This window comes from Silurus meridionalis, chromosome 7 (assembly GCF_014805685.1).
Source record: "Silurus meridionalis isolate SWU-2019-XX chromosome 7, ASM1480568v1, whole genome shotgun sequence".
Lineage (NCBI taxonomy): Eukaryota > Metazoa > Chordata > Actinopteri > Siluriformes > Siluridae > Silurus > Silurus meridionalis.
The window spans coordinates 3947084-4091262 of record NC_060890.1 but is presented as its reverse complement, the minus strand read 5'-3'; the positions used below and the strand labels follow the sequence as shown (position 1 = coordinate 4091262).

Here is a 144179-nt window from a genome sequence, read left to right as displayed (position 1 = left end):
GTTTCGCTGTTGCCATGGGATCACTCTTCGGGAAAGCAAGCAGTGCTTTATGTGAGCCAATATAAAGTCAATTCTCCATGAAGTGCATAACCTCAGCCTCGGGTGGGTTTGTGGAGGGCCCCTGTTACCTGTGATTGCTTGGCTCGATAACAAGCAGTAGTTGTAAAATGTCTTCCAAGGGAGGAGCTGGACGCTTTTATATAAAGTCGTGTAAATACAACCCGAATTCCGGTTGTTTTTTAAATTTGAAATAAAGTGAAATCTAAAGACTTTCAAATCACATAAGCCAATATTTGATTCAGAATAGAACATAAAGAACAACAATGTTTTTTGTGCACTTTTATGCAAAAATTTGCTCATTTCAAATTTGATGCCTGCTACAGGTCTCAAAAAATTGTTTCATGTGATTTAAAAGTCTTTTAGTTTTCCACACCAATCTCAGAAAACTATTGCAATTTATACCTGCACATTCAAATATTTAGAATCAACATCAACACCACAATGTTACAGACAATATTTCGGTGTCAGAAAAGAGAACATTCTCCTGTTCTGTCACTAGAAACACATTTTTAATGGACGTTGTATCCCAGAGTTTTCCATTGTGATTCTTTCAGCTAAACATCTGTAATGTAATTGGTGTAAAGAGGGCAGTAAATAATTGCTTTAATAAAAGAAACACACTGTACAGTACATTAATAAATAACAATTCTCATTAAAATAATGTGTTCACTATATACACTATAGACAGAAATATGGGGACTTTTCCAGTCATATGTGGTTCTTAGAAATCACGTATGGCTGGAAACTAGGAGACCCAAAGCAATGCACAATGGCAGCTCCATGAAAATATGAGTTGGAGTGGAAGATCTCTTCCTATAGAGCTCCAAGCTTTTAAACATCTTTGGGATGAATTGTTCATGCTGACTGCACCCCAGGCCTCCTAACCTCACCTACATCAATACCTGACTTTCCTAACAGCCTTGTGGCTGAAAGAATCTTCACAAACTTTAGTGGAACATCTTCCTAGATGAGTGGAGCTTATTATAAGAGCAAATGGGGAATACATGTGGAAGATTATGATTGAGTGTCCACAAACTTTTGTCCATATTGTATAACTTATGTAGCATAACGCATGTTCACAACTTATTTTCTATACTTTTTTTTACCATTAGCATATTTTTAGTGCAATAAAACTAGTGTTTTGCTGCCTCAAATATCCAAGGTTCCCTGGTTTGATCCCGAGTTTGGGTTAATTTTAAGAAGTTTCAATGTTCTTTGCAAGTCTGTGTGGGTTTCTTCCAGGTTGTCTGGTTTCCTCCTGCCTTCAAATCATCCAAGCAAAAAGACTGGGTACATTAAATTAAATCCACGTCTACTTTGGCTAGTCAAAATGTTAGCAAAGTAAAATAGCTAGCATATTAACATGGAAGCAGCCATGGGGAAAGCCAAGATTTGTACCACCTTCCATTAGTATATCTTCTCTAACTGGTATTACTTTTTTTATCCTTATGTGGAATGTATGTGTATGTGTTTCTGAATGCATATCTATGTACATTTTATTATTAGCAGTTAAAGGGGAGTTGGAAAAATTGTTTAATTTGTTTCTGCATTTGGATCTTCCCATTGAGCCTGTAGGTATTGGGGAAAAAAAGTTTTTAGCATGCCATGATGGTTGGGTGTGCCTCCAGCAGTTCACCATCTGCCCTAACAAACACACTCTGACGTGGCAGACAGGTGGGGAAAGCCAGGGCTCGTAACAAGGCTAGAAAGGATATTTATGCAGTAAAGGTGCTGATGGATTTGGGATTCTGCCCTTGTCCTTGCCCATGTGTACCTGCCATCACTCTTACACAGCAGCTTCCAACAATAAATACGACCAGCTCCTTACTGTTTACTTTGGTGTCATGCAAAGATCACTTTATAACATCTTGAGATAGAGAATTATAACTGTGCACCAGAGAAGCCCAGCTGTGGTCCTGTACATCTGGAGACCAGCACAGTGTGGAAGTTTTCCAGCTGAAGAAAAAAAATGGCTCAAGTGCGTTATTAGCAAATAAAATAATGTTTTTAATTTAATTTAATTAAGAAAAAAGAAATATTTGCCATGTATACCTTTTTTAAACAAGAAATTTTTTTTTTTTCTTCTTCTTCTCATATCTAGTGCATAGACAATATATACAATTCAATGCTAATACAAAATAAATAAATGTATTTTAGACACCATATAAATGCAGCAAATCAACTAGCAAATCAACTAGCAAATCTGACAGCAGGTTAGCTTCATAATATTTGATTCATTTCAGGAATACAAATATTAGTATCCAGATTCAAACAGCATAAATGCATTAATGATTCACTTAATCCCCCCCAAAAAACGCTTTATTAGTGTGCAGCATACCAACATGGTACATGCAGCATGAACAGTGAAATTAATAACAGCTTTATTAGCATGTACTTGTGAAGGTTTTCAGCCATCTGGCCATTTGGATGTTAGTCAGTATTAAATAAAGATAATCTCAATCCTAAATATTTGTCAGAATGGGAAAAAAGCACAAAAATACACACAGCCAGCAACTAAGTATACATGTTTTGTCCTACATGTCTTTCATGCTTGCTAGTGAGTAGGTCTAAAAACATCTTAAATTCAAATCCAGCACAAAAGGTCATAAAAGTCTGCAGTAACACTGAGTAAACTCAATGTGAAAAAAAATATTTTTTTCCAACAGCTTGCATTTTATTTAGCAAGTACTACAGACTTTGTGCTGTATTCTGATTTTACAAAATGAGCATGGGCTCATGGTGGCTTCTGTGAGGCCATATTGGCTCAGCACAGACAGACCACTGAGAAATCACAGGCCGTACGTATCAGGATCTTGAAGGTTGTGATCTGGTTGGGTTCTGCACATCGATGTACTTTAAAAAAAAAAGTGTTTAAAGCAGACACAGTGAACAAAAGGAAGTCCCTGGAACAAAAATGCTAACAAAATATGTTCTTTTGTCGATGTACTTGTTTTGATGTTAAAGTAGTTTTTAATGCATTGAGGAAGTAAGAGAAACGGTCTGTGATTGGACACAGGGGCAGTTAAAATTCAAAATTCCTTAGACAAAACCCTCAATTAACAGTACAAGGCAAGAAATAAGTGGGGATTCTGTGCCACCCAGATGAGGATGACTCTGGTTCCTTTCAAGGTTTTTTCCTCCTGCCATTTCAGGTAGTTTTTCCTTGCCACATTTGCCACTGGCTCATTCATTAGGGATTATAATTATGAGGACCAAACTTATAGGCACGAAACTTAAAATCTTATTTATCTTTATAAAGCTGCTTTTAGACAATGTTGTTTGTTAAAAGCACTCTACAAATAAAAATACATTTAATTAATTTCATATAGTCTTCTATCATTGATCCCTTATTGGTAAAAGAGACAAAATGATGTATTGCAGCTTCTATGGAATGTTATTATCAGTTCAGCCCCCAGTGCCTCACAACAGGGCAGAGATGTGAAAAGTACCTAAAAATCCTACTTGAGTAACAAGATAGATCCCTGAATGCAAAACTTACTCCATGAGTCAAAGTTCAAAGTCAACAATTCCATTATGACTTGAGTAAAAGTTTTCGAGTATCTGGTTTTAACAGTACATGAGAATTTGACTCATATAGAACGTAGGTTTAAAGATGCATTGGTCCTTAACACTTTAGTGAAAAGCCAAAAACAGTTAATTCGTGAGGTTTCATGTCCTAAAATATAATCTTTTATAAAAGGATCTTCAATTGACAAAAAATTACAGTATTATGTGACTAAGTAGAACCATTAATATTCAATGGAGAAATTAACATTTAGATAAAGTAAAAAACCAAAAATTCAGAGCTGACTGTGATTTGATGCAGCTTTCAGAGAGAGGCAGTATTTTTATTCAACTTCAACAAAAGCTGGTTCTCAAAGTTTTATGGAATTTATACGAGAGATTTTTGGACTGAAAATGAGGCCAACGGTGCTAAAAAGTTATTCAGATGTGGGTTGGGAAGTGTTAGCCTTAATAACATCTTTAACCGAGGTGCAAAATGTAATTGGTACCACTCATTGTTAATTAAAATAGAGTGGAGTAAGAATTACATCTACTGAATCATAAATGTAGTTGAGTAGAAAGTTACAACTAGAAAGTAGGAAAAAATTACATAAGTAGCGTAACAAAGTACATTTACTCAAATACTTTGCACCACTGCAACAGAGAGTTCAGGGTGAGAAAATAAAGGTGCTTTTTTATATTTGTCAAACTTATTTTACAGCACAGTGAAATTCTTTCTTTGCATATCCCAATGATGTTAGGAAGCAGGGGTCAGAGTTCAGGGTTGGTAATAATACAGAATTCATGAAGCATTGATTGTTAAGGTCTTTGCTCATGGACCCTGAAATTGGCAGCTTTATCAGTATTCAAGAGTCTTAACCACTGAGCTACCACCTCTCCCAACCTGTTATATGCCTAAAAGAAGGCAGCACAAAACATTTTTTATTTTGATTTCTCTGTGTGAGAAAAGAGAAAGAGTGAGACAGGTGAGATGAGATGGATGGTGGTCAAACAAAAAGCTGGAAGTGTCTGCACGGTGTCATTGAAATGCAATACAATGCGTCGGGCAGCCAAGATAAATGCACAGTGAAACCCCCAGGATGGACGGTGGCTCGTTGCTTTTGTGAACTTGGCCATTGGCCGAAGCCAGAAAAAGGCCCAGCAACGAAAACAAATGTCAAAGCGTTCCTCTTGTTGTAAGCCAATGATGTAACCGGAGAAGGCTTTATGAAGTGCTTGCTGACAGTAAGACATCCATTAATGCTCGAACACTCCACACGACGACGAAGCAGCTCACTTAAAATGTGCTACATCAGAGTGGGAGCAGCCGATTTGTAAGTTCAAGCCGTTTGAACTGAGAAGAATGGGCAGATGTGTGTATAATCGCCATTTATTCATGCAGGAGGGTTTTTTTATATCGTAGCATAGCAAGTTTACCTTGATTAGACCTTCAGCTGCAGTTGAATCTGGGAATAGACATTCCACAATTTTTATACTAGTGATTGCTGGCATCCACAACTTTAAGCCAAGTCCACTCCGTGCAATTTTTTTCTCTCTACCATCCCGATCTTTCATTCTCTACCCATCCTGAGGTTGCACCAGCTCCAGTTCTGTTCTACCGCATGAAGATTATGGACCTTTAGAGAGCAGATACTGACCCCAAACATCCCGAAGCATCTAGAGACCATTTGGATCCCACTTCATGAAGAGTTTTGATATTGGACTTTTTTTAACATTTAAAAGCTCTGCCATGGAGAAGCTGATGCTGGATTTATGATGATCTCAAATGTTGAGCTGTTTTATAAGTTGCTCAGTAGCTCCTGGTTCCACAACATTAACTGACTGTATGAGACTACAGAAAGGACATTACTCATAATCTCACACTCCGGTGCTCACTGGAGTTCTCACTCTCTGGTGTTTTGTGTTGTTTTTTAAGATTTATAATCACACTCCTAATAGCACCCAAATGAGGTGCCCTTCTGAGCCTTTTAAGGTTTCTTCTTCATACCATCTAAGGGAGTTTTTCCTTGCCAAAGTCACCCCAGGCTGCTCATCAGGGATAAAAACACATCGATCCCTTTAATGCTTAAGTTCTGCAAAGCTGCTTTGAGACAATGTGAAACAAGCTATAGAAATAAACTTGAAACTTGAAATGATTTCGTCATTGGAGACAAATTTTGAAAACCTGAACAGATTTCTACTTTTACAGCATTTGGCAGACACTTTCATCCAGAGGGTTCTTTTGCTATATTAGAATTTATTTGTATTTATTACAAATTGTCTAAAAAATGCAAACTGTTGCAGTTCACAAGTGGTAATAAAAGATGTTAAAAAACGATAAGCAATTTTCTGTTTTGCATTTCTTCCCCCTAACTGTACTGAAATTGACTGTGACTTAAAAACCGAGGTATGTACCGAACCGTAAATTATGACAATCAGGATCCTTTAATATGACATGCATATCATGTTCCTATAGTCCGACAAGCAACAATCGCAAAGGAATATATAAAAAATTGCTTAAAAATATTAAAAAAACAATACAGCAATTTTTTACACATTCATACCTGCAGGATTGTTTACAAGAAGGAACATGAATGAAGTCAAAATGAAACTGGGTAGAACATAGAAATAATTAAAAGCAAAATGTGGATCAACACTATTCACTCCACCACAATTTCACAATACAGTGCCAAGCTAATTCAAATAGCCTCAAAATCCAAAAGGACAAACCAATTTTTGAGACGAGAGCCAGACCCTATAAGACGTATTTGTATTATCATTATTTTTAGGACTTATCCAAGATTCGTCCTACTCCAGAACACAGAAGTCCAGGCTGACATGGAGAAAAAAAACAGGAACAAATCCGCAGTTGTTCTCCAACTAGGTAGGCTGGAGTTAACAACCTGAAACTAACATAACCACAAAGGACTAGGGCTGGGATTAAACACATATGAAGCTTTGTGAACACAATACAAACAAAGACATGTACACACAGATTGAGGCAACACCAGAGCAAGACCACAGGTGGAAGCAATATTCAACAAGTCTGGCAAAGAAAGTAAGGGGGGGAAAAATCATACAAACAAGATGCAGAAATACAGTGTTGGTTTATATTCTCTATTAAATTTCAAACCACGTTGGTGAAATATTTTCCTTGCGGTTATATAAGTGATGTCATAAAGGAGGACATGTGCAAGGTAATTTAATTTTTTTCTTAAAATGAATCAAATTAGCTTTATATTGCTACAAAAAAGGAGACGGCTAAGCTTGGGCTAAGCTCAAGCTCAGAGTGCTGAGGAGACACCTAGCACATAACGCCATTGCAAACAGGAGCAAAGGGGATTGCATTTGCAATCGACTGCGGAAAAAAGAGATGTTAAATATACGACTTGATAGATGTCCCTATGCGTTCTTTCCAGAATTTATCCAGCTAGTAAAATCGCGAAGGTTCCCTGGGACTATTGGGATGGAAGCTTACAAACGTACTTTTTTCAGCCTTAGGTGGTAATGAGCCACGAGAGAACGTTTAATATTTGGGAAAGGAGAATTCTTGTATTGTAGCATATCGCACGGCCCGTCGATGTCTCCCAGGTGGAAGATTTCACGCCTGTCTAGTGGGGACTTCGAACTTGGTCTCTTCTTCGGCAGCTACTGGCTCAGCCCTGAGATCAAGAGACGCCTGGGATACATGTTCCGATGCTTTACCATATGTGCCCCCACTGGCCACCCCAATAAACCATACTGTAAAAATTAGTAGGGCATAACGGTGGCCAACACAGCATGGGGAAAAGGGTTTTGTTTCTTTTTCTTATGTTTGTTCTTTCTTTTTTTTTGTTTTTCGTGCATTCAGCACCCAGAAATCATTTCTCTGTATAGATTGAGACCCATAATTTTTCAAGTTTCCTCTCCAAGCAGTGATTCTGACACTAACATGAACATGGTCTTAATACATTAATCACTCCTAAACCATGATAATATGTCATACAGATGATATATTTCATTCATTTGTCATTTCATATTTCCCTGAGCTAAATTTACTGTCAAGTACAAGCACAGAGACAATGCATTGAAAAGAATATGATGCATCTCAGTAAAGCAGATAGAAATAAAGCAATTCATTGGTGCAGTAGGTTGAGGTGGGGGTAGAAGTACGATACATACAATGGGATGCAATACATGCATAAAGTAAATGTAGATCTGGATGCAGTAGATATTCATGCAGGAGATGATTATCCAGATTTTTTGTTTTCTACTTCCTGAGCGTACAAATGCATCTGAGTCTGAGCTTTCTATCAATTGTGTGTATTCTCTGCTTGCATCTAGACTCCTTAGCTTTTACTGTACTAACACCTCATCTATTATGCTAGTTAGATAACAGAACTAAATTCTGGCTAATAAAGGACACATTTGCAAGCTACAGTATCTCATATATGCATTAACTTTCTTCTGCCTCATGTTAATAAACTCCATTCTGTATTTATTACCCCCAAAACACATAATGTGTAGGCAACTTTCCATTTCTAGTCACCAGTAATGGAGCAAAATCTCACACAGCTTTCCCAAGTGTGGTTTAAAGCTTTTTTTTTTCAGAGAATTGAGATCGGAGCCAGGCAGCTTAGAGATTTAAGTAATGGAAGGATAACATTGGTGTTGCGACGCCAAGGCACTGTTTAGAAGTTGTAGCCTCATCCCTTGACCTTTCTTTTTTACCTCACTAGGGATGACCCAATGTTTGGAGTAACAGTATGGGACATTATGAGCTAAGGCATGTTTGGTTTTAGTTCCTCCTACGACTCCCAGGCCAACTGGGAGGTTTAGCGAGGGCAAGAAAGCAGACTCTTTGGAGGGGGGCAGATTATTTGTATGATTAGCAACTCTGCACTCGTACTAAGATTCAGTAGTGTACTAGACCATGGCACGAATTATAGCACATCTGATGTAAATCTATAAAACATAGGGTAAACATTTATCTTCATTAATTTACCCGACCAAAAACAACACACAGACGAGGGTTTAACTGAGCCACAGCATTCAAGCTTCCTTCACAGAACTGCTAAGTATGTTGAAAATCCCATGACTTTATTGTGTCTAATAGAATTTTGGTGGAGCGAAATGTATTGTTTAGTCTGGTGCGCTTTTGGCTGGCTTGGGATTTAGGCAGCAACCTTTTTTTTGTTGTGGTTTGTCCGAAATATTCTTCCATCCCTCTGCACTGCTGCACTTTCACTTAAGCCCTCTACTACGACTCTTTAAGTCGAGTGAATTTTTAAGATGGAGTCAGCCCACTGGCATTACCCAAGGGGCACTGGTCAGTTTCAGACAATAGCTTTCACCACATGCTTCAAGGGTTTTTTTTTCCTTCTCTCTCTCTCTCTCTCTCTCTCTCTCTCTCTCTCTCTCTCTCTCTCTGGCCTAATAGCTCCTTCAATAGGTGAAATTCTCAAAAGGCAAGAAGAGTAAGCGAGATTCCTTCTCAGACATCTGCTGCAGTTTTCCTTGGCAGCAGGTTCTGGCTGGACATTCCATCATTGTTATTTCTTTGTTCAGCTCTTCAGAGAGAAAATAAAGATATTACAGGCTTTGTCTACCCAGGCAGCAAGGCTAATAGCAGCCTGCTGGTTCCTGGGTTCCTGTCTGAATAAAATACATTGCGCACTCACTACAAATGAAAAACAATCATTCCTGTTATGCAAGAGGTCTGTAATCTGGTATTTCTTTTTTTTTTAATAACATCTTCCTACCAATACAGAGTGTTTGACTTGCCTTTTTGTTAAGCATCGAAAAGGTTGTTGGAACCGAAAGTAAACAGTAGCCTCCAAGTTATCCTGTTTCCCTGATTTTTACCAAAACACTTTGTTGGTTCATTCAGTGTGACTTCAATCTGAGACAAGCCACTGAAAGTTCACAGTTTTAACCTGAGAGAGAAATGATTTAAGTCTCACGCATGCACACACACACACACACACACACACACACACACACACACACACACACACACACACACAAACACTAGACTCAAATTTTGTCTTCATATTACACTTATGGTATATATTGATGACTTTTTACAGACCGTCTGTAAATGTGAGTTATTAATTTCAACCGTTTGGATTGAATTTGTAGAGCAATTTTTAACAATGGACATACTTTTAAAGCCAATAAAAGAATGTTCCATATAATTGTAAGTTTGTACATAATGAGCAAGCCAGTGGAGACTGTGGCAAGAAAAAAACCCTTAACAAGCATGAGGAAGAAACATTAAGAAGAACCAGACTCAAAAGAGAAAACATCCTCATCACCAAATTTCCCTTTTAATACGGTGTGCTGTTCAGTGATAGATGCTAAAATGCTGTTCCTGAGCCATTGTAACAGATTGTCAGTATTACTGGGAAAGTGATAACTCAGTGGTTAAGTCTTTGGGTTCTCTTCCATTTTTGGGGCTCTTGAGCAAGGGTCTTAACCCCTCTGTGCTCCAGGGGTGCTGTATCATGGCTGATCCTGTGCTTAGACACAAGTTTCCTTATATTGTTAGGATATAGCTTGAAGGGTTAAGGCCCTTGCTCAAGGGCCCCAAGAGTGGCAGTTTGGCATTACTGAGGCTTTAACCCACAACTTTCTGATCAGGAACCCAAAGCCTTAACTACTGAGTTATCACTTTCCCAGTAATACTGAAAATCTGTTACAATGGCACAGTACCACAGGTTTCATTGTTCTATAATGTACACCTTTTTATTCATTGCAGTCCAAATCCATCCTTGAAGCTCTTTGACAATCAAAATGTACTTAATATCTTTTCTGCATTTTCTGTAAATATGTAGTTGGTCAGATTACACCCCAGAGGTCTATCCGACCCCTATTTCTAAGGCTACCCATGCAATATATTGAAAATTACAGCGCAAATTCAAAATTTACACAAGCAATTAAACAATGATCATCATGGAAAACAATGGAAATACACTAAACTGACCCAGGGACAGCAGTGTTGCTGAAATCACAAATAATCAACCAGCTGAAAATATGCACACACATGCACACACACACACACACACACACACACACACACACACACACACACACACACATGCATTATAATAACACTGGATATTCTGGCCTACTTCACATTTATGTTTTACAATGACGTCACATACCGTCTGTAAATGTGAGCTCTTAAATTCAAAGTTTTAGATCTAAATATATTTTCTGTATATCTATTTCTTTATCATCCCTTTATCTATCTATCTATCTATCTATCTATCTATCTATCTATCTATCTATCTATCTATCTATCTATCTATCTATCTATCTATCTATCTATCTATCTATCTATCTATCTATCTATATCTCCATATTCATCTGCACTTGTCAATTTGCACAATTGCAACTGTTTGCACTTTTGGTAGATAAATTGCATTTCATTGCTGTACTATGCAATGACAATAAAGTTCTATCTATCTATAATAGGACAAAACATGGGGCTGAAAATCTTTAATAGCAATACTTTATAATGGGTTGTTGAGTGTATTTTATAAAATGGTAAAGTAAAAACAGATACAAGGTTGTAACTTTTTTATTTTCTCTCCTCAATGGATTTTTTTGTTTATTAAGCTAAAATCCAGACAACTTGCCTACTTGTAGCTAATGAGGGATAATGTTAATACATGGCAGGCTCAAGATGGCCTGAGGACATCAATATATCAAGTCTGAAACTGCGAGTTGTGATTACACTGATTACACTGTTCACATTATTGTTTGCAGTGATGTTTACATTTACCGCATTCGATAGACGCACTTTTCCAGAGCGACTTGTATGGAGCAGCTATGGGGTTAGGTGCCTTGCTCAAGGGCTCTAGAATGGCATCTTGATGTGGCTGGGATTTAAACTCACGACCTTTAGATCCAAAGATATCCAAAGATAAAATTTCATATGCATTATATTACTTTACTTTTTCAATATAAAACAATTTGGATATAAGCAGGATCTAATCTAAACTATCGAGTGTTAAGGGTTGTGTGGACGTCCTGAGCTGCTGTTTGAATTCAGAGGTAGCTCGCCTTCAGGCAGCCTGTTTTCACTAATCGACTTTCACATCACTGGAAAACTTCAGACTCTGCTCCTGCTTGGCTGCCAACAGAAAGCATGATTATTAGCCCTCCTGGAACCGTATAGTTTCTGCTGTAGAGACCAAAGCTGCCAGGTCACCGCGTGAGCGCCACAAATTTAAACGATGGCCCCTCTGGCTAAAGTCAGAAGCGCACGCTTATGCTAGTGTTATAAGCGTTTACGTAAACCAGAAGTGAGCAGAACTTTATTAGAGGCATTAAGCATGTTATCAACTGTGGGGTCAGACTCTGGAGGTCAACGGCAGTGTAACTGAGAAAAACGTAAAAGTGTGATTGGTTTGCCATATCAAGCTCGATTACTTGCACAGATATTCTCACTTCAAGATGTTTTTAGGAAAACTATGCTCTGTAGGCTTTGTGGATTGCATTTGAAGGCTATCATGTTAGAAAAAACACAAAAACAATTCCAAACTTTTTACCAGCCACTTTAAATACACCGAATCTTAGGGTGTTTTCACATATAGCTTGTTTTAAAAGAACCAAACTCTGTTCACAGAGTTCACTGTTCAAAGTCTGTTTTAATGGGTTGAGAAGAGTAGTCATTTAATGTAACCATCTTCCCAAAGTGCACAACTGGAAACCCTGGAACCCCACAACCCCACAACCCCACAACCAGCCACGGTGAAAAGTTTTTTCTGTTGTTACAGCAGTAAGGTAACCTGGCTGCAGGTACACATGACAAAATAAAACGCAAAGCGGACTGGAATCTCAATGCTTTCGCGTATCACGAAGATATAGAACCACAAACAAACTCGCTTTTGGGTCCTTTAAGGGGGTCTGAGATCACATGGTGTGTTCTCATATACACGCTGAACCACTTTCGAAAGGGTTAAACGAACTAGGAGTAAAACACCCTTAGTGACATCACCACAGAGTGGAGTCAATTATACACACTTTCACTCTGGTTCATTTAGAATTTTACCACCTGGATTGAAGGATGTTTGTATTAGAAAATGTATGATTTAAATTCCGAACACTATGTTGCTCTGCAAATATATTATTTAATATCTAGTTACATTTCATAATATCCTTCCACAAATAGCCATTAGAGAGCACTGTAGCTCCACTGCAGCGGCTCGGTTGAAACCCGCAGTCCAAGAAGAAATCCTCCGGGGGGAATTGAGTCTTAGTGCGTCCAGTACAGGAAGAAGGGAATTAGAATGAGTAATTAAAACGTATTGACACCATATGTACTCGGCCTCTCCCTGCCTTTGGCTTCTGTGAAGGTGTTTAACCCGTAATTAGAGACAGACCGAGTGCAGACTGATTATATAACTGCTCACACACACACACACACACACACACACACACACACACACACACACCACACAGAACCAATTTCTTATCCAACACAATAGATACGCAACATTACATCTGGATCATCATGTACTGTATATTTATTTACCACCACCTGCACAACAGTTTGTGTCGTAATTCGACACAGCAGTCCAAACGGCTTGGCCGCCGGGTGTTTCGCTCCAGTATAGGTTTTTATTAAACCGGTTCTGATTTGTTATTTCAGTATAAATCGTATCAATTTCATCAATAAATTTCATCACGTGTGTGTATTCGTCCAAGAGAGACCTCAGTATACCACCATGTGACTGACAAAAGTTTAGATGTGACCAAGACTGTGTGGCGCTGTGTGATGATGTCATCACTTATCCACTGGGAGAATGAGATCAGCAAAACAAGCTGCCAATGGGTGATAAGGGACCCTTTAATAAACATGGTAATCATTAAACATGACCCAAATCAACGACCAAAACATGATTTAGACGTTTTACGGGGAAGCAAAATCTTGACCCGTCGAGTCAGTTGGCATTTCCACCAGGGCTTTTCAGGGGCCGGGCGGTCAGAGGGACGTATTTGGCACACGGAACATAACGGCTTGTACAAATACTAAAAACAGCTGGTGTGAGTTGTAGACAGATATACGGCAAGATTATTTGACCCTGGGACTTGTTTATGAAAGTCAGACAAAATAAGCGGAGGAGGAGGCGAGCATAATCTCTCAGTCCACTGGGAGCAGCTGTGCAGTTTTACTCACCGTCAGTGGTATCGCTAGCCCAGGGCTGGGCTTTTTTAAAATGCTGCTGACCCACCAGTTTATGTACAAAATATAGCACAAGGTTTAAATCCGTTTCCCAGGAATGTGATGCGAAAACCCGAGAATCAACACCTGACAATATTTTCATAGTTTATATCTAGAGTTCTTGACTAGAGTTGAAGAACATGCACTCAATTATTTCCACTTTAAATGCAAAATGACAATGTAAGTGGCTCATTTAAGTTTCATTGCTGATAGCTCAAAGCTGGAAAACTCAGTTACAAGAGTCACCCAACTTTTATGCTGTCAGCATGTGCACTACAAAGGGTCGGATAACCCAGGTGTCCTCGCAGCTGCAACCCTGTTGTGTCCTTTGGTTCACCTTGGTTGAATTGAGAGTTCATTACTCCCATGAAATTGCATGAAACGGTCAGTTTGGCTTTATGTTTGGGTAATTTCTTGAGGTCACTTCAAGAAACTTTTGGGTCTGATCGATCAGACATCACATGATCATGCTGCGCTGTCACTTTCACATATTTCACATGAGGTGCATTTAGCAGGGTGGACGAAGTACACAAAACATAATATTACTCCAGAAAAAAAGTGCTTGTTTTAAACTTTCACTTGAGTAAAAGTACAAAAGTATTTGTATCGAAATTTCCCTAAGTATTCAAGTAGTATGATTTATTATGACTATAATGTCTTATTATAATTTTTATCACAAGACTCTTTACTTAATCAACTCAGTTTATGTGAAAAGACTCTACTGTTACTCTCAGCACACTGATCTATTAATAGAATGATATTAATGAGTCAAACACTGATTAATATCTAATACATTTTTATGAACCCAGAACATTCTTTTCGACAACTTCATATAAATTGTGTAAATAAGGCAACAGGGCTGTGGCGAGTTAAAGTGAGGAGATTCTTCCATCATTTATTCCTCTCTAAATGTTCTGCTTGATGTTAATCTGACACTGAAATGTATGTTATGCTAAGTAGATACCACTAACCGGCAATAGTGGTTCGAGCTTGAATGAGGCTCTGGATGAACCATGCAATGATCCAACGTTTTCCCCGTTGATTAGTTTTTGCTTTAAAAAGCTCCTTTCTGCTTCAGCTACCGTCACTGGAAGAGTAAGACATGTTCTCAGAGCAGTCCACAAATTTAGATACATTTCACCCTAAATGCATTTATTGCGAATTAAATTCACGTCATAGTGCACAATTTATTAAACTCTCAGAACCAAGAACCAAACAACTCCTTGGCTAATTGTAGCCATCAAATGCATACAACATCAATATCCTTATATGTCTTTTAAATTAGTCTTTTAAGCTCCACTAGAGAGTCTACTTACTGACCTCAGGACCTGATCAACACAATCACAGAAAAACTTTATGACATCGCCTCAATTAAAGGTAACCAAATTAATAATTGTTACTAGTTTAACTACAATCCAACTAGACTAGTTACAGTAGGCTATGAATGTTTTGTAGCTACACACATAATGATAAACTACATACTATAAATTATAATTTTATGAAGCTAAAAGAAATATTATTGCTGTATGCATAAAAGCATAGTAGACAACACAGCATAACCTAAGTGATATACAGATTTTAGCCTATTTATTTAAATGCATTAGCGTATACTTTCCTCATAACGAGATGAAACAGTCAACAGTCAATGAAACGTAAGTCTCGACCAGGTTTATTGACCGTGACATGATATAAATGACGCAACAGTGCAAATGAGCGGTAAAAACAAAACTACTCAGACATAAAAAATAATAATCTACAACATACTGTGAAAGCATTTTTTATCAATTCACATTTGTTTTATTGTTTACTGTTCCAAGTCTTAAATCAAGCACCAAAAATCGCCATGATGCACACATCTGGCAATTAAATCCATCCGTGTGGAAACATAGCATTTTTTTTTTGTTGTTGTCCTGCTGATTTACATAATTTAAACAACCATAATTACTTTAAAACAATTACAAGAACATTTTGTCTTCATGCTCTAGGTTAAGTATGTTTTTGTTTTTATAATAATAAACATATATTTGCATAAAGCATCAAAATTTGTCCATGCCCATGTTGATTAGAGTATTAAAAGTATTTATATAAGGTACATTTAGAACAGCACACTTGCAGAATTTGGACATTCTGACATCACTTACTTGTCTCAAGTTGTGTGATCCCCTTCAATTACCCCACTGCCCTGTCATCACCGCCCGATCTTCTGATCTTCCTCACTCGCAGCTGCTGTTGGCTTATTGCTTATTGCACAGGTGGGAAAGCTTTACTGCAGGTGTTACCTTTAGGCAGGAGATACAAGTTCAGGCCAGTCTAAAAACAGCTGAGGTGCCATAAATACAGACACTATCATATGTGCAGATCTGTGAAAATGTAAGACGATTGGTGAATTTATTCAGCAGAGTGATTTTTTATAAAAAAATAAATCATTTGCACTCCAATGCTACTTGCCTTATATCGCATTCTTTCATTGTTTCCTATGATGCCTTACTGTTACTGCCTCACACTGTTGGACAAATCACCTCATTTTACTTTGTTGCCTTTTTTGCAATGTTATGGTCAATATACACATACCTCATTTCAAATAATGCCATTATTCACCAAACTTCACATTTGTGCTGTATTATTTATCATATACTGCACCTTCTTCCATATTCTTACACAACAGCACTGAGCTGGTCGCTGCACCTGTACTGTAACTCATAGTTTGCACCCCTATAATATGTTATTGTACATACATATGTATATTTGATTTATATACATTGCTATTTGGCCCTGGTATTTCATTAGCTCTGTACTTGTACTCTGCGATTTAAAAAAATCTAATCTGATCTAATCTAATTTTATTTATTGTAATTTAACTAAATAAAATCCTGAAACTTGGCATTATATAAACTAGTCATTTTTAATGCTATGTAAAACTCCTGAGGAATTGTAAACAGCAATTTATCATTTAACAATAAGCATTAAAAATCAGGTCTGAGAAATTGACATTGAAGTGCATACAGGGAATTAGCATGATGTTGGTGATTTTTGGATGTTAAAATATATGCATATTTAAAATATATATTAAAAAGATATATGTAGTTTAGAAAAAGCGAAGGTATTAAAAGGTTTCTTGCACAAAATGTGTTTTAATTTACTTTAAGTAGAAAGATTATACTTTCTTAAAATCCTGACTGCCCATGAGTATACTTATATACAATTACTTAACTAGAAAATCTATTGTTGTGCTCATCCTTTTGTTCAGACTTTCCTTGTCTTACAAATGAACTTATAGTGATGTATTCTTCACATGCAGGGGATTCAGCACATATCATTGTATTCATGTTAAAGAAATCCCACTCTTCATGCCGAGCATTGTATATAATCTAGAACTGACAGCTGATGAAGTGTCTCTTTACCCAACTGAAGCTCTGGACCAATTCCACAGGATTTAAGCTCTTCTCAGGGAAAAAGGATTCTATGGAGACGAAAGATTAATATTGTGAAGCACCAATTGTGATACACCAGCGGAATTACATACAATATAGTATATAATTGCTTAGCCTTACGATCGTTTTGCCAAAAATAAAAGCCAGGAGTTATTTGAATAAAGCAGGGTTGAGGCTTTAGGAAGATGCATGTGGATAATTAGCTTTTCTATTCCGTTGCACCACTACAGGGATTGTGTTTTGGCATGCACAAGGCAACATGGGCATTACGAAGATGTAGGAAAGATCATTTGTTACAGAAACAAATCCTACCATATGGGTTTGTATGGAAAATATGAAATGTTAGGAGAAAATGCACATGCACATGTTGTTTTTACATAAAACTTCTATCTATTTATCAGCCTTTGCACAATATGTTTCATATATTGTAAAAAAAAAAAAAATCCCAAAATCCAGAATGGATGTGTATGCACTTTTTTTTATGATTTATAATGCATGTACATTTACATTTACATTTACATTAGCCGCTTTTAGCAGACGCCGAGTCTCTAGCAATGAATAAATCCACACTGGTACGCAGGATTACAAACTTAATATAAATATAACTCTTGAATTCTACAAAACAAACTTGGAAAGTGCTAATTTAAGTGTTTCAGGAAGAGGTAGGTCTTAAACAATCATAAAAAGATAGTTAGGGACTCTGCTGTACGGACATCTAGAGGAAGTTCATTCCACCACCTCGGTGCCAGAACAGAGAAGAGCCTTGAAGTGTACTTACCTCTCATTCTGAGAGAAGGTGGTACCAGTCGAGCAGTGCTGGAGGAACTCAGACAGCGTGGTGCAGTGCGAGATGTGATGAGGTCACTGAGGAAAGATGGTGCTGGTCCATTTATGCCCTTGTAGGCAAACATCAGTGTTTTGAATCTGATACGTGCAGCTACTGAAAGCCAGCGAAGGGAGTGCAGCAGTGGGGTGGTGTGGGAGAACTTGGGCAGATTGAACATCTGATACGTGCAGCAGCATTAAAATGTAGAGTAAAATGGAGGATAGGATTAACATTTGAGATAAAACACATTCTGTTAGCAATTGGAAACTTTAAACACAACCAAGTTTATTTTAGCTTTTTTTTCCTGAGAAATGCTGCAGTGAATTGAGAATGGACTGCAGTGGATCTCAAAATTGAACAAATTGAAAAGCTCGAGGCCAATTTCCAGGTCTGGTGAGTCAGTAGTGAAAGTGTATGACTAAAGTGCAGAAGAAATGGGTGACTGCTGTTGAAAAAAAAAACTCTTGCATTTAGAACATTAAAACCTGAACAGCTGGAAGTGATTGGGGAGACACGGGCATGTAAAAGAACGCTTTAAAACCTCAAGTTCCATTTACGATTTTCACTGTTCTTAAGTCGCCACTGCTGCTATGAAACCGTTTCAATATAGACAAATAAGATATAAAATCATTATTATAATCTTTCATTATAAAAAACACATCAATAAACATCTTGTTTGTTCAAAACCAAAGAAAGTATTTCCAACAGCATTTTAAAAATGACTCAAGACAGTAGTTCATCTCGTTTATGGTTATTAATCCCAATTTGTTTATCATGTGAGCCTTCTTAATTCTGGTAATGGCTCATAAATGTGTCATCAAAGCCATCTTGAATAAAATAGTCCTGAATTTTGTTTCTTTTTTATAATCAATAATCAGTTTGTACCAGCTGGTTGGAAGTGATGTGATCTTCATGACTCTCTAGGCTGGTAATGTGGAATCATCCCCAGTTGCACAGAGTGGTCTCAAAATGAAGAGGAAGGGTGCTGGAATGAATCGGGCCGAGCCAAAGAGAAAAAAGTGACAGGAATACTGAACACCAGTACCTCAAGAACATGTTTAACTCGACAGAAAAGTAGATTATAAGATCAGGGACCATTAGTTTTTCCTCACCACAGTCACCATTGGGAATAAACTTACAATTATAACTTATTAACACTGCTCTTATAGATCCTTTTAAACTGTCTCTCTGAAGCTGCTTTGAGACAATGTCTATTGTTAAAAGTGCTCTACAAATAGAAATGAATTGAACTGTATTAAATATGAAAGGTTCATCAGCTGTGTTTAAACTAAAGAACATGGGGGAGGTGCTAGATTAGTGGTTAAGGCATTTCACTTTGGATCTGAGGCTTGTGAGTTCAAATCTCAGCCTGACCAAGCTGGTGCTCATGGGCCCCTGAGCAAGGCTCTTAACCCTATAGCTACTCAGTTGTATGAATGAGTGTAAATATATATACAGTATATTTATTAACGAATATAACATTTTTGTGATGTTATAATCTTTGTGTTTTTGTTTTTATACCAGAAGTGCATTTTGTGACCTGAAGAAAACCAAATCTGTTATCTCTCATATATTAAATGAGATTACTTTAATGGCACATAAATAGCAAATGACTTTGCAAATCTACCTCAATTTGTTTCTCTTAATGGGCCACATTAAGCATGACGTAAGCAGAGGGTGAGTCTTTTTCGGCTCGGCTAACGATCATTATCTTGTACATATTCGTCTGGCTTAAACCAAAGGGGGCGGGACATTTCGGGTATCACACGTACGCTGCGGCCTGCCCGCGCATTTCGGACTGTTTCAGGTCAAGTCCTCGCCCAGGCGTGCAATCCATGGTACGCTGGAGTTCGCCGTCACACTGATGGAGAAATAAGGGGCTCCTGTTGCCACTGTAAATAATTCGAGGAATGATAATCCTTTAATATCTGATTTTGCACTAATGGTATCAACCACATTCTTTGTCCAAACAAAATATGAGCAGTAAAAGTAACAGCTATAAAAAAAAAAAAAAGTAAAAAGCGTCTGGACTGGAAAAGTGGTTGCAGTGCCAAGAACGCTGATTACTGATAGAGGCAGTGGCTTGTTCAAGCTTTGACCTCCTCTTTTAGAACATGGTGGAGAGCGATTGGTCTCGCTCCATGATTCATTACAGATGACAATTCTCCAAAAAATCAAGTGGAACTGACCACAAATATATACTTTTTATGTGTATTGTTTTTTTTTTTTTTTTTTTTTTACAATGCATACATACTGTGCAGGGAAATATGTATTTAGACGCATTCATTTTTTTGTTATTTGAAATATATTTAATAATTCAGACGTTTGCCTTGACAGGCTCCCAGATTAATAGAAAAATTACTAAGAATAACTATAAATACAGTACTTTTAAATATAAATAGCCATCCTTTATTATTTAGTTTTAATCATAATGATAATAGGGTCCAAAAATGTGGAAAATACTGGAATACTGGAAAATATTTCCTAATCCTGTCCGCTGTAAAACAATTTTAATTGCAAGTGATATTAGTAACAAACACGTAAGTGAAAAGTAGAATCTTTGAAATATTTACATTCAATTTAATTCAATTAATTTTTATTTGTATTGGGCTTTTAACAATGAACATTGTCTCAAAGCAGCTTTACACAGATAATGTGGTAATAAAGAATAAATAAGATGTTCCTTATAATTGTTTGTCCCTGATGAGCGAGCAGGTGACAACTGTGGCAAGGAAAAGAGGAACCAGACTCAAGAGGGAACCCATTCTCATCTGGGTTGCACTGAATGCCCATTTATTACAGATAAACGATGTTGCAGGATACAGTGATGATGATCAGAAGCAAACTGTAGTCCTGAGTCAGTGTAGCAGACTGTTGACATTAACTACAGTTCAAATCCAAATCCTCAGAGTTCTTGTTCTTACTCTGTAATTTAATGGACCCTGGGGCATTGATGAGAAACATCCCCAGCTGTACAGAGTGGCCTCCAGTCGAAAAGAACACCATCTATTGATCTTATCGATTTCTTACTTTGCATTCATACTTTACAAGTATTTGTATTTTCTAGTGTTTTCATGCTAGCAGGGACCCTATCAGTTGGAGTAATCATACGCTTCAATAGAAGAGATCAGTGAGGAAAACCTGACTTAGGACCACAGGACCATCTGTACAATGCAGATAACGTTGGGGGAAAAAGGACAAGGGGAAGCAGATTTGGGACAACTTTAACGAGCTCTTTATTTCTCTGTATAACTATTATTACCCTGCACACACATGCACACACACACACACACACACACACACACACACACACACACACACACATACTTGTCTTTTTGCTGCTCAGCTCTCTCTCTGGTTACAGCAACACTGAAAGCACAGAGAGTTTACCCAAAGAAAACATGGTGATAATAGGAGACAGGTGAGAATAATCATACATTACCTGCCAGTTCGTCCCACCTTCTTTCTGTGCACGGCTTCACCACGCCCCCTGCTGCCACACTTGAATAGGGACCTATAAAAAGTGCTAAATACTTAAAATTGTATTACTAAAAAAATTATAATAATAATTAAAAAAATAAACAAATAATAATAATAATTATATATATATATATATATATATATATATATATATATATATATATATATATATATATATATTACTATAAAATCATATTATAACATTTCCAATATACTGAGCATTTGCTTTCTTTATTATTAACTCTTCAAATTTATCAAACCTTATTTTTAATTTTAAACGAAACAAACCCAAAGAAATCCCAGATTTCCAATGTACTGTCTTTATGAATACATTCTTTTATGAATTACATCTTTTTTTCTCATATGAGTATTTACGCATACATTATTTTTTCCCCTCATATTAATCAGGACATATAAACATATGACAGACCTTATGTGTGTATATTGTATATTATATTCGAGTGGCTATTTACTGCACTAGAAACAATATAAAATAAAGATAAATGTGTCTGATGTCTGATGTGATCTGTTTAAAGCATTGTTAGATAGTGTGCACTGCTGCTGTTAGTGATGAGTCTTGAATGAGTCGTTCATTTTGAATGAGTATTTAATGTGACTCGGAGGAAAAAGTAGTTTTTTTGCTCATTTTCTACTGGATGAACAAATAATGTCAAAATTCAGACAAAAAAAAAACAGATCTATTGCATTGTGGAGCATCTATGAGAAGGATTCAAGAGATGAACTGGTTAATTCTGTTTCCTGTGTAATGCACTGCATAGCATCTGTGGGAATCACGTGACAGAATAACCAATGACACAAACCAGAATTTATGAGAGGGAAGCTACACATTCTCTTTATCATAATTTGCCTTCAGCTACATTTCAGCTTCATTTTTATTAAATGAACTAAAATTTCGTCACTAAAATGTTCTGATCTTCCTGTCACTAGTTATTGAGTAAAATTACTAATCCCCTACTTAAATCTGTTTTCAGTGAAAGTTATGAAACTCCTCTTTTGCATTTCTACTGCAGGAAAAGTACAAAAGTTCTTGCCTTTGACTCGACGTTAGTATCCAAAGTATAAGTAGTGACCTAAAAAAGCTTCATATGGATAATGTTTACAAAACAAGGACAGAAACAAGGTCTTTATAAGGACAGAGATTTCTATAGTGTTCCAATCAGTGTTCGCTCTTTCGGGTTTGGTGAACTTCCCAGTTCACCAAACACTCTATATCCATGTGCCCTCCAGATCTGAGCCTTTACCTAAGAAAAATCTACTGATAAAAGGCTTGACTAAATAAATAAGTTTTCAACCTCGACTTGAACACTGAAACTGTGTCCAAGTCCCGAACACTGGTTGGAACACTATAGAAATCTCTGTCCTTATAAAGACCTTGTTTCTGTCCTTGTTTTGTAGATGTATGCTGTCGTCCCCTCACATTCACACGTTCAGTCGGGTTTGTTGATGGTGGTGTGGTGGGTCATCTCTTATCCCAGAGATCCCTCATGTCTCTGTTCCCTACTGGTTCTCCCTTTTAGTTATGCTGCCATAGCGAGTCTTGCCAGAGTCCAAACTGCACAGTGACATTACCTTTCATACAACAATAGGGACACTTAATAATCCATATCCTTCTCTTCCTGTCACCCTCTCTCTCTCTCTCTCTCTCTCTCTCTCTCTCTCTCTCTCTCTCTCTCTCTCTCTCTCGGTCGAGTTAAACATGCTCCTGAGGCTCCAGTGACCACTGTCCCTGCCCCTCTCCCCTCCGTGGATCTTCACACTTCTGTGCAGCTTGGGACGGTCTCTCATCAACACCTTGGGTGGTTCCATGAAATTCCGGAGTAGAACGGGTGCTTTGAGGATGGATTGGACTGTAGTTAATGTCAACAGTCTGCTACACTGACTCAAGAATACAGTTCACTTCTGATGATCATCACTGTACCCCGCAACATTGTATATCTGCTTCAAATGGACATTTGGTGCAACCCAGATGAGGATGGGTTCCCTCTAGAGTCTGGTTCCTCTCAAGGTTTCTTCCTTATGCCATCTCGGGGAGTTTTTCCTTGCCACAGTTGCTCATTAGGGACAAACATACTTACAAAGAAGATATTTTCGTTTAATCACCACATTATCTGTGTAAAGCTGCTTTGAGACAATGTTCATTGTTAAAAGCGCTATACAAATAAAAATTAATTAAATTCAATTGAACTATAGTCACGCACATTTGTGATTTTTTTTTTTTTTACAACTGAGAAACATCATGATTTTCAGAAATCTAATGGAGTAAAAAGGTTTAAATGTTTCTATCCTTTTCCTCTCTTCAGATCTGCCAAATTCATCCCTACCTCTGGAGAGAGAGCTCCTCAATTGGAGACCACTCTGTGCAGTTGGGAAAAGGTTCCACATGAGCATCATAAAGCCTGTATTGTCATTTCAACCATATATAGCTGACGCAGTACACAGTGAAATGAAACAACGTTTCTCCTGCACCCTGGTGCTACATACAACAACAATCACAGAAAACACAGGGCTAAGGACTAGTAAGTGTCCTCGCTACATAAAGTGCATCGTGTGCAACCTGGTGCAAACAGTGCAAGACAACACACGACAGTGTAAGATAAATACACAATAACTTTAAGGATGGATTTGGACTGTAATTAATATCAACAGTCTAATACAATGGCTCAGGAGCACAGGCTGCATGAACAGTTTTGCAATTAAGCATCTATCACTGAAGTTCAGCAATGATGGAACTGTGATGATGAAGATGAGGATGGGTTGCTTTTTGATTCTGGTTCTTCTCAACGTTTCTTCCTCATGCTATCTCAGGGTGTTTTTCTCCACACAGTCGAAACTGGCTCACTCATCAGCGACCGTTTATCTCTGTGAAGCTGTTTTGAGACAATGGTAAAAGTGCTCTTCAAAAGATAAAGTACACATATGTACTTAAAATATGAACTTAAACACAGTAACAAAGTAAAAAAACTCCCTTCACTGCTGTTTTTAAATACCGTGTCCTTCATTTTGTTGGTCACTAGAGATAAGGCAGATCAAATGCATGCATTAAATATTCAGACCTTCCCTGCGTCATTAGACAGCAAACATGGCAACGAAATGATAACCCAGACGCACGCATGGCCAAAAACTTGCTGCGAAACCCAAAGCGAAGAAACTGCTTCGTCTTAACCAAATAGGATGTGATGGCGCATGGACAGTGTTTCCAGGAAGATGGGTTGAAATGGGAATGGTGCATCACATTCAGCCAAAACCAGCATTACAAACTGTTTGAGTTTGAGGAGGATGCTTGTCTGCTGGCTGCACTCTCATAAAACCACTGTAGGTGACGAAGGAGAAAGACAGAGTAAGGGAGGAAATGGGATGAGAGGGGGAGGCAGAAACAGTTCTCTCTTATACTCTTAATGGTTTAAGATTTTTTTGTCTTTTCTTTTTTAATTTGCCCAAAACTAGACTGGATGTTCTAAACCGTGTACACTTTAAATACCTATAATTACATAGTGATTATTACAAATCTGCATTCAAATATTTCTCTACTGCTTGTTTTAATTAAATATGAGCTATGTCACGAACCATCATAACGAAACAAAGCTAGGGATATTTTTGTGGTTAGTAGACGGAGGTTTGGTGACGACATGGATTCTGATGAAACCTGAGGATTTGCTTTGAAAGCTGATTGCATTGGGCTAGATAAAACCTGAGCAAAGAGGAAATTTTTATGTTTGAGCACAATTATCTCAAATGTACTGTAAATTAAAATCTGTAGTAACTTGTATTTCCATATCCATCTACTACTGCTAGCTTGAGCTGGGTCTCAAATCACAAACTTGTACTATTTGAGACAGTGACTGAGTACTTACTAAACTGTTTAGCTTTTTTTATTTCGTTCAAAAAAAATAAATAAATAAAAAAAATAAAAAGAAGAACAAAAGTTATATCATTGCTTTCAAACGTAAGATTTTTTTTAGATAAAACAAGAATAAGCACCATTCAATGGATCAAAGTTTTCGGCCAAAGCCGCATCCCATGACAGCAATCATGATGGTACAAATTGCTGATGTTAGAAAAAAGGGAACCAGAGCTCATCAGTGTGTTTTAACATCACTGGCTATGCAATCACCAAACAGCTCGATTTGGAAACCAGATGGAGAGGGATGTTTTGACTCAGACGTGCCAACTTCTAGTCGCTTTCAATCAACCAGATCAGGTACGATACGCAGGCGAGTGTGTGAACGCCGCCGCTTTCGTCCGCTCTTGCAAAGTCACGAGGCAAGAATAAACCAGGCTCCTCTGCTTCATCATGCCACCCCAGGCTGGATTGGCTTCCTGTAAAAACCACACCCAGTCGTGTATTATTCCTTATGAACAGGTCCAAACAGAATCTGCCCATTTAAACACCTTCTGAGTGGTTTTGAAAAGTCAAGAAAGACAAACTCATCCTTCCCACCGCAATGATTTCAGTTTATAATCAAATTTAAAATGTTTTAATGCTGGTTTGAATGAGAAGGTTTGGGAACATCTGCTTCAGTTTTTTTTGTGTCCCCAACCACACAAAATTGTAGATTGGTGTCAAAATAGTGGAGACACTGAGTGTTTTATGGTTTGTGAGACACACACCTTTTATTTCAATGCAACAGACTAGAACATACAAGAAATAGACAGTGAATAGTTGGAATAAATTTCTGTGGAGTTTAAATGTGACATTTTTGTCTCTTTTGTAAGGAAGAGAACAGGAGAGATGATGTTATCAGATTTTGTCTCACCCTCACAGTCAAACATGGATGTGGAAGCCTAATGGTTTGGGGTTGTTTCAGCGCAAGGAGGATTAAACTTATTCTGAAAAAAGTGAATCTTAAACCAACATGGCTACTACACCATACAATTCTGTCTGGAGTGCGACTCATTGAAACCGACTTCACTATAAAAGGCAATGAGCCGAAGCGTACGTCCGAGCTCTGTAAACATTTTTTAGAGAGCAAACACTCTTCTGGAGTGTTATCTATTGTGGAATGGCCTGCCCAGTCACCACAACTAAATCCTATTAAACTGCTCTGGGATGAACTTAATCACAAGGTCTATATACATGTTTTACAAGAGGCACAAAAAGTATTTCAGCTGAATGTTTGGGAAACAAACTGTCCGGATGACGAGAGTGTGTAAAGCTGTTCTTTATCCTAAATGAGGATTTTTCTGTAAAAATAAAGTGGAACATCCAGACATTTATAGATTTGTTTAATCAAAGTCAATCTTCGCACTAAAAATTACCAAATGCATACTGTATTTTTTCTTGTTCAGAATTTCCTGCTTGAAAGACACACATTATGTCAAATCCTAACAAACAAAAAAGTAACACTTTACATATAATTTCACTAATAATACTAATAAAAAAATAGGAATGCAATAATAGCAATATGATGCTAATGCAAGTGTAATAGTAATACTATAGTAATGTAAATGCAATAATAATAATAATAATAATAAGGAGATGCTAACGTATTTGTAATAATGTTGTAATAGTAATGGCGAGTATCAGCACTGTTCTCTGTGCTCTACTGCATCAGTCAGAACAGATGTTTTCAAACCGGCAGATCAGCTGTACAGCTAAAGCCAGCTGTTTGGAAACAGTCCACACTTTCTAAATAGGGACACACGGATTTTGTTAAAAAGAGTATACTGAAAAATGTATAGAAAGATACATTTTTGCAGTTCAGTAAATGTCTAAATCTGATAATAAGGCTTTACCAGAGCTTTAACCGCTGAGCTATGACTTTCCCCTACGTCATAACGTCCCCATAGCTAAGCTACACATGGTCGCTACACCATTAGCACAACCTATGCTTAGTGGCATTTCTTCATATAGCTATCAAACTGTAAACTGTGGATAACCTTCACTATAAGGACAGATATTAAGATAATTGTTTAAAAAGTGTCCATTATTTGCACGTCAGTCAGTGCAGACTAGCAACTAACAATTCAGTATGTGTCTCATAAAAAAAAAGCTCTTCAGCATGTGTTACATTTGCTATAATGTATGTGCGATAAATATTCTCAACTGATGTCACAAGAACTCCTCAGCATGTTCAAGTAACTTGAATCTGAATAGTTACTCAAGCGTCAGGCATCAAGCATCAACTGATGGGATAATTATGCCTCGCTAAGCACTTGCGCAAATAGTGTGTAATTGCAGTACAAACATTACATGCAAATAGAAGGTGACTGTATAATGAAGAGTTAATTCCGTTTCCTTAGTAACGACCCGAATCAAGTTAAGAGGGCTATGTTGTGCTTATTCGCTTAAAGTGTTCAGTGCTAGTGTTCAGTCTCTAGTGTTCAGCCCTGAAGCCCAGAGTATAAGCTCCAGCCTTGTCCTGTAGCAATGCATCTGATTAGCAAAACCACCCAGTGGCACCAGGTGTCCAAACAGTCCCAGTGTCCTCATGCAAGAAAACTTACAGCGATTCTAGTGCAAAATAAAAAAAACTATCTGTGAGAACTGCATTAGAAGCAATTTAGATAATTGGATAAAGGAAACTCAGATTTAATGTTGCAAAGAAGAACCAAAGACTACGGATCTCACCAGAAATCTCATTTGAACTTGTCATGAAGAAGAATTAAAGATGAATGTCCAGAGATAGATATGTCTCGTGTGTCTTTTCTGCCAAGATATAAAACAGAAGATGTAAAAAATGTAACATTTTAAGAATTTGTCTTCAGTTTCTCTGGTCAACAATGCTCATGGGCATGTGTGTGTGTGTGTGTGTGTGTGTGTGTGTGTGTGTGTGTGTGTGTGTGTGTGTGTGGAGTTTTCACGCTGATATGATGTCACCCCTGCAGGCAACTCCTGTGTCAGCTCTACGACGTCGACACCCTGGGCCGAAACTCTAGATTTGGTGTTTTGTCCCGCCATTGATGCAATTTATATCGGCACTTAAAAGAAAGCGCGCTTTCTAATACACCTAAAAGTCAAATTCACTTAAGCCTCACGGTTTCAGCCAATGTGCGTCGAATTATCAGGAAGCTGTTTAGTTATACTGTTTCTCTCACTCATACCTTCTCTCCAGGGCTGCTATCTAATATCTCGTTTCTGCCACAAATGACGTGCAGCTGTCCAGGAGAGTGTTTTTTTTTTCTTTTGAGAAAGTTCAGCATATCCTGTCAATCGAAATTTTAAAATAAGGTTTCAAACACTAGGGATTTTATAGTGTAAAACTCCTCAATCTCAAAAAACCTTCACTGTCTAAATTAGATTTCTTATTTTATTTTATTTTATATATATATATATATATATATATATATATATATATATATATATATATATATATATATATATATATTTAACCCTTAGAACAGGGGTGTCCATATTTTCCACAAAAAGCTGGTGTGGGTGCAGGGTCTCATTCCAATCAATCAAGTCCACACCAACTTCTATTTGCTTAAATCTAATGATTTTCATTTTCAATGAAAATCAGGTGTGGTCCTTGATTGGTTAGAATGAAAATCTGCACCCACACTGGCCATTTGTGGAAAAGATTGTACACCTCTGTCTTAGAATGTTCTATATTTGTGCATAAGTATGAAACAAAACCTCACCAGATCCTCACACCAGTCCTAAAAGTGGACAAAAGTGAACCCTATTAAAAAATGAGACAAAATTTTCATTCATGGTTGTTTAGTTATTATGAAAAATGATCCATATTGCATATCTGTAAGTGTCAAAAATATGTGAACCTCTAGGATTAGCAGTTAATTTGAAGAGGAAATTAGAGTCCATCTGTTTTCAATCAATGGGATAAAAATCAGGTGTCAGTAAGTGCCCTGTTTTATTTAAAGAACAGAGATCTGTCAGAGTCTGATCCTCACAACAGGTGTCTGTAGTGTATCATGGTATGGACAGATTTCAGGAATAAATGTTTTCAGTTTTCAGTATTTTAATACAGCCACCTATTGATCAGTCCTGCACAATGGTTTGGAGGAATTAGAGCTAGAGCAGGCCCAAACCTTTATACTACCATGACCTTGTTTGACAGATGGGATAAGGTTCTTCTACTGTGTCTCCAATAGGACCAAAACGTTTTACTCATCCTTGCACAAAACATTTTTATAACTGTCTCCTAGCATGTCTGGGTGCTTTTTCCTCAGTGCTCTTTTTGGAGACTAGTGGCTTTCCTATTGCAACTATGCCATGCACACTGAGGTTTTCCTCTGATTGTGTACTCAAAACATTAACATAAGCCAACATAAGTGAGAGCTTTATGTGCTTAAAAGTTCACCTGAGTTTCTTTGTGACCTCGTGAAATATTACTTGTTTTGCTTTTGGAGTGCTCTTTGTTGATTGACTGCTTCCTGGAAAGATCCATTTGTACACAATCTGTCTGACAATAGATTTATGTGGTTGCAACTCTTAAAGGATGGTTTTTGAAACTTTTCCAGCCTGATTCTTTTTATGAGATCACTTTTGTTCATTCCATAACACACTTCCAAAGACATGTGTTGTAAGGACCAGACGTTGACAGATCTTTGTTCTTTAAATAAAACAGGGTGCTGCTACCTGATTGTCATCCCATGGATTGAAAACAGATGGACTCTAATTTCCCCTTTAAATTAACTACTAATCCTAGAGCTTCACATATTTTTGCAAATTAATAGTGGATCATTATGACCAAGTAGAATTTCTGTTTTATTTGTTTGATTGGGTTCACTTTTGTATACATTTAGAACTTAACTCTAAGGCCTGAACTCTATCAGAAGCACTGACTTTTATGTTTCAATACATTTCTGTCCATGAATACGTAATCATTTTTTTTTTTTTTACAATAGTCTATTTTCTTTGTTTCATAGTGATTCTCCTGCATCTTGGATCAGCATACCTGATTGTTAATTTCGATCTGAGTAGCTATCCATTTAGATTTCAGCCATCACGCATTGCCAGAGTCAAAAAGAATTGCTGTAGGCCATCACTGTGAAAACTGCAGGCGTGCTTTTGATTCAAATCCATGTTGCTTTAAGCTGTTGCTTTAACCAATCAGATTGCAATTTGCTGACTCTAGAGGGCATCTAAATATATATCTAGATATTAGATGCCCTCTAGATTCAGCAAATTGCAATCTGATTGGTAAGTCCTTAATAGGTCTCCTATATATAATATAATATTTCATGTGAAAAGGACTTATTAATGGAAAAATATACATTACTAATAGCAATTAATTTTGTACGGGAGAATTTATTGTGCAAAAGCGCTCAAAAAGATCTGTCCAACTCATAAATCTATTGAACTTTCCCAAAAGTTGCTTTGTGCCAGCGATTCTATTAAAACCTTTGGTGGCTGGCTGTATTTTAACAGTATTCTCCTTCTCCTTCTGACTCTCTCGTTGTTGAAGTAGAGATTTACTGTTAAACACAGAAAATTCCTCTTAATGGCCGTGTAGGCTGTAAAGATGACAGTCAGGTTAGAGCTGTTTTATTAGCGGGGGAAAGTGTGTGAACGGACCCCGGCCTCTGTATTTCACTTTAATTTCCTGCCTTGGGATAGTGGTGGAGGCAGGGCAGTGTGTAGGGATGTTATTACTGCAGTCATTCAGCCTGACACACCAGGAGATAGCGGCAGAAGGAGAGGAGATAAAAAAGAGAAAAAGAAAATAGAGGAAAAGCTTTTATTATTAAGGTTAGCTAATGCTCAGGATTATGCAAAGGCAATCCGGAGTTACAGAGGCCAACTAAGAGACACAGTTGTGCCCAAAAGAATATCCAAAGTGCCTCATGGATGAGAAAGTAACCTTAGACGACAGGTGTGTCAAAACTCCGTCAAGCTCTATAAGCAGTATTAAAACACCTTTTTATAACTTACTCCTGTTGCACTTTCACTGTGATTTACACCTACCGATCCCATAAATCTCCCAGCATTCCATGCAGGGGACAGGTGGGGGAAAGGTTCATAGGGCAAAGACGTGCTGTAGGTCAGAGCACATTTGATTCGTCTTGTGGCTTCAACGGTTGGTTTCGAGGATAGAAAGCTTTGCTTCTCCCTCAAGTGGGTTTATTACTTGCCCTAAGGCTTCTAACTGAGTCACAAGAGCTAGGATGTTTCATAAACAACATGACCGTAACTACCCAGAGCAAGTGAGGAGAAAAAAAGGGACATATTTCAAGAGTTTCGAAAAAACATTTTAAGCTAAACCCCTGTGTTGCACATGATATGATTGCAGTGTTCACATGGTAACCAACAACCTCTACTGCATTCAGCCAATAAGTTCCAAATAAATCAAAATGCTGCATAAAAAACACACAAAATGTTAAAGTCCAAACTGCTTCTACCTTCTGCTTTGACTTGATGCTTATTTGGTATTAAATTGCGAATGCTCCTCTCTTTCACAAATACAAATAATAATGTTATATTTATATTTGTAAAATTTCACTTTTAAAGACAATTTTTTCACTATAATGATCAAACAGGTTAATGATTATTATTAACAAAAATAGTAAAATAAAACCATTTTATAACAGACTGTGTGATTTTGCAGCATTTAAACTATCACTTTATTATGATTTAATATATTTATCATATTTTCTCTTATTTTATATTTATCATCCCTTTTATCTAATGCACAAGTTTCTAAGCAGCTGATCAGGTTTAAATTTCACTGCAAGTTGTATTATGTATATAACAATGTATGTGACTAAGAAAAAAATCTTGAATATTGAATTTTAAATATAATGTGTTATACATGGAAGATCATACAACAGAAATCTGAAAGCTGTAATTAAAGATAAAAGCTGATTAAAGGTAATAAAAGATATTGCCTACAATCTGCCATAATTGCAATTGGGCACTGCAACACAGTTTCGTAACTATTCAGATGGAAAACATGACATTTCGATGAGTGCATCTGGATTTTAATGCGTTACTTACATATTAGAAAGCGACTGGAAAGTGACTCGACTCACTCACAACGTTTTTATTTTTCCATTCTGTAACTGCAAAATTGTCTGAAAATCATATGGTCTAAAGCTGTAAATCGTTTCTTATCCATATCTTCTAAGAGATGGCAAAGATGCCAATCCCAATTCTTCATTATTTCTGACAATAATTAAAAAATATGTAATAAAATAATAACCAATGTTGCTATATATACAAAGTTTGTAAAGCTGGATATAAAAATGGAGCAGGGATGCTCCAACAATCTCTCCAACTCTACGCCTTTCATCATCATAGGGAATAATCAAGACCTGCAGCAGGGGTGTGCCTTCTATAGAGATGAAAGACAGCTTTCTTGAATCATTAGTAGATAAATGAATCTGTTTCAGTAAAAGGCCTTACATTTGTCTAAATCTCTCCATAATTGTGGTCCATTCTTGTAAGACCAGACATTTATATTTCTACTGCTTATGCTGTATTACATGGCACATCCACTATCCACTATCCACTGGGAAAGTGAAAGCTGCTTGTGACTGGTTATTGTCATTGTGATTGCATGATTAAACCAGGATGCATGGATCAAGTCATTTGGCAGAGATCTAATTTATCTGGTCCTCTTGTTGTTGCACTGAGCAGCAAGCATGACAGGTGAGAGGAGAGGTGGTCAAAGTGGGAGCTCAGTGGTTAAGACACAGGACTTTGGATCCGAAGGTCACGATTTCAAGTCCCAGCACCAACCAAACTGCAACTGCTGGGCCCTTAACCCTCAACTGCTTCTGTCAGATCGGACCACGTGGGCCGGACTTCGCTCCTCACGTGCATTACTGAGCCTCAGCTGTGGATGAACCTGTCGTTTAGAGTTCATCATTTTTACCAATTGTCCCTTTAATTAACCTTATAATTCATTCAAATACATATATTTTTAATTAGCAAATAAATTCTACTAAATAATATGTACAGTCTTGATGTTAGAAGAAGCAAGAAAAGATCAAGCACATTTTCTTTACGCTTTTCTTCTGTGGGAATTTTCTTCTTCTTCTTCTTTATTTTATCTACTTAAAGCAATTTCTTCTTGAATATAGTTTTTAATATCTTGTGATTATATACTGTGCTCAGGCTCAATGTTTTAATGCTCCTAACTTATGTTTTTTACTCGTGGTTATGAGTAAGTTTGTCATATAAACCTTTTTCTAATGTTATTTTGCTTGGTTATATTTGTTATGCAAAATTAGATTCCATTATGTTGTTTTCCTCCATCCATTTTATTCAGCTCAGTTTCCTCTGTGTGCTTCTTTCGAGTGCCTTGCCCTGCTATCGACACTTTCAACTCTTTTCTCTGGCCATAGAGCTCACTTGCTTTTTGGAACGTCTCAGCATTTCCCGTCTGCCTGAGGCCATGTCCAAGTAGCTTTTAAAAAACACTTTCCGAAGTGAATAAATTTGAAGATGGCGTTTTTGTGTTGCAGTGTGGACTGTAAAAATTGAGGTTTCCAAAAAAACTATCGATTTATGCTGCCACGTTGCCGTGACGTTTCATTTTCTCTGGGGGAACTGACCCAGGTCGAAGTGTCTTAGATTTTGCTCATGCACAGTAGAGGGACGTGAGCATTTTCAGTGTGGTTAAGCAACTTTGGGAAACAATTGAATCTGATACTGTGGACAAAAACTCTATTTTCTCTCTATTTTTACTCATGATACCTCTATCAGACTGGTCCTGATCTTGATCTCGAGCCTATTTCTCTTGGATTTCCTGCACCTTCAAGCCCTTTTTCTTATGGCTACATCCCAACTTCCCCTTATTTACCTTCCTCTCTTGGTGGCCCGAGCCACCTACCACATTCAACCAAGGCTAAACTTGTTAATGTTGTATACTATTTTTATACAACATATCGATACATTTCTTCCTGACTTATAGCATTAAAGTGTGGTTATTATATTTGAACTCTTAATTATATACTGATTAATTGAAAAATGTTACCATTATCGATTAATGCTGAAAAATCTAAAATAATACAATCATAGTAAGTATATTAGCAAAAGCATCTTAAGATTAGCTTATTTTAGTACAATTTCTTTATTTTAGCTTTATTTTATAAACATTACATGTTCCTATAAAATCCAAAGACATAAACTGGGTCACCGCTGCTGAAGTAGCTCAGCCCACCATCTTCCAACTCGAATGTGTTATGTTTCTGGCTATCAGCCCAACATTCCTCTCAAAAATGGCTTCTTCAATGAGCTGTAACTTCATCTGGATGCTGAACGCGCTGTCCTCAACATGAAATCTCTAATCTGGATTGCAACAGTGATGTACATTTTTTTGCTTTCAAAAGAAGTGGAAACAAATGTAAATGAATACTGTCCAAATTGCATCAAAACATGATGAGCGTCATGCTAATAAGAACATTTTTTTGCCTGCCCTGATTGTCGTTAAGCTTCATTTGAAATAGAACCGAAACAACAAAGAAGCTTGTGCATGATTTTTAAAGCGTAATGGAAGCATCTTGTGTAGCAACCAGAGCAATCAGAGCCGACCAATAAGAGGTGAATTTATCAGTTTAAAAGTAATGTTTGTTGGCCTCCATCGTCTCCCAGGAGTCTTCTGTGGTGTAGCCTTGATACCATGATAAAGGACATGAAAAAAGAACATCAGCACATATCCTTTCACCAACATGCACATTAGAGAGGCCGGAAACAGACAGTTATGGAAGTCCTAATAGGCCATGCATTTACATTTATTTTTTATTTCTAGTTTTTTTGTGATTTCAACATAAAAGAAGTTGTTTTCTCATGATCACAACTTAATTTTCCCGCAATCTCGTCCTATTTTCTCATGATTACAAGTTGTTTGCTCATTATCATGACTTAATTCTCACCATAAGGTAAATTTTCTTATGATTACAACTATTTTTTTATGATCTTGACATGACTAAAGTTTTCTTGTGATCATGACTTAGTTTTTTGTAATCTCGACATATAAAAATGTGTTTTCTGTTTAGCACAACATAACAGATGTTTATCTCGTTATCATGACTTAGTTTTCATACAGACGTCCTGGTCCCTCAAGTTGCTGGCAAGGAAAATTAACTACACGTTTATTGGCGCTATATTGTCCAATGTTTTATGTGTAAGTTGTCAATCACTGACAAAACCAGAGCTAACGTGATCATCCACAATGCCGCCTCTAGAACATTCTCCAATGCCGAAAACACAGAATTTGTGTCCACGAGGAAACATTGTTTATGTTTAGATTACAATAAAATTAAGTCGTAATAACAAGAAATTTTTTTTATAAACGACATTTTTATATGTTGTGATCACCAGAAAACAACTTTTGAGGAAATCATGAGAAAATTAAGTTATATATAATGATAACGTTATAATAAAGATAAGTTATAAATAAATGATAAAACAACTCTTTTTGTTGAGATCACAAGATTGAAAAAAAAAATATTGAAGTGGCTTAGGCCCCTTTTTACTTCTGTAGAAAGCAGACAAAAGGACAAAAAAAACATGACAGCGAAGAAAAACAATGTTTGTTTAAACAATAACTGCCCAGACGGTTTATCATAGGCCTCAGAGAAAGATATTTATTCCTGGCAAGAACTTTTCCTCCTAAAGCAGGGTCTTAAAACCACATAAAACAAAGTGTAGTGATGGAAGTTGCTAAGGGGTTGAGGGTATTATAGCTATATTCCTGTATCCTCATTGTGTGTGTCCGAGGGCAATTGGTTGAGGGGATATTTCCTTATTGCAATTATTTCCTAAGAAAAAAGTAAGTGTGAGATGGAGATTGTTGTTCCTTTAAATGGGAGAGTAAGTTTAAGAGAAAGGTTTGCTTGGTTATGTGCTCCAGCAAACGCTAACTCTCTGTCCATGTACACACAAATAGATTTCACTTTTTAATTTTTTTCCTTTTGGAAATCCATTCACACTGAGACGGCATTTTCAGTCAACCAAAATGTTGCTTTTTAAAAAAAGCATCGCAGCACGGACTCTGAAAACGGAGGCTTTCGCAAACAATGATGCATTTTTTTCCATTGCTACGACGTTTCAAAGAGCTGGAAAGTCAATAAACACCAGGCGGAAATGACAAAGGTCGAAGTGTCTTGCGTTTTGCTCCTGCAGAGTACAGGGACGTAAATGTTTTCAGACGTTTCAGTGTGGATGAGCAACATTTGAGAAACGATTGACCGTGTGGATGTGAGGCATTTTTTGACGTTTTTAGGCATTAATGTAGACTTAGCTGCTGACTTACTATTTACTCAAAAAAGTCTCTCACACACACATACACACACCCAGAATGACCACAAGCATACAGTGGAATCCTCACATCTTTTATTTGTGTCATTCATTCATTACTGTGTCTTCCCAAACCTGCATAATAACTTTTTTTGTTTTAAACATGCACATTTTTTAATTGGTAAAGCCTGCACAAAAAGACCAATTTTAGTCTTGGCCATCAATGAGACAGCCAATTTAAAATAAGCCCAATGTGATTACAGTAATATGAATAAATAGTTTTTAACGCTTCGTGTGTGAATACCAGGCCCCGGCCTGCCAGTGAACCTGACAACTTCATTCATAACGTATGTGGCATTTCAGCTTTACTGCTAGGGTTCAGCTTTACACTTTGCTCATAGCCGCTACATTTGATTATTATTTAATGGACAAATACTATATGTCAAGAACCAGCTTGTTAAAGATATCTTTAGTCATACAATGTATTTACAGGGTACATTTACATCGAGCGCTCCTTGAAATAGCATGACATATAAAACTTCGGGCTATGAATGTGTCCACATCTCATCTAAAGTTTTCCATCAGACCCGAAGACAATATGATATGATTTGTTAATTTCAGAAAAACCCTCAAGGATTTGAATGCAGCGTGTTCCTGTCCTCGCTCTTAACCTGTAGTGCTGCACACACATGCAGAGGGAAGGGATAGCTCAGTGTTTAGAATATTAATATGTTAAGAGCACCACTAAAATGCAACTGCAGGGCCCTTGAACAATTCAATTCAATTCAATTCATTTTTATTTGTATAGCGCTTTTAACAATGAACATTGTCTCAAAGCAGCTTTACACAGATAATGTGGTGATTAAAGGTAAATATGTTCTTTGTAAGTAAGTTTGTCCCTGATGAGCAAATGTGGCAAGGAAAAACTCCCCGAGATGGCATAAGGAAGAAACCTTGAAAGGAACCAGACTCAAGAGGGAACCCATCCTCATCTGGGTTGCACCAAATGTCCATTTAAAGCAGACATACAATGCTGCGGGGTACAGTGATGGCGATCAGAAGCAAACTGCACTCCCGAGTCAGTGCAGCAGACCGCCGACACCAACTACAGTCCAATCCGTCCTCAAAGCACCCGTTCTACTCCGGAATTTCATGGAACCACCCAAGCTGTTGATGAGAGACCGTCCCAAGCTGCACAGAAGTGTGAAGATCCACGGAGGGGAGAGGGGCAGGAACAGTGGTCACTGGAGCCTCAGGAGCATGTTTAACTCGACCGAGAGAGAGAGAGAGAGAGAGAGAGAGAGAGAGAGAGAGAGAGAGAGAGAGAGAGAGAGTGTGACGGGAAGAGAAGGATATGGATTATTAAGTGTCCCTATTGGTGTATGAAAGTTAATGTCACTGTGCAGTTTGGACTCCGGCAAGACTCGCTATGTCAGCATAACTAAAAGGGAGAACCAGAAGGTAACACAGACATGAGGGATCTCTGGGATAAGAGACGACCCACCACACCACCATCAACAAACCCGAGTGAACGTGTGAATGTGAGGGGACGACAGCATACAAATATACCAGTTCACCAAACACTCTATATCCATGTTCCCTCCAGATCTGAGCCTTTACCTAAGAAAAATCTACTGATAAAAGGCTTGACTAAATAAATAAGTTTTCAACCTCGACTTGAACACTGAGACTGTGTCCGAGTCCCGAACACCGGTTGAAAGGCTGTTCCATAACTGTGGGGCTTTATAAGAGAAAGATCTGCCCCCTGCTGTAGTCTTCATTATTTGAGGAACCAACAGATAGCCAGCACCTTTTGATCTAAGTAGGCGTGGAGGATCATACTGGTACAGAAGTTCACTCAGATACTGTGGTGCGAGACCGTTAAGTGCTTTATACGTCAGTAGTAATATTTTATAATCAATGCGAGATTTGATTGGGAGCCAGTGTAGACTGATTAAAACAGGGGTGATGTGGTCATATTTCCTAGATCTAGTGAGGACCCTTGCTGCTGCATTCTGAACTAACTGAAGCTTATTTATGCACTTACTCACACACCCAGACAGTAAAGCGTTACAGTAGTCTAATCTAGATGTAACAAAAGCCTGAACTAGTTTTTCTGCATCCTGTAACGACATCATATTTCTAAGAACAGGGCCCTCAACCCTCAGCTGTATAAATGAGATAATTGTAAGGCTCTGGATAAGGGCATTTGACAAATGCCATAAACGTACATACTGTATTATGCCCAGTATTACACATTATCATACATGGCAGCTTTTGTGCTGTTTACAATATAATGAGACTTTTTTTTATTTTGGTGCTGATAACTGAGAATAAATCAAGTTAGAGCCAAATACCATCTTTGCTCTCCAAAACAAAACATTCTCAATGCAAGTTCAAATGTTACCTGAAGATCTCAGGATCCACATCTCTTCGACTTGAACTCAGTAAAGGTGTAGAACCTAAACATTTTACTGGAGTAAAGTGCTGCAAAACTTAAAAAAAGTCTTTGAGTATATCTGGTTTTTGAACAGTACTTACAGTAAGTATTTATCTCATATTGAATGTAGGCTCAAAGATGCATAAAAATTCATGAATTGAAGCGTAAAAATAGTTGAGTAGACAGTATAAGTTGCTTTGATAGTAAAACGAGAAAGTAGGCAAAAAATGACAAATACAACAATGCATTGAGTAAATACATTTATTCAAATACTTTACACCAATGGTGGTACAGCAATGCACCATAAGGTCATGCAGACCTCCTTAGAGCTTCTGCATACCCTATACACTACATAAATCAACCTGCATGAGCGTTTGGCTTCTTAAAGAATAAATACACGTTCAATGAGGTAGATTTTTCAACTAATAAAAAATCGGAAAATCTGTAGTCATTTAGGCAAGAATTGGAAAAATAGATAAAAGGATGAGAAAAGAACAAACTGGAAAGACAGCAAATATTTTGCCTGCCATACACCCCCACCCCCACATCCCAGTGGTTACATGAAAACCAAACGTGTGCTAATACATTGTCTTCACACAATACATAAGAGGCAACACTTGGGTTAGATCCAGAGCATGGACCACAATACGCTGGCAAGGACTCTACACTCATATGTCTGCACCTTATTTGTCCATCTCACGTAATTCCTCTCGTTTTGGATGTGGCTCCATCTTCCATACATTTGCTTTCTCACTTTATACCATGTCATTTCATATCCGTAATTTGTCATGTAGTGGGTGGATCTGAAAAAAGAAGAAACCCAAGGTTTATTGCACACTGGACTGTTCAATATATTCCTAGTTTTTGTAAACTTTTTCCACTCTTCATTTTAATGCGTTTTGCAAGATAAATTTCACAGACCTACAGATAGATACAGATGGTGGAAGAGTTGAGAACTTTTCAACAATCAATTTTTTATATCGAACTTTTCTCAGTTTCGAGGTTTGCTATAAGCCTTCGCGGACATGCATGAGTGACTCAGCTTAATGCGCATTGTTCCATCTGTGATGCGAACCTATATTTATAACAAGCCAAGATTATATGCATCATATGGTAAAATCCTAAAACCACTGGAACTCAAGCCATTCTAGCTTTTCACCTCATTCTGCTTAAATCTGGCATTCCCGCAAACAGGAAACCATTTACGCATATAGACACAGTATTAATAAAAAGAACATAGCATCAATCTTTGATCCATTTTCTTCCACTCCACACTCTGTATTTGCTCATTTATCAAGCTTTGTTCAGTTTGACCCGTATAAAAATGGATGTAAAAAGATTTGGGTTCATTTTAAAGCATGTAAGACTCAAGGTGGTTTCTATCAAGATGTTTTTGTTCATGTTCTCAAGGACATCTTGATTCCCCCCAAAAAAGAGTCAAACCCATAATGCAGCTATGGATACATGCCTTAAGGAACCTATGAGTATAAATAGGAGCATTTGAGATGTGCATCTTGCAGACTATATTCTGAAATGCACCACAAAGGCAGGAACAGAATTGAATAAAAAATGTATGACATATTTTTCAAAAATCACCACAGAAACCATGGCAAGGAATCAAAAATAAAAGCACATACTCTATACTGCTCATCTGTACATACGTTTTTTGCTTTTCTTTTTATTTTATGGACATCCATCGAAATGAATCACAGTTCCACATGCCATGGCCCCCTGATGTCAGAATTCTAAAATTGTGAAAAAAAATTAAAATAAATGTAGTGGTTAACACTGACATTACAAAAATACAGGTTCCCTCGGAAATATGAATAAAATCGCATGCCACGTGTCGACTTAAATGTGTGGACTGTACATTTAGTTGTTATTGAAATTCTTTTTTTTTCTTATATTTATTTGTATCAAATTAGTAAAAGTGATTTAGATTCCTAATTCATGCTGATTAAAGCTTTCTAACTTGAGACCACATGAGGAAGAAGCCTTGAGATAAACCAGATTCAATTGTTCAAAAAAGAACAATCTTTTCTGGATTGTATTGCCTTATGAATAAATGCAATTATTTACAGTATACAGGAGCAGCACAGAATTAAAGACAAACAATATCCACGTGTTTTGAAAAGAACACGTAATTCTACACTAGGAGGGGCTTTGTAGAAGACGACTATGCTGCAGTGGTCATTATTCCAGGTACTAATAAAGAGCCTACACTTCTATTTTTTAATCAGAGCTTTTTCTTTGATGCGTACAACAATCTTGTAACTGATATATCAGTGTAAAGCTGCTTTGAGACAATGTATATTGTAAGAAGTGATATACAAATAAATGTTATTGAATTGAATGAACTGTATATGAATACTGGATAGGTAAACCAAACAAAATCACAGATTGATTAATGAAGATAGACACATGCTAAAAGTGATCAAATGAAGTTTCCTTTGATGTGGTGGTTTTGCTAGCTAGATAACATTAGGTTAGGCTTCACAAAGCATTATAGTGAGCACTTACATCCTTTCACTAAAGAATACATGCATTTACATGTCACATGTACGTTACAGTAAAATTTTTCTTCACCTATATGAGCAATGTTGTGAAGCTGGAGTCAGAGCAGCCCAATGACACAGTGCCCCCAGAGCACAAAGAGTTATAGGGTTTTGCTCAAGGTCCCAAGAGAGACAGCTTAGCAATACTGGGGCTTAAACCACCAACCTTCTCAATAACACAGAGCTGTTAACACTGTGCTACTGCCTCACCGTCAGGCCATAATTGTATATTTTAAATTATGAAAATACTAGTCCTTTATTCTGGCATGTTCCTTTTATTATCAGGCTTGGAGTGCAATATAACTAAACGAAGAAAGAAAACAAATATTAGATAGATGATAGATAGATAGATAGATAGATAGATAGATAGATAGATAGATAGATAGATAGATAGATAGATAGATAGATAGATAGATAGATAGATAGATAGATAGATAGATAGATGCAGGTGCACAGTGCATTTAGCATCTATCAGACGTGCAAATAGTGACAATTCTACAAATTAACTAGATATGTAAATATATGTACAGCATGTAATATATAAGTGGACAAAGCTACAGCAAATTAATATAAAGGCTCTGGCAGTGAAAATGTGCATTACATTTTGAGTATGTACAACAAATAAATATAAAAGCTCCAGGCAGAGTATAAATGTGTGGAATGTGGTGAGCAAATACACTAAGAATATATATGAACATATCTCCATAAGTGGATGTGGTGTGTACCATATGTGGGATATAAAATTTCAATCAAATTAGAACCACAGTCAATATTAACCTTGCACAAATTGCGTAGATGTTGAGTAAATTGTTTAGAGGTTGGTCTAATGATTGGAAAGTTGCGGGTTCAAATCCAAACTCATTCAAACGGTTTCTGAGCAAAGCCATTAACATTTAACATGATCAGTTGAACTGTAAATCTCTCTGGATGAAGCCAGTGTGTGGTTCTGATAGTTTGATATGGCTATTTTAAACGTCAGACTTTCACTGGGTCCTGCAAAGTTACCAGTTAGGAGACTGGCTGTTCTTACTTCCCTCATTTATCCAGTCCTAAATCCAAAATATATGAAAAAATGAACTTATGGTGTAAAATTCTCCTTTTAATAATCAGCTTAGCCAAGCACATTGTTACACAGAGCAGTTTAAATAAACTAATGCAAAAAATAATTGATGGTAATTGCATTGTTGGCAGCTGGCATTCGCAGGGCTTAGAGGACATGCCTAATTAATCAAGTTTCTTTCTGTGCAGGTCTTTATGGGTAACGACCAGAGCACTAACATTCACACATGTGGGAGCGATTTCGTCCACCCCCCACCCCCTTACAAAATAGAGGCGAATGTCATTTTTAAGACGAGGCTCCATCTCTTTGTAATGCCCGCTTTCTGTTATTATTAGCAATAATAAGAGCCGCTCCTCTGGGGTCTCTCCTCAGGAAGTTTATTTTCACTCATTTCAGCTTAATGATGGCTCTGAGTCTGGCCTCTGTCCACGTGGAACTTGTGTGTGTGTGTGTGTGTGTGTGTGTGTGTGTGTGTGTGTGTGTGTGTGTGTGTGTGTGGGTGCGTAACCACAGACAACCAAGGGTACCGAATAAAAAATTCCTTCATTGACAACATTCAATTACAACATTTTGTAAGTGTAAAGATCTGATCTACAGTGTGATGTCCTTCAGATTTATTTATATTTATATTTGTTTTGATCACTTTGCAATGCGGCACAATGAAAACCTGCGCAAGTCTAATAAATCAATTTGAATAATAGCGAAACAGATGACCTTTTACGTGGTCACTTATGTTTTGCTTAGGCTGTACACATGCATAATGAATACAAAGGCAACACAGCAAGTGAAAAAATATTCTACATGTGCTCAAAAAGGGCCTATTTAAGCTGAGAACGATGAATATGCATGCTCATGATCATTCCAGCTGCATGGCAACAATCTGTGCTTGCAGCATGTTTGGTAATTAAGTTAGCCACCCAGATCGACCTTGTGTAACCTGTGGAGCAGCGGCTCAGTCTGCGCTAATGTTAACCAGGAACAAATTAGCATTGACAATAACAAATTCATTTCACTTAATCAGCCGATGTATGGATGATGTTAGTGTTATTTATTATTTATTTACTTAATCATACAGGTAGAACCTGCACATACTGTGTGTGTATATATATATATATATATATATATATATTATATATTAATGCCCTTAAAAAACATCCCTAATAAAGTGATTCAGAACTTACATTCAAGAGCTTCCATGTAACACTCCAGGTCTCACACTGATAGATCGTAGAGAGAAGCATGACGTGTAAAGTTACTGATCAGAGAACTTTTAGATGAACCTCTGTTATATTTACATCTTATGCTAGACAAAGCTAATGTAAGTTTTGACTTGGTAAACAATTGGGGAGGGGGTTGTTTAGACTGACCTGGGGTAACAACACATTTCTTTTATTTTCAGACAGCACCCCTCTACTTTATAATTCCTGGTTTAGCTTCGTTGAAGGAGTTTATGTGACAGATATATGTACAATGCTTCAGATCAGGTAGCACGCATTCTGCCACACAAACTGGGCTGCCATCATTTGAAAAGTCATTAAGACACAGCCTGATTTAGAGCACACCTGTTTCCAATGTCTGCTAACTTTAATACCATTTCTATAGCAGGTTTAACAATGGAAAGCTTTAAAGAAATAAATAGCTTAGGAATATAAATTGTACATTCATACATTTGTTCCCTTTAACCTTTTCCCTAATGAGCGAGCCAGAGGTGAGGGTGGTGAGGGAAAAGCTTCCTGATATGAGGAACCAGACTCAACAGGGTGATACTGGATATTAAGGTTATCAACTGTTCAATAATAAAGAGGTGTGTTACCAAAACTCAGCCATTAAAACAGAAGTGTTCATACAAACTGCATTCTGAAGCCATGTTCAGAAAAAACCTTTCAATCTCTCACAATTTTGTGCAACTTATTTCTAGATATTTGACTGTATGCACTGTCTACACATGAACACATTGGTTAGATAAGCCTTACAAGACTTTGTCTAGTTTTTTAATAGGTAGCCCTTGGTTGTTTTCTTGTACATGAAGAAAGAGAGAAAGAAAGAATAAAACATAAAGCAAAACTGCACAAAATGGATACTGATACTCGTGAATACTTTTGTCTAGCGATGTGGATTTTCACAACTGAGGCAGATGCAAATTGCATCTCAATGCACCAGTATGGTGCAGATAGTTCACTTTTATTTTTTTTGTACAGACAGACAGTAAATCATTAATTTACTTAAGTGCCTCAAAAATTAGTACACCCCTAACATTTCAGCAACCATTTCAGTATATCTTCCTTAGATACAATAAATAGAAATGAAACTTATATATATTTTACAGTAGTCAATGTGCAGTTTCAGTAAAACAGCATAGATTTACTGTCCTATGAAAATTATTTTACATACAGAAATTATTGTCAAAATTGCTGGAAATTAAAAGTGAGTGCACCCTAAGTGATAACAGCTGTATGTGTATGTGTGTAACCATGCAAAGCCCTAAAGTCCTATTTAAGTTTTTCTCTGCTTGACATGACCATACAGATTTGTGTATCTTGTATTAGAGCAGTTAAAATTTGGTGCTTTGTGTACAATTCTCTCATACTGACCCACTGAATGTTCAACATGGCACCTCATGGCAAAGACTCTCTGAGGATTTGAGAATTAGAATAATTGCTCTTCACAAAGATGGGCGAGGCTATAAGAAGATCTGTAACACCATGGAACTGATTTACAGTACAGTGGCCATGGTCATACAGAGTTTTTCTCAGAACAGACCTCGCAAGAGTCCATCAAAGAAGTTGAGTCATCATGCTGTGCTTCAGGTGCAGAAGCTGGTTTAAAAAAATAGGTGCATAAATGCTGCAGCATTGCTTTAGTTGTTGCAAAAACTGAAGGTCCGCTGGTCAGTGCTCAGACAATACACTGCACACTGCAACACATCAGTTGGCATGGCCGTCATCCCAGAAGGAAGCCTGGCTCACAAGAAACAGTTTAGTGAAGATAACCGGTCCAAGAGTATAATTTACTGGAACCATGTCCTGTGGTCTAATAAGACTAAACTTGTTTGGCTCAGATGGTGGTGATATGTGGAGCATGTGTGGCTACGCCCTGGTGAGGAGTACCAAGAAAACTTTGTCTTGCCTACAGTCAAGCGTGATGGTAGTATCATCATTGTCTAAGGTTGCATGAGTGCTGCTGTTACTGGGAAGCTGCGGTTTATTGAGGGAAACATGAAGTCCAGCATGTACTGTGACATTCTTAAGCAGAACATGATGCCCTCCTTTTAGAAACTGGTCCAAACCGCAGATTTCCAACATAATAACGACCACAAACACACCTTGAAGATGACCACTGCCTTGCTGACGAAGGTGAAGGTGATTTAGTGACCAAGTGAACCCTATTGAGCACTTTTGTGACATCCTCAAGCGGAAGGTGAAGAAGTGCAATATGTATAACATCCAGCAGCTCCCAGCAACGACCTGTGCAGCTCTGGTGAATTCCATGCCCAGGATGATTAAGGCAGTTCTAGATAACAATGGTTCTCACAAAATATTGACACCTTGGACACAGTTTTGACACTTTTGTGGCCAGTTATTTACACAATAATGTCTGTATGTTGAGTAATTTTTTGGAGGACAATAAATCTGTACTGCTATACAAACTGCACATTGACTACTTTAAAATATATCAAAATTTTATTTCAATAGTATTGTCCCTTGAGAAGAAATATATATATATATATATATATATATATATATATATATATATATATATATATATATATATATACACACAATGACTACACATATATAAATGCATGTGTTTGTGAGTTCTTGCCATTTGTTCTGCCAATTGGTTAATCACCACTGCAGTTATGACACTGAAAAGGACCTTGGGAGATCACAACAAACTAGAGCCAACGGTGCGAAACACAACGAAAAAACTAAAGCCAACCAACAGATTTGGACTTGTGCAACGTCGTGACGATATGCATTCGTGCGTTTAAAAAAGTGTCCTACTGATTTCCGATCAGAGCTCAATATTTAATCATGCAACCTTTTTTCCCCCCTCGTTTCGCTCATATACGCTGGATGCAAAAGTCTCGCTTGTTAACGGCGTGTAGACACGCATGACATCAGTGCTGGCAGTGTCGAGCAGGCAACTCAAGCCAAAAGGACATTAATGAATCAGCATTGTGCTGCGCCGTCCCTGAGCGTAGGCCTTGTGATTTATTCATCTTTGGCAACGTGCACCTCGGTCATGTTCCAAGTCGAAACAAGACCTGCATGATGCAAGAAAGTGCAATGACCACGCCGAACTGCTGCTGATTCCGGGTCTGTCTTGCACGGCGTCTGATGAGGCAACGTGAGAAGGTGAGAATCGTCGTTTTATATGACATCTAGAACGCGCATAGGCCCAAAGCGAAATTGCACGTGTACGTATTTTATAAGTCAAAGTTCAATCATTAATGAAGCGTGGTTAAGTGGTCTGATAGATTGAATTATTGTATTATTTTCAAATGCTTAGATTAAACCATTAAATGGTTACTAGACATTCTATGTATTTCTGATTATTCACAATAAGGTTTTTCCGACGTTAGTCCCACATATTATTTCTTTTCTCGTCAATTACATAGTTGACATCTTTATTTCAGGAGAAGTGTCCAGTTGTGCATGGAGGCAGAGTCGAGAGATTTACATTTATTGCTTTATTCTTGAGCTATCACAGTGCACTCTGGAGTGCTTTGACAGATGCATTTTTTCTCTTTTTTCTTTCTCCAGAGTTTAACGTGCAAAGGCTTTTGACACGCAACACAATGAAAAGTGCATTAGTATTTTCCATAGCTGAATATGAAGAGAAAGACAAAATGTGTGCCTTTAATCGTGGATATATTTTATTCTCACATCATGCATTTTATTATTATTATAATTATTATAATTAGTAGTATTGTTTTTATCGTCAGTACCATGGTTTTTCAGTTTTTCATGGTTTTTCAGTGCCTCTTGATAACTCCTGTTATTGTCATCATTCCTTTAATAATATATGATTTATTAACAGCCTACTTCAATTTATTTTTTTCTTTTTGTGGTGTACCTGGTTTATTGTAGCAGGGCAGGGAGAAATTAAATTTAGAAAAAAAAAAAAGAAAGAACGCTCTGGATATTTGATATGATGATATCTGATATGATGACAAAAGCAGAAAGACTTAAAAAAAAAAAAAAAGAAAAGCATTAAAGAGAAAGCACTGTGTTATGATGACACGATTTGCATTCTTTATTCGCTTATTTCCTTTTCTTTATATTCAAACAAAGGTCTTTTAACAAGAATTTAACTTCTTAATCTAGAAGCAAAGCAGCACATGGTTGAATGAAATTTGATGATGAGGAAAAAGCCAAGAATGTACAAGAAGTGTCACTAAATTTGTTATATGAATAAAAAATAAATGAATAAAGGTTTACATTTGTCTGATGCAGTAGTTCAGTCTTTAATTCTACATCTATAATGTAAGGTAATGTCATTTTCATGGTACTATATATTTATTTTAGGGTCTGCTCTGTTATAGTGCCTCTAGTGCCCTATAGGGTTAAGGGCCTTCCTCAAGGGCCCTAAGGGGGGGGCAGCATGGTGATACACGGGCTTGAAACTCCAACCTACCGATCAGTACCTCAGAGAAGGCTTGGGGTTGACTGAGCAGCTTTAGGTTTATAATCTCATCTTAATGTGAGTCTATGGTGCAAAAAAAAAGAGTCTCAACTGCTATGATTTAACACAGCAGTGTCGATCAGTGTGACTGCTGTATGTGAAAATTCTCTGTCTAAGCATCTTAAAGTGAGTCTCTGGTGCAAAATATTTAAATGCAATCCAGCAGTGGTACCGAGACATAAGGGGAGGAGGCAGGCATTGGGATTACGCATTAGTGTCAAATCGCAAATTGCATATGCATCAGATTAGTGCAGAAAGACGACAATGGAGAGCTCAACTGAGGAGCCTCCAACAGATACTCTATGTGCGAAAGCGATGTCCTATCATTGCACCTGTAAGATTATAGCCTTTTACTGGCCAAAGAAATTTTATATCTCATAGTTCCAAGGTCCTCAGTTCCACATTTATCTCAGGATAAATCTTCCTCATGTTTCACTGTATATGTTCTGTCCATGCAGGTTTCATCATCCAGTTTCCTCCCATAGCCCCCCAAAAAGCTGAACTAGCTGAACTAAAGTAGTTCTGTGTGAATAAGTGTGTGTATGATATCTTCTGACTGCAATCTCCTCCATGATGGGTTCCTTCATGTTCTCAGGACAGACTCTAGTCCCACCTTGATAAAACTGTTACTCAAGACAATCCATGTCTCAATATAGAAATGTCAGAAAATTGAGATGAAACATACACATTTTTGCACATAGAGAAATAATATAATATGCAAAAACACACACACACACACACACATACACTCCATGGAGGCCATAGCGACATTTTTAAGCTACAAAGCCTGGGTCAGACACGACCACAAAATAAAACAGATGTTCTCATAATGTAAATACAATAGATCTGGCACCAGGGCCCAGTTTGAACATCTCACACACTTACACACACACACTCACAAACACACACACACACACACACACACACACACACACACACACACACACACACACACACACACAGCATGAGTCTAGCGCCTCTCAGTGTCAATATAACAATGGCTTTGACTCTCACAAATCAGAAAAGAATTTGCCCCAAACATGCACACACACACTCACACACACACACACACACACACACACACACACACACACACACACACACACACAATGAGGGTTGGCAGTGTGTGCTGAGGAGGTCCCCAGCTGGGTTTGGATTGGATAAGAGAAAGCTGACAGAGTGACAGGCTCTACTTAAGTCATAACAATGATTAATTTTACATTTCAGCGAGTGCTGCAGCAAGCGTCTCGTTTACTGTAAAGGCCTGGAGAGACGCTCGCAACAAGAGGTACATGTTCTTCTGTTAGCCAAGCAGAAGCTGTTTTTCGCTCTTGGCGAGAACAAATATATTACAACATTATGTTTTATTATTGCTGGAGTTGTTAATTAATGTTGCTTTTTTTTTTTGTAAATTCATTGTCTCCACCAGTAACACACGTCAAACTAATAACAAATGTCAAACTAGTAAGACTTTCCAGTAAGGGCCCAGGACCTGACTGTAATTACAGCATTGAATAGCATTGAACTGATCACAAAGTAAGGGGTTTGTAATAAGAAGTGGATGAGTATATTATACAAGTAGAGAAATGAATTACTCAGAAATAACTGATGCAGGGAATTCATTAATGCTCTAAAACACACACAGTTACTCACCATTCAGAACTTCCATTATACACAGAAAACATTTATGCCCAGCTCTCAAAATTAGACTTTAAAACTTGTACCTTTTCTTGTGCTTCTTTGTTGGTTATGGAGATTTTCTGGCAAACACTGCCACAATATTGTCATTATGTAAATATATTGTTTAAATGTAAATAAACCAGCATGCTGTTATTTGTCCAAGTGTTCAAGTATATACAGGTGACTCAATAAATTGGAATATCGTAAAAAATTCATTCATTTTAATAATTCAATGCCACAGTTTGAAGTAGTTTAAGTCTTTGGTTCTTTAAATTGTCATGATTTTGGTTTACATTTAACAAAAACCCACCAATTCAAAAACTGAATATGGTGACATGTCAATCAGCTAATCAACTAAAAACACCTAAGGTTTCCTGAGCCTTCAAAATGATCTCTCAGTTTGGTTCACTAGGCTACACAATCATGGGGAAGACTGCTGATCTGACACTTGTCCAGAAGACAATCCTTCACAAGGAGGGGAAGCCACAAACATTCATTGCCAAGAAGCTCCTGTTTACAGAGTGCTGTATCCAAGCATGTTAACAGAAAGATGAGTGGAAGGAAAAAGTGTGGAAGAAAAAGATGCACAACCAACCAAGAGAACTGCAGCCTTGAGAGACTCGTCAAGCAAAATCGAATTTGGGTGAACTTCACAAGGAATGGACAGAGGCTGGCGTCAAGGCATCAAGAGCCACCACACACAGACGCGTCAAGGAATTTGCCTACTGTTGTTGTATTCCTCTTGTTAAGACACTCCTGGACCACTGACAACATCAGAGGCGTCTTACCTGGGCTAAAGAGAAGAACAACTGGACTGTGGCCCAGCGGTCCAAAGTCCTCTTTTCAGATGAGAGCAAGTTTTGTATTTCATTTGGAAACCAAGATGCTAGAGTCTGGAGGAAGGGTAAAGAAACTCATAGCCCAAGTTGCTTGAAATCCAGTGTTAAGTTTCCATGAATTCCATCTGAATTTATTTAATACACAAACTTCACATAAAAATAAAAAGAAAATAATAATTAAATGAATGAACTTTTCCACAATATTCTAATTTATTGAGGGGCACCTATAGATGAAAAGAAAAACCTGAACTAAAACTAAGACAACTTTTTTAGAAAAGGTTATAGCACAGCAGTTATGCTCACATCTACTTAGTAATAACATTTCAAAGACGTTCTGAGCAGCCATGTTATACAAGCGCTATACAAATAAAAATTAATTTAATTTAATTAAATAGACGTTGCATTATCAGGCTACAGTGACACTCCACGGGATCATGACAGACGTCATGTGGATAAAGTGGCTCGTTGGTCTAGGGGTATGATTCTCGCTTCGGGTGCGAGCGGTCCTGGGTTCAAATCCTGGACGGACCCAGATTTTATTCTGATTAGCTCCCTGATAACTCGTGAGTCATGATATATTACATAAAGCCTAATTGTGCAGCATCTCGGCATATATAGATCACTTAAACATACCCATCACTATGCAACAAATAATGGTATGTTGGTTCTGACTACATGCCTTAAAAAAATATAAATAAAAAACAAACATTTCAAACATATTAATTAATTGTTCCATTAAAAAAAAAAAAAACAAAAAAAAAAACATTTTATGTGCTCGAAGCAGAAGCATTTTGGACAGGGCTAATCAGTGGCATGACAAAAGATGTTAATGAGTTGAGAAGGTTGAGAAGTGCATTATTTGCACCCTGAAGATGTTTCTTTCTTCTGGGAAGATGCTAGACTAGATTTTTGGGATTGCATGTGAAAATTTGTGCTTATATATCCATAAGGGTGTTATTAAAGTCAAGTACTGATCTAGGTGAAGTGAGGAGGCTTGGGGTACAGACAAAAAGCAGAACAAAGATACATTTCTTAGATCAGAATTCCATTCAGCATGTGCCAAAATGGCTGCTCATAAGATCAGCGTTAACTAAAGTCGCACGTTTTCGTTTTAGTGTTATCAGGCTATAATGACAATCAGCAGATCTGATATCAGAGCTTTGTTTTAGACTGTGCTGTGCTGTGCTGTGCTTTTTATTTAATTTATTTATTAATTTTTTAATGGGCATCTTGGCTTGTTGGTCTAGGGGTATGATTCTTGCTTTGGGTATGAGGTGGAGTTCGGGGTTCAAATGTCAGACAAGCCTGAGTTTTTTTCTGATTAGTTACCTCTGGATGAGAAAAAACAATTATCAGCCTGATAATTCGTAAGTAAGTGAAAGCTCTTCTGCTATAGAGCTTAGAGCTTAAACTTCAACCCTATAGAACACCTTTGGGATGAACTGGTGGTGGTCCCACCATCTTTGAGGGTAAGATGTAGGTATACATCACATTTTCTGTTCTGGTACCGAGGTGGTGAAATAACCATCCCCTTGATGTTGAGGCAATGGGCATCTTCATTTGGCAGGTAAAGACTTTATGTTAAAAAAGTGCTATAATTCTTATTAACTAGTGGGATCCAATGTCTGCAACCTAGTAAACCCAGACTGACCACTAGACCACCAGGGAACCTGGTAAGGGCTTCTAAAAATATAAACATAGGTGCCACACAATTAGTCTGTATTTAATATATTCATGCTATATTAATATATATGTTCATGAGTTAAATATATTCATGAGTCATGAGTTATCAAGGCAACATAGTGTTGATCCCATTATTTACTATAAAATCTGACTCATGCAAGATTTGAACCCAGAGCCTTTCGCAACCCAAGCCAGAAGCTTACCCCTAGACCAATGACCCAATTTAGCCACATCACCTAGGTCATGATCTGCTCAAGTGTCACTGTAGCCCATTATGTCATTTTGGTTAACGCTGCTGTTCTGATCAGCCATGTTGGTTTGTTGAACAAAATTCTCATCTAAAAAAGTCTTAGTTTAAGTCCAAGTTTTTTTTTATCTATATGGCTTACTAACTGTAGTATTAACGTACTTGGACAATTAACGGTGTGTTGGTTTATTTACATTGAAACAATAGTAAAGATTAAAAAGGACATCATAATGTTGGGATATTAGCCCAAAACTCCCCGTAAACAAGAACAAGAAAAAAGAGGCAAGAAAAAAAGGTACAAGTTTTAAAGCCCAAAGTGGTAAGCTGGACACGAGTGGCTTGTGTCTTTGCTAATCTGGTTTAACAATAGCAACGACTGAAAAAGACATAATGATGTAGCAAATTTTGCCAGTGTGAAATCCCCCTTAACGATGCAGAACACAAGAAAAAAGTACAAGTTGTCCAGTGTGGCGAGCTGGGCATGAGTGGCTTACATTTTAACTCTCTGCTTTATTTCAGATTGTTTTTGGCTATTTAAAGTTCTGAATGTTGAGTAACTGTGTGTGTTTTAGATTATTAATGAATTCCCAGCATCAGCTATTGCTGAATAATACATTTCTCCGCTAGTATAATGCATTTATGCACTTCTTTCTCATTACAAACTCCATAATTTGTGATTAGTTCCTTACTGAATGCTTTAATTATAGTCAGGTCCTGGACCCTTACTGGAGGGTATTGCTTATTTGACATTTGTTATTGGATTGATGTGTGTTACTGGTGGAAAATTAATTAATCTTACATGTATGCCACACAAATAACAGGAAAGCCCAGAGGTAAATCTAGCAGCAGTGGTGTGTAATATGGCCCTCAACCTCAGCTACATCAGGTCACAACTGTTCTCAGCTTTTTGCTTTGTACATGTGCATGCGATTTCTAACTATTAATCATTAAATTTGGGCTTTTTTGGTTAAGGAATAGAGCCTGGACCTGTTCGCATCCCAAGCGAGAATCATATTTCTATACCAACAAGCTAAAACAAATTCAAAATGACTTGGTCGAAAACAAAGATACAAAGATTTCTTAGATCAGAATGCTGTTCAGCATGTAAAGTAGACATGAGCATTAAACAAAGTAGTACATTTTAGGGAACCCATTCTTGATTTGGTTACGAGAGGTCCCAGGTTAAAATCTTGAACGAGTCTGAGTATTGTGAATGTAATATTTCACACACATGATGATAGTTTCTCCTCTGGGCTTTTTACTGTTGTATCTGAGGTAAAAAAGAATTCTGACAAAAACAAAGACAATTTTCTTAGATCAGAATTCCCGTTCATGTGATGACAAACCAACATGGCTGCCTTACGTTAACTAAAAGTAGCACATTTTAGTTGTACAGTTTTTCTCAGCTGCTTTGGAGCGTTTCTCAGATCAGAAATGAAATTCTTAAACCTGCTTGTTCAACAAAGAACATTTCTTGTTGCTTTGATCAAATTGCGAATGCTTTTGTACATTAATTTAATCGATTGTGTACAATCATTTGCTGTTTCAAACATTATTAGTTGTTTATGTCGTGTTGATCAAAATATATTATACTGGTTTCCCGGAATAGTTTTAACCCCCAAAACATCTCAGCATCAGTTCATTCATTGAATGCCAAATGATTAACCCTGATGTGATCATCTGTCAATCTTAAATTTCTATTAAACTTTTTTAGGTAAATGTGACTTGATTTGACGAATTGTGTAGATGAATCTTGAACGTCTAAAATTAAGGACAGTGAATGGCATCAGATCAACCGATAATCAACTAGTTCTCTAAAACAGGTCAAAGGTAAATCTTGTGAACCTTTAATTGGAGAATGTACACAGATAGAGCAAAACCTGACTTAGAATTTGTGGAAATTTATGAACAACCAAGAAATGGACGAACACTATTATAGTAGAGTAAAAGTGTTGATCCTGTCTGGTCTCTTGCAATCAATATGAATTAAATATGCATTTAAATAAATACATTTGTGCTGCTGAAATTCATATATACCAAACTTTGAAATTCAGCCTTGAACTGACACTGTGCAGCGTCATACTGACAACATGACGAAACATTTTGACAATCTTGTTTGTGAACAATAACAAAAGGACTTGTGATTCTGATGGGAATGAGAACTTACTTTTGAGAGAGACTTTTGAGAAAAATAAAGGCATTTGCAAGAAACTCAATGTGTTGTGCTGCTTGTACGAATTGTTTTGAGAATGCATCTAAGGTTTTGCAAATATTAAGGATGATTCGAGAAACGCTCCAAAGCAACTGAGAAAAACTGTAACACGTTTATCTAAATCAGAGATGCCCAAACTTTTTCCTATGAAAGGCCAAAAATTTAAATTGATTGTAGACTGTGGGCCCAAAAAACTGTTGCATTTTATCAATAATAATTGCATTATATTTAAATAAAAGTTGTCATGGTTCCCCCCCAAATTATGATTTTATTAGATAGATAGATAGATAGATAGATAGATAGATAGATAGATAGATAGATAGATAGATAGATAGATAGATAGATAGATAGATAGATAGATAGATAGATAGATAGATAGATAGATAGATAGATAGATGTAACTGTAGTGAATGGACATTCGGTACCACCCAGCTGAGGATGGGTTCTATTTTCAGTCTGGTTCTTCACAAGGTTTCATCCTCATGAAGTTTTAGTTATAACTAGTTACAATAATAACTAATTGAATGACTTATTGGTACTAAACTTATAGTGGTGGATGAAAAACACAAACCCTGTAGTTGAGTAAAGTAGAGATACACTCTGTAAAATATTACTCCAGTAAAACTGCTTCCTTCAACTTCCACTTAAATAAAATTACGGAAGTATTTGTTAAGTATCCAAGTTCTGCGATTTATTGTGGCTATAATGTATTATTTTCACTTTGTTGCAAGACTCTTAATAGCTTAATTGCGGGTGCCGTGGCAAGTTCGAGTCAGGAGTTTCTTCCACCATATATTACCCTCGAAATGTTCTGCTTGCTGTTGAACTTATGCTGAACTGTATGTTGGTGCAAAACGAGTTCAAAGCAGAGCGCTCACTCTACCGTAATTAGTGGTTTGCTGCGCGCATGACCAGTTAAGTTTTTTATTCATAAATAAATAAATCAGAAATCCTGATTTCACAAAATATAGTTGAGTCAAAAATAGTATTTCTTCTACTCACAAAAAGCTACTTAAGTACAGCAATAAATTACATTTACTACCATTGCAAATGTTTTGGCACTAAACGTATCATTTCTAGCTTTGTAACCTCTTTATTTGTGTAAAACTGCTTTAAGACAATGTCCATTTGAACATTATAAATAATCCCTTTAAGTTCACATCTACTCTTGCTGTAAAATATATTACTCTATATGTCTAAAATCCTTCTGAAAATTGCTCACTATGCTCACAAATGATTAGCCCTGACAGTGGGGAAATACGGAAAGGCAATCGTCCCTGAATTTCATCTCCTAAAGTTTCCATATTCAGATCAGTTTCTTATTCATCCAAAACCTTTCTTCCTCCCCTGAGTGATCGCTTTATCATTTCTTTTTTCCCCTGCCGAATAGCTGCACAGGACTTCTCAGTTCGCCACATTTCCATTGACATTATCATCGGGCCTCTGAGTTAATAAGCATCTGGGTTGCCCTTCCTGAGATATTTAGCTAAGCGTTGGGGCACCAGGCTCACGCTCTTCAGAGAGAATACTGTTACACCAGAGTTCTTGTATATTTAGAAAAAAATGATTTATATTCTAATTTTTTATTTCTAAGCTCTTTCTCTCTCTCTTTCACACAAACAAATCCCTTTGAAAGAAAAAGCAGCATGGCAGCATGATGCTAACACAGACTGTCACCTGTAGAGGCCTGAAGCACAAAGAGCCACTGTGCGAGAGGAAAAAAGACACTAACAGGGCAGTAATGATAGAGATTGGTGTGGTAAGCGTAATTATACAACTGCTACACACAACAGGGCCTACACACACACACACACACACACACACACACACACACACACACACACACACACACATACACAGAGCAACACTTCGAGCCATGATTTAGCTCGGGGGAAGTTTGTAGTGTGTATGGAGCGCTTAGCACAAATAGAACAGGAATGGTCCAAATTAGCATTATTATCTTCAGCAAATAAGTGTAAATATTATGGAAAGATTGTTTCTGGTGATTAAATCTCATGGAAAAGTTGAAATCATGATTAGATCTGATAACTCACATGTTGAACGGGTTGACCTTTCGTTTTAAATATATAAATTAAATGTTCCAAATTTTTATACATCCTGACTAACGATGAAGATGAAAGTAACTTACTTAAAAATATCGTAAATTAAGACATGGCCAAGCCTACACAGGGGTCTTATAGAATGGTGATCAGTATAGGGTGGTATACTGTCATTTGTTAATAATTTAATGAAATTAATTTAATTTAAATTTATAGCAAAGTTATACTAAATACTTGTAAATTGAGATAATAAAGATATTTACAGTTTTCTCAGTTGCTTTGGAGTGTTTCTCAGATCAAAAATAAAATTCTCGAAAGTATTTGTTAAACCTCCACATCATTTAATCACTTGTGCTCATCATAAGAACATTTCTTGTTAATTTGTTTTGAATTTTTTCAAATGCTTTTGTACATTCATTCAATCAATTGTGTACAACTGCTGCAGTTTCCTACATTATCAGTTGTTTATGTTCATGTACATAAAAATATATTATAGTGCTTTCACCTGAATTGTTTTAACCCCCAAAACATCTCAGCATCAGTTCATTGCATATGACATTGAATGCAAAATGATTAAACAAAAACATTTCTACTAAACTTTTTTTTGTAAATGTGACTTGAATTGATTAATTATGCAGATGAATCTTGAATGTCACTAATGAAGGTGAATTTACAGCAACAGATCAACCGATAATCAACTAGTTCTCTAAAACAGGTCAAAGGTGAATCTTGTGAACCTTTAATTGGAGAGTGAATACAGACAGAGCAAAACGGAATGGATGAACAACTAAGAAACGAACGAACACTTGTACAGTACAGTAAAAGTGTGAATCCTGTCCGGTCTCTTGCAATCAATATAAATCAAATTTGCAATTAAATAAATGAGTTTGTGCTGCTGAAATTCATAGATACCAAACAGGAGAAAATACAATTTTGTGCATTTCAGTCACTGTGATCCAAACTGTAGTTTATATCACGAAATCCTGAACTGTGCAGCGTCATACTGACAACATGACTAAACATTTTGACAAGGGAACTTTTCATTCTGATGGAATGAGATGTTCATTGACACAAATATTTACTTTTGACAGATGAACTAAGGATTAAAAAAAAAAAGTACAGACTTTTGCAAGAAATCCAATGTAATGTGCTGTATACAAATTGTTCTGAGAAATGCACTTACTGGTTTGCAATTATTAAGGATGATTCGTGAAATGCGCCAAAGCAACTGAGAAAAACTGTCATAATTGAGGCTGCAATAATAAATCAATGATTTTATAAATCAATGATTACTGTTTTTTTATTGGTTTTTAAATTGTTATTAATAATATTAATACTATTATTTTATAGTTTTACAAATTTACAAATTACAAATTTTTGTGCCACGTTATATATATATATATATATATATATATATATATATATATATATATATATATATATATATATATATATATATATAAAACTAAAGCCATAGCAATATGAGAATAAAATTCATAATATTTTGAGGAAAAAAGACAAACTTATGAGATTAAAGTGGTATCATGGCTGACCCTAGAGCCCTAACAAGCTGAGATATGTGATAAAGAATTTGACTGTGTAGTGAATATGTGACAAGTTAAAAAATAAATTCTGTGGTAACAGTCTAAGTGTAATTTCTGCCCACCTGCTTTTGACCACATTTTACTGTAATGTCATTCCTCTAACTTACACAGTGTTCATTGGCAAAATCTATAGTATAAGTGATATGTAAGAAATAAAGTAATCATTCCACTAAGACATTTTTGAAACATAAAAAGTACAATAAAACCTGAAAATGTGGATTTGTGCTGAAAGAAATAACTGAAATAAAAAAGAAGCACATTGCAGGGTTTTCTGTTCCACCCTGAACCCTACAGTAAATGCTACTCTTTCTACTTATTATTATTCTAGTTATTATCTTCTTCCGTCCTGTGACTGGGTTTTCCTCTTGGCAGGCCATCAGGGCCAGCGAGGTCTTCTGTGCTAGCCTAAACTCAATCAGAATCACTGACTTAAGTTTTAATATACTTTTGTTCATAAATATTTATTCCCAATAAACTATTCTCTTTTTCGATAGCATAGATTCGGGTGTTCCCCTTAAAGTAGCAGCACATCTGAGTGTAGATAGATAGATAGATAGATAGATAGATAGATAGATAGATAGATAGATAGATAGATAGATAGATAGATAGATAGATAGATAGATAGATAGATAGATAGATTCATTCATTCATTCATTCATTCATTCATTCATTCATTCATATGGATATTTTACAAATTCCAGCAGTATACATGAACTTAGGCATTTAAGACTTGCAATTAATACTAAAATGTTTTTAACAATCCTGTGCAAACCAGAGTGTTAAGGTGCATAGTGTACAGTGTGTAGTATAGTATATAGATTTTCTCCCCCAAAGTGGAATTAAAGAGCTGCATGGCATAGGGAGGAATATTGTCCATGATTCACAAGAGCCTGCTCAGCTCCACTGATGCAACTGATGTCAGGCTGTCCAGCTTTGAGCCCACAACCAAGCCCACCTTCCTCACCAGCTTGTCCAGACTCAAGGCGTCCTTCTTCTTGACACTGCCTCCCCAGCACACTGCCGCATAGAAGAGATCACTCGCCAAAACTGTCTGATAGAACATCTGCATCAGCTTTTTGCAGATGATGAGAGACACCAGCCTTCTGAGAATGTATTGCTGGCTCTGTCCTCTCCTGCACAGAACATCTTTGTTAGCAGTCCAGCTGCACTCCCAGTAAATTTCGATTTAAATTTCGATTTTTCCAGTTAGATTCCACAACATCATGTGTTGCCGGGGTCAAGTTATCTGCCATAAGGCCTTATGAAATTAGCATGTCTGGGAGAATTGTGATTGTAAAAAGTCATGTTGCTTGAAGATTTGACACTGAAGCCATCTATATATCAAATATATTTGTTTGGATTTAATCTGTTTTGTTTATTTCACAAGGACTGACATAGATGTAGAAATCAATTTGGTCTTAGATGCACTTACATTTACAAGAGAGACTTTCCACGAATAGTTTGACATCATGAGGAAAGGTCAGCCAAAACAGTTTAAAACAGCGTTTTTCAGCATTTTATGAACCATTTACACTTTTAAATTTTCTTTCTTGTAAATTTTGCATAAAAATACACAATTTGCCTTCATTTCAAATCTGTATTGCACAGAAAAAATGCACAAAAATGCACCCATTGTATGAGGTTAATATCGATGCTTCTGCTAGAGATGATGTATGTGAGTGGTGCGGTTGTGGCCACAGCAAAAGGAGACATGTTGAATTGTGCTAATTGGGTTCCTTGCTTTAGTAATGACTTTCATTCTCACTGTATGAGATTCCTGTCTGTGATGCAACGCTCTGTTATACTGCGTTCCTCTATAAAATTGAAGGTATCTATAAACATGGCGTCATAATGATGGTTTTATAGGAAGATAGATTTAGATAGGACACCACTGAAGGCTTAGGGTCTGAAATGCATGACCCAATATTGAAAATGTAAATACATTCTGTATTCCTATCTCACGTCCAGTGTTCCCAGTATCCACTGCGACCCTGACTGGCATTCAGTTCTTGTGTAGGTGAATAAAAGAAGGTTGTCCATTTAAAAGTACTTAAAACTCTACAGAAAAAAATCTAAAATATATAGACTTCTATGTGTGACAGAGATGGACATAGAAGAGATTATGAGATAGTTGTGGATGAACTTGACCATGCCTCTTCAAAAACTTGACCAGATTTCGAAGATGACAGACATGCATTCTTAGATGCAATTTAGACATCCATGCTTGTGTATGGTTTACATTGCAAAAGCTATACACCCAACCCAACAAACACACACACACACACACACACACACACACACACACACACACACACACACACAGGTTTAGACTGAGCTTTCCCCATGCACCGGCTCCAGTCTTTGGGCAAATATGCTGACGTAAGAATTTAATGTGTCTGTTTATAACCTTGTGGTGACAGAGTCTTGAAAGAAACAGTCCAGTATGAAATATGCCACCCTTTGGAATCCTAGCGCGAAAAGATTGATGAAGGGAGATGGAAACCTTAAATGCACCCTCTGAAAAATAAATTGGTTAGAGGCAAACATTTTTTCGGCAATCGACCTTTTAAGTTGACGAGCCACAGTCACCGGCGTGACTCCATGCTGAGTGGAGACGGTCGGTAATATTGCAAAATAGGGATACAAATGTGATTGTGATATTTAGAGATCTATAGCTAGAGGAAGTGTACACAGAAAGCCTGTGATGGATGAATCTGGTGTTCGAGTGGGAATCCATTGCAACGAAATACATTAACGAGAACGGTCTTCTATTTATCTCCAAAATATATTGCGCTTGAGCATTATTGCAGAGACTGCAGACAAACAAGAGCAATGGTTGTAATTGGGAGGTGACTGCGGGAGCACTCGCCCCAGTCCTGGGGTTTTAGGGTGATTAAATTACACCTCCTTGCGTTTGCAGAGCCTCCTTACTCTATCTTGACAGCCCGTCTGAGGACTCTGTCTCCTCTCTTCCTGTCCCCCGCCATCTGAGACATCTGGTTCTCGTTAGCATGCTAACCCTAGCAAGGAAGGCCAAAGAATCAGAAAGTGAAAACAAGACTTTTAGGAGATGGATAGACACTATGGACTCGTTTTTTTTTTTTGGTGGATAAACAGACGAGTAGGATGCAAAGAGATGTTTCAGTGTGGTAATCATCCTGCGTTGGTGGGGAGAATGAAACTAAATATTCCTATCTAATGATGTTTCACAAGTACTTCTGGAATCAACTAGTGATGCACCTCAGTTAGACGGGCCACAATGAGTTCCTGATGGCAGCAATAGTCAAGGAACCGGTTTGTACCCCTGTCAAATCCCATGTGGTTAAACACAAACTCATTTTCTTCTTGCAGCCCTGATAGTAGAGCCACTATTTTTGCTTTCAAAACGCACTTCGTATGCATTGGAACACAACGCTCCGAGTGTGAAGCCATGCAAACCTTCAGAAAAAAAACCTTCGGCCGAGTCTGTCAACACGGCCTCCTCTGGAGTTCCGCGTGATTTCTGGAACCGTTGCTTTTCAACACTTCTGCTCCAGTGCCAAACATGTGCTGGACGTATTTTCTTTTCAAACACAGATCGATGGTGCCACCGCCCCATGCCTCCATTCCCCAATCGACCGACGCATGACTGTCATACACATATCAAGTCGTCTGATCATCCTGACTGTAATTCCCACCTGAGGACTGCCATGGTCTTGCCTTGACCACTATTTCCAGCTTAATCCACAACCTGGGCAAAGATCTACAGATTACATACAGTAAAAATTATGTCCCAGTGGACAGACCTAATGGGAAAAAAGAAATCTGAGCATTATGTGGTTTACAGTGCTGGAGAAATGATAGCAGGCATTTTGCGTTATCATTATGTAAACTGGTCAAATGTGCAGATGGTTTGAGTTAGTGCAACCTCATGGCCAGAGAACGAGCACATTGGTTGACTGTTAAGACCAAACAAAACTCTGGCACCAGGACTTTTGTTAAATTAGACTTAACTATTTAGCTCTGTATAAAAGAAATGGAGATGATCCTGTCTGCAGGGTCGAGTACTAACCAATATGGTCTGAATTAAACTAACTCAATCATGTGTGTTCCATTTAAACAGATTCCTTCGAAGGCAAAGAGAGATATGAAAGTGTTCTGCGCTCGCCTTATCTCCAGATTTATCGGCTCACTGTGTGTCGCGCTTGTCAGGTTACCAGCTCCTATTGACAGGTTTGAGGGAAGTAAAATACACACCAGCTCACACTGATGGCCCTATGTTAGCATAACCCATGGCTACTAGAGGCAGGTGGTCAGATAATTTACTGCACGTTTAGCAGGGCATGAGCCGATATCAGGGAATGGGTAAATCTTATATTTCAAAATGTTCTCAAAACATTTTGAGAACTTTAACAGACTTTAGTAGATTTTGCAGAACGAGTAACAAAACAGGAGCAATGTGATGTACTTTATAACGTTTCAAGACATAGCATATACACTTTCCCTGCCGAGATTTAAAACAAAAAGAAGAACTGATTGAAGTCAAACGAGGTGTGTTCTGATGGGGAACATATTTTCATGGAAAATATATAAATCATAGTAGCAAAGTTAAATTGTTAATTAGTGTAACTTTTTAAAACAACATTCTTCTAAATCTCTTTTAACCAAAGTGCAAGCAAAAAAAACCTGAACACCTTAAGTTAAATCGTTGCTATAATGGGGCAGTGAAAGCTTAGTGTTTAAGAACTGATCAAAAGGTTGTTAGTTCAAATCCCACCACCATTAGGTTACCACTGCTGGGCCCTTGAGTAAGGCACCTAACTCTAGAAAAGGTAATTTGCCAAAATGTAAGTGTAAATTGTAAAAATTGCACCAATGTACTGAGAGTTTTTGGAAGCATGTAGTAGCAAAATCTAGCATGAAGTGACTGAGGCGTGCTCTTCTTTTGGTAAAACTATACACCCCTGATTCTGTATTACGTGCTTTAAACATGACAGTAAAAACCTTCATACTCATAGTATACCTCTATGCATATTCCAATCATTAGAATTTAAAGGATTTTGATCTTCCAAAGCACCTGCTGCACCTTGGAAAGAAATCTGTCTGAAGAGTTAAAATAATTAATTTAAGCTGATGCTGTCCTACTTACACATCAACTGTCAGCTGTTAACCTGTTAGCAATTCAAAAGTGAGGCTGTTAAAGGACACTGAGTGACGTACGTTTAAGCGTGACCCAGACATAATGACAGTCCATCACTATGCTCTTTATAAGATTACAAGCCTCAACTGGCCCATGTGGAATGTCAAGAATGAAAAACTACTAATCAAGTCCGAAAGCTCTCAATGAATCAGATGGAAAAAGTGGTCGTATGACCGTCAGCAGAGCTGCAACATTGCTATAGGGTTACAATGCAACATTCTTTTTGCACGTTTTCCAGTAAAGCCCAATTTTTCTCTTTGCTTTTTTTCCAGTAAAGTGAACTTTTGTAGGTTTAATTTGTAACAATGTGTTCCACTCATGCTAAGCATTTGTGCTGTGAAGTCCCTAGCAATAAATACTTTCTAATGTTGGTTTATCGGGACACAGACTAACACAAACACACAAAAAAAAAATATGCTAAGTAAAAAAAATTAAGCAAATTGAGTAAGGAAGAGAAGTCATAAGTCACGTCCCCACCCCATTGATTTTCACACTACCAGTTGTTCAACATTGTAAATATAGCTAAACAATTTACGACAGTTTATTATATCTAAAACCTTCTAAATAATCTATAGCTTGCGGAATACTGAATGTAAGAATCAGAATCAATCAAAATCAGAATCATTTAATGGTCCTTTGTTTCAGAGTAAAAATTAAAGTAAGATTAAAATATAAATTAAATCTAAACATTTTTGATAAAATATACGTATCAAGTTATATATTAAGTAGAAATGCTTTACAGTTATTTAGTTTCCAATCTTACTGAAATATACTGTTTGCAATATGTGGCTGTGAAACAGATCAGAAAAAGTCTTACTCTTATCATACAGTTATACCATGTTATGTACCATGACTATGTACTATGCTCTTCAATTGATTTTTTTCAAAGAATACAATCTGTTACTGTCAATTCATTTCTGGATACAAACGATAAAGGATAATGTAAATAAACTTTCTTTCGGCTTCTCCCATTAGGGGTCGCCACAGCGGATCATCTGTATTCATGATCCGCATGTTCGATTTGGCACATGTTTTTACGCTGGATGCCCTTCCTAACGCAACCCTCCCCATTTATCCGGGCTTAAATAATAAACAAAAAATCTAAAAAGGGTTCCTCATTTGGGCTGAGCTGAAAGCCAAGTCGTAACTCAATGGTTATGAGGACAGTAAGGTGCTCGAACCTCAGTACTTTCAAGCTTCAGTTGTTGAGGCCCTTAACCGTCTCTGTTTCAGGGTTTCGGCTTCACCTTTGCTTGCTAATAAGATGTGATTGGCAAAGGCGGAAAATTACTCTGCTAAAATGTATATGTGACAAGTACAACCCTCCCGTCTGAAGATGTCAGGTTTATTGGAAACAACTGACTGTTTTTTTCAATATCTATTCTGTTCTGTGCATTTTTCAGGATGTAGCGGTCTATCTGCTGATATGTGATCCACGCCTGCAAAAAAACCCCAAAAAACGACAGGTTTTAAAGTCAATGAACTGCCAAGAAGAAAACAATAGCCAACGTTTTGTTTAGTCTACACCATATAAAAGCTCACCCTCATGTTTTAGCACGAAACAGAACTCCAGCACAGAGAAAGATTTTTAAAACTGTGCATTCCGAACAGCTTATTACACATTTTAACCTGTTCCAAGACAGATGTGCAAACCCAGTGGGGGGAATCGTGTCGGAAAATTGACGGGAAGAATGACATTGGAAGAATCGAAATGACTGGGATTCATTACGAGCAATCTTGTGTCCTCGTAATTCCTCCTGTCTTGACTTAAATAATTAAATAAACGTTCTTTCGACTTGTTAGACATTTCTGGCAGTTGTAATCTTCAGCTTCTGTCTGGTGTCAGTTAAAAACCATCAAAAGAAACAATAACAGTTTTTTTGTTTTCGTAAATTGAGTCCGAAATGACGCCAGATGACACCATGGCTGAGAAAATGCACGATGTTTGTTGAACCGAATTCTGTTTCCTCAAGCAAACCACCAGCATTCTGTTTTGCTTTAAACACACATACCTGACTACATTTTTTTTTTTTACGGATTAACTCTGGTCCTGCTAAATCCTGAATCATGGTGAATCTTCTTCTCAGCGCTGAGTCAGCTGTCACATGCATGAACAGAACGTCTCTAGACAGCCTCAACAAACATTGGAGGGAAAAAAAGACCAATCACTGCTTTTCCACAACTATTAACCTTTTTTTTTAAAAGGAGGTAGCTTCAGTGGAAAAATACACGTGTTTTTTTTTTACTGATGACCTCAGTATGTGGCACGTTGTGTCATTTTTCGGAAGATAAACAGGGAATCCTCGTGTACGCGGCTCACGATTTCCACTGCGTCAGTAACATGCACGACTTCGTAAAAAGCCAATAATGGAGCGAGGTGAGAGAAAGTTACCTTAATTGTGTATGACAGCGTTCTGCCCTAGGTGGAATCCATCTATAAAATGTCCAACATGTCCCTGCTCTCTTATAACTCACCCTGACCTCCTGTGGAAAAACAAGCCCTTTCTAAAGAAGGTAAAAGCTGAAGTATGTGCCAGAGCAAGCGAGTAAAAGCCATGAGGGAAATCTCTTGTAAATGGTTAAAAGGGGTAAACATTTGACGTCAGTTTTTTTTTTCCTCCGAGGTGGCGCCTTTGCTGCCACCTAACGTTTCCACTCCAGACACGAGTTAACTCTCCCAAAATCTGCAAATTGGGCCGTGGCAAAAAGGCTTTCTTTGTTTTCAGCTACACATATCCGTAAGGTGTTGGCCAGCGAGGCTGACGTCATCCATGTTTTTTCCACCTTCGACCCTCGGGACGGAACAAGCGTGGCACCGCCGCTCTGGTACCTAACAAGGATCACACCCGCTCCGCCCAGGTAACCGTGTTTACGTTGCAATGGCTGGCTGACACAGCACACTGAGTTAATAGAGCATTGCAGCAGATGCAGAGAGAGAACTGTGTTCCTGCATTCTGACTCAGCTAAGAAAATGTCACTGTCCCTCATGGCTCCGGTCTACACCCACTGTACGTGACTGTTAGCACACATGGGAATTTGAATAGAAAAGCCAGATAAGCAATATCTGATGCATCTACTACTTTGCAGTGTCTTATTGTGCAGCCACATCATAAATACATACCATAAAGGTCCTGGAAGGTTTTTGGGTTGTCCTATTTCTAGGACCTTTATAATAAAACCTTGTTTATTTCCATTTATAGAATTTAGCAAACACCCAAATCCTAAGAAACCCACTATTATCTCATTTTATACAAATAAGCAGAAGGGATAAGGGCTGCACAAGGGTCCAGCAGCAGCTTGGTGGAGCTGGGATATACCCCTTACAACCTTCTAATCAGAAGTCCAACATGTTAACCCCTGAGCCACCACTTGATAACAGTAATTCCTAGCAGATTCATAGTTATTGCTAGCTATGTTTCGGTGCAACAAACCAATCAAATTAAACAGTATTTAGAAACACTGTCAAGCAAAAAACATGTCCTATTTAAAAGATGTGAATCTAAAATGTTTAAATAAATAAAAAATCCATCTTAGTACACTGCCTAGCAATGATTCAAGGTATGTGAATATTCACATTTACCACCCACATCTTCATTATACAGTATACACAATTTAATGGCTGTATTCGTCAGCCTCAGGTGTTGCTCCAGCCTCACACGCCACATCTGATCAAATTTCTATAAAGCTGTCGGTGTTATGAGCAGCCTGTGGACTTACAAGGCGCTAATCCCTATTAAAAAGCCAAACCACTACTGTGTTTTGCTGCACACTTGCTTGATTCCTTCCAGTGCTAAAACCACGGGTGTAAGGTCAACATCGTAGTTGATTCTGCTCAGAACCCTTTCACGTATTTGTTTACATTTTTTTTTTTTTATTTCTTGAATGTAGGATGGAGTTTAATTGAGCCTGAAACATGTTTATTAGGCTTCTAAATAATGCCAGGATCGGTTGTGTTTAGCAAGAAGGTAAAAAAAAAAAGTCTTTGGAAAATTGACAGCACACAATATTCTGTAAGATGATGTTTACTGTCCAATGGTAGCTTAGTGGTTTAGCTATTGGCCTTAGGATCTGGAGGTCATAAGTTTAAATGCCAGCCACACCAAGCTGCCACTCCTGGGCCCCCAAGCAGGCCCCTAACCTTTGAGTTGTTTGAATGAGACAAATCAGCGTAGGCCGCGCTGGCTAAGGGCATTTGCCAAATGAAATAATGGTGCCTCCAGTGAAGAACTATTTTGTGGAAAATTTTATTAATAAAGGTACAGAATTACATATATTTTTAAACTCAACACATTCGACTTAAACGCTCAAAAAATAGAGAAACTTTTGAGAAACTTTTTTAGGCATCTACTGCTATTTCTTCTGAAATCCTTTTCCTTCTGTCTCTCTGCTTACAGAGGTGAAGTGCATCATAATTGCATTTCAAAAACTGCCAACACTTTTATTTACAACCCAATAATAAATTATAAGACTCTGTAGTATTAAGTCACCACACTCTTTCCAAACATTATTCAGTATTTTATTTTATTTTTTATTTTTTTTTACAACTTTTTTCTTTATACAAAGAACTTATGGCTTTTTACTAAGCTGTTATGTTGTTCAATTTCAGTTTCTCATGTTGAATATTTTTCATTGTTCAGCAATGACAAAATAAATGTTTTAATGCTTATTTTAGGACAATTCTTTTCTATTCTAAAGCCTAGATAGGTTTTCTGTTTTTTTTCTTTCAAGAAATCAAGGACAATTTCACAGTATAATTATCATACTGCACTGGCAGATCATTTGACTTGTTTCTTGTTTGTTACTTCTAAAATCATGCATTTTTTTCTTATATTCAAATGGTATTTTTGCAGTGTGGGTCAATGTCTGGTGATTGATTTGGCGTATCTACAGCCATCTTTGTTATGTTGTTAGTGTGTTTTAAATTGCCTTGCTGCAAAAATGAAGCTCCTCCTAATGAAATGATATGAATATTGGCAGACTGAAGAAATTGGCTGAGTGAATGTTTCTGAATTCATTCTGTTGCTACCATAATGAGGTTCATCATCAATAAAGATTAGTGAGTCCACTGCAGTAGCAGCCATGCAAGCTCAAACTATGACACATCTACTAAGCTTGACCTGTATGTTTTGTATCATGAGTAGATCCTTTTCTTCTCCACACTTTATTTTTTCCATCACGTTGGTAGAGGTGAACCTTGGATCCAGAACTTTTGTGTCTTATTGCTGTATTTCTTTGTGATCAACCAACCATTACTGGATGTGAATGTTGATTAATTTCACCCCAGTCCTGAGGAGCTTGTTGGTGATGTCCCTGAAGTTTTCTTTATCTTCACAGCGCTCAGAATGTTTTTGTCATCAATCGAATCATTGTATTGGCTACACCCAGTTCTTGTACAATGGTTTTAATTGTTTTTTTTTTTTTCTCTTTTCACAGCTGATATGCATTTACTGGACATTTAGAAGTATGTTTACTATTAATGATCCAACATTTTTGATTGCCTGAATCATTTTTGTCAAACGGGTGTCTATTATCTATCACCTCATATTCATCTATTTAACTCAAACCCAAATGACTAATGTTTTCCTACTGAAACAGTGAATATAAAGAAATGTTGAATGATATAAAGCAAGTATTTGTATATGTTATAACTCATTCAGTAGCAATAAGTGCTACTTTATTTATTTCCAATGCAATTCACAGCCTTGTTGATTCACTGGATAAAACGTCATCAATGCAGAATTACTATGTAATAATATTGCACATCTTACAGAAACTAGCCAGCCCAGAAAACCACAAAGGTGTCACAGGTTAATCAAACATGCAGTGGGGTCCATGAAAGCAGAAAATAAATCATACTGTTTGCATGGCTACGACTTTGTAGCATTGAATATCTCCTGAATCATGTTGTTGATACACAAGGTGGGTGAGTACTGGTCAACCTCAGAACCCCTACCTACAGAGCTGGTCTCTGTTAATAATCTTAGACTTTTTCCAACCATGGACCACATTACGGAAATAGAAAACCAAGGATTCAACATATAGCAATGAGGAAACATCCAGAAGAGATCCACGGCTTATTTGGACACCCCTAAGTGTTAAATGTACCATATCATGTGGGACTATGCTCTTTAGAAGAGGTCCTGAACTGACGGTTTGAGAGATTCCTCGCCCGCTCCAAATTAAGTGTGAGATTTCTATAGAGATTTAGCCCATTTCTACCACAGCATTAATTCTGATTTGTCCTAGAACATACAGTAGAACATCTTTGAGAGTATGTCCAGAAGATAAAGTACAGCTTTGGATTAATGCATTAATCATTCTAATATATAATCTTTTCCAACAGCTCATTCACTGGAAATTAAAAATGCTGATTTGGCAAAAGATCTATGGAACAGTCAAAACTAAAGCTCTAAGCTTTCTGAGAGGACAGGGGAAAGTCTTCAGGACAGGCGACTTTCTGCTTCAGTTTATGTTATAATATGATTCTTACAAGCAAGTGATGACATTAAATGTCCTTTTCTCCATATGTTGGATTTAGATTTCCAGACATTTCAATCTCACGTACAACCAAACAACTGCAAAGGATCTTGCTGAAGTGCACTAGTGCTTCAACATCATTTGATCTGCAAAACAATGCCCAGACGTGAGGGAGATTCTTGCAGAATATCTAAGGAACAAACCCCCAGCATATGCCTGGAAGGTATGATGTGGGGGTCTCATTTTTACCAGTTCTGAGCATTCACACAATTCTTACTGTACATCTGTATTTAAACCAACCATCTGCATGCTTACATTCTGCATGAGATCCCAGCACGTGTATGCCACCTAATGCGTTCATGAATTATGCAGATCTCGGACATGGAAAGAGTTTCCGTCTGCTCATTATGCTTATGAGAAGGAGTTCCATGTGTGCCTTTGGAGCAGATTCATTCAAAAGCCATTGTGGTTACATTTGATTTTTTGCATCTGCTTTGAAAGGATGTGGTACAGATTCCATTTTATGGGTAAAGTACAAATTATTCCCAATCACATGGGGAGATTCTTTTATTAATCATTTTTTGTAGTGTAGTTTACGTGTGTAGTGTAGTTTAGTGTAGTGTAGATTAGTGTAGTGTAGTGTAGAGTAGTGTGTACTGAGGTGTAAATCGAGTCATCATTTCCTGGAATCAGTGTAAAGAATAACTGCATACTGAATCAAAAAGTCCTTCAAGCTTATAAAAAAATGTTTTAGTGAATATACTAAAATATTTATTCATTAATGCAATAACATATGTACACAATATTCAATGCCAGTTGGAAAACTTATTGTTTTTTTATGTGCTCTGTCCATTCTGTCTCTGTGGCATTTGGTAATTTCATATACATATTATAAAGAAATGCATTATCTATCTATCTATCTATCTATCTATCTATCTATCTATCTATCTATCTATCTATCTATCTATCTATCTATCTATCTATCTATCTATCTATACACACACACACACACACACACACACACACACACACACACAAACAGAATATACTGACGAAAGTATTTACAAACTTACATAATGTTATATGAGATGTTGTATGGTTTAGAGACAGTGGCATTGAGTAAAAGACAGGAGGTGGAGCTGGAGGTAGCAGAGATGAAGATGTTGAGATTTTCATTGGGAGTGACGACAATAGTTTATTAGAGGGACGGCGCATGTAGGACTTTTTGGAGAAAATGTGAGGGAGGTGAGATTGAGATGGTTTGGACATGTGCAGAGGAGGGACATGGGGTATATCGGTAGGAGAATGCTGAGGATGGAGCCACCAGGAAGGAGGAAAAGAGGAAGACCAAGGAGGAGGTTTATGGATGTGGTGAGGGAGAACATGCAGGTAGTTCTTTAAGAGAAATGTTCATTTATTTCAGATAAACAATATTGAGGTGTGCAGTAATGGTGACATGTGTCCTAAGTCAGTGTAGAAGTTAACATTAACTACAGTCCAAATACATTCTCAAAGCTCCTGTTCTTATTCGTTAATTTCATGGATCCCCAGGCCGTTGAAGAGAAGCCATTCCCTGCTGCAGTGGCCTCGAATCAAAGAGAATACCATCCAGAGGCAGGCCTGGACGAAGCAGGCAGAGCTGAGGAGGGGAAAGGGGCAGGAACAGCAGTCACTGGTACATCAGGAGCATGTTTAACTTGACCGAGAGAGAGAGAGAGAGAGAGAGAGAGAGAGAGAGAGAGAGAGAGAGAAGAGGGGTGACAAGCATCCTTATTGTTTTAAAACGTTAAGGACACTGCATTTGGGGGCTCCAGCAAGACTCTCTCTGGCAGCATAACTGAAATGGAGAACCATATGAGGGGATGACATCACAAAAATATCCCAGTTCACTGAACACTTTATAACCATGATCCCTCCAGATCTGCTTCTTCCCCTAAGAAAAATCCACTGACAAAAGACTTGACTAAATGAGTCTGAGTCCCGAACACTGAATGGAAGGCTGTTGCATACATGTGGAGCTTTCATCTTAGTAGACGTGGGGATCATAATGGTACAGAAGTTCACTCAGATACTGCAGCGCAAGACCATTAAGTGCTTTATACGTTTAGCAATATTTCTAAGGTGAAAGAAGGCGATCCTGGTAATATTATTCATATGAGCCTCAAAGGAAAGACCACAGTCAATAATCACACCAAGGTCTTTGACTGCTGTACACACTGAAACAGAAACACCATCCAGAGATGCAACGTAATCGGAAAATTTACTTCTAGCTGCATGTGGTCCTAGTAAAAGTACTTCCGTCTTATCCGAGTTAAGCAGAAGGAAGTTATCAAGCATCCACTGTCTTATGTCCTTTACACACTCATCAACATTGTTAAGCTGATCTCTCTCAACTGGATGTGCTGAAATATACAACTGTGTATCATCAGCATAGCAATGAAAGCTAATACCATGTTTATATATAATTTTACCCAGAGGCAGCATATATAAAGAGAAAAGCAGTGGGCCTAAGACAGATCCTTGTGGTACACCAAGTTTTACTTTAGAGAGTGTGGAGAACTCACCATTTACATCAACAAACTGATAGTGATCAGTCAAATAAGACCTGAGCCAAGAGAGCTGTTCCCTTTATTCCAACAGCATTTTCTAGTCTAGCAAAAGAGAGATAATGATCAATGGTGTCAAAAGCTGCACTAAGGTCAAGCAAAACAAGTAAAGAGACACAACCCTGATCAGAGACCAATAACAGGTCATTTACCAGCCAAAAGATCTATAAGGTTACTATAAAAGGTTAAATAATAACTTCAAAAATTATGGAACTATAATAAATGGTATAAATAAATGGTACAGTATTACCCAGATGAAGATCTGTTCCCTTTTGTATTTGGTTCCTCTCAAGGTTTCTTCCTCATACCATATCAGGGTGTTCTGGCTCGCTCTACAGGGATATATTTTTAGGGACAGATTTATGATGCTAAAATTTATACTTGCTATCTATTAATTTTTGTAAAGCTGCTTTGGGACAAAATAAAATCTAATTGAATTGAATTGAATTGAATTGAATTGAATTGAATTGAATTGAATTAAATTTATTTTATTTTATTTTAATTGAATTAATAGTAGTGGTATGGGGACGGTATTATTTGAAAGCTACTAAAAATAATTTAAAAGTAATTAACTTCTATAACATCATATAATCATATAATGCATTATAGCTTGTTCATTATTGTGATTCAGAGCTATCATACCCAGAGTGTAATCATTATATCTGGACTCTTGTTTTCAAACAGTGCAAGTGCATTAAATGCATAATTAACAGAATGCTAATTTCTATGATGTGAATCACAGAATTATTTGTGTCATGCTGCATTAGTTCATGGTGCATCTTTACACTTTATGCTTACTGAATAGTAGGTTTGAAATCTGGTTGCTGAATCATACATCAGAACCAGGTTTTTTTGGCCAAGTGTGTTGACACACACAATGAATTTGGTTCCAGCTGTTGGTGACTCTCAAAAGTACAGACATAAATAACAACACTATACATTTTGCTTAATGACAAAAAACCACAAGACAATACAGATTAAATAAGACTACAATGTACAGAGTATATCAGTCATAATGCGAGAGTGCATGGTGATTCAAATACAGTTGTGTTCAAAATTATTCAACCCCCACTGAAATTGATTGTTTTGGTCGGTTTGACATTGATTATGATCATTCAGTCATCCTGCTTACAATTAAATCAAAGAGGCACGTGTAGGTCAGACAAATATAACATAACATTTATAATGAAATAACCACAAATGTCTTTTTTTTGAGCTCACATCATTATCAGTTTTATTCAACCCCCAAGTGACATTCAATCTTAGTACTTAGTACAACATCCTTTTACAGTTATAACAGCTTTTAAACGTGAAGCATAGCTTGACACAAGTGTCTTGCAGCGATCTACGGGTATCTTCGCCCATTCATCATGGGCAAAAGCCTCCAGTTCAGTCACATTCTTAGGCTTGCGCACTGCAACTGCTTCCTTTAAGTCCCACCAGAGGTTCTCAATCGGATTTAAGTCTGGTGACTGCGATGGCCACTTCAAAATGTTCCAGCCTTTAATCTGCAACCATGCTCTAGTGGACTTGGAGGTATGCTTGGGATCATTGTCCTGTTGAAAGGTCCAACGTCTTCCAAGCCTCAGGTTTGTGACGGACTGCATCACATTGTCATCCAATATCTCCTGGTACTGAAGAGAATTCATGGTACCTTGCACACGCTGAAGCTTCCCAGTACCTGCAGAAGCAAAACAGCCCCAAAGCATGATTGACCCCCCGCCATGCTTCACAGTAGGCAAGGTGTTCTTTTCTTCATAGGCCTTGTTCTTCCTCCTCCAAACATAGCGTTGATCCATGGGCCCAAACAGTTCTAATTTTGTTTCATCAGTCCACAGAACACTATCCCAAAACTTCTGTGGTTTGTCCACATGACTTTTGGCATACTGCAGTCGACTCTTCTTATTCTTTGGGGACAGCAAGGGGGTGCGCCTGGGAGTTCTGGCATGGAGGCCTTCATTACGCAGGGTGCGCCGTATTGTCTGAGCAGAAACTTCAGTACCCACATCTGACAAATCTTTTCTCAGTTCCTCAGCAGTCACACGGGACTTTTCTCCACTCTACGCTTCAGGTAGCGCACAGCAGTCAAGTCAGCATCTTCTTTCTGCCACGACCAGGTAGCGTTTCAACAGTGCCCTTTGCCTTGAATTTGCGAATGATGCTTCCTATGGTGTCTCTTGGTATGTTTAACATCTTTGCAATCTTCTTATAGCCATTGCCCTTCCTGTGAAGAGTAATCACCTGTTCTCTTGTCTTCCTGGACCATTCTCTTGACCTCACCATGTTTGTAACCACACCAGTAAATGTCTAGAAGGAGCTGAGTATCACAGTCATTTTAAAGCTGCCTAATTGGTGCTTATTAGGCTTTATTGCTGCTCCCTGATATCCACAGGTGTTTTCAATACCTGATTGAAAACACTTCATTGAACCTCTGTTCTTCAGAGTGGTAGTCTTTAAGGGGTTGAATAATTATGTCAATGAAGAATTCACAAAAGAAACATTTACTACTGTATTACAAAACTAATTGATGTCATTTTAGTTGCATATGGTTCTTTAAGAAGTCCTTGTAGGATTTCATTCTGAATACAATTACAAATGTACACTAAATTCCCTAAAACCATTTACAGCATTGGGGGTTGAATAATTTTGAACACAACTGTAGCAGTATGCATCACATAAAATAAAGTTGTTTTAGGTCTTTTGTACAATATACATATGTCAAATGTAACACATATCCATTTGATTTGTGTTCTACCATCTATTATTAAAAGATGATGCATGGTGACGCACAGACAAGCATGATTTCTAGAGCATGGGTTTTTTACTTACACTTATGGCGTTTGGCAGATGCCCTAATCTAGAGAGACTTTTATTTATTTAATTCAAACAAATTAGCAGCTCTGCGGATAAGGGCATTGCTTATGAGCCCAGGATTGACAGCTTGGTGTGGATGGGATTTAAACTCACAACCTATGCCTTAACCTCTAAGCTACCACCTCACCAATTCTGTTCAAAACGTTTCAGGTTAATTAGATTGAAATCTATGTTAATCATGGCTTGGGTGCATTTAGACTCACTGTGGATACTTTTAATTTGTAATGTTGAAACTCGAGAAAAGAAGAAAATTCATAGTTGAGGGTTAATATTTTTTCTTGTTGCTGCTGCTGTAATTTAATTGAGTTTTATCTTTAGGAGCATTATTTAAATAGTTTTTGCTCCGATTAGTTTTTCGCTCATGTATTAAAACACGCTGTAACTTCCTGTTACAATATCATCCTTGTTAATACACCAAAAAACAAAAGAAGCAGCACACTTTTGGTTTAAGGTGTGGACCAGGACATCCGTGCTGAATTCATTAGAAATGCTACTGCCACCAAGACACGACTTGTAATAACGTTCAGAGTCCTGCAGGACAAATTAGTGTATGGACTTGGACAATAACGGGTGTGACATGGAAGAAAAAAAAGTACAAAATTCAGGGTGCAGATTGTTCCAATTTTGTCATTAGGTTTAGCACCGGCTGGAGAGTTTGACCTGCTCCAGAAATGAACTCAGCACTCCCCTCGGAAATGCACAAACACCAGTTTCTTGTTCCTTTCTGGCCTACAAGTGAAGCTGTCTGTCTTTCTCGAACTCATATCAGATTGCAGAGAAACAAGCGTTTAGCAATAAATCACCTGAAACGCTCGTGTCCAGACCTCATGTTAAAAGGGCTGGCGACTAATAAACGCCGTCCTCGTGCTATGCTAAAGCGGCTCACATACACAGGCAATGGCAGTTTTAATAAAAGATATTATTGTAAACTCAGTGTGGTCCTGAAACCCACGTTGGCATAATATTAACATGTGGTGAGCGGATGACTCTCGGGGAATACGTTAGCATGATGCGACCCAACATATTTATGCTACATGCAGTTTAACCAGGTGGATACATTCCGGAGAAATAGATCGCTCTCTGACATTCTCACTCACACACAAGACACATTTGTACACACAGTAGGGTTGAGTATTTTTATTTTTTTAGAGTAGTATAAATATACAGAGAAAAGAGCAAGCTGCGACGAACACTAATAGCTTGTGTCGCTCTCTTCATAAAGGGGCATTTCTTCAATTCATCTGGAAGTGTTATTGCACGGTGATGGGCGCTTGGGAAAATGTTATGGTAATGGAGAAGCAGATTGGGTGTCGAATTGGATGGGGCGGTGGCAGAGTTTTGCCAGCACCATTGCTCAGGGAGATTTTTGGAGAAGAAATAGGAATTTGATCAGAATTAAAGAGAGCTGCCACTCTTTCTCTCTCTCTCTCTCTCTCTCTCTCTCTCTCTCTCTCTCTCGTCTTTGCCCCCCTTGGTGCATGGCTTTAAGCCAATAAGTGGAGGCCTGAGTTCAGAAATCCCTCTCCATCCCACCAAGGCGTTCTGACCACCTCTGGCCTGAGAGAAAAAAAATACAAATAAAAAAGGAGCCAGACTATCAGACTCCAGGAGCACAAGACCACTACTGAATGAAAGAAGCCTTCTTCTCCAGCAGCACTAAGGTAAGGAAAGGGTCTGTGACCACCCTGAACCACGCCACCTTTGGAAAACACAAACACATATCCACTGGACACCCATAGCAACGAACCTACAGGACACACCTGTCTAACGAATCCGATTAGCGGTACGCATAAATATCTGTGACGAGAACACGAAAACGACTTTCCCTCTAACCAAAGCCTTGGGAGTGGCACTAAAACTAACTCTCAGTTGAAATTCAAACATGTAGATATGTAGGCCAGGGCTAATTTCATTACTGGAAGTAAAGTTTTATTTTGTCATACAATGTTAACCACAGCTGTCAGAAAAACCTTATGAACACATGCATATAAATGCAATGAAAAGGAACACAAGGAGGTGGAGAGGTTTCAAAAGTGCTCCATTATATACGGCAGCAAGATCACATCTCAGTGTCTCTAAATTATGCTATTTATTATTATTTATACTAAATGATGCGATTAATTAATTAACCTCTGTGCTTCAGGGGCGCTGTATCATGGCTGATCCTGCCCTCTGACCCCAGCTTCAGAGCAAGCTGGGACATGCGAAGAAAGAATTTTAATTTGTTGTAATGTATATGTGACAAATAAAGGCTATTCTTCTTCTTCTCTTCCTCTCACCCCTCTGTGCTCCAAGAGTGGTGAAACATAGCTTCCTACATTACTGGGATGTAAAAAGAAAATAATTTCCCTGTGTGATCACTAAAGTATTCTTTAAAAAAAACATTCAAATGTAATTGACACGTGTCCATAAACTTATGGCGAAATAGAAGCCTATGGAGAAGTGACTTATTTCTTGTTCTGGTTTTCCGGTTGTGAGTTAAAGTCCCAGCAGCACCAAGGTGCCCACCTTTGGGCCATTGAGTATCGCCCTTAACCCTCAGCTGATTTAATTTGAAATGGGACAAATGTATAACAGGGTACAAGTATCTGAAAAAAACATAGCCCTTAACCCCATAGCTGCTGTATGAAGGAGATAAATGTAAGGATAAGGACATCTGCCAAATACCGTAAATGTAATGTAAATAATATTGTGGAGCAGGAAGGGTTAAGAGCGTTGCTTGAGAAAAAACAGCTTGGCAGTGCTGGGGCATGAAAACATAACCTTCTTATCATTAACCCTGTGCATTTAACAGTTGAAAATTGAGTGCTAAACAAAAAAGGACAGACAGTAATTGAAATAAAAAATGATACAATAATAATTATTACTTAAAGATTGACATGTGGTAGTTTTTCTGTCCATTTGTTTATAGAACAGCTACCAGGTGGTATCAAAAGGTTTCAAGACTAGCTCTGTTCACAAGAAAGCACATTATTTATCTCCGTTTACACACTTAAAACACTTATCACCTCAAAATAGTCCCCTTTTACAACAATACAGCTTCTAGCATTTTTCTGGATTATGTCACGAAAGTCTTCTTTTATGAAGTGCATCAAGAACCTTCTGCGTGTTGCACCAAACCTCCGCAGTGGTGCCAAAATGACCACTTTTGAACTGGATTTTCATTTTCGGGAAGTGGGAGAAGTCTGCAGGAGCCAAATCTGATGAGTAGGGTGGGTGTGGAAGTGAGATCTTATTGTTTCCGGCGAGAAACGTACGTGTGAGGAGAACTCTAACTCGCTGTCCATAATTAAATAGCAGATGTGTTATTGCACATGGTTGCACAGCTTGGCACCAGTTGCACAGCTCCTGATGTACACAGGACGATGTCTTTTTGCACAGTGACTTATGAAGTTTGGTGCTTCCTGTGACTGTGCATGCAGTCTTGTGCTGTCATCTCTTAGCGTGTTACAAAACTAGTCTCAAACCATTCTTTATATCAACTCGTACAGTATAACAAAAAATTATGGTGCCACTCCTGGGCCACTGAGCAAAGCCCCTAACCCAAGTTGACTCTACAGGCTGGTCTGCTGTAACAGGAACTAAATCAAGATCTTGTCGTGAATCCGTCATGCTGAGTTTTAGACTCATATGAACCCACAATGGTTTAATTGCTGGATTGAAGGTTTATCGGTTTCGGTTCCAAAATCACAGCGACTTTCACTAAATGATAAAGGGGTAATGAACTTCTCGACCCCGCTGTAATACCCGATCGTGTTCCGATCCTGTTTTTGCATTCAATGTTGCCAGCTTCCTGAGCTAAACTATCAGACATGGAAAGCAATAAAGGAAGAAAAACAGCAAAGTCAAACATTTCATTGGACAGATCGAGCAGTGTTTTTCTCTCTGCATGAAACCCAATTCCCTTTTTCAGGGTAATTAAATATAAACTTGGGTTTCAGCAAGGGAGAGCAAATAAGACAGGAGGAAAAGAACATATTAGGTCTTAATTGTTTCATGTTCAGGTCAGGTAATTGTGAATTTTTTTATTTTTTTGATCCAGGCTCTAATCAATTCAGGATCTTATTTGGCTTGGCCGCACTGATGTTGTGTCTTGCTTATCATAACCGCCATAGACTAGGGGAGTCACGGCACAAGGGTCTTTATAAATCTCGCTCTGGCTAGAGTACCTCGCAGACTTGACGGACAGTCGAAAGTGAGCCAGTTGCAGGAGGTGGAAAGAAATGAAATTGAACATCAATACATGAACATAACATTTTAAATAAACATTTGTAGTCGGCTAACTCGCTTGGCCCGAATGCTTTTTGGTAACCTGTCTCTACTGGGAGGATTTAATATGAAATGCTCATGAAAGGCTGGACACATTAGTGGTGAGGACTACTGGCAAGATGTGACATGAGTAATGTGCTCTGTTTGTTTAAAGCTAGGCAAAGCTGGCGTTTTCACAACTCCTTACTTATTTTAAACTCCCTGGTTTTGTCAAAGTAAATGTCTGAAGCGCTCAGGTCTTTTTTTGGTTTTTTTGTTAGAATAGAGCGAGCATGGAATAAGTGCCCTTTCCTAGCCGCAACTGACCCGCCCTTAACCACGGTCAATCTAATTCTAAACCTCAAGTAAAGGATCAGGCTCGCTCAGACATAGAAAATGAATGGTTACTAAGATCTACGGCTCGGCGGGGAAGCCGATTTGTTACTTGATGGACGTGCGTCCGATCTTAGTGTCCTCAGCCTGACTCTATAGCTTGCCAATTTCAACAAATGATCATCCTTCTTTACGCAGCTTGAAGAACGTTACAATCAAAACATCATGTTCTTCAGTCCAAGCTTTGGCGTTACCCTGTAAATGAGACCCTCGCTTCACTTATTAGCTAATCGGGTTGGTCATACAAGCCGCAGAACATTCCCTCTGCTAGTAGTCTAATATCAGCTCAAAGAGTTCAGAACTCCACTGGAAAAGACACATGAGCGGTTTCTCACTTCTCTTAGCTAGGCTCTAATTGGAAAAGTGCCTGACTGTACTTTGAGAATTAGCATTAGTGCTTTAAACGTTTTGCTGGATTTTTTCCCAGGTCACTAATCAAATAATGATATATAAAAAAGAATCACAGCTCTGACCCAGACAAAAATATGTGGATTCACCGAACGATTTGTAAATTGAAAAGAGCTGAACATGATCGCTGGTGATACATTTCTGTTCAAAAAGTCATAATAAAAAGGTTGGGGCCCCCTGAACCGATTAAAAAGCTGAAATCCACAAAGTGAAGCACCGTTTATAGGCATAGGCAAACGAGGCGGTCACTAAGGCCGCAACCAGTTGGGGTCAGGGGGATAGGGGTTACCAGTGAGCCCCCTCTTACCCCACCGCCATGCTCGGCCATTTTAATTATTTACCTGTTTTTCTGCTGAAGTTTAATATACGGTATATAAAGTGGTATCAAAAAGTTTAGAGACTAGTTTTGTAACATGGCATCTGATTATACTCATTATACTAATTATACTAACTAAACTCATAACTCATTATATATATATATATATATATATATATATATATATATATATATATATATATATATATATATATATATATATATATATATACAGATACAGAACTTCTTATACCTCGTTATGACTTTTCTCAATTTTTTCTTCTTTTTTTTTTCTTCATTCTGTTTAATGTTTAATATTTAATATTTGCTGTAGTTTGCTTGGAGGATCACATTTCATAATTTTATTGTACAAACTGTCACTGACATCTGTACATATGACAAATAAAGCATGAAACAGATAGCATCACAAAGCTGCATGCACAATCACAGGAAGCACCATTCTTCACAAATCAGTGTACCAGAAGACATTGTCCTGTGTACATCGGGAGCTGTGCAACTGGTGCTATTCTGACCATGTGCATTACCACGTCCGGTAATCTGGCTTTGAAATGAAGACCTCGAGGACACATTCCAGAAGTGGCAGGAATGCTGGGGGCGATGTATTACTGTGCAAAGGACTATTTTAAAGGTAACAGTATGTAAATGTAGATAAATAAATAGATAATTTCTTGTAAACAGAGACAAACTTAAAATGTATAAAAACATTGTACCACCACGTATGTTTACATACTTGAATTGAATTCAGGCAATTTTGCAATGATTATTAAACGTGTTTAACCTTTTCTATGGAAGGTTGTGAATGATTTGGATGGTGTGGGGGGGTTGCATTGTGGTGGGATGGCAGAGTTATTGGGGAAGACAACAGGAATCTCTCTAGGGTGCCAAAAGGCTAAAATGACCCTGGGGCTTGGTACAACTCATATAAAATAGACAGACTTAATTTCAGCAATTTCAGTAAAGTCTAATGGAAATTTTAATTAAACACAACATTGTTAATGAATCTACTGTATAAGTGGCAAGAAGGTAAAAGATAAATAAATAAATAAATAAATAAATAGACAATTTAGAAAACAAAATAGCAAATCCAAAAAGACACATTAACAAATCAGAAAACAAATAAACAAATTCAAAACCAAAGTAAGTCCAAAAACAAATGAGCAAATCCAAAAACAAATTCATTATTCCGAAAAGCACAACGACAATTCAAACAATCTGAAAAAGGTATAGTTTGTGAATAAAAAACGTATAGATCATTGGACGAGACATTTGTCATTCAAGATATAAAGGATATACAAGATTTTAATTTGTTTTCTGATTTGTTCATTTTTTTTTTCGTTCGTTAGTGTTTTCTGAGTTGTAAAATATTTATATGAATTTTTTTGTTTATTTGTTTTCTAATTTGTTCATTTGTTTTGCACTTTTTGGCCACTGTAATACTATACTAATAGTATTATAATACTATAATACTAATATAATACCCACATTAAGTGTAAAACACTCAGTTGCTTTCTCATTTATTAGCTGCATCCATTTATATATATATATATTTTTTTAAATCATAATCTTTTCTAACTGCCTAATCTTCATGTCTGCATGCAGAATCAACAGCAATAAGTCAGTGGCGGGTAGTGCATTTGGCACCTGGGCCTTCACTGGCAACTTAATCCACCTCTCAATATCACCACTATCACGTCACAATTATAGAAACCATCAAAACTATACAAAAATGCAATATAACAACACGTGGCATTACACAGAAAAAGAGCCATTTCACATATGGAGGGGACACTTACACATCATCTGTTTTGGACCATATTAACACATGCATTGACAATGTCACTACCGTCAAACACGTGAAATGCTTTCCTAATCAGAAGCTATGGATGAACTCTGAAGTCTGTCTCCTGTTGAAAGCAAGAGATGCTGCATTTAAATCTGGCAGTGCAGAGGACTACAACAGAGCCAGGGCCAACCTGAAAAGGGGCATCAGGAAAGCAAAACTCATATTCAAACTCCACATAGAAGAGTACTTCCACAACTCTGACCCCAGACGCATGTGGAAAGGCATTCAGACCATCACAGACTACAAACCTACAGCTCGAACTCAACCAACCAGCAGTGCCTTCCAACCGGACGAGCTCAATCAATCTTTTTGTTCTTTTTGACCAAAGCACAGGACATTACACAACAATCACGGACTCTTCTACTGCTTACAGCCCACGTTCACTCTCAACAACGGACGTCTATTCAGTGTTCAGCAGAGTGGATGCACGAAAGGCAGCTGGCCCGGATGGCATACCGGGACGTGTTCTCAGAGCATGCACTGGACAACTGGCACAGGTTTTTACTGATATTTTCAACCTGTCACTGGCCCAAGCCACGGTACCAACATGCCTGAAGACCACTACTATCATACCAGTGCCTAAGCACTCAGCTGCTAAATGCCTGAATGACTTTCGCCCAGTTGCACTCACCCCCATTGCTATGAAGTGCTTTGAGAAACTGATCCTGAATCACCTTACTGCGGGCCTACCACCTACACTGGACCCATACCAGTTTGCCTATCGCCCGAACAGGTCAACAGAGGATGCAGTTTCCACAGCTCTTCATTCAGCCCTCACCCACCTGGATAAAAGCAACACATACATCAGAATGCTGTTCATTGACTTTAGCGCTGCATTCAATACAGTCCTCCCCACTGTACTGATCACTAAGCTAAGTAAACTGGGTATCTGCACCTCCACTTGCAGATGGATTATGGACTTTCTCACCAACAGACCTCAATCTGTCAGGTTGGGCAACCAGGTATCCTCAACCCTCATTCTGAACACTGGCATACCGCAGGGCTCTGTTCTGAGCCCACTGCTCTACTCCCTGTTCACCCATGATTGTGCTCCTCTGTATAACTCCAACATCTTCATCAAGTATGCAGATGACACCACCGTGGTCGGCCAGATTGACAACAACGACGAATCGGCCTACAGGGAAGAGATCCATAATCTAGCAGCATGGTGTGCCACCAACAACCTGATTCTCAACGCCACGAAGACCAAAGAGCTCATTGTGTACTTTCGGAAATCCAACAGCAGGAGACATCTACTATACATCTACCTATCAACATCGATGGAACTGAGGTAGAACGAGTCTCCAGCTTTAAGTTCCTGGGAGTTCACATCTCTGAGGATCTGACATGGCAGCAGAATACTTCAACCCTGGTTAAAAAAGCACAACAGCGCCTGTACTTCTTGAGAAGTCTCAAGAAATCTCATCTGTCCCCGGGGATTTTAACGAGCTTCTACCGCTGCATCATTGAGAGCATCCTGACCAACTCCATCACCGTATGGTACGGAGGCTCTACTGTGAGTAAACGTAATGCCCTGCAAAGGGTGGTCAAAACCGCCCAACGCATCACTGGCACCCAACTACCTGCCATTGAACACCTTCACCACAGCAGATGTCTGCGCAGAGCTCACAACATTATCAAGGACTCTTCACATCCCAGTCATAAACTGTTTAACCTCCTTCCATCATGAAGGAGATACAGGAACTTGCGCACCAGAACCAGCAGGTTCAGGGACAGCTTTTTTCCATCCACCATCACACTACTGAACTCTACTCTACACCGCTAATCACTACAAAACAAAACAAAACAAAACGAAACACTGTATATAACCTCTGTACTATACATGTACTGTACATACTACATATTTTTCTTTTACTCATTACATCTGCACTATTTTTATTTATGTATCTTTATCATTACTGTATATTCTGCCCAACATTTCATTAATTTGTGTATATAACCTGTGTGTATATATATATATATATATATATATATATATATATATATATATATATATATATATATATATATATATATATATATATTATATTTATATATTTACACACACACATATATATATATATATATATATATTAGACTGTTTATTCGACTTGCTAATTACTCTTCAATGCCATAGCCTTAAGAACCATTCCTGTACTTCCTAATGATGTCCACACATCTCTGCACTGTTACTGCCTTATATTTATTCACTGTACATATGCTTCATATTTATATATATATATATATATATATATATATATATATATATATATATATATATATATATATATATATATATTGTCGACTGGTTATTTAGCTGCTAATTCTAAACTTCTGCACATTACTCTTTAATGCCACAGCCTCAGAACCATTCCTGTACTCTAAATTGATGTCCACACATTTCTGCACTGTTACTGACTTTATATTTATTCACTTTACATATGTTTACATATTTATCACTTGCTGTAAATATGCCATATATTTATCTGCACTTTTGCATGTCTGCTACAATTTTTGCACTTCTGGTAGATGCCAAACTGCATTTCGTTGCTGTGTACCTGTACTATGCAATGACAATAGAGTTGTATCTATCTATCTATCTATCTATCTATCTATCTATCTATCTATCTATCTATCTATCTATCTATCTATCTATCTATCTATCTATCTATCTATCTATATGGAGCAGTTCAGAATAAATATTTGTCTAATAACATGACAAATACATTAAAATGTAAATAAAATCCAACCTACTCTCCAGAGAGGCTGTAATCCAGTGGTACCGCTCGTATTCACTGGTCTGGAAGTGGAGAACAAACCCTTTCCTGGGCTGAGACACGCTAGCTAGCTTCAAGGTTGGCCAACCTCATCACGATGTCTAGCTTTTCTTGAAAATGGATTTTTAAGTTTATCTTAAAACCAAATCAATTTCTCTTCCTTCATAGGTATAAAAAAAAGTCTAACTCAGATGTATTAATGTGTGCAGAGCTGCACACGTGTTTTGTCAGTCGAACTTGGCTGTAACGGCCAATCAGAGGATGGAAAAATGCTGACGCTATTCTGGGCCAACTAGCTGCCCTATGAGGCCAATATGAAATCTGATTGGTTAAAGAAACAGATTTTTTTTATATATAGACCAATATAAAAAGGACAGCAGTACTGACTCTGAATGCCCTGGGCAGATTAGACTCATAGAGGCTGAAATCTGATAGGACAAAAAATCTAACATCCACATACACGTACTGGAAGCAGTGCAGCCAAGAGAAACACTACGAAATAAAGAGAATAAACTGTTGGGAATAAATTAGGCTAATGTGCTAAACCAGACCCCATCCAGGCAGCTGTAGGCCCCTTTCTTGTGCCAAATTTTCTCTGGATGTTTGATTTAGGTCAAAATTACTTTGAAGACCCTTTTTTACATACAACGTTTCATTTAAATTGTGAATCAAGTCAGTGTTTGTTAATTACTATGTATGTCTTCAATCCCATAATCAGTCATTCAGCCTGTAGACAAATCCAGGAGACGATGGGTCGTTCAAGGATTATTTGGTTTTTTTAATCCTTTAATGTGACTCAGAAGAACGAGTTGTCTCAAAGAGCGATTCGTTCATTTTCTACTGGACGCACATGAGCAAAGCTTCGCAAAAACTGTTAAGGTTGTGTACAGAAAATAGAATTGAGTAGTTCATCTCTTAAGTCCTCTGGTCCGAGCCATTTGTTCTTTTGTCACATGACTCTCATATGCCAGTTGGCTGGCAAAAGAGGATCTTTTCTATTAAAATGCAAAGTAGCAGAATTCATGATGCCAATTTTCGTTTACATGAAATTCTGGCCTTAACTACAAGCTGAAACCTGTCCCAAAGGAAGAAAAGAAACCTCGCCATATTGTCCAGTGGGTCTCGAGAGATTCTTTAGCAGCATTAAACAATTCCTCAAGTCTGACTGTATATGATGAAATGTTAAAAGTAAAAAAAAAAACATTCTGGACAATTATGAGAAAAAGATGATGGAGAATTATATTTTTTGTATTTAAAAAAAATGCACTGGTCATATACAAATCATTTAAAGAATATTTAGAGAGAATCAGTTATTTTATTTTGGAAGTCATGTCTACTGTACTTCAAAAACGTGCTGGATCATTAAACTGCCTACACAGTACTTTACAGAGCATCCCGGCAGTGTTTATGCATAAAGCAAACTAACACTTTTTTCAGAAAAATATCTTCCAAAATGTAAATGTATACACTTTATTGAAAAAAAGATTGGGACACCTGGATTTTTTATGGCCATATGTTGTTCTTTCCCAAAATTGTAGCACAAACTTGGAGACACACAACTGTATCGAAAGTCTTTGGATGCTGCAGCATGAAATTTTCCCTTCACTAGAACTAGGAGACTCCAACCAGTTCCAGCATGACAATGCCTCTGTGCACAAAACCAGCTCCATGAACATGAACTATTGAACATGATGAATGTGAACGCTGACTGCACTCCAGACCTCCTCATCTCACCTACACCAGTACCTGACTGGTTGAATAAATCCCTCACAAATCTTCACAAGCACAGGCCAAAATCTAGTGGAACATGTTGCCAGAAGAGTGGAGTTTATTATAAGAGCGAATGGAGACTTAATGATGAATGGGAGATTCACAGAACACAATTCTTTTGGTCAAGACAAACTTATGCCCAGCCTTTATATGGAGTTTTGACAAAATGTGAAACAAGTTGAAATTGTTTTAATTGCAAGATACACAGATAACACTAAGATTTTATTGTCAGTTAATCAGGAGTAAGAAAGATGACTCTGTGTGTGTTTACAAAAACATGGCAACCCTGTAAACAATGCATTACATGTACATTTAAGTGAACAATGTTAAACCTTTTGTCTGGATTTTTTTTTTGGGACAACCTGTAGTAGATACAAGCAGACAAAATATACTGTAGGTAGCACATTGTTCATGATAAACAGCAGACCAAACATGCTGCAGTGGAAACCCAGGCAGTATGAAGAGAAACTGGGCATGACTGGAGATCTTGCAGATACTGCAATGTACTTATTTAAGCTGGTCCATGTGCTGCTGACTGTAGTGAAAAGGTCTTACCTCTCTCTCCTCTCTCTCTCTCTCTCTCTCTCTCTCTCTCTCTCACACACACACACACACACACACACACACACACACACACACACACACTTTCTGTGTGGGCTACAGGGGTAGTTTTTCCAAAAATAGTTTACACAAGCTTTCCTTTCACCCCACATGTAGACCATCATTGAGGACGTTTGGTGTGTTGGTGTTTTTTATTTTATTTTATTACATTTTTTTTCATATGTACATACTTAACATATCTACCAAATATAAGTTTTAGATGTTATTGGTAATAATAAAACTTTTATTTGTTCAAATAAAAAGCTATTACAGATCTGCACATTGGCCACTCAGGCTACATGGGCAACTCTCATGTCACATGGGTTATTCTGTGAAAGGCCTGGGCCGCTCTCAGGCCACATGGGGCACTGTTAGGCTACATTGGCCACTTCCAGGTCACATGGGCCACTTTTAGAATACATGGGCCATTCTCATGTCACATGACCCAAATTCAAACCAGATACTGTACAAAACTTAGGTAAAAATCTTAGGTCAAATGGGCCACTTTCAGGTCTCTGGGGCCAAATTCAGGCTACATATTGTACACCACTATTAGGCCACTTTCAGTCCACATGGGCCACTCTTGGGTCACATGGGCTACTTTCAAGCTACATATTCCACTCTCAGGACACATAGGAGATGAACAGATGCTTGTTGAGCAACACAAAATTTTATAGAGTTAATATGGCCGAACACAAGCACACACACACACACACACACCCTCTTTAAATTCTCTTAGGCTACTCGTCATGCAAACACAATTGAACAAGTGTGCTCGTTCGGGTTTTTGTGTCGACCCTGGTTCTTTTATTTGTGTTTACTTTGTGTTCTTGGAAACCGATCTTGTTTTCTGACATGGCGTAGCAGACACACAAGCGTTCCAAGCAGGAAAGACAAACACATGTCTGACAAAGTCAAATAACCAATTTTCAGTGCTGCTTTAAATAGGAAAAGCACTGCCCTGTCAGAGAGTCTGTGGCTTCTGTCCACTCGAAAAGAAGTCTTCAATCTCCCAACCCCCTCTCCCTCTCTCTCTCTCTCTCTCTCTCTCTCTCTCTCTCCTTTCTTCTCCACCCTTAACTGGAACTGTGGGCAGGGTGCTCAAAATGTGCCTGGTTTGTATGCAATAGATGAGTCAAATGTTCTGACGGAGTTTAACAGTGTTCTTGGCTACGCAGCTCCCTGATCAGGTGTACTGGAATAAACACAGCTGTTAATTGGGAGCTTTCATGCCATTTATCCGTGTACTGGTTAAGCTGTTGCACTCAGCATGTCGGTAAATAAAGCGCATGACAAAAACACATTCCTGCTTTAAAGCTGTGATAAACAGTAGCATGAACTGCTACTTGGGAAACAGCATTTAACTTTATATTTACTTTGACAGCATTTGGCAGATGCCCTTCTTTAGAGTAGCTTTCATTTTATCTCATTCATACAACTAAACAGCTATGGGGTTAAGGGTCTTGCTCAGGGGCCCAGAAGTGGCAGCTTGGTGTAGCTGGGATTAGCATTCATATTTATGGAATTTACAGTTGAGGGCCATTACAGTTATAGATACAGCTGAGCAAATGATGGTTAAGTGCTCAGCAGTGGCAGCTTGGTCAAGGTCTTAGTATATCTAAGTATATTTAATATACAATTATAATAAAACAGAAATCCGGTCCATTCTTATAATGGAGAATGTTGGCTCTAAAATCCAGTCAAAAGAAGTTTATATGAAATCTGAACCTACAGAAATCAAACTAATGTCTATGGGTCAAGCTTCTTGGACGTATGTGTTGGTGTGTGCCCAGTTTGGAAAGAAAAATAATCAGATAAACTGTTGACGTCCATCCTGGACTCATTCCTTCTTCACTTAGGAGTGTGATTGTATATGAGATTTCACAGAAACCTGTGAACATCATAGCGAGCCTTTTGGAAATGACTCAACCCTGGTGATGTAAAGTATTTGAGTGACTGTACTTTGTTACTGTACTTTGGCTACTTTCTAGTTTTACTGAATATCAAAGATATAACATTAACTACCTACTGAACTACTTTTATAATTCAATACTTTTTACAGCACTATATTTTAATTCGAAAATAAATGTTACCAATTACATTTTGCACCTCTTATTCAGATGTCTCAACACTCCCATACCTGCATCTGAGCGACTTTTATGTACTGCTGTCCTCACTTTCAGGCCTAAAAGATATATATATATAAAACTAAGGTATATATTAAATTAATCGATTAAATAAATAAAATAGTTAATGTTTAAGTGTAAATCATTTATGAATATAGAAAATATCTTAACTTGCAAAATATCCACATCTTTTTATTCAAATCTTCCTTGTCACTGAAGCAGTATTGCAGAAAGAATTCTGCCGACTTGCGCTATTAGTTAAAAATATATCTTTTTATGACTGTAAGGCACATGTACATCTACATTTGGCAGCAAATCATGTATAGTGTATGAAATTTGATCAGGTTGGTTTTGGTTTCATTACTGTCATGTTCATAAAAAGAGCAATTTGGAACAATAATGGTTATTTTGTAACATTAAAAAACATTTTCCACATGATATTATTAATGCAGTGTTAATGATGTGTACAATTTGATTTGTATTTCAGGAAATAAAACCTTTACAAATCAACTGTTTTTGGCTTTCACTAAAGTGTTAAAGGAGGGCTAGTGCATCTTTGAGCCTACGTTCAATACGAAGTTACATGTTCAAGTACTGTTCAAATCAGATACTCAAAACCTTATTCTTACGTCATATTGAAATTGACATTTTGCTTGTAATGGAGTAAGATTTGCAGGTAGTGATCTGTACTTTTTACCTTAAGTAAGATTTTCAGGCGTTCTTCATAGCTCTGGTTTTTAACATCAGAATTTGCCTGAAACTCTGGAAATCGTGACACGCCAACTAGTTTCTGGTAAACTCTTGCTAGGATGTTGTAGACAATGTTCTCATGTCATCTTTCATTCCACTAGCAAACCCAAGAACCTCACAGCCTCAATGCCGTTTTCTCTAATTGCTCTAATTAGGGTGGAACTCCGGATCTCTGTGTTCCTCAAGCTTCGAATCTAACCGATCAGGGAAGTAATGTATAATCCAGAGTGGTGACCAGTAAAAGGAGGTCCATTCAGAAACCATGTGAGTTTTTACATGTGAGTGTGTAGAGAAGTGAAAAGGTCCTGGAGAGAAAACAATCAGGTCTGTCTGTTGCATGTTTTCCATCTCAGGATACTATTTTCAGGTGGTGTACTGAGATGATCTGACGTTTCATTATGGGTGTATTCCCACCTTGAACCAAGTGTTCCTGGGAAGTGCTCTGATGTTCTTCCTGTGTATGTGTGGGTTTCCTCCCACCTACAACAGATGGATTGCCAACTCAAACCAAGCCTCTCTCAATGTGAAATTCTGTGTATTTGTGTGAGTGTGTGTGTGTGTGTGTGTGTGTGTGTGTGTGTTGCCCTTGATGGACTAGTGCACTATTCAGGATGCCATGTGCTCATGGATGTAATATATGAATGCTCCATGATCTTGATCAGGTCGAAACACTTATGAAGATGATAAGACTATCAGTATATCTGATGAAGCTTTGCAGACACTTGGCCTTTTCTTAACCCAGGAGTCTTTTACCCAGGAGTCTTTTCTCAAAATGTGCTCCTCAACAATATATTAAAGTTAACAAATTACAAATATATTGTAATTAAAATTTATTTTTTTCTAAGGAATTAGACTTATTAAGTAATTTATAACATTTTCACTGCTGTTTAGTACTTGATTCACCTGTCATCTTCTAGTATGTGTACTCGCAGTCTTCTTTTTGAAGTGTGTCAAGCACCTACTGCGATTTGCAACGGATCTCCGCAGTGGTGTCAAGATGGCAACCTTTGAGCTGGAGCTGAATTTTCATTTTCGGGAAGAGGGGAAGTCCGCAGAAGGGTGGGTGCGGAAGTGAGATCATGTGGATTATTTTCCGACATTCATTATGCACGATTTGCCAAATGGTTTCGGGGGTTGAGCTTGTTAAAGGTCTTCCTGATTTCCCGTCGTCTTGATCTTCCTGATATTCTTCAACTCTTTCCACTCAGGTCACCTCGAAAGACTCGTTGCATCATCATCATATTTCAAACGTGTGTCATGTCAGACGTCTCTGAGGCAGATCTGCCCAGTTTCACACAGAATTTCATGTTTGCTCTTTGTTCTAAGTTGCACACATGGTAACGCACATGGTCAGAATATTATCAGATCAGCGCCATTTGACTTAAAACATTTTAAAACCACCTCCTATAACCTCGTAAAGCTTAAATTGTGACTTAAGGACCATTGCTATATATTTCCTAAATGGAAATCTCCTCACATTTTAACTTCACACGTATTGACTTTACCTAACTAAACTTTCTTTCAGCTTCTCCCATTAGGGGTCGCCACAGCGGATCAACCGCATGTTTGATTAGGCACATCAGATTATCCACATGTTTGATTTGGCATGTTAGGAAGGGCAAATGCAGCCCCCCGTTTATCTGGGCTTGGGACCGGCACTGAGAGTGCACTGGCTTGTGCAACCCTAATGGCTGTGGTCAGTTCCCTGACTGGGGATCGAACCCGGGCCTCAGCGGTGAGAGCGCTGCATCCTAACCACTAGACCACCAAGGAACCTATTGTCTTTACCTAACTAAATGTATCTAATGTTTAACATTGCTCTCTTCTATACTTCATGTTGCATTGATAAAATATCAAAAGCAATATCATTCAGAAACACAAACACCAACTTTGCTTATTTTTGAGAATGCCATTGTTTTTCACTCACTGAAAGTTTCATCTTTTGCACATTTTTCTCTGCTGTCTTCACTGCACGCTCAACTGCATGTCTGATTGTCGAAACAGTGAGTATAGTAACTGTAGTAGCAAGCCGTAGGACCCAAAAAGCTCTACTGAGCCCACCTTGATGTGCCTGAATAAAATTTGGATTTATTAGAAATTAGTGTTTGCATATATTAATTTGATTATGTGAAAAGGCTCCCGGCCGGGTGCATTTTGCAGTCCGGATTCGGACCGAAGTCCGCCAGTTGGCGACCCCTGCACTAGATCATGCTTCCACTACTAGCCTAATAATATAATCCTAATAATATAATACAATACAATCATCATCATTATCATCATCATCAATCCCAAACCATTTTCCATTAATGGTTCATGCTAAGTGTCATGTTGTGAAACAGGTGAAGGACAGAATAGTTGTCATAAATTAAGCTGAATATTGATTGCTTTTTCAAATATTACACACCTGGTTTTTCAGTGCTATGCTGTGGGTTTTTGTGTTTGTTAGATTTTACTGAGAAACATTTATAAATGAGGATGACACTGATGTAAGCAAAATATCTAATTTGTAATAATATTCATAGCACTCACTCAAAAGGGCTGCTTTTACTCACAGTCTGAGCAGTATTCAGGACAGGACAGGTACAGGTACACTACATTTTTTGGGGAATTAATAGTACTTGACTTGAGTAAGATATTTTACTACTCTTTCTACCACGCCACCAATGCTTGTCCACAATTCTGGTTCTAACACTGGACTCATCAGCATTTCCATACCGGCTGTGTAAGAACATCAGTGAAGCAATTTCACGCTCATGCGTCACACTGCTGTTGCTTCCTGTCTATTTATTTTAGATCACTCATACACATAACGGAACTGAACTGTAAAACTCCACAGAAATTTACTTATTCAAAACTGTGCTTTACTCATATAATCTAGATTCCTGAAGCTAAACAGCTTCAGTAAACATCAGTTAGTCTTATGAGCCCCTTTATATCTTTTGCATTCTAGGCTTTGAAAACCCTTGTTTGTAACAGTTTTACCAGGAAAGTATTTATGCACTTTGTCTGAAAATAAAGAATGAGGCATTTTACTTACTGTTTTTTATATTTTACATTTACAGCGTTTAGAAAATGGCCGTATCCTGAGCAACGTTCAAAAGTGCTTTGAAGTCTCTATCAATGAATAAATTAAGACCAGAACAGAAAAGAGTCTTGATGTATACCCACCTCTTACCCTAAGAGATGGTGGGACCAGTTGAGCAGTACTAGAAAAATATATCATATTCTTTTTTATGCAATGCCGCTAGAAAGTGTGTAACCTCATCCCGATTTCCTGCAGACATTTGTAGAATCCTAAAACTAAACACAGGAAACCCAGTTCAATGAATGACACAAAACATTATAGTTCTTATATATATAGCTTGGTCAATTTTCTGGTGTGAAATCCATGAGTGGCAATATCTTCCACATCTTCACAGTAACATGATTAGTTTTGGACAATAGGCACAATGGGTTAAAAGAATCATTGTTGCTGGTTGGATTTCTTGCATGAACTGCTGGTTTTTCAGTTTTCCAAAACGTTTCTATTGGGATAGCATAACATTATTGGGACATTCGGTGCCACCCAGATGAGGATGGGCTCCCTTTTAAGTCTGGTTCCTCTCAAGGAACCAGACTAAAGAAAGGACTTTCTAAAGGACTTTCTAAAGGAAGTTTTTCTTGCCACAGTCACCCCGGGCTTGCTCATGGAGGATAAATACACATACATTTAAATATAAGTGAACTTTGTTTTATGATCCTACATTTTGTAAAGCTGCTTTGATACAATGTCCATTGTTAAAAACACTAAAGAAATAAAAATGTATTATACGGGTTCCTCCCAAGGTCATTTTGCCTTGTACTTTAATCATTTTCTTCTAGACTTACTTGTTTATTAAAGAACATTGGATTGCTGCATGACCCACTTGAGGTTTAGAATCAGTTTAAGGAAATGTGCTTTTAAATACAATAGTAACATTTACGGAATTTGGCAGACACCCTTATCCAGAGCCACTTACAACTTTGCAATTGAGGGTTAAGGGCCTCGCTTAAGGGCCCAGCAGTGGCAGCTTGGTAAATTTGGGACATTTGTCTACAAAATCCTCCTGTAATATTTGCTGGTAAAATCCAGAATTTATAGGTCTATCAAAACTAGCAAGCCATACTGTATATGACCGAGTAAAGCAGCCACAAGCCATTACACTGACACCACGAAGTCTTGTGATTATTGTGTTGGATTGCAGTTGATGGTTATGTACAAGTATGTGAGTATGTATGATACAGTATATACAGTATAAATATGGGTGGAATGTACAGTAAAGCAAATGTGAGTTATGGATGGTGCGAAGAAATATGTGTATGTCCATGGTTGGGGTAAGAGATATCTTTGATGATGCCCATCGCCCTTTGTTTATTGTAAATGTTCTCCAAGGTGGAAAGCTGAGTGCTGATGATTTGTTGGGGAGTTTTCACCACCGTTTGAAGGACTTTTTATTGTCTGAAGCAGTGCAGCTGCTGAACCACATTGAGATACAATTAGTGAGGATGCTCTCAATGCCACAATGGTAAAAGATCTCCAGTATCCTGTAGCACAGACAGTACTTTATAAGTCTCCTAAAAAAAAAAAAGAACAGGCTGTTGTGCCTTCTTGATCAGGATAGAAGAGTTTAGAGACAAGGTGAGATCCTCAGAGATGTGGACTCCAGAAACTTAAAGCTGAGTACACACTCAACAGCAGCTCCGGGGGTTTTCTAAATGGTGGCGTGAGTGTGATTGCCGGCTCATCTATAATCCACAATGATCTCTGTACATATAAACATAAACATATACCAGTGATGTTAGAAAGCTGGGTTTTAGAGTGCAGGGTCAGCCATAGTAAAATGCCACTGGAGCACAGAGGGTTAAAGACCTTGCTCAGGGGCCCCAGTAGTGCTAGCTGGGCTATACTAGGGCTTGATCCCCCGACCTTCTGATCAGAACTTTTACACCCAAGGGTTCACATACTTACTCCAGCAAAGATATTTAATGTTGGATCATTTTATAATAAATCCATGTAAAGTTTTTATGAGAAATCCAGTTTTTACGAGTTGATCACATTTCTGATCATATGTTCAAGAAACACTAGATAATATAACATTGGTACTTACAAACTGATAATGTTTATAATAATAATATTAATAATAATATTTTTAAAGTACAAACTACATGCACTGACTCAGTTTAATGTCTGAATTGTCTCTGTGCTTTCCACAGAGGTTTGATCTTAAAGACAAGGTCTCCTTATTTTGTTATGGTGCATACAGGCTGCTCACAAACTGCACAGTAGACAGTTTATTCACCTTTTTATTTTTTTGTACAACTGCCCTCAATCAAGCATGAGCCCCCTGCTAGTTAGGTTTCCGCCTGTTTGCCCACTCAGTTCCTCTAAAGCCAAAATCAGCAATCTCTTAATACACCAAGGCATTTACAATCAGGCCAGTGCCCATTTTTATTGTGCCAGGAACTTTAACTAGTTTTGGAACTTCCTCCAAAAGCAATGATACTGTTTTACCATTGTCTTTGCAGGTGTGCTGTAGATGAGGGGGTCAAAATGATGGGATGGGAAGGATGGGGTTCATGGGGTCAGTACTAGTATTTATACTTGTATGCGATGACAGTATTAACCCTCAGGAACCACAGTAAACATTTTTTGCTTTATGTAAAAAAAAAAAGTAAAAAAAGCTGCTTTTTTAATATTGTTAGAAAAGCACTTTTTCCTTGTGGGAACAAACCCTGAGTCTTGATCAGCAATTACGGCTCTAATCTTACATGCCTTTTTCCGCCAAAATCATAATAATAATATTCGCAAATGATTACATCAGATTAAGTTGTGTTCACTAGCCATACCATGCAAATTTTTCACATATCATTATATCGGCTGCATGATTTTATATAATTATTTTGAGCACTGTTTGTTCTGCAGTGTAGCATGAAGCAAATTAGGGCACTGTAGAAAGTAATGCGATGCTTGTTGCTGTCTTTGGTTCTCATTTCCTGAAACTTTCTTTCCTTTTTCTTCAAGCTTTACATTTCGAGCAGAGCCCATGCAGATCAACAAACAACTAAAATATAAGTTTGATTGTAACATCAAAAGAAAAAAAATAAATAATAATAATAATTTGTATTCTGTTTTCCAATTTTGAGATCTTAGTTCTTAAAATATGTAAAATTAAAATAAGTTTGTGGACACCTGACCATAAGATCTGAACATCGCATTCACATTTAGTCCTCTTTTGCTCTTATAATAACTTTACCCTTCTGTAAAGATGTTTCACTAGATTTGTGGAGATTTGTGGAAATTCATTCAGCCACAAGTGTGTTAGTAAAGTCAGGTACTGATGTAGGTAAAGAGAGGAGGCCTTCACATTTATCCCAAATAGGTTTGCGGTCAGAGCTCTATAGCAGGTGATCCTCCAGTCCAACTCATATGTCCATTAAGCTGCACAGGGTCAAAGTCATTCTGGAACAAGGTTTGGGTCTTCTAATTTAGATAAGTAAGTATTTCAGGCGTTGTGGAGGCATGACAATTGTGTGCCAAGTTTGTGGTAACAATTTGGGGAAGAACCACATTTGACTGGAAGAGTCAGGTGTCTCAATATTGTTGTCCATATAGTTTTACGTGTTGCATATAAAAGTGTTGGTATAAAAGTTAACAATATGATGAATCGATTTTAAAAGTGTGCATCAGATACAGATTGGCATTTGTGTCACGATGCATAATTTGTAACATATTTGCATCAATAAAAATTTATTTATTTATATATATTTAGTAGTAGATGTGCTACACTAATTATTTCGAAAGTGACCAATATTTTATATGTAGATTGATTTCTTGAGCGCGCTCTCTCAGCACTACTGTCTATACATGAAAATGACGTATTAACTACTACAGAGGCGTGTTCTGAGAGTCACATAGAATATGTGACATGGCGGTAGAGCTGCATCTTTCTGGAGACAGAACAGGAAAAACACTGGTCTGGTTTTATTTAATCTTTTTTCTTGCCTTTTTTGCACTACAAAGTTTGAAAGGGCCATGGGTTAAAAGTCAAAAGCACTTAAGTAAATTAATGATTTCCTGTCTGTCTGAACCAAAGAAATCAAAGCAAATCTATCTGTATCATATTGAATTGCATAGCATCATATTCTTTCCATTGTATTGTGTTGAATCAAAATCGGATCGCACTGCATTGTAATAAGGGTGAATCGAATCGAATCGCAAGGCATCGGTAGCTGCTTCATATATATCATATTGTGGGCTATGCTTTGAGATGCAAATTGCATCATCCTCATTTATGGAAGTGCACATTTTGACACTACATGTTTACATTGTAAAGATACTTATTTATCTCTAGTCATTTTCATAATTCACATCTCACATTTTTAAACATTTTGTATACACAAATTCTGAAAATGTTATTCTTCTGTATATACTGTAGCACTGCAGCCACCAAAGTGAGTCATCAGTCAAGAAGAATAACAATAAATACGCTTTATTTGCTTCGTATTGTAGTGCATTTGTGTGTGTGTGTGTGTGTGTGTGTGTGTGTGTGTGTGTGTGTGTGTGTGTGTGTGTGTGTGTGTGTGGGCACGTTGCTGACACTATAGCCATCTTAATATCATATTAAGAGCTTGTGTGTGATAGCCCTTAATAGCAATTTTTCGGATTAAGTTATTTTCAATTAGAACCCACTTGCTGTAGCTGAGGATTGTTCCTTATGAAATATCCATGAGGTTACTATGAAAGCTTAGACTCAGTATCCAATAATAGGGGTGGATTTGAAGTGTAATTAAAATTAAAATGTTTTTAAAATGCTTTTTGGCTCACACATTAGGGGTAAACTTGTAAGTGGGAAGTGGTAGCATAGTGATTAAGGCATTGGACTTTGGTTTTGAAGGTTGTGAGTTCAAAACCCAGCTACACCAAGCTGGGTTTTGGGCAGAGTGAGCAAGGCCCTTAACCTTGTAGCCCCTCAGGCGAGTGAGATACACAAATGCTGTAAATGTAAATTTATAGGAACTAATTTATGATTTAAAAATGTATATCTTCTTCTTCTTCTTTCGGCTTCTCCCATTAGGGGTTGCCACAGCGAATCATCCTTCTCCATACCCCCTGTCCTGAACATCTGCCTCTTTCACCCCAACCACCTGCATGTCTTCCCTCACTACATCCATAAACCTCCTCTTTGGCCTTCCTCTTTTCCTCCTTCCTGGTGGCTCCATCCTCAGCATTCTCCTACTGATATACCCCATGTCTCTTCTCTGCACATGTCCAAACCATCTCAATCTCGCCTTCCTCACCTTGTCTTCAAAACGTCCTACATGTACTGTCCCTCTAATAAACTTGTTTCTAATCCTGTCCATCGTCGTCACTCCTAACGAAAATCTCAACATCTTCAGCTCTGCTACGTAATCTATTTATTTCTGCTTGGGAACAAAGTCCACTCTTAAAAGTGCTATTCAAATAAAATGGAAATGAATTGAACTAATGATCTGTGACTTTTTCCATGATGTAAGAACAATTACGGGCTAATTATATTTACACATTACTCTATGATACACCAAGCATGCAGGTGATTGTACCTGAAACAGTCATTATGTCTACACGTATGCTGTCAATATAAATATAGTAAAAGCAAAGTGAAAGGAAGACAAAAGGAGGATGTCTGGCTCTTGGACAAACCCTGCTGAATTATGGGACGCGGAAGTAGACATGGTGAGGTTTCATAGCTCGTCGGATTTCTGAGCTGCGGCCTCTGTCGTACCGCAATGGATGTAATTTGTACCACATGTGTTTGATGGTGGCCACATGCAGAAAAACAGGAGGTTTTAGACACTTTGCTAAGGAAAAACAAAGGTCTGGCAGGTCTGAGTGACTCTCTTGGGCATTGGATTGTTGAGACCGAGATTATGGGGTAATGTTCGGTTTGAGGTAGAACATAAAGAGTGGATCTGGGATGAATGTACGAGGTGATATCAAAATTTTTTAAGACTAGCTCAACATAGTCTGCTTGCACAGCAATACATAGCTCCCAGCGTTCCTGCCACTTATGTCCTGGAAATCTTTTTTGCATATGGTAGTGGGATCGTGGATTGTTTGCTGACGATTGCCATGCACACGTTTCAGGATTTTGAATGATGTTCTTCTGCACTTGAAGTGCGCATGCTCCTCAAAACACCTCAAATGACTGGTTGCAGCATCGCAGTATGTCAAACGTATGTCGTGTCAAACGTCACAGATGCAGATTTGCAAAGTTTCATGCAGAATTTACATCTGCTTTTATTTCTAACTTGCTGTAAATGATGTAATCGCAGAATAGCATCAGTTTGTCTCGAAACCTTTTGATACCACGTCAGATCAAACCTCTTTGGGTTCTTGTTTAGTGTTTCTCCAGGTGTTTAGTGACTGACACAAAGCTAAATCTCAACATTTGCATTTGTACTCTTCACACAATCAATACTTACAATAAAAACGATTACAGTTCTGCGAAACTCATGTTCGAGGATAGCAAATGAACATGATGCAGCATCAGGGCAAGACGTGACATGGATGTGAAGGGGTCAAACAGTACATACCCTCGTCTCCCTCCTCCACCATTTTCCTGCTCTCCTTTCACCTCTGTCTCTCACCACAAAGAGCAACTTATCCTGTTAAGCCCTCCACCCCCATACCTCTGCTCCAGCAGCAGCCAAGACCACAGCTTTAATAAAAACCTGACTCCCTGAAAAACTACAGCCAGGGAACAGTACTGAACAGAACAAAATTCTCAAAACAATTTGTACAAACAGCACAACACATTGGATTTCTTACAAAAGACTGTACTTTTCTCAGAACTCCTTAGTTCATCTTTTAAAAGTATTTGTGTTAATGAACATTTAATTGCCTTTAGAATAACAAATCATTTTAGTCATATTCCTATTTTGGAGAACTAGTTGATCATTGGTTGATCTGATGCCGCTCACTCTTTCAGTGACATTCAATATTTATCTGAACAATTCATCAATTCAAGTCACATTTACAAAAAAAAAAAGATTTTAAGTTTTGATGACAGATGATGACAGCTGGTTTAACCATTTTGCATTTAATGATTTATGCAATGAACTGATAAATGTTTTGGGGGTTAAAACTATTCAGGTGAAACCAGTAGAATATATTTTGCTCAATATGACATAAACAACTGATAATGTAGAAACTACAGATGATTTATGCAAATGTATGTTTATTATAGTGAAATCATAGCATAGCATGACAATATATGTTTTTTAAAGTAATTGTTAATGTTTATTGGACACATGGTGTGTGTTCAGGAGACCAGGTGGAAGGGGAGTAAGGCCAGGAAAACCGGAGGAGGTTTGTACTGTTCTTTAATGGTGTGGATGGAAAGAGAAATGGTGTAGGGGTGATTCTGAAGGAAGAGTACAGTAAGAGTGTAGTGGAGGTGAAGAGAGTTTCTGATAGGGTGATAAACATGAAGCTAGAAGTTGAAGGGGTGATGATAAATGTCATAAGTGCTTATGCTCAATAACTGGACTATGAGATGGAGGAGAAGGAAAACTCTAAAGTGAGTTAGATGAAGTGGTAGAGAGTGAACCTAGGAAGGAAAGATTAGTGGTTGGGGCAGACTTTAATTGGCATGTAGGTAAAGGGAACAGAGAGGATGAGGAGGTGATGGATTAGTATGGCCTTAAGGAGAAGAATGTGGAAGGGCAGATGTTGGTAGATTTAGCTAAAAGGATGGAAATGGCAGTGGTGAATACTTATTTTAAGAAGAAGGAGGACGTAGGGTGACGTATAAGAGTGGAGGAACCTGAAGGAGATGGGAGACTGTAAGGTGTTTGGTAGGGGACAGTGTAGCTAGACAGCATCGGATAGTGGTCTGTAGGATGGTTTTGGAGGTGAAGAAAAAGAGGAGGAGTGTGAGGACTGAAAGAAGAATAAGATGGTGGATACTGAAGGAGAAAGAGTGTAGTGTGATGTTCAGGGAAGAGGTCAGACAGAAGCGGTGGGGGAATGAGGAAGTGCAGGAGAGCATAGGGAGAAAGAGGTTGACAAAACAGAAGTGGGATCGACAGAGTGATGAGAAAAGTAGGCAGGAGTATGAGGAGATGCAGGAGACAGCAGGTAAAGAGGGATGTGGCAAAATAAGGAGCTGTATGAGAGGTTGGACACTAAGGAAGGAGAAAAGGATTTGTACCGATTTTCCTGGCAGAGGGACCGAGCTGGGAAGGATGTGCTGCAAATTAGAGCAATAAAGGATAGAAGTTTGTTGACTAGTGAGGAGAGTGTGTTGAGAAGATGAAGGGAGTATTTTGAGCAGCTGATGAATGAGGGAAATTAGAGAGAGAGAGACATACCGGTAGAAGCATGGAGATGTTTAGGAGAGATGGCAGTGGAGTTTTTAACTAGATTTTAGAAGGAGGAGTTGATGTATGGTTTAGGGACAGTGGCATTGAGTAAAAGACAGGAGATGGAGCTGGAGGTAGCAGAGTTGAAGATGTTAAGGTTTTTGTTCTGAGTGACGACGATGGACAGGATTAGAAATTACTTTATTAGAGGGACAGCACATGTAGGACGTTTTGGAGAGGGACGCGTGATTGAGATGGTTTGGACATGTGCAGAGGGGTACATTGGTAGGAGAATGCTGAGGATGGACCTCCAGGAAGAAGGAAAAGAGGAAGGTCAAAGAGGAGGTTAAAATTAATAATAATAATAATAATAATAATAATAATAATAATAATAATAATATAATAAACTTTATTTTGTGTAACGCCTTTAAAAGAAGTTTCTCAAAGCGCTTGACATAAAAGATGAAATTACATAAAAGATTAAATTAAAAGATACACATAATATTACAGACACTAAAGCTAACCATACAAAAAATAAAAACCCAATAAATAACAAACAAAGAAGTCACAAAAAAGCTACCATAAAAAAGTACGTTTTAAGATGGGATTTAAAAACACCCAGGGATTCTGCATTCCTGATCTCTGAGGGCAGGGAATTCCACAGTTTGGGAGCCAAAGAAGAAAAAGCCAGATCACCCACAGTTTTTAGCCGTGTTTTTTGGGCAGTTAGAAGACCAGCTTCAGTAGAGCGTAGAGCACGTGAAGGTGTGTAGGGGGTTAACAGCTCACACAGATATTGAGGGGCCAAATTATTCAAGGCCTTATAAGTGAGCATGAGAATTTTAAAATCCATACAAAAACTAACAGGAAGCCAGTGCAATTTTTCCAGGATAGGTGTGATGTGTTCCCTTGCACTGGTCCTAGTCAGATTTCGAGCAGCTGAATTTTGTACCAACTGTAATTTACTTAGGGTAGCTTTAGGAACTCCAGCCAGCAAAGCATTACAGTAGTCAAGACGTGAAAATACAAAAGTTTTAATCAACTTTTTAGCCACAGAGAAAGTCAGCATGGGACGTAATTTGGCAATGTTTCTTAGATGAAAAAACGACGCTTTGACAGTGCTACGAACATGATAAATGTTAAATTGGCGTCAAATATCACCCCGAAATGTTTTCGTTTAGTTTGGAATTGTAAAGCAGAGCCATCCAAACTTAAGGTTACGGACTCTGCTTTACACAACTGATGAGGTGAACCAATAAGCATCACTTCAGTCTTGTCACTGTTCAGACAAAGATCATTTTCAGACATCTATTTCTTAATATCAGTAAAACATTGAGAGAGAAAAGACAGGCATATTGACATCAGGTTTAGAATGTATATAGATCTGAGTGTCATCGGCATAAAAGTGATAGTTAAGACCAAGTGATCTTAAAATGTAAATACTAAAAAGTAATGGGCCCAAAACCGATCCCTGAGGAACACCAGATTGCACCACACCAACCTTAGACTTGCAATCACCAATCACAACAAACTGCTTGCGGTCAAAAAGGTAGGACTTAAACCACTCTAATGCAGATTCAGAAACCTCAAAGATAGCGGTTGATCAAAATTGCGTGATCTATAGTGTCATAAGTGGCACTAAGATCAAGAAGAATCAATATAGATAGACGGCCGGAATCAGAAGCCATTAACAAGTCATTAGTGATCTTAACTAACGCCGTTTCAGTGCTGTGGAGTTTACGGAACCAGACTGAAGTGGTTTAAAAAGATCATTAGTAGAGAGATGCGAAAGTAGTTGAGAAGCCACTGTTTGTTCTAAATGGATGTTGTGAGGGAAGACATGCAGGTAGTTGGTTTGAAAGAGGCAGATGTAGAGGACAGAGTGGTATGGAGACGGATAGCCGCTGTGATAGATAGATTTAAAAAGTAAAAGAATTATGGATTTTGAAGACACATGCATGTTCCTTTTGTTTCTACGCACTAAATTTGGTAATGCAACAGTATGAAGAGTTATTTTGACCAAACAAATAAATAAATGTCCAGATGTTTCACTTTTTTACATGGAAAAATCCTCCCTTAGCATGAACAGCTTTACACACTCTCAGCATCCGGACAGTTTGTTTTTCCAAACATTCAGCTGAAATACTGCCGTGCCTTATTTAAAACTTGAGGCAGTCTGCTAACATCTTCTCACCTGGTCTCCATCTTACAGAAGTTCTGGTAAAGACAGAAAATTCACATTTGGAGTCCCAAAGATGTTCTTTTACTCATTCATTGTCCAATTATTGTGAGTACAAAAGAACAAAAGGCAATTCATTATAATGAAAAAAAGTAGGTAATTTGGTTAATCAAAGCAAATTAATAAACAGTGATGAACCGTATTAACAAATTCATTGTCTTGGGTTTGACTGACTTCCACTTGACATTGTATTCATATAAATCTTTTTGTTTTATATTAAGCGTTTGAGAACACACACACACACACACACACACACACACACACACACACACACACACACACGCCCATGTGCTCCCCTCATTACAGAGTAGATGTATAGTTGACCCTGAGTCAGTTAATCACCCTCTTCCCAGTGTTATTCTTGAGTTGGCACCATGTGATTTAGGTGTGAGCGTGGCCCATAACTCCTGCACTTGAATGCGGAGTGTAATGGCGTGCCAGCACACTTTATGAACAACATTTTCTCCTTCCTTATACACATATGAATTTAATTTTTTTTCCCCTGCTCATGCTCTCAGACTAGGATGTAACGTAATGTGTACAATGCATCAAATCATGTGCGCAGCAGGACTGTTGTTGAACGAAGCTGCAGCCGACTATGCCAAAGCAGCTCGGGTGCTTTATTGGCAAGGTGGTCTTTGGCTGCAAGATCGGGCTGTTTTATTGTCATTGCCTTATTATCGGCGACAAATAATTTCCTTTTTTTAAAGATCTCTCGTAAATTCTTGAGACGTTTACGATTCGTACCGGGATATATTGGGGTTCATACACAATGCATGAACACACATTCAGTAAATACATCCCTGTAGTTGTGTCTAGAGAATTTTTCCAAAGCGTTCAGTTCACAAAATAGAAACACAGACCTACATCTATTTTTGATTTTTTGATGTCTCACATCTTAAAAAACTACCTGACTTGACTCTGAGCTCAGACTGCTCTGCATATAGAGTTTCATATAGTGTCCCTATATCTGCGTGGGCTTTCATCGAATCCACCATTTTCCTCCCAAACAGATACTGTACATTCGTATTGCTTATTCTAGTTGGTAAAAAAAGTCTCATCTCAGGTTTGCATTTAAATATACAGCATTTGGCAGCCACCCATAGCCAGACTGACATACATTTATCTCATTCATACAGCTGAGAAACTATTGAGTTAAGGGCCTTGCTCAGGGGCCCAGGTACTTCCTGGTATTTAATCCTTGACTCTTTGATCCACATAATCACTACGCTACCACCTCCCTCATTTATCACTGAAACAGAACACAGATTAGTTGGATCTCTAACAGGTGTGTGATTCTTCCTGCTTTTTTCCTCCAATTCTTCCTTCCATCCTGCTCGACCACGCCCCCACCTGCCCACACCCAACACACCCAACGGTTATTAAAGACGAATGATCCTAATATAAAGTACTAAAATAGGTACCAAACTGTGAGGTAAGCAGTGACTTCGCCGGTCCTTTTAAACTGGGGAATCCGCAACAGGTGGAGTTAATCAGAGGAATTCAACTGTGAGAGCTGTGGAGTTTGGGAAGTGAAGTCCATAGCAGCCATGTTTGAAACATAACAAACATAACACTCTATGTCAAATAGTGCTGAACTTTAGTACATAAATAAAACAAATGAAAAAAAACTGTACTGAATCATGTAAACTGTGCTAATATGAAATAAATATAAATATATTAATGATTATTAAATATTATTATGTAATTAATTAAATAATAAATATAATATAGCACTCTTCGTGCAGCGCACAGTCTCACGTGTATAATCAAACACCGGAAGCCAGTCGATTGACGATACTTCCAGCAATCAACTATCAATCAATCGGTTGATCTCTTTTTGAAACAAGTGGTATCTGCTGGTGCCCCAATGATTTTGGAGCAACATTCAGAATAGAGGGTAAATACAGGTCTGGTTCCTCTCAAGTTTCTTACTCATGAGGTCTCAGGAAGTTGCCGTTACCACTGGCTCAATCATTAAGAATAAACTTACAACTATAAGGACCAAACTTGTAGGCACTAAACTTAATAAACAAATAAAATGAGTGGAATTGAATCAACTGTGAATTTACTGAAGTGTATTGACAGTTCTCAAAGCCATTTGTCATTTTGACAGATACAATGACAAACATAGACGTGTACAATCTAGCCATAAACAGTAATCATCCAAACCATCAAAAGATGCAGCAGATGCAGCTCAAAATCAATGCAGTTTTTCATTAATTTCGACAAATGTCATTAGGATTTCACTCATTTTGCCTCTGAAGTGCTTGTGAGAAACGAATGACTTTAGGTTGCTAATTAAGCTATGTCAATGTACAAAAAAAGTAAAAAATTAATTAAGCCAGTTATTATTTCAGTACCTAAACAATGTTTTGAATGTATTTATCACTGGATAGTATGGCACAGCTATTACAAGAAAAGTCTCAATTGTTCAATTCACAAAAATTTTCTTTGGGCTTCTCCCATTAGGGGGTCGCCACAGCAGATCATCCGTATTCATGATCCCCATTTTCGATTTGACACGTTTTTATGCTGGATTCCCTTCCTTAAGCAACCCTCCCCATTTATCTAAGAGTGTACTGACTTGTGCAACCCTAATGGCTGGCGTTGGTTTCCTGACCGGGAATCGAACCCGGGCCGCATCGGTGAGAGCGCCGCATCCTAACCACAAGACCACCAGAGAACCCTCAATTGTGCAGTTTACAAATGGTGAATAAAAAAGTTGTATAATAGAATTTTTTCAGCGCGTTGAATCAAAAGGGAACCCATCAGTGAATGTCCATTCATTACAGTTCATTAGTGTTAAGATGTGCTGTTCAGTGATTGTGATTCAGTGATTAAATGCAAAACTGTTAATGCAAACTGCGGTCCTGAGATACTGTAGCAGACTGTTGATATTAATTACAGCCCAAATCCGTCCTCCAAATCCATCTATTGTTCTGTAACTTTAATGTGCAACCATCTCAGCTGCACAGAGTGGTCTCCGTTGAAGAGCATACCTGAAGAAAAGAGAAAAGGACAGAAACACTGGTCACTGGTACCATGTTTCAGGAGCATGTTTCAGTTAGCACAAGCCCTGATTTGAAGGCAGTATACTTCAGGTCCTGATTCTTATCAAAAAAAAAAGAAGCCTGTGTATTTAAGTGTAAAAGAATGTATTTTTGATGTACTTAATAATCTGTTTCTAGGTACATATAAGTCTCAAATGTAAAAAATCCTTTATGGGACATTTAATCCCATATTATAGCAGACCAAAGTAAAAGCTTTTAAAACAACAGACAGATGCAGAAGTCATACGCATTTCTGATTTCAACAATACCGAAAAGCAGGTGGTGAATGCCAACACTTCGCACTCACTAAAGAGAGGCCACATCTCACATCTCAAGACTGCTGACTTTGGCTCTGTCAGGCAGCGTCGGAGTAATTGTATTCATTAGGACTGGCTCGCCAAAAACTGATCCGGTATCGAGGCTCGTGCTGCGAGCAGATTGATCGAGATCCTCTCGGACCCAGATGAGCTCGGCTGGTGCTGTTTTTCCGTGTTCTCCAGACACCTAGTAAAGTATGGGATGCCGTTTACCTGCAGATCGCACAGCACCGAGCTGACATACATGCTGCAGAAACGCGAACCTGACAGGCCTCTGAGAGCCACATGTGTTTTCAATGCTGTTCGAGGCGCAGTTTGCTTAGTGCAGTCGACAGAGGGGTGTGCTACCGGCTAGCACAGCTCACAATTCAGAGGAGAATTAGATTTCCATTTCGACCTTCTGACATTATGGGATGGAAGGATGAAAAGGTTTTTTAATAAATGTCCAAACAGATAAATGTAAAAGATTTTTGTTAAACAGGGATTAAACCTACACCTTTTTCCTATTAGCAGGTTAAGCAAATTGAACAGATCTCAGAGGAAAGAGTGAAGTATGTATGTTTTTTTTTTTTACTGGACTTCTTGCGACAGTGCCTTGTACAGAAAAGAAGGATGGACCAATGTTTGACAGAATGCACAAATCATAATATTATATATATGTATATATATGAGTTGCCACCCTCTCACTAGTTGTTTTCTGCACAATGAGTGCAACAAATGACCCAAGCTATATATATATATATATATAAAGATATATATATATTTTTTTTTTTTAAATATATATTTTATATATATATATATATATATATATATATATATATATATATATATATATATATATATATATATACAGATAGAGAGCACTGACCTGCAAAGAAAACAATTACATTTTGAAAATAAGTGCCTGAATCTTTTTTTGCTTTGCCTTTAATAACATAAGCTTAAGTCCAAGTTTATGTTTTCTGTAGAAGACTAAATAAAGTTATTTTTCAAAGTAGCAAGAGGAACAGGAGAGTGGGGGCGGGGCACGACTTGTGTATTTAGACAGAACCCTTTCTGTTGTTATGTCATTGAAAGACTATAAACTGTTAGACAGTTCTCTTTGTTGTTTTTTTAAGCCTGAACTGAGGAGTTACAAGACAAAGCCCAGGGACGGACTCACTTGGCCTATTGTGCGTCCCTAGTGATGGCCTGTTCCTCACACTTCGCTTCTGTTTGCTTTTCTGAAGGGGATTTAAGAGTTCCTAATGACAGTGGTGATTATGTATTTAAGGGCAACATGGCAAGATTTAATCTAAATCAGTGTCCCCCAGTAACCCATTTGGCTTCTTGTTCTTCTTGGATTACACAGAGATGTCTGTAAATGTTCCCAGCCCAGATTTACTATTTAAAAACATGGCCTAAAAGCGTATTCTTACTTTAGGTGAGTAGATTTGAAGAAAGCAGTCTTACTTAAGCAATTACCTCCAGAGGAATATTTTCAGAACAAGGAAGGTGGCCACAATAGCAGTTCATATGTATCTAATGAAGGCCATGTCCAAATTACTTTGTTTTCATTTGAAAATGCATATTATTCTGTCTGTTTAAGCCTTTGGTCCACACTGTGACAGCATTTACAGTCACAGCTTTTTTAAAATGTAAGACTATATATATGAGTAGATAAATTTGCCGTTTTTGCATCGCAGTGTGGACTGTGAAAATGGAGGCTTTCGAAAATGATTAAGCTTTTTACGCCGTTGCTGTGATAGCCGGAAAGTAAATAAATGCCGGGTTGAAGCATGTTATGTTTTTGCTCATACGCAGTACAGGGACGTAAGCGTTTTCAGACGTTTCAATGTGGATGAGAAACTTTAGGAAATGACTGATAATGATAGTGTGGACATGGGGTGTTTTAGATGTTGCTTTTTAAATTTATCCGGATTAGTGAAGACGTGAAGAGTCATCTTGTCTGCTCAAATTCCCAGTCAGAATACCATTTAGAAAATAGCAATTCAAATGAAAATGATCCAATAAATTAGCTTTTGCTGTATTATACATCATAGTCCGTTTTATCTCAAATAATTGCCATCTAAAGTCTGATAAGGAAAGTTGATTAGTAGTGTTCTAAAAGAAGGCCTCGGGAACTACAAAATATTGTTCCCATATTATCTAGAAGAGAAACATTTGGGAAGATCTTGTCAGAAAGAGGCTGAAGTCAAAGAATTGTCCATGAGAGAGAGATCCGACATCGTATTTCCCCAGTGGAGGATCTTGCATTATAATGGTATCCAAATCATTTTCCTTGTTTTCCCTCAGTAATACGTCAAATAGATATATATGTAAATTTGGTATCAGGTACTTGCATTTACTAATTCAAGACATTTAGTGTTTTGAAAGTCTGAACATAATCTTTTTGTCCATTTTGGTTCTGCTACATAAGTTTCCCGGTGTAGGAAACAATGATAGGGCCTGTGGTAGCAAGTGTGGTCCACATGCTTAGCAGTGGTTTGCACAGTAAAATCTATGATCAGATGACTCCTTCTTCCCCACATAAACACCAGAAAAACGGTTTCCATGGCCAGGAGTTGATATTTTGGATTGTTATGGCACATTGACATTCCATTCCAACAGACCTGACCAGCACTTTGTACTCATAGAAGGTCTAGTGTGTAAAATGGGTGGTTATACAGTATATTTGTATGTAGCCATGTATTTACAATATTTTTTTATATATATTTCCATGTCAAGTACAAGTACCTGTTACTTCATAGTCCTCATTTTGCCCCTTATTAACCTAATAGACACAAATAGGCTGTACTATTTGAAGTAAAATCAAATAGAAATAAATAAAATAAGGTCTATGATATTGACCATGGCATGGCAGTTAGTGCCAGATGGGCTGGGTTGAGTTTTTCAGAAACTGATTTTCACCCACAACAGTCACTTGGGTTTCCACAGTGTGAAAAACGAAAGAGTAAGTGGCAACTCTATGATGTCGTTGGAGAATGGCCATCCTGGTTTGAGCTGACAGCAACTTAAATTATCACTCGTTACGAACAAGTAAAAAACCACATTGGGTTTCATGTATGAACAGGAGAACGGGAGGAATTACAGGCCCCAGTGGCCATACAATAAGCTGAATACAAAACAGTTGATGTTTGAAAAGACAAAATGGAAAAACACTATCTTGGAGGTGGTTGCTTAGTATTTAGGGCATTGATGTTGGATCTAAAGGTAGTGAGTTAAGATGCCATTCCAGGGCCCCTGAACAAGGCCCTTAAGCCTATAGTTACTCGTTTGTTTGAATAAGATAAATGTATTAGGTGGTGCTAACTGGTGCTATTCTGACCACATGCATTACCATGTCTGCAATTTTCTCACAAACAGCAAGTTAGAACAAAGAACAAATGTGACATTCTGTATGAAACTGGTCAAATCTGCAATAAAGAGATTTGACATGAAATACGTTTGACCTATGCCGAAGCTGCCACGAGTCGTTTGAGGTGTTTTGAGTGGCACACACGCTTCAAGAGTGATAGAACATCACTGAAAGATGATAAGAGATCAGGAATACCTTTAACCAGCTCAACCCCCGAAAATGTTTAAACTATTTGGCAACTTGTGCATGATGATTGTTGGCAAACAATCCACATGATTTCACTTCCACACTTCCCACCCTACTTGCCAGATTTCAGAAGATCCAGCTCGTTTTGACACCATTCATCCAGCACAAATCACAGAAGGTGCTTCGAAAAAGAGACTTCCAGGACACATTCCAGAAGAATGCTATGAGTGCCGTATTGATGTGCAAGGTGACTATTTTGAAGATGATAGTGTGAAAGATAGATAAATAAAGTACTTTCTTGTAAACAGAGCTAGTCTCGAAACTTCTTGATACCACCTTGTAAGTCGTTCTGAATAGGGGCTTCTGTAAATGACATGAATGTACAAACTGCTTTTACAAAAGGATCAGAACTTTCCAGAAAGCGTTGACTTTTTTTTCTAGAAATCTTTTATGGTATAAGATAAGGGTTTGCACCATTGTAAAATATTTTTTTACTTGCCTGAGTAGAACTTGCATATTGATGAAGCAGGAACATTGAGATTAATGTGGCTCATGCACAAGCCAATATACAATATACCTCAACACTCTTATGTGGTTTTCAGCTATCATTATTTAAAACAACATCCAAAACCTGTTGGACACACTGCTGTGTCATTCATTGTGTCTCAGCCCTGTCTGCTGACCCACTTTGGACACTGAAAGTTCTGTCTGTTCACAGTCAGATTGGTGTCTGTTCTGCTCTAGGAATTTTCTATCAGCCGTACTGGCTCGCTGCTAATTCTCCAACCCGCAAGACTTGGATTGCTGAGGACAGCATTTCTCCTGTCAGATTGAATCAGCACTGTACGAATGCAGCTCTTTAAAAGACAGAACCTGTGCAAGTGTGTGTTTTCAGAGCTGATCTTCTTTACAAGATATTGTATCTTTTGAGTTTTATGACCTCTTGGTGTTGATCTGCACTAATACTTCTGTCCTTAGAAACGGGTGTTCAAGTCAAACTGGAACTTTTGAGTAAAAAAAAAAAAAAATTGTGGAAACTGCATTTATTTTTCAACATACTCCCCTACTTTATTTATACACCTTCCCAAATAACGCCTAGAAAGGTTCAGCAGTGAAAGATTTGACCAATCTCAGCCTGGTTCACTTCTTCATCAGGGAACCACCATGACCAAGATCGTCACTGATGGACATACGTCCATCTTTGAAACGTTTACACCATTCAGATGTCTTACTACGGCTTGAAGTCATCTGTAAATATCTGTTGGTTTTACACCTTCATTTGCACAAAACTTCATCACCACATGCTGTTCCATGAAGGTAATAACACTGTTGTCTGCCATCTCCATTAACGTCTCTGGACTGGCTCACAACATGAAGCTCGATTCCAATCAACTGGACAGGTATAAAATGTCATCTCATAATAAAATTTCATCACCACAGGTTTAATCCAACCTCCTTTTTTAGTGAATCAGAAAACATGAATTGTGATTGGAAGGCTTTGTTGCTTACTGCCCTGGCACACATCTGCCTCATCTGGGCATCAATGTGCCAGTATAGAAGGGTGCATAAAGACAGTCTGTTGCCTTGTATGTTTACTTTGTGTCTCAGGCAGGAAGAGGTGATTACTAACGCTTCAGGCTTGTAATCTAAATACCTGTACCCAGCTTGAAACCTCTCATTTACAACAGGCTCCGTCAAAGTTCAGAATTACCTGATGTAAACTTTTGTTTGGATTACAGTGATTGAAAATTCACAAGGCTTCAACAGTACAAATGTACACATTACTGTATATGTTTTTTTTTTTGTTGAGAAAACGGACAGGAATCACACTTTAACTGTACTGTACTATTGTTCATTCTTTTCCTGGTTCTTCATCCGTTTTCAGTAAATTGTAAGTCTGTGTTTTGCTCTGTTGCCAAATGAAGGTTAATTAGATTCACCTTTGACCTATTTTAGAGAACTAGTTGATCATTGGTTGATTTGATGCCGCTCACTCTCCTTCATTAGTAGCATTCAAGATTCATTTACACAATTCATCACTTCAAGTGAAAAAATATGTTTAATCCAATTTTAAGCAACCGGTTTAACCATTTTTCATTTAATGACTTATGCGATGAACTGATGCCAAGATATTTTGGTGGTTAAAACTATTCAGGTGAAACTGGTATAATTTTTTTGATAAACACAACATAAACAATTGATAATGTAGAAAACAGCAGACACTTGTACACAATCAATTACATGAATGTAATAGCATTCGCTATTTGATCAAAGCAACAAGAAATGCTTTTATGATGTGCATAATTCATACTTAGAACATGAGAACAGTTAGTTCATGTACCGGGTACACAATTACAGTAGGCATTAGCTGTGTTGGTTGCCAAATCCAGCTTTACTTATAACAAGTAAATGCTAAAATATTTCAAAGCTAACGGTACAGCCTAGAAGGGGCCCATTGTGTATAAATGCTGATCATTTTGCTGTTAATTTCCAGATCATCTCTGACATGTCATGGGATCTCATTATTGGCACAGAACTCACAAGCTACAAATTATTTCCCAATATTGGAAAATGAGACATGTGAATGTAGGAAACAGCCAGTGGTATTTTCCAAGCCTCGATATTAGCAATATACTGCAATTATGGTAAAAATCATTAAGGATTTGTTAAAGATACTGGGGTTTTGAACAACATGGCTATATTCCAGTGTATAAACGCTGCAAAAAGAGTCAAATATTTGAAACATTTGCACCAATGCATTCTCATCTGGCAGATAATTCACAATAAAAAGCCATCTGGCTTATTGGAAAGAAACCAGGAAATAGTGTGGGACTAAATGAGAACAAGAACAAATTTAGGGTGAACGTAACTAATTGATATGATTAGTAGGAAAACATTTGATATGGCCTTTACACTCGGTAGATCAGTATAATGCACACCAATGGGAGACTTAGACAGCATACCAACATCCTAAATTGGAATGAATGCTGTTTGTTCTTCCACTTCAGTTCCAGAAATTTGCAGAACATATTATAGGGAACATTAAAGCTAGCCTAGAGTGATCACACCATACATGAAATCGCCATTGGTCGTTTCTTCTTAACCTCCTTATCCTCTCGAACATGTTTTTCTCATCGTTTGATGTGCCCACCCAGTGTCTGCAAGCCGCTTTTTAATTGGCTCTCCTCTGCCTGGTTTTCCTACAGTGAATTCCTCCTGCAGGCTCAGAGGTGGCCTCCATTTCTACAATGACCCCATGGGTCAGAATGCCTCATTGAATCAGGGGGGGCCATAGTGAAGTTTGGAACGGCAATGAAGCTTGTATGAGCGCTACTCTGACAAATGCTTGTACATGTAAAAAAAAAAGAAAAAAAAGGAGTTCAAAAGCAGTTCCGGCTGTGTATAAAGCTCCCCTGCAGATTTGGCACCAGTGATAAGATCTAGATCTTCCACCATGAAGGTGAGCACAACTGGATACATACAAATGACTTGGTATTTTCCATTTGCATGGCTTATAAGGGAAAGAAAAAAAGAAAGCATTTTATCATGACCATATGGAAGCCTTAAAATCCAGGCCAAATGTAATCAATCAAAAAGATTTTCAAGGTCAGTTAGAGTGTGCAATCGCAATAAAAGTTGTGTAGCATCTGAACAAGGAAATTGCTGTAAATAATGCTCAATTTCTATTCATTTTATTAAAGCAAACAGCACAGAAAGCTTTATATCCAAGCACCATTAGTCCCTCTAATGCGAATCTCATAGTCGCAGTCCCACACCCTTCTGGAGAGTTACGAGTTCAAATGTTAGTTCACGAGAATGTTTTCGCACAGGGGGAAAGCTGACACTAAAGGGACACACACATTATCAGCTTGGTAACCTTGGGCCTGTCTTGGACCTTAGCGGAAGCTAAGGTGTGTTAGTTTAGCCGAACTAGTGTTACATGGACCAGTAATATAACGGCGGGGATCCAGGTTAGCTAAACAGTCAGCTTGTGTGTGCTGCATGAGGCTTAGTGTAGTGACACTGATCATGCATGAACCACGTGATTCTCCACGAAGACTCGGACCATATAATGCATACAGAAGGAATGTGCATCAGCCACGGTGATAAAAATGATTTCAAACACTTTTGCATGTGACATTTCTGCAATGTTTATTTATTTGCTGTATCTATGTATTATGTATTTACTGCGAATGTGCATTTTATCTATAATAATGGAACGTTAAAGTATTCTCAGTTGCCTTGGAGTGTATCTCAGATCAGAAATTAAATTCTCAAAGCTACTAGTTAAACCTTCCACATAATGTGCAGATTATTGAAGCAATTTTCCGTTGCTTTAAACAAAAAACTTTTTGGTACATTCATTGATTGTGTACAATTGTCTGCTGTTAACTACATTATTACATTTTTTATCTCATGTTCATCCAAATATAATATACTAGTTCTTACCTGAATAGTTTTAACCCCCAAAACATCTCGCCATCAGTTCATTGCATAAGTCATTGAATGTCTAATGGTTGAACCAGTTGTCATCATCTATCAGTTTTAAATATCTATTCAACTTTTTTGTTGTAAATGTGTCTTGAATTGATGAATTGCACAGATGAATCTTGAATGTCACTAATTAGGCGGGTTTACTTTCATCAGATCAACCAATGATTAACTAGTTCTCTAAAACAGGTCAAAGGTGAATCTTGTGAATTCCACAGAATTACAATTTCTGAAAATGGATGAACAACCATGAAATGAACAAACACATTTACATGTACAGTACAGTAAACGTGTGACTCCTTTCCAGTCTCTTGCAATCGAAATTCCACCTACAGTAATGTGTACATTTGTGCTGCTCATAGATGCAATTCAGAAGAAATTCAGCCTGCATTCATTGGAATCCAAACTGTAACCTGAAACCGTGCGTCGTTGTACTGACAACATGACTAAACATTTTAACGATGTGGTTTTGTTATTCTGATGACAATGAGATGATCGTCGACAAATCGATTTAGTTTTGATTAATGAACTAAAGATTTGGAGAAAAGTAGAGGCTTTTTCAAGAAATCCAATGCGTTGTGCTGTTTGTACAAATTGCATTGAGGAATGCACTAATAAGGATGATTTAAGAAATGCTCCAAAGCAACTGAGAAAACTGAAAGACCAATCAGGAAGCGATTTGAATCATGCTGATTTGAACAGAAAAACAGATTTACATTATAGCATGGTGAAAGCCACAGCAGAGTTATAATATACGGCAGACTGAGATCTGCTTTCCTTCAAAGTCTCATATGTTTTGTGTGAGAGAGAGAGTGTGTATACCTGAGAGAAACGCATGAATTACATTTTCCTCCCACAGATCACACACAAACAAATCTCACTTTCATCATGTTTCCAACCATTTTTGACAACAACCCCTCCGCCCGTCTTGTGGATTTAAGCGTTTTGCTGCTTCTAATCCATGCTCACTGATTCAAGCTGTGATTTCTCATTCTGTTGGAGTGAGGTTTAAATAAACAGAACCATGATAAAGCTTTTCAAGAAGACAGGCTGACCCTCCTTCACCACCTGTCGAGGTCTGACAGCGGCTCGATAAGGGCTCAAGAAGATAAAGCCGATCTCACCGAGGTTCTCTGACTCAAGAGGAAAAGGGTCTGTGAACACTTAACATGGATTACGTCGAGGGAGGGAAGGGAAATTGGCCAGCGAAACATCTAAACACGCAGCTAAACGTTTGGCTTGAAAGGTCACAACCTTCCGAGCAGATCAGAGGTCAGTGGAAACACACCTGTGTCCACAAGAAAGCTCTCACTGCACACATCCGAAGGAACAGTTATCATGTTAACAAAAATGTTAAACATAGTCGTTCTGGTCAGTGGCAGGACCCACACTGACGTGTTTTACGAGCGATTTTACTGCTCTTAAAGAAGTCCTATTCTATATGTGCAGTCCGAGTGAAATAATAACGTGCCCGGGATGTAAATTCGTCTTGACATTTTTGCGAGCAGCTGTATAACGATTTTTCTCATCTCTTGGCCACATTGTAAAAGCCTAAGGAGATCAATAGCAAAACAGTCTCGCCAGGGCCCTTCTCCTTTTTCTGTTACGCCACAGCGCCATGGAAACCTTCACAAAACTATTAGTGCAGATGTATGACCGAAAGGCCTCCTGGGATGCAAAGTCCTTTAGGAGCCAGGAGGAAAGTGGGTGTACATGTGGAGGACAAAAAGCTACAAAACCACAATCTGATGCACTGGAGACATACGGAAATCCTACAACAATATCAGGAGTTACTCATTAACATCCATAAGTAATTGTATGAATATGAAAACCAACAAAAAAAACAAAATATTGACTTTTCTGTCAGTGACACATGCTTATTGCTTTAAGGATTCATTTTTTATTGGCTCAAATATTATCATGGCTTATATTCAGAAAAAACAACCATGCTGGATGTAAAACTTGAAATTGATTTTGTGATTTAATTGAGAACTGGACAGAAAATGGACAGCTCATTATAACTTATAATTTTTTTCTACATGTTCTCAAACGTTTTTTATGTTATATGAACATATGGTCATCCCTCCCTCCATATCTCTAAATTTGCTCACTTTTACTGCCTTTTAAGTCTACAGCCTTAAAACACTGCTGTGAGCACTTATTATTTTGCTCATTCGTATAACCAAGTGTATGCTTATGGCCTTCGGGGGCAGTGCCAAAGAGCACTTGACCCCAGATGTTAAGACTAATGATTGCTATCTAGTCAAGTCATCTCCTAGTCTTATCCCCCCACCCATCATTTGTGTAGAGCTTTTGTAGATGCTAGGGAAAGTGCTTTTATGCTGGTCACATTTACTTTACAGTACAGCAAAATTCTTTCTTCACCTATCCCGGCAATGAAGGAAGCTGGGGTCAGACATGATACAGTGCCCCTGGAGCAAAGAGGGTTAAGGATATTGCTCGAGGCCCCCAAGAGTTGCAACTAGATAATACTGGGGCTTGAACCCTGATCAGTAACTCAGCACCTTAACCACTGAGCTGCAACTTTTCCTGAGAGGGTTCTTTTGGAAATATTCAACATGTGGGTGGTGGTCTTAAAAAGTATTTTTTTGCTGCAGCTGCATTTTACTTTTTTTTTTTTTTCAGAAATGCTCCAAAAACTTTAAAATCGAATATTAAAAAAAAGTATTTGAAAGTCACTATAGTAGCTGTTCTCCTAAGCAGGTTAACAAATGCTATTAGTATAATGAACATCAAACATTTGTACATAAGTATTCAATTTAGCTTAGACGATAGATAGATAGATAGATAGATAGATAGATAGATAGATAGATAGATAGATAGATAGATAGATAGATAGATAGATAGATAGATAGATAGATAGATAGATAGATATACATTTATAAATGTGTACATTTTATTTATATATATATATATATATATATATATATATATATATATATATATATATATATATATATATATATATACAGTGTTGTAGTAACTAGTTACAGTTACTCGTTACTTCATTCAAAAAGTAACTTGGTTACTATCAACAATGTAGAACAGAACACCAGGTTAGCTTCTAGCTACTAGCATGAAGTTCCTGGAGGAGCTTCAACAGATTGGAGTTGCTGTTCATCGCAGTAGATACGAGCTTCAAACCAGAAAGACACAGCTTACATTTGACTTAAAAGTTTTTGTCTTTATGCTCAACTAAAGTGAAATAATGAGCATATTTCCACTTTGGGAAACTCGTCTTGCTCTCGCCTCGACTCGCCATTACTGCCGCACAGACCTGAATAAACGGAGACACGGCCACAGTGCGTCTTCTTCGTGTTTACAGTGGTTCATCCACCAATCCTACAATGCGTCGCTGCTGTAAACAGGTTAGACTGTAGGCTACACTTCAGCGAAAATTAATTCATTTAAAAAAGTAACGGACTAAAAGTATAAAAGTATATATATATGCACACACACACATATATTTCCTGCACTTTGCTATTTACTATTCCACAAATTTCCGCCTCAGGTGGTGGCTTTTCCAGCTCAGCCCCAAATCCCCCTTTGCCTCGATACCAAACATCTCAAAAACAGCCTGCTTTTTGTCTCCAGGTTCAAATCCAGCTTTGTGATCTCCAGTTACCAGACTGGTGCTCAGGTCCAACCAGGTTTCCTAAAGGCCAGGAGCAGTTCTAATGGATTTAATGAAGCATCCACTAAAAACAAGTGAACGAATCAGTGCTGAAACAAAGCAAACATATTAGTGCATGTTCTCTAATTAGTTTCCTAATTCACATTTTATAGGAGTCATAAATAGGCTTTCGTTTGTGTTTGCCATACCTGTTTTACTGAATTGAGGCAGGAGCTTAAAAATAATATGCATATCCTGGTTTGGAAGGTGTGTGCCAGAGTAAATTGGGTGGAATACGCTCGGAAGATTTCCCCGTTAGAGGCACGGGTCGTATTTGGGATGGAAGCGGCCCACCATAGCCAGGCACGGCTGCTCTGAAGCCTCTTTGTGGGACCGGCATATTCTTGCAAGACCACAAAATTCTAATTGGAGCAGGGAAAGGCCTCGAGCTTGTATATCCCACACCATTCATAGACTTACATTCTTACAAACATAGACATACAAGACATACAAAGGTAAAGCAAACACACATCGCACACACCCTACGACCAGAATATACTGTATCTAATATAGACATAAACGTAAAATATGAGGGATTTCTATCAGGTCGTGTCTCTGTGAGGTAAACAGGTAATATATGTGTAGTGAAAGATAGTTCACAATTGGTTTGGTTTGGAGTTTGGAGTGTTTTGCAATTGCTTGTTCTAACAAGCTCAAATCCATTTCAAGCCACATTATATTTAATTAGATTTAGCTTTCCTATAAAACCTTTTTTTTTTTTTTGCATTCGAAAGACACCCTTATCCAGAGTGACTTACAACTGAGAGGTTGAGTGTTAAGGGCCTTACTCAAGGCATGGTGGTCCTTGGATTTAAAATCTTCGAATACAGAATAAAATGCCCTAACCACTAAGCTTCCACCTTCACCTCCAAATCTTGCCCAGGCTTTTAGATTTAAAATTTTTTTTTTAGTGACCAAGCTGTAAGATTCCAGAAATTTCGGAGAACCCAGTTTCTCATATGCAACCTGGATGATGCTGCCTGATCTCCAGTGCTTGCAAGAGCACCATCTGTTTTTATCTTCCTTCGCATCCTTACTTTGCATAATTCAATGTACAATATTTTTCTGGTACATGGTTCATGTAGTTTGAAGCCAACAGCATAATAAAAAAAAAAACAACACTTTTTGTGTATTTTCTTTTCTGTGTTAAAGTCACGCTCATGCGTGTTTACAGTGACCTGTGAAAATATTATTCTGTGCTTTGTGGGTATTTTTTGCTCTTTTTTTTGTCATTGCTTATAGGCTCCTGCGTTGCACATATATGCAGGGTGTCCTTATATAAAGAGTAAACATTTCTTTTTTACATGAATTGTAAGGTTATTTATTTATTTATTTTTTTGGAGAACATACCAAACACCTGAAAGCTATCAAGCTGGAATGCTATATATATATATATATATATATATATATATATATATATATATATATATATATATATATATATATATATATACTCAAGAGCCCAAGAGTAGCAGCTTGGTTATACTGAGGCTTGAACTCCTGACCTTCTGATCAATAGCCCTGAGCCTTACCCACTAAGCTACCACTAAACAGTTTGCTACAATGGCCTAGGACTCAACCATGAACACATATAAATTTGAGTTTCCAGCAGTGTACAGATGATAACCTTAACAACGAGTTCAACTCAACTCAACTCAACTCAACTCAACTTAACTTAATTTAACTCAACTTAACTTAACTTAACTTAACTTAACTTAACCCAACTCAACTCAGCTTAACCCAACTCACCTCAACTCAACTCAACTCAGCTTAACCCAACTCACCTCAACTCAAGCTTAGACAGTTATACAGCAAGAGTAATCATTAAAGTAAACATTAAAGTAAAGGTGTGATAAATATGAGGTAGATGTGAATAAAATGAGGTTAAAATGTAAGTAATGTAAGAGCGAGAGTAAAGAGTAAATTAAAGTGCGAGTGCACAGTCAGAGTTGAGCGTGTGCAAATGTGTGCAATGTCCAGTGTGCATATTTGAACAGAATGAGCAGATGTCTATAGTAAACAGTAAGCAGATAAATGTATAATATGCAAAGCAAATGCTGAGTGGGTGTGTTGTATGTCCATGTAGTGACCATTATTGTCCATAGTGCACAGTTTAGGAGGAAAAAGAGATAGGTGGCAAAAGGCTGTTGTAAAACCTTGTAGTGCAGGTTCTGATGCTTTCGATCCTTTACAATGGCGGAGGCTCTTTGTACGCAGTGTGTATGGAAGATCATCTTAGCTGATGTACTGTGTGGAGGTGCACTGTGTTGAGATGTACTGTGTGGAGATGCACTGTGTTGAGATGTACTGTGTGGAGGTGCACTGTGTTGAGATGTACTTTGTTGAGATTTACTGTGTTGAGGTGTACTGTGTTAAGATGTACTGTATGGAGGTGTACTGTGTTGAGATGTACTGTGTTGAGGTGTACTGTGTTGAGATGTACTGTGTTGAGGTGTACTGTGTGGAGGGGCACTGTGTGGAGATGTACTGTATGGAGGTGCACTGTGTTGAGGTGTACTGTGTTGAGGTGTACTGTGTTAAGATGTACTGTGTGGAGGGCATTGTGTGGAGATGTACTGTATGGAGGTGTACTGTGTGGAGGTGCACTGTGTTGAGATGTACTGCATGGAGGTGTACTGTGTTGAGGTGTACTGTGTTGAGATGTACTGTGTTAAGGTGTACTGTTCAGTGATGGGTGCTGAAATGTAGAACTGTTCATGCAAAATGTGGTCCCAAACCCATTGTAGCAGACTGTTAGACTGATAATAATTCCAGTCCAAATTCATCCTCAAAGTCCTTGAGGTGCTCAAGAACTTCATGGACCTTTAGAGTGTTGATGTGGAACCATTCTCAGGTGCACAGAGCGGTCTCCAATCGAAAAAAAAAAACTCCATCTAGGGGTAGGGAGTTGGGATGAAGTCAGCAGATCCAAAGAGAAGAAGGGACAAGAACACTGGACACTGATACATCTTTTGAGAGAATAAATGGAAAGATGGAGAAAAAGCAAATAATATAATAATATTATTATAATACTTGGCATAACTTAGTATAATATAAAACTCTACTCACCTTTCTTCACTTCGACTGTAGAAACTTTAGCGCAAACGGTTTTTCAAGGCCCTTTGTATGAGAGAAAACATAGCGGGCAATAAAAAGATACAAAATAAGAGAAGCATGTAGGCCTGCCCCATGTTTACCGAGTGTTTCTGTGCTTTTTGGCTCAGCAGTTTAATGACTAATTTAATCGCTTACCAGCAGAGACACGAAAGGAAGTCAACAAGCGAGTTTCACGCTAAGTCGCGAGTGTGTAATGTTTGAATTGTTGAGAGACAGACATTGGATTAGTGGTGTTTCCTTGCTGCTGTTTGTTGGTCACTTGGTAACTGTCGACAGGTTAATTTCTTACCGCCGTTTGCACACATTGGTCTTTTGGATGGCTTTTGGATGTTTGGTTATCGAAAAATACGCATTACTTCTAGAAGGTCCATGAAATTCTTCGGGGGCTTTAAATCATATATGGCAAAATGTTTTGTCTGCTGAGTCTTTTGAGAAATGTATATAGAGATCTTTTAAACTGGAAAAGTGTGTGTGTGTGTATGTGTGTGTGTGTGTGTGTGTGTGTGTGTGTGTGTGTGTGTGTGTGTGTGTGTGTGTGTGTGTGTGTGTGTGTGTGTGTGTGTGAAATCCATTGTTCCAGGTAAAACCCAATTCAGTGAAACCTAATCAGTAGGAAATCAGGTGAGAGAGCAGGTCTGAGTTCAGTATATTTTTTTACTGTTGTTCATGAATGTGCTGCACACGGATGTTTTAAAGAGTTTAAAATTATCCGGTTTGCTCGTGTTTCATTTGACACTGCGGTGCACCATGGTTTGGCCAGGTTTAAAGGTGGTAAATGAATGTGAACTTACCTGGCATTAGTCCCAGAGCTCTTGTCCCGGGTTAAGTGCGGGCCTCTGTTATTGGGAGCTGCCTGGTTCAGATTCGTCCATAAAATTCTCCATTCTTTTAAAAAGCAGCGGAAACCAAGACAGGCTTGGCTGCACTAATGAAATAAACAGCTTAGTTCATTCATTTGTTCATTTATTTATTCACTTGTGTTCAGGAAAAGGCCTTAGATCGGCATGTGTATGCGGATATATTGTCTGTCAAATGTTTGGAAACACCTAGACTTTAATGGATTTTATGAGACATGTGCATGTTCATTTTGTTTCTATGCAACAAAACTCTGTCATTTACATGAACAGATGTTAAACTTTATTTTCATAAAATTCCTTCCTTAGCATGAATTACATCTTTTCGCACTCAGCATTCGGATAGTTCGTTTCTCCAAACATTCAGGTGGAATACTTTGCTGTGGCTCTTGTAAAACTTGCCAAAGGTGTTCTTCACTAGTTGGAGATTTCTTTGTGATCCACTTCATAGCAGTATAATAGGATTTAGTTGTGGCGACTGGGCAGGCTATTTCATGATAGATAACACTCCAGATGACCGTTTGCTCTCTAAATAACGCTTACAGAACATTGACGTACGTTGTGGCTCATTGTCGTTCCCACGAGCCGCAGTCCAGTCGGAGTGTATGTTGAAGTATGAGATAGTAGCCATGTTGGTTCAGGATTCCTTTCAGTCTCCAACCTTCCCTGCTCTAAAACCATTAAGCTTCTTCTTCTATGTTTGACTGTGGGGTAAAGCAGTTTGATAACATCTCTCCTGTTCTCTGTCTTACACAAATTCTTCTGTTAGAAACAAAAATGTCACTTCGGACTCCACAGAATTTTCTTCCAGTTGTTTACTAATCAATTCATGTGTGTGTTTGTTGCATAGAAGTAATAGAAATGTGCATGTGTCTTAAAAACAATCTTGTATTGGCCAGGTGATATACACTCTATGATATAATTATCCTACAGGTACATTCTTAATGAACATCATTTAATGAATTAGTTAGTAAAAACAAATTAAATGAAAAGTGTTTGTGGTGGTATACTGACAAAATTGAGCTGAAGTTTGAATACTTACAGTTCAATTTGTCTGAACATGCTTTAGTCGGAGGTTGAATAAACCAGTTACCTTAATGTGTTATTTTTTTCAGCGCACTTGCAGTATTTATGGTAAATGTGACTTGCTTTGTTAACTAATCCTAAATGTTAGTTTTTAGAGCACTAAAAGAAACTGGTACCAGTTTTGAAATCACTTTTCTGAAAGGGCACGGTTACCACGGGCCATGCTTGAGCCAGGCATTTATTCTCCTTTAAAAGAAATTAAAGTTGTGCTGTGCGTAGGGGCTAAATGGCTCGTGCCAAACGAAAATGTAGATTTTGGCTTGTGGAGCTGGTCGTTTCAACTCGTTCCTCCTTCCATCTGCGAGTTGCAGCCACACCCCGCCCTGTTCGAAAACACAAAACAAAAAAACGCCTTTATGTGTTCTACAAATCTACCTGTGCATGCGCTATTTTATCGTGCAGGATATTTTATATTGCTCGCGCTCGATGTGCAACTTCCCTTTAATCAGTTTTTCCCTGTGTTTCGATCAAAGAAAACAACTCGGATTCCACCACCATCTCTGTTAATGAGATGTTTTTTTTAAAAAACATATACTCAAACTTTCTATTTCCATGTGAGTCGATTTTTGCCTCGACTGCTCACATATTGACAAATATTGATTACTTTTCACTTAATTCTAGGTTCCTTTTCTTTTCCTTTTTTTTTTTTTTTAACTCGATTTGACTGATCGCCTCCGGGGAGGAAATCGAATGCCGGGTGAGGACGAGGGACTGCGTGCGTATATAGTAACAGGCCCAAAGGCAAGAGTGCACATATACAAGACTCTCACGCATGGTAGGACTGTATATTTGGGTTCAGCCTCTAACCCTGTGTGGGCCAGAGCCCAACACACACACACACACACACACACACACACACGCACATGCACACGCACACACAAACACGGACGCTGAGTGCTGTGCCGCTGAAATGGCATGTCTGTCATCCCTGTCTGCCTCCTACCTGTCATCATGCCGCACTCCTACCTCAGCCTGGGCTACCGCTTCAGCTCTTTTCCAAAATATTATTGTTGATTTAAATGGTCCCGCAGTCGTGTGCCTGCACAAGCCTCCGCCCATCTGAGATGAAAAATGAAGTAAGGGCCATAATGTCTGTCCTGCCTATGGCATTTACAGGCTCGGATTCTGCTTTGGTGCTTCCAGAGATGCCGGAGATAATCCATAATATGTGAACGTGTGCAATATACAGCAACCAAGAGACTCCACATTTGGATTGGACTGTACCATGTGTGTGTATTCATTGTATTTCTGTTTTACATTCAACCTCATACTTAATCTTTTTAAAATATATTACAAAAAATGTACAATATCTAAAAAAAAGCTTAAGGTATTAAACTTTGGATCTGAAGGTTGGGAGTTTAAATCCCAGCCACACCAAGCTGTCACTCCTAGGCCCCTGAGCAAGGCCCTTAAATCCATAGCTGCTCAGTTGTATGAATAAGTTGTATCAATGTAAGTCGCTCTGGATAAGGGCATCTGACAAATTCCCATAAATGTCAATGTACTAAAGCGTTACATTTTGGTGACTTCAGAAATAGACTGTATTACCAAAGAAGATTGATGTACCAGATGTTGGATATTTAACGTAGCAGCTTCACAAAAACAGGTAGTACACGTCATGATGCCAGAACATGCAAAAAGAGCTGCAGATTTCACCTCACTGAGATTAAGACATGTCATCAGGTGAAGCTGAAATTGTTTGAATTAAGGTTTTAATTATTATCTGATACTATTAAGAAAAAAGAACAAATTTGTAAAGTAAATTATAACAATCATCTGCAGTACACAATTATTTTCAAGGGTGTTAGTAAAGTCAGGTACTGATGTACAGTAGGTGAGGTGAGGAGGTCTGGGGTGCACTCAGCATTCACATCTATCATTTTTAACAGAGTTGGAGCTCTATAGCAGGACATCTGGCATAATCTTCATGGAGCTGGCTTTGTGCACTTTGTGTCATGTTGGAACAGGATGTGTCGCCACCAAACCATAAAATCATTACAATTATGTACCTCCAACTTTGTGGGAAAAGTTTGGGGAAGAACCACATATGGCGTGGAAAGTCAGGTGTCCCAATACTTTTGTCCCTTTAGTGCAGCTGGATTTTTAAGTAAATAATTAATCACCAAATTGAAGTTATGTCATCATGTAATCATTTTGATCAAGTGTTACATTGAACATTTTATTGGATTTTTGGGGTGAAAAATATTGTAACCAACTTATTTACCCAAGATACATGGGTTAGAGTCTAAGATCTCCTGCTATAGAGCTCTAAATCATATTGAACACCTTTAGGATGAATGTAAACCCAGACTGCACCCCAGGCCTCCTCACCTCCCCTACATCAGTACAAGTGGTGGACAGTAACGAAGTAAATGTAAATTGTTACTGTACAGAAGTCGTTTTTTTGTTTGTGTATCTGTATTTTACTCAAGTATTTTCTTTTGGGGAGACTTTTACTTTAATATTTCAAAGTCAAAAATTTCACCAAATTTTCCTAAATCAGTCGTTGCTTTTTATTTATAAACAAACAACTAGTTAGGGTGGAGTTCGTGCTCTGTTTTAAACTTGTTTCGATTGCTGCTTGGCCGTGGCGGATTGAGGCGACAATGGCAGATGCCCAGGGTGGCATCTCGCTGGGCGACAGCATGGGGCGTCCTAGGAAAAAAGTAGATAGTTTTTATTTACTGCTCATTTGCACAGTCGCGTCAATTATTATATCATATCAGGGTCACTGAACCTGTTCAGGACTCAAAGTGTGCACCCACACCTGGAGATGTTCCCTCAATCATACTCAGTAAGGAGAGGTGGGGGTTGGGTGATGTCACATCAGTAAGGAGAGCTTAATCTAAATAAAATTTACAAAAAAAGTCTAAACCCTCAAGAATCCAATTCAGACAAAAAAGGAAAAAAGTAGGGGGGAACGTGCAAGAGATAAAGGTGTGTATGCAGCTCTATCGCTCATCTCGTTATGAGGATAATATAAGCTAATGCATTTAATGAAATAGTCTAAAATCTGTATATCACTTAGGTCATGCTGTGTTGCCTGTTATGCTTTTATGCATAGAGCAATAATATTTATTTCAGCTGCATAACATTATAATTTTTAGTATGTAGTTTATCATTATGTGTGTAGCAACAAAACATTTACAGCCTACTGTAACTAATCTAGTTGGATTGTAGTTAAACAGCATTTATTAATTTGGTTACCTTTAATTGAGGTGATGTCATAAAGGTTCTTCATCCACCATCAACTTTACTAACACCCTGAATGTGTGAATGTGTGCCCTAATGAAACTCACATCTTCCCAGAAGAATTGAGGTTATTATAACAGTATATTTGGTTTTTAAGAAGCACATACTAATCTTATAGCCAGGTGTCTACAAACATTTGTGAAAAGTCATTAAGAAATCAAATGTATATTGAAGAGAAGAATGGAATAAATCAATGAAATAGTCATCAGTTTCAGCTCAGGTATGGAAATTATTACTGTATATGAAAAAATATATAATTATACAGCATATTTTTACCACACAGCCATTTTTTTATTTGTGTGTGTGTGTGTGTGTGTGTGTGTGTGTGTGTGTGTGTGTGTGTGTTGGTATGACTATATGAGCTGTTTTCCACCCATTAATCATGTCGCTAATTTGTTTTCACGCAGCCTCGCTGACAGAAAGCGAATATGAGTATACCCAAGTTCCCCTCCCTCCATCCCTCACTCTGTGTTCCTTCTTTTTTAACTTTTCTTTGCTATTCTGTTCATTTCCAAATTACCATAAGTGGTAATATTTACCTGTGTGATAGGATCATGTGACGTGTATTAAAATCTACATTGTGAAATTGAGCTGCTGCTCTGTTTTGCTGTTGACCAGGGATAGGAGGATCAATCCATACGTTTCCATTAGAGACATACATCTTCATAATGACGTCGATGCAATTCACATCATTATTAATACGATACATTTTGATTTGATTTGCCATTCAATGCGATTTAATGCAATATGATGCAATGGAAAAAATATGATGTAATTCAATATGGTACAGACATGGTACAGCAAATCATCAATTTACTTAAGGGCCTTCTGACTTCTAACGTATGGCCCTTTCACAAACAGACCTTTGTATTGCAAAAAAGAATTAAAAGAAAAAAGATTAAATAAAATCTTTTCCTGTCTCCAACAAGATGCAGCTCTACCTCTGCCATGTTAATCTATATTCTATGTGAATCTCAGGACATGCCTCTGTAGAGGTCACTTTCTAAATACTGTAGGTCATTTATATATAAATCAGAAGTTTTTTACTGATATGTAAATACAATGTATCTGACGAAAAACTTTTTTTTTTTTTTGGATGCATCACATCGTTAACTTTTATGCTGATGTACTTCGATACCACTCTTTTTTTCTCCAAAATAATTCTTTCCATTCCATTTAAAGTTTTTTTTTAAAACAGTCATAAGTACAGTGCCTGTCAATGTTTGGGAACACAGTGTTTTTTTGCTTTTATGCAAGAGGAGACTTGAAAATTACTCTCAAAAATGTTTCCGATTGTTCATGACGTTTCTCACGTTTCTTTCATTCCATACGACATGCTTTCCTGAGAAAAATGATTCGAGATACAGAGATACAGACGCCCAGGAATAATAATAAAAAAAATGTCTGAAAGAGAGGAAACCACAACCTCATACTGAGATCAGATGGATCAGCAGGATCAGATTCAGTATATATATATATATATATGTATATATACACACACACACACACACACGCACACACACACACACGTTTGTCTTATTGTCCTTGTTATGACCTTTCCCTGACATCCCCTTAATGTGATTCTATACCTAAATGTAAACCTAACCAAAACCTTAGTAATTTCTACAGCCACACACACACACACACACACACACACACACACACACATATTGTGTTGCTAAACATGTGTGCAGTGTTCTAATCATCTCATTATTAAATCTGTGTGTGTGTGTGTGTGTGTGTGTGTGTGTGTGTGTGTGTGTGTGTGTGTTGGGGGGTTGTAGAATGAAAAGTATGTTATGGAGAAGGGAAAGAGCCTGTGATAAGTGCAATCAAAGAGAAAAAAAAAGAGAAAGAGAGAGCCAAGAGAAGATGAATTGGACCCTGTGGCTTCTCAGAAAAGTGAATAAATGTCTGAAATAACACATCGAGAGGACTAATCACGGTTCTGGCAACGTGTGCGTGAAAAGAACAACGGGATTTTAGCCTCTGCATGTTTTTCCCCTCTGTCTTTTTTTTTTTTTTTTCGATCTGTTTCCCTCTTCACCATTCCCATTTTTATTTTTCCTTCACACTCTTTCCCTCTTCGCCTCCTTAATAAATGAATGACCCATGCTAGCCCCTTTTAACTCCGTATGAAGGATCGGACGTATTCAAGATGTAATCAAAATCCAATCTCCGCAAACGCTTTGGTCTTTGTTTTACATAAACAAACATCACTCTCGGGACGTGCCGATTGCCAACGAATGTGTTCAGCACTGAATCGTCCGACGGAGTGGGCTGTGTGTTCTGGGGATTTGTATGCCTGTTCATCTACAGTCATCTACAGGATGTGTGTGTGTGTGTGTGTGTGTGTGTGTGTGTGTGTGTGTGTGTGTGTGTGTGTTTGTGTGTGTATCGGCACTAACAGGTTCCATTATTTTTGTCCATCATCAAGGCGCCTTTAAGTGCTGGGGCCCAGGTACAGATGACATCACATAACACCACCGTCTACTACTTTTCCTGTAAGCTAACGAATGAGGCCAGGCATTTAACAAGTTTTTTATTCTACCCAGGCAGGATTTAAAACCAAACAAAAATATCATCGATCAGCACTGAATGTTCGACTTCGAGAAGATGGCAGCAAACAAGAAAAGATATTAAATAATGATGGGGAGGATTCATAGTTGCTGAATAGAATGAACAAGAAAAAGAAAGGCACTTTATACTTGCCACATGCACTTTACAGCACAGTGAAAATCTTCCTTCGCATATCCCAGCAATGTTAGGAAGCTTGGGTCAGAGAGCAGAGTCTGGCATAGAGGGTCTCGAGTGCCCAACCTACCAATCTTCCAATTCCAAGCTACCACCTCCCTCAAGACCAGATAGGTGATGGAGATTTGTACAGAAATGAGGTAGAAATTAAAATAAAACAGAAGATTGCTTGCAAGTATCCAGTATCATTGCTACACTATATGGACAAAAGTATTGGGACATCTGACCTTTCCTATCAAATGTGGTTCTTCTCTAAACTGTTACCACAAAGCTGGAGGCCATCGTCTTTGGATGCGGAATAATACAATTTTGTGCACAAAGCGAGCTCCATGAAGATCTAGTTTACATGATTTAAAGAGGAAGATCTTGAGTGGCCTGCTTTCGAGCTCTGATCTCAACCCTACTGAACACCTTTGGGGTGAATGTAAACACTGACTGCACCCCAGACCTAATCACCTCACCTACCTCAGTACCTGACTTTACTAACACACAAATGTCCACTAGCACAATACAAAAATCTTTCCAAAAGAGTGAGGGGGACTATAAGATTAATAATTCCAAGTTAATTTAAAAGAACGCAAGGAAGGTTTTTGTTGACTGATCATTTGTGCTTTAAAAATTTTTTAGAAGGTTCCAGATGATGCAGTGATCCCAAGAAAAAACCATAACAGAAACAGCTTTTATTTGTTAGGATGTTGAGATCAGAAGGGCCTCAGAAGGTTCTAAGGGCCTTTTTCAAGAGCCCAACAGTGGCAGTTTAAAGCTGCTGGGGCCGTGATCTACGAATCAGTACCCAGCAGAGGTGGAAAGCAACAAAGTACAAAACCTTTGTTAGTGTATTTAAGCAGATTTTTCTGGTAACAGTATTTTACTTCAATATAATTTTTAGACAACGTTTTAATTTCACTCATTACATTTTTACACCAATATCTGTACTTTCAACTTCTTACATTAGTGATCCAGGCTCGTTACTTTAGTTTTAATCTATTTGTCGATAGAAATGTCGATATTTTCCTTTTCACTGTGCCGTTTTCTTGTCTGCTCTGCTTTTTTCAACCTACCACTGGTGTATCATTTCCTGGCTCTCACACACCACAAATGTAGGATAGTTTATGAATCTAACAATTAGCAGTGATGTAAACGTGACTGGGAACATGTTTTTGTCATCATCATATTTTCTCTGCTTTTGTTCTATATGGTGGATTTTCAGCCTGGACACATTCATTAGGTAACACAATTTGAGACTTGTTTTGTATAATATGCTAATTATGGCTGTCAAAATTAATGCGTTATTAACGCATACATTTAGCAAATTCATTTTAACATAAATTTTATTAACACGTAATTAATGCAGTGCACATTTCTGTTTCACCATTTATATAAAAAATATAAATAAAGAAATGTAAAACAGGCTGAATTAAAGCCTTCAATACAACACATTTATTCACGACATCCATAATCAAAAACAAAAATAAACTCCACCGATTTTTAATCAACATTTGTTTTACTGATGCGCCAAGTCTCAAATCAGCACCAAAATCCACCATGATGTTCAAAATGAACCCTCTGGGGTCGACAAACGTGCCTCATAACACCGAAACAAACTTAAATTACTCTGTCTTATTTTGACCGTACAGAGAGTGATACATCCTTCAAATTTGTAAAGGGTGTGCTTTTATTTGTATACACTCATAAGAACAGCAAAATGCTGTGCTTTTGTAAAATAAAGTAAACAGTCAGGGTGCACTCTCTGTCTTCTCTCTGTCATCTCTCTTCACATACACATAAATAAAACAACCTGAATCACAGGGAATACTTGCCTCACAGACATAATAAAAATATGGATAGAAAGCTTGAAATGTCTACTTTCACGCAGACATAATTATACATTTTGCATTAAGCATCTATATATGTCCGTGGACATGTTAATTAGAGTATTCAAAACTTAGAATTCATTTATAGGTACATTTAGAACAGATAAAACTGTGCGATTAAGTTGCGATTAAATATTATAATTAATTGACAGCCACAATAGTAATGATGTGCAGTCCAGTTAAGAGCTTGACACTTAAACTGGTAGTAGTAAAGGATACTTTTTATTTAAGTAAATGCAACTAGCCGCAGAGTCTCCATGACTCAGCATTGACTCATCGTCAATGTGACATGGAAAAATCCTTGTGCAGTTAACACTAATATCACTGACAAACCATGAGAACTCCACAATCTACACTTTTTCCTTTTACATTTACAGTTACTCACTTGACAGATGTTTTTATCCTGTAAGTGACCCAAAGCATTCTTCACTGAATCAACAGTGCCTTAAAGTGTTTCAAACCTTTTTCCTGAATTTGTTTCAATCATCAGGATCCATTAATTTAAACTTTATTCCTTCTTTCATGGTGGCTCCAGTTCTGAGTCTTGCTTCAGACCTTCCTTATGTTCTGCACTTGTGACTCACTTTCTGCTGCTCCCACAAGAATACCCAAAAGCTCATTTTAGACCTAAAGTCTTTGCAGATTTTCTAATAATCGAATCGTAGTGAGAATTAAGGCTGTGGTTATTTAAAACCCACACAAACTGCCATGTTGTTCAGACCGAAATCCCTATGATTAATTATCAGAACTATTAAAACACCACAAAAGAAAAGAGGGAGTGTTTTTTTTATTTTAACAAAATGCAAAATTCTACCAGTATTGGCCGGTCAGGGCTTCTCTGCTGGATCAGATTTACTGACTTATGTTTTAATATATTTTTGTCCATAAATATGTATAAATTATTCCCAATAGTCTAGTCTCTTTATGCATTTCATTGCATTTCTTAGCATTCCTCTGGGGTGTGCTACGTAAGAGAAGCATATCCAAGTGTAAGTTCAGGTTGGAGATTCTGTCCAATCAGTTTTCATCAGTCACATCACGTATTGCTGTAAGGCCAGCAGAAATGAAAGGCACAGGCTATTGGCAGGTTCAAATCTATGCTGCTTGAAAATGTTGCTTTAACCAATCAGATTTTAAGTTGGTGGCACTGAGCCCATTTAGCAGGTGTATAACAACATCAGCATTATCACATCCTTTGATTGGATGGTCAGAGAGTGCACTATTCAGAGCTCACAAACCGCATCTGTAGCAAACTGCACAAGCTCAAATATATTTGTGTGGATTTAATAGCTGTTTTTTCATTCCACAATAGCTGATAGAAGAGAAGTAATTGTTTTCATGAACCATTTACACTGTTGTGTTTTCTTTTGTATAGAATTTATGCAAAAGCACACAATTTGCCTTCATTTTAAATCCCCAGGAAAACTGTAATGCACAGATTTTTTTTTACAAAAACACATAGGGTTATTGTAGTAATTTAAAGTAAAGTCAAGTAATGTGAATAAAAATCACAATGACTCTATTTTCAGGACATTCTCCAATATGTGATGCGACGTCTCACATCATGATGATTCCATGTGAAGTGCCTTCAATCCACTTCACAAGGAGCCCCATTTCTTGTCATTGATATAAAAAGAGAGTCTTTTATTTATCATTAAAACACTCATGAGAACAACAGTATGGAACAATAATAGACTCTACAGAATTGTGACATAGACGGGACAAAATACCGCAATTCTACTTAAAACAGACACTTGACAAAGAGGGTTATATGAATGTGACGTAAATACTGGTGCTCGTTGTGCATCCACGTGGTCCAGGTGTTGTTGATTGTGTGATGTGGTGCGGGACGTTAACATGTGGTGTGCATTAGCTGATTAGCCAACATTTGCGGCCTACAAACATGGCCGCCCAGAACTACAATCATTACCACACTCATGATTACTTGCTTCCACTCAAGCTCACATAGATTCAATCACACCAGCCACCCACACCCACACATAAAGGCAAGTATAACTTAGTGTCCAGCCCTGATGTTCCAGGGCTTTGTGTACTATGTACGAAATCCTGGTTCTTGATTTTTAGTTTTTGGTTTCTACTCAGTCAGCTGATTGTCTGCCTGATTATCTGCTTGTTTATTCACCACAGTTTTTGCCTTACAATTTGAAATTTGTCAGCCTGCCTTCTTTAAAGGCAGTACCTGCAACTGCAGCCACCTCTGCCAGCAAACACTGCAATGTTCTGTCTTCAAAGCTACAGCAAAGACAAACAACCCCTCTCTGCTTTTAGTAGTAGTAGATATTTCAATGTTAGTTAGAGTAGTTAGCCGGTACCTGATAGGACTGCGATTCTTTCCAATATCAGCACAAAATCAGCACTCTGTTGCTTTTTCCTACATGCCTAAAAGCAGCCTTACAGGGTTCCCTTTCAGGAACTCGAGGAACTTGTATGTCGCAGGCATACCAGACTGACCTGCTATGAGAGATGGAGGAGGGATTCAGATCTGGGGCTGACAATTTAGGAGTTATGGTCCTAACGATCTGGTGGCTCATCCTGGCCTGTTCACGTGACGCTGTTGGTAAGGGCGAGCGCCAGGTTTAGGAGATCATGGCAGCATTTCAGTGGTACTTCACGAAGCCCAAAAACAGAGTGTTGCCACACGGACACCGCCAGGAGTGCCCAAGGGCCCCAGGCGACACTTTAGGCCCAAATTGAAGGAGTCGACCAACCTGAGGGTGTTCCTCTCTTTAAAAAAAAAGGGCGGTGGTGAAGCGGCTCTGACAATCAGAGCACCCTACATCGAGGAGGGCGGTCTACACCTTGCACGGTGCCCGTACCTCCTCGTCACCACCAGTAGGCCACGCTGTTAGCTCCCCCACAGGATGTGCCTTGAACACAGCCTCCCTCCGGCGGATGTTTCCCCCATCTCCGCCCGAGAAATCGCTGCAGATGGCGGCTGAGTTACATGGCGGCAGCGTCCAATGTGATTCCACTTGGCCTCCTCCATATGAGACCCCTCCAGTGGAGGCTCAGAGACACAGGGTTCTCCCGAGGGGGCAACCCATTCTGTACTATCAAGGTCTCAAGGCGAACCTTAGATATTTGGAGAGAACTTACGTTCCTGTCTCAGGGCCCCGTCCTGGAAGCTCCTTGTTGTCACATAATGCGGAAAGTTTTATGGAGAACATTTGAACAGAGTACTTGAACGATTCCTTTTTTAATATATGTTTAAGTGCAGATTTTAATGCTCGTACTTTATCATGGTTTTCTAATGTCCAAATTCAATTACATAAACCTTGCTGTTGAACTTGTTTGCTTGTAATCCAGAACTTTCATTAATTGAAAAACGTTTGGCACATCCTGAAATGAAAAATACGACAATAAACGCCCAGGACCAGATTCAGCTAGAATTCTGTATCATGCACAAATAGGATGACATTTCTCTCCCAAAATTTTTAAACTGGTCTACTTAGTTCCCAGACATACAAATATTGTTGTTAAAAGAAGGCACAATGTTAAACATGGCCCTTTCCCAAATTTGTTTATATGCATTATAGCCATTACAAATGAAATTACCTTAGTTTAGACTTTAAATATGTTTTCTGTCTTCTATGTTGTGTTCTATGTTGAGAATAAAATCTGGATTTATGAGAATTACAAATCATTGCATTCTGCTTTTATATACATTTTGCACAGCATCCAAACGTTTTAGAATTAGAGTTGGAAATAATGTGGCATACTTCATAACTTTTAGAATCCCAGGGTCTGTAATAAGATTTTCAGGAAATACTGTGTTTAATAGATTTTTGAGGGTGTCGTTCATGTCAGTGAAGCCAAAAAATATTACAATCAGTACCACCATGCTGTCAGTATGAAGGGAACAAACTGAATCGGGTTTAGTGCACACACACACACACACACACACACACACACACACACACATACACAAACAAGCAAAGACAAAAATGAATTTTTACCCATGTATCAAACATATCCAGCTGTAATAAGTTTTAACCAGGTACAAATTTCTATGAAATATGCTTATGTATGCAGTGTGCATATTTACTGGAGCCTGGCAGAGGGCTGTAGCATTTTTTTACTTTTTTTTCTTTTTTGGAAAGTCAAACACTCATCTGAAAGGCCTTGCTGTTGGGCCTCCAAAGTGCCGGCAGCAGATAAGGTTTTACAGTGTTAACCTTCTGGAGCCAGAAGTGCAATTTTGCAAACCACAAAATCAACACAGGCCATGATGGACAGAAAAAGGGGAGCATGGGGAGAAAAGAAAGCAAGGTGTGTTTATGAAAGGCCTGGACAGTGAGGTGGCAGAGACCGGCGCAAAAAATGGATCATTGAATGTCAATTAGTGGCCTGCGTATGGGCGTTGAACCTGCACAAGTCTAACCGAGAGTGTGTTTTATTACAAAAAATGTTATTTATACATTATTTATATATATATATAAGTGACAATTTCTGAAGAATATACAAACATGGGACAAATATAAATATATTTTGCACTACTTAATTATATTACATTATATTATCTTTTACTTACTCCATGAATTATGAATTAATGAAGCACACAATGTATAAAAATCTGATGATTTTACAATCAAATTTAAATAAAATGTTTTCCACTAAATTTCCCTCAAAAAGTTATAATAATTATTGTTCTAATATATTTCAAAACATTTTTCTGGGATTTTTACCCAAATAAATAATCACTAAATAAGTTTTATTTTATTTTTCTTTTTTTCTTTTTTTATTCTTTTTATTACCCGCTCAGCCAGTGCAAAACCTATATTGAACTCTGTGCTAATGAATAGTACAGTAATCCACATTTCCTTAAAGCATGTATACATTACATCTAGTACCCATGATCGAATTAAAGCCAGGCTGGAAAAAAACAAGAGATAAAAAAAATGAGCGTCTGTATCAAAACACTAAAGCACAGAGCAAACACAAATTTAGAAATGTTTAAGAGTGGGTCAGGGAGTTATAAATTCATTGCCTTTTAATAGACTGTTCACTCTGCAGGATTTTTGCTCTGTGTATGATGCCATAGCACTAAACGTGTGTGTGTGTGTGTGTGTGTGTGTGTGTGTGTGTGTGTGTGTGTGTGTGTGTGTGTGTGTGTGTGTGTGTGTCTGTGTGTCTGTGTGTGTGTTGTTTCATATTTCCCATGGCTCTTAAAGCAGGCCTCGCATTTTCTCCTACGCTCCTTTTTATTGGGGGTCCTACCTGAATGCTAGACCTTTTCCTCTCAAACCCAAGACCTGAAAGCAGAGGATCGTCTGCTTCGTTAACTTTCTTTTACATGCACACTAGGGATAGTAAGATTCATCGATTCACATCTTTGCATCGTCATAAAAGGTAACGATGTGATGTACCGATTCATGTCGAGTCACATAGAATATAGATTAACATGGCAGAGGTAGAGCTGCAGCTTCCTGGAGACAAAACAGGAAAAAAGTCTGGTTTCATGAAATCTTTTTTTTGACTACATAGCGTGTATATGAAAGGGCCATGTGTTAGAAGTCAGAAGGCACTTAAGTAAATTGATGATTTGCTGTCTGTCTGAACCAAAGAAATAAAAGTGAACTACTGTATCATATTAAATTGTATTACATCATTTTTTTTCTATTGCATAGTATTGTATTGAATCGGATCACACTGCACAGAGGTGAATCGTATCGCATCGAAGCACATCAGTAACTGCTTAATGTATAGTATCGTCGGCTTTGCATGGAGATCGAGTTATGGAGATGCACATCCCTAATTCTTTCTTTCACGTTCTCTAGAACCACATGTGTGGTTTTTAATAAGAGTGATAAGAACTCTTCTGTTCAATTTCGGGACCCGACACGCATGGATGCGGTTTTGACGCTGCACGGAAACCTCATCCCTCCTGTCTCACTAATTCTGACATGTTTGCACAGTATCACATCCCAAAAAACCTTTTTCTTGCTCCAATTAAGTGCACTAAATCAGAATGTTGCTTGTTTAGCCCTGCTCTCGTGATTTGGAAAGACAGAGTCAATTAAAATGTGATACTGTTCAGGTCACTGTGGGCTGCAAGCTGCTAATGAGCAGAGCCAGCTCGGGGCCATGTTTCCCTGGGTGTTCTACGCTGGTTTGGACACAAGGCGCTCTACTGTGTGTGTGTGTATATGTGTGTGTGTGTGTGTGTGTGTCTATATATATATATATATATATATATATATATATATATATATATATATATATATATATATATATATATATATATATATATATAAAGTTAAGAAGGTTATAAAGTTGTATAAAAGAATGTTTAGCCATCCCTTCTCCAAAACAACCCCAAACCATTAAACTTCCACCTCCAAGTAGACTGTGTGTGTGTGTGTGAGATAGTCTGCAGACATCATCTCTCATTATTTGTCTAATTGAATAATGAATCTACAAGCCATGCATTCACATTTATTGCATTTCGCAGACATCCTTAAGCACAGATACTTACATTAATCGCATTCATACAGCTATGGATTTCAGGGCCCTGCTCAGGGGCCCTGCAGTGGTAGCGAGCCATGTATTTTAATTTTTTTAATGAAAGCTGAATTTGTACAAAAGGTCTGGATATCTGAGTGTGTTCATGGAAGTGTGAGCTGCCTAAGTGTTAGACAGCAGAGATAATCCGACTGTTGCGTGATATCCGGGAACCGTCCCCTGAGCAGAGAGAAGGTGTCTGTTTACAATTAAATCATAATTATGTGTACACAACTTCAAATAGCACAAAGCTAGCCTGTTCTGTGATCCCTGTGCTGGTCTGCTTACACGCATCTGCTTAACCATTTCCAAAGCAAACGTCCTGATTTTGTCTGGAAGGTATTGTTTTGGTGACAGAACACAGACGGATGATGAGCCGGTCTGGACGGGTCAACGCTGAGAAGTCTGGCTCGGATTTTATGGCAGATTTCGCTTGAAATCTCAGTGTTCTGTGTTGCCTGGCTACTATAGTAACAAACAGACCTCCCACATCCATACGGGCCAAGCGTATTATAAAAGCATTGCCCTTTTCGACAGACCACATGTTCTGATATTAACTTCAATCAGACCCTTAACTCTGTTCATCATTGCTGAGGCTGATTTATTGGAAAAGAGATGAGTTGCTTTGTGGAAAGTCATATGCTGAAACAAGCCAATGTTCGACACTCTTGAACCTCGACAATAGATATATTGTCTGCTGTCTTACCTTTTCAATAAAATACCCAACGCATGTTTGATTTATTTGCATTATCAGCAACCAACTTAGTCTGTATCAGTCTGGAAAGGGTTACAAAATAGGAAATCTTGGAAGGGTGCTGAACCTTCCTTGGAAAAGTTTGTGTTTAGTTTTAATTCGAGTTATCTTTGTGTCATTTTTTGCTTGATGGTCTGAATCATTTAAGTGTGACAAAAAAAAAAATGCATATTGTTAAAAAAATAAATAAATACAGGAACAGGCAAATACTTTTTCACATCACTATACATGTAATAAATGATGCAAGTATGAAGTATCTGACAATTCTATAATGATATGTAATGAATTTTTTGGACCCTAATGAATTTTTTTTACAAAATTTGTATAAACAAACAAACAAACAAACAAATATAAATAAATAAATAACTATAATTAAGATAAATAAATAATCTATTAAAAATGCTGCTTCTGTTTTCTGAGATGAACAAAGAAAAGTGGCTACTGCTACATTTACACTGCAGGCAAATGTGACCCATATTCCTCTTTTCTTAAAGATCATTCTTTGAGATGGAGAAGTCACCTCAACAGCCCAAAGATCTATGAAGTTAATTCAGCAACTAAAGAACTTTGAGGATGGATTTGTAATTATCATTAACAGTCTACTACAGTGGGCTCAGTACCACCGTTTGCATGAACAGTTCTGCATTTAGTGTTGATGGATGAGAACGGGTTCCTTTTTGAGTCTGGTTCCTCTCAAGGTTTCTTACTCATTACATCTAAGGGAGTTTTTTTTTCTTGCCACAGTTGCCACTGGCTCACTCATTAAAGATCATTTATAATGATAAAAAACAAATGTATAGGCACTAAATTATACAGTCTTTTTTACAACTTTATAAACGCTTTATCGCTTTAAAGCTGCCTTGAGACAATGGTCATCGTTAAAAGTTCTTTACATATAGAATCAAATTAAATTGAACTGAACTGAATTGAACTGAACTGAATTGAACTGAACTGAACTGAATTGAACTGAACTGAACTGAACTGAACTGAACTGAACTGAATTGAATTGAACTGAACTGATTTGAATTGAATTGAATTGAATTGAATTGAATTGAATTGAACTGAACTGAACTGAACTGAACTGAATTGAATTGAATTGAATTGAATTGAAGCCACCCTTTTCTTCAAATTGTAACACAGATTTGGTACAAAAAGTTTGAGAAGGACAGTGAAGGAGGATTTCAGCAAAGGGATAGGGTTAGGGTTTATGGTTGTTAAGGTGATTAGATTAGATTAGATTAGATTAGATTAGATTAGATTAGATTAGATTAGATTAGATTAGATTAGATTAGATTAGATTTCTGGGAAAAAGGAGATATGTATTTTTTTATTGCAAGCTTGAATTCTTTGGAATTGTTATCTAGACATATGTTATATTAAATACAAATTACACTGAAAACACTGACTTTTGAAGTTTTGTCTTAATAGCTTAAGTGTTTCAGGTGGAACTTTTTTTTTATCATGTTATTAAGGTCATACTGGCCCTGAACACAATTTATAAATACAATTATTAATGTAAAAAAATATAAAAATAATACATTAAAATAGTGACAATTATTCATTATTAAGTAGGTTGTTCATTGTGGTCCGGGCCATAGTAAATCCAGATTTTATCTACTGGACAAGCTGGAAATTAACACACACACACACACACACACACACACACACACACACACACACACACACACATACACACATACACACACTTTGAGGACTGATTTAGAATTGTTATTCAATCTGGAGGAAACCAAAAAACCATCAGGATCAAACTGAGATCCATGCATCTGTCCCTGGATTGGTACCTGCTGTATCACCAAATCATCATTGTGAATTAAACATGCTTTATTTCAAATATGTTTTTTACACTTGATAAATAAAAATAAAGGTTTGTAGACACCCGACCAAGATGTATTGATGTATATCACATTCCACATTTAGTCTCCATTTGCTCTTATGATTTCTCATGTTCCAATTAATATTTGTGAGATTTGTGCTCATTCAGCCACAGGGTGTTAGTAAAATCAGGTACTGATGTAGGTGAGGTGAGAAATCTTGGGGCGCTGTCAGGGTTTTAAATCATTGTGTTTAATAGTGTTGAGGTCAAAGCTTTATAACAGTCCACTCAAGACCATAAGTATATCATATTTAAATGGAGCTGGCACTGTGCAAAGGAGCATTGTCATACTGGAACAGGTTTGAGTCTCCTAATTCAAGTAAAGGACAAATATACAGTGGTTCCCTTGAACTTGCGGGGGTTATGTTCTGAGACGTAACCCCTAAGGGAGTTCCAAAAATTAACGAATTTTGGATGCACCTTAGTAAATTCACATTATTTCACTTTGATACAATAATGTGTTTTAAAATTTTTTAATGAAATTTGTTAGTGAAAACGTAGTTTAAAATTTAATTCCCAATGTTCCTGAACACTTTGGTCCCGCTGCAAGTTTCTGCAAATTTTTTAACAGTACTTGAGTATTTGACTCATACTGAGCATAGGATCAGAGATGCACCAGGTTTTAGGTTCATTCTGGCATTTTGAAGATGTTAATGCAGTGTTCTGGTGTATACAGTTGTGTGTTTAACTTAGTGGATGGCACTAATTTTATTAACACACGATAAATGCAGATTGCACTTTACTTTGACCATTTTTATTAAAAATATAAATAAATAAATAAATAAATAAATAAATAAATAAGAGGCACAATGTAAACCTTCAACGCAACATTTATTCATTCACGACATCCTTTCTTTATTCAGATACAAAAAATTCCTCCAAATAATTATTTTTTATCAATAAACATTTGTTTCAGTGATGCACCAAGTCTTAAATCAAGCACCAAAACTCACCTTAATGTAGGAAGCATAGCAAAAGTTCCATTTGGTGTCTTGATGATTTATGTAATTTTCAACACCATAATACTTTAAAAATTTACAAGAATATTTTGTCTTTATGCTCTATATTGTGTTTTGGTTTCACTGATAATAAATGTACATTTGCATAAAACAATATTTGTCCATGCCCATGTTGATTAGAGTATTAATTTAAGGTACATTTTGAACAGATAAAAATGTGCGATTAATTTAGTTATTATATATTTTAATCGATTGACAGCCCCTCTCTCTCTCTCTCTCTCTCTCTCTCTCTCTATATATATATATATATATATATATATATATATATATATATATATATATATATATATATATATAAACAGTTAATTAAGTTATTAAGTGATTAAGTTATAAATGTAGTTGAGTAAAGAGTAAAAGTTGCTTATATGTTTCAGTATCAGTATCAGTAATTGCCAAAAAAGTACTTGCACACAGTAGCAAAGTAAATGTACTCAAATACTACACCACTGCTCACCGGGTAGAGACCCACCGAAATTCACCATCTCACATCACGTACAATGACAGCACTCACTGATGGCTTGAGTAATAGCCATAGCCTCTGTCCTAATTGGGAATTAAGTGCTCTTAGTGGAGGATTTTGTGCTGAAGCAGACACTGAGACTCCAGACAGGGAAAGGAAGTCAGGCCAGCCATTATGGAACTTAATAAGTATGAATTCATAAGGGAAAGAGGTTATATATGGGTTAGGTTGACAGCAAAGGTTCTCCTGGATAGGTTTGTTGGGTTCAAAACAAAATTGGTTGGATTTGACTTTCAGGCAGCCGTTATGAAACGTCCATGTGTATGAATTCATGAGGGGTTTGAAATAGTTCACCATAACATAATATTGACCTCGGGGATAGAAATAAAAAAACCTAATTGGATTTAATTCTCAGAATGTGACAGGAGAACAACAGCGATGTGAATGGTTTAAACTAATGGTTTGTTGGACACAAGTGGAGCCGATTTCACTCTGACATCAGAGAACGTTATTATATATATATTATAAGAAAGAAAGAAAGAAAGAAAGAAAGAAAGAAAGAAAGAAAGAAAGAAAGAAACTCACAGTTATTTCATTTTTACAATCAAGCAGCTAGGGGTTAAGGGCCTTGCTCAGGGGTCCAGAAGAGGTTTGTTTTGGATGCAAGTGGACATTCAATTAGAGGAACCGATTTTACTCTGACCTTGTAGAACTTTACATTTAAACGCAGCCTTCATATTAAACAGAACCATGTGTCC

General features: G+C 37.8%; 1 long non-coding RNA gene across 1 annotated transcript; it reads right to left on the bottom strand.

The window, feature by feature from the left end:
* Positions 1–14668: 14668 nt before the first annotated feature.
* LOC124388572 lies at positions 14669–18047 on the bottom strand. Its single transcript, XR_006926446.1, has 4 exons — positions 17987–18047; positions 17179–17237; positions 15919–16056; positions 14669–14864 (listed from the first exon to the last, which is right to left on the bottom strand). It is a non-coding gene; the product is annotated as an uncharacterized LOC124388572 (long non-coding RNA).
* Between the last annotated feature and the right edge of the window lie 126132 nt (positions 18048–144179).